The sequence below is a fragment of the Plectropomus leopardus genome, chromosome 19 (genome assembly GCF_008729295.1).
Source record: "Plectropomus leopardus isolate mb chromosome 19, YSFRI_Pleo_2.0, whole genome shotgun sequence".
In the NCBI taxonomy this organism is placed as follows: domain Eukaryota; kingdom Metazoa; phylum Chordata; class Actinopteri; order Perciformes; family Serranidae; genus Plectropomus; species Plectropomus leopardus.
The window spans coordinates 23,850,365-23,994,543 of NC_056481.1; the positions used below are offsets into that span (position 1 = coordinate 23,850,365).

Below are 144,179 nucleotides of genomic sequence, written 5' to 3' on the forward strand. Positions count from 1 at the left end.
GCTGTGCTGGAGGGGTTGGTGCCCTTCTTGGTCCCCGTAACAAACTCAATCTGTGAAAACATTTGCATGCTGATTTCTAACTGTTTTGAATTAAAAAACCACATCTTCTGCTGCTGCTGCTCACAGAAGAGAAGTGCCTTTCTTAAGGACACATCAACAGAAACTGTACTTCTGATCAAGGGGAAGAACAATACTCTTTCTGTGTCTCATTCTCACATCAAAATTTTACTCATCTTATCCGTAGCCTGCATACCACTGACATTTCCCAGCAGAGAACCACAAAGCGGCTCCTGCACGCCACATGTTCATTCAAGTCCACTTTGTAACCGAGGTGCAGCTGCTGGAGTGATGCTGCTGCTGATCATAGCAGCACAGCTCACCTCTGAATGATTATTCAGCATAATCCAGCCACAGCAAAAAATAGCTGGCAAAGAAAGACACACTCAGGTGTTTTTTTAAAGTGCACTGCGACTGAAGATGTGAAAAACAGTGAAGAACACGTATGGGCACGGCTCAGCTGTGAAAGCCTCACTGGGCTGGGCCCGAGCCGCAGTTACGAGAGCTGAACTTGGCAGCACTGATTTCTGCGTGTGTCTGATGAAGGACGTAAAGAAAGAAAGAAATTAAGTGCAGCTGGTGGAGACTTGCCCCTGACGCAGACAGAGCGGAGAACTGACAGCTGAAAAATCCTCTCTGTTTTGTTGTTAGTCTTACCTTGGTCCGCTCCTTTTTGGCTTTCTCCAGTTTGTCCATCTCCACTTTCTGGGCTTTGGCTGGAACGATAAAATGCAAGTTTTGAGTTTTTCAAACAAAAATGTAAAAATATGAAGATGTGCATTCCCTTACCTAGAGCTTCATAGTAAGAGTCCTCTGACCAGCCATGTGGATCAAACATATCTTTTGGGTAGTTAGTTCCCAGTTCATCTATACTGCAGAACTGAATGAGCTTCTCGTAAATGCTAGAAAGCAAAGAAAAAAAAAAAAAAAATAAGATGCTTTTCATAGGCAGAGAAAATGAATAATCTTATTAAGTGTATCTGGTATTGTGTAAATAGCCAACACATTCTCATCACAAATCGTCACATGTTGCTGCTTTGCAGTGGACTTCTGCGTCTACATATTATGTTTTAGTTATCCTTCTGCATCTGCTGTTGACATTACGGGATGATGTCAACAAACACACATGGTGGGATGAAGCGGCACGTGGTTATGTTTAGACAACACAAGCACATGCCAACAAAAGCCGCGAAGTCAAGAAACGCATATGCTGGCACGGATGGTTAGAATTAGGGGAAGATACAATAGCCCCTCTGAGCAATAGAGAGACTAATGCACGCTTTTATAACTAGCAGGCTGGACTACTGTAACGCTCTCCTTTCTTGTCTACCAAAGAGTACAATTAATCAGCTGCATCTAATTCAGAATTCTGCAGCACAAATTCTTACTGAGACCAGACGGAGAGCACACATTACGCCTGTTTTAAGAACTCTACACTGGATGCCTGTTTAGTTTTCACATTGAATTTTAAAATTCTGGTGTTAGTTTATAAGGAACTGCATGGCCTTGCACCAGACTACATCTCAGAGATGCTCTCAAGGCCTCTCAGATCCCCTGACTCCTCTTTTTAGCTGTTCAAAAAGTAGAACTACATTTGGTGATTCTGCTTTTTAGCCATTCTGCTCTGAAGCACTGGAAAAAAAATCTACTGGAGGATCTGAGAGGAGCTGCAAATATTGATACTTTTAAATTAAAAGCAGATCTTTTTAGTCTGGCTTTTATGTACCGTCTTACTATCACAATTTTATGGGTCATATTTATTCTGTTTATTAAGATCTTTTTTTAAGATCCATTTTTGCTTTTTCTCGTTTTTATTTCTTCAATCAAACTGTAGAGCACTTTGAACTGACTTTGACTTCTTTGAAAGGTGCTATATAAATAATTTTGATCGATTAAAGGAAGCATCACATTTAGACTGGAAGCAAATGCTGTACTCCCACATGAAAGTCCGGGGTTTGTTTGACCCATCTGCCACCCCATAGGCACTCTTGTACTATTTATACCATTAACAGCGGCAGTTCAACCTGATGCCGTTCTGTGGTGTATTGTGTGCACGCAACAGGGTTCTGTCCAGCAACGTTCTCAAGTGACCCCACCATCCGCGTATGAGGCTGACGCCATCCAGGGGCATAGCGTGCGGACATAAAAAGGTGGCTTTTGCAGTGGGGATTGTACACCAAAAGCATTGTCATATCAGCAATGTTTGATCACCTCAGAATGAGAACGGGCTGAAATCGCACCGTGTGTGTTGTGTACACGTGTGTGTTGTTTTCTTTAGTGGTGCTGCATACCTTGGGTTTCTAAATTCTTTCTTTTTCTGGATGTGGCTGTTTGTGTCAAAATCTCCGTGGAGCTTCCTCTCATACAGCTTGTGGATCTTGTCCTGTTACAAAACAAACAAATCAATGAAGGACGTGAGCAGAAGCCACCTCCTCTCTCAGTGTAACAAGATCTACACCTCTACTTCAACTCAGCTCACTTCAAACTCCTACATTTGGCAGAACACGCTGTCAATGTCATCAAATAAACAAAACCTATATATGACTGGCTCTGGCCTGAGCGAGGGTCAGTGTGAATGGGGCTATTGTATCGTACGTTTCTGATGCTTTTGGGAAATATTTGACAACCAGGTTCAACTGAGCCACAAGGAGCTGGCAGATGTAGCCAGGGCAGCCAAAATGATAAATGAGGACTGACATGGAACAATATGGAAGACGGGGACGCTGCAAAAAATGAGAAGCTATTACTCCTTTGTCCCTGTCTTCTGTAATAACCTAAAATGAGTGTTTTCTGATCTGACACCACTCTCAGCTGGATAAAATTTTGTAGGCCTGTCACGATAATTACTTTTGGTGGTATTATTGTCATTTTCAGACAGTTTTATTGCCACTAACAATAACAATAATATTATAGCAAAATAATGCAAGTACACCCTACAAAAAGCAACACTGAATGATCATGTATTTCTCAGGAATATTCAGACATTGGATTTAGAATATGGCAGAAAAAAATAATAGTCTTAAGTAAAATATAAACAAGTGTGTGTGTGTGTGTGTGTGTGTGTGCACGTGCGTCTGTGTGTGTGAGTGTGAGTGTGAGAGAGAGAGAGAGAGAGAGAGAGAGAGAGAGAGAGAGAGAGAGAGAGAGTGTGTGTGTGTGTGTGTGTGTGTGTGTGTGTGTGTGTATATGGAGGAGCCCTGCCTACACTGAAATGCTGACAGAAAGCATATGAGAAGCTCAGGCAGTGATAACAACAAAATGTGTCTCAGCGTAGCTTTTGTTTTCAGTTTGTTTGGCTCAGCCGTTATTAAAAAATAAAAAATGTAAAAAAAAGCTTAGACATCTTTTAGCAAAATCGTTGGTGACATTCCTATGTAATTATGCAAAACCAAAGTGTTTGTTCACGTCTAAATTAGGTTGCTAGCAGTCTTCTCCTGCATTGCATGCTTCTTATAATCAACTAATCTCTAAAACTACTATTGACTGTTATGTCATTTTCCACCTAAATAAGAGTGTATATGTGGGTTTTTTTAAATGCAGGAAAAAATATAAAAAAATAGCTGATAGTTTCCTTTCCCATTGACAGCGATGAGTATGTCTTTCTGTTGTTTTCCTGGTGTGTCACGTTCAATGCCACAAATGCTCAGGATTAGTTAACAGTAGAGAGCATCATGGAGGCCAATGAAAACAGTATGGTTACTTCTTTTTTATTTCTCTAACTAGATTCAACCGGAGGCAGAAACACCTCAAAGCACCAAGACGACAACACCGGGCAGAGCTACTGTAAGCCAGGAAGCCCGGAGGGCGGCCACAGAGCACCATCAGCTTCCCAGAGAGCCAAAACTATCAGTGAAGCACAGCTAGTATTAGTCTATCTAGTCTGTTTACCTTTCTGTTCTGTTTTAGGGACAGGTTAGTATCATTGCTGTTTGTTATTGTGTTTTTTTTTAATTAGGTACAAGTTTGTCAGATGGGTCTAAACACAGAGCAAGACAGAGAAGAAGACATGCACGCAGACAGACACTTAGTGTGTGTTTGGAAAAGAGCAGAAGAGCAAAACTGCTTTCTGACTGCATCTTGTTAAAAACATATTTTTTTTGTTCTTACAGAAAGAGAAAGGTACTACTGTAATTGCGTACCAGTGTCAAACTTGAGGTATCGGTCTAGATGTAAAGAGTGCCCAACCCATTATCAGTTGAATGTAAAGGGTGCTTTGTCGTTTTTTTGGCGAACAAATCTGAAGCTCACTGATGGCTTGAGCTCACGAATTCTGGCAGGCAGCGGGACGTTCATACCTCAAGGTCGGGTCACGATTGCAAAACACAAACTGTTCATTAAGTGGATATATTCCAGCAAATGGTGAAATGAACTGTCAGAAACACAGTCTAGGCATTCGTGTGGAGCTGTTCCTCTGTGACTTTAGGGCAGGGATATCCAGGCTGAGGTGGTGAAGGTGAATCATTAGCTGTTCATCTGATGGGTGGGGGAATGTCAGCCCAGCGGCGATATTTGCTGAGCTGTATGCTTACTAAGTCAGCTGTGTGTCCTGACGTGCCTCGGCTCCTCGCAGAACAAACCTTATTGCAGTTAGACCCACCAAACGCACAGCAGCAAGGCAGAGAGAGAGCAGTGCTGGTGATGCTAAATTGATAGAAGATGACACTGTGTGCTGGTTTAATTACAGGGGTGAGTCTTAGGATTTATGTAGCCACCAGATTTCTTTTCTAACCCTTGGGGGAACGAGGGAAACTTCTAAATTATTCACTTGGCGTGGAGAGCAGGTTATTTTGACTGCATCAACGCCAAGATGACTAGCTTATAGCCCCAAACACTCTGAATTTTGACTCTTGCATCTCAAACTCCTAACTCTAAACCTAGACCCAGACTGTGAGTCTGCTTAAGAAAAAAAACATCTTCCTTTAAGAGCCAGTGGCAACACTTTATCTTCAAATTTAATAACAGAAAGTTTCCACAATAACACATTAAAAAATCTAGACATGTTAAAACACACAACACATGGCCCCAGGACTATTTTCTCAAGCTCTAAAAAAAAAACCCACAACCCCAGTTATATCCACACACCCTCTCCTCTGGTCTGATTAGCAGACATAAATGTGGCCTTAGTGGTGATATAAAAGCTGCTTGCATGAGATGACAGCAGCAGTGTGTTTGAATAACCAGAAAAGAAAAGCTTTGCAGAGAAAGTTATGTGGTTTTATAACACCATATAACAGTGAAGGCGTATCTACCTGCAGTTGGCTCGAGCAGCGTCCAGGAGGCTCGGGGGGGATCCTGATCTCATCGGGGGACATGTTCCTCACCTTCTCTGAGAATAGAGCTGGCAAAAAGAGAGTATCATAAACATGAGTGCTTGTATGATTTCACATTAGTTGCTTTCCTTCTTTTACATGTTTTTACATGAATAAGGAAAACACTAAAACACATGCTTGGTCAGTATCATGGTATTTTATGGTATACCAGTGTATTTGAAAATCTCAAAGGTATGTTTTTTGACACTGTTATACATACAGGAGCTGCTCTTTACTGGTGGAATAGACAGCTGAGATGAAAGAGACTACAACAGCTAACGGCGGAGGGATAAGTTACAGGACTGTAAAAAGCCAGCATCTAGCAACAAGAGAATGTGGGGAACAATGGCATGCTTTTTTACATCTAAGTTGGTGAATGTAGGATTTATTTCGACCAAACCCCAGGTGGTAATTTTTAGAGCCATAGACTGTAAATAAAGATGGACAACACACACCCCATTCCCCCCCCTATGCTTAAGTGAAGCTAAAATATCCCAGATATGGCCGCTGCTATCAGTGGCTGGTGACGTCATTCAGAGCCGGAGTCTGTGCTAAAGCGATATCCGCGGTGAGGGAGTTCCCACCAAAACACCTGTCCAACCAACTGCAAGCAGCCCCATTGAATACAAGCATATGGAATTGCTGTCACAGCTATTAACACCACACTTATCATAAAAATGATCATTTGAACAAACATCAGGGTGTTGAGAACTACCTTCAGGGACAAAAACCATCTCTGGGAAAAATTATTTGGCCTGAACTTTAAGATTTTTGTTTGGCCTATGTCTCATTCACTAACATGGAGGGGTGGGCTTTATGATATATGATGCAGGCAGATACCAGGGGGTGATTGAGATTGAAAAGCTACACTTTGGGGGAGCTGTCATGTTGTCCATCTTTATATACAGTCAATGAAAAGAACAGTGGACTTAAAAAACTAGGTTACTGGCAAGTGTAACCAAGACAGTTTGGGTGAGTTTTGCTTTGTTTCTATCAAATTTAAATGAAGTGTTTTATGATGAGCTAACAAGGTAATTAAGTCTCATCAGTCTTCAGTGAACAAGAGAAAGTTGAATTAAAACTGTCGAATATCAAAAATGACTGCAGTAATATTACTTTCCAAACATTTTGTGGGTTTTTAATGTGTATTTATTAGTCTGAAAAAAGGACTCTATGTCAGGTGGGGGGAGGGGTGAAGCCTCACACTTACATCATCATATATTGTATACCCTGCTGAAATGTCAGGAAGATATGGAATATTATACACTGCCCTAGCATAATAAGAAACCATCGTTACGCAAACGCAGTGAGGGAAAAGCAAATCGAATTAGCAGATGACAAATGAGCAGGAAGGTGGGATATGAATATGCACTGGAGTTAGTCAGACAAAGGTTCACTGTGTGATACATTGCTGGTGAATTCCTAAGCATCTTGTTGTTCAGCGAAGTGTATGCCAGTGGGTTTTATAGGGCAATTTGGTATGAGGAGTGCACGTCCCAGGCAGGGAATGGCTGTTGTTGGGGCTTGTAAGGAGAAGGGCGGCTCCTCTCCCCTCCCTCCCTCCTTCCCTCCCTTTGGACCCATCCCTTGTTTTGCTCTCCCTGCTCGACTTGTCTCCCTCTGCTTTTTCTGACTGCAGGCCAGGCATTCTTCAGTGTCACTCTACATCCCTATCAGACAGATAGTCTTTACAGTCGTTCAGCGCCGTCAATCACACTCTGAAGAAGCGCTGCGACCTGTGAGCTGTGTGTACGCGTGTGTATGTGCACACGTGTAAATGCAAGAGCTCACTGCTGACATGCTACACAGATCGTTGATATGTAGAGACATGACGGGACATGAGAAGATCATTTTCTGAAGTGCTGTATTTTATCTTAGCCTTAGTGAAAACTTCACCAATTAAAATACAAGAGAAAAAATTCCACAGTAGCATACTTTTACATTATCATCTATCTGTGATGAGATGTGTCCGGGAGATTTTTGTGTTTTAAGTGTTTTGTTGAAATAAAGTATTTTTAAGGCAGATTCCAATACAGCGTTTTCCACAGAAGTAGAGTGTATGTGTGGCAGTAGCAGATGACAGAACTTTTGCTTTTCCCCCCCTTTCTTTTAAAAGTGCGTTTATGCCCATGTATCATTCTGCATCCCCTTCTCTAAGTTTTTTGCGGGTCTGTGAAGTTTCCATGACTTTTTTTTCCATAAGCAGCAGTTTGTGACTCCTGGGGTGGATAAATCATTTGTCCATCAAATCAGAACTGATCAAATCAGATCAATGTATGAGAGAGGGTGAGATAAGCTAATTCTTAAGTCAAAAGTCTGCAGAACAAAGAGTGCAAGGAGATGACAAATTAAAAGAGCCCCTGGCCCCTCCGGTTTAATTGTGGATCATTTATTCATTGAATCGGTTATTGCACTTAGTTGCATTTACCTTTTCATTGACACGCAAACTCTTTCACCTTCCCCAAGTGTAAAAAACGTCTGAAATATTGAAAGATTTTTTTTTTGCTAATTTTTGGTGTTTTACTTAGGTGTTTTTGAGCTCAGACCATGTGTCCATGACCTGCATTAATGGTTGACAGATTATTAGCCTGGCCAATTATTGGGGTCGATATTTGGCATTTTGCTGATTATCTGTGTCTGCGTTTTAGCTTAATGATTGCAGATAAAATAACTTAATTAAAAAGTCCAAAGAAAGTGTTCGCACGGGAGGAACTTTTACTTTGTAAAACCTCAGGGAGATGTTTTGATTTATTCATTTTTTTAATTTAAAGTGTAACTTGACTTTTGCTGTATATCGTGTGTAACATTTCAGTTTTGAGTAAACATTCTCTAAAGGTATTTAAACAAGGTTTTGGGTTGGAGTTTGTTATATTCCAAATTCTAAATGTTGATAGAAAGATTTTCATTTTTATTGTATATGCATGTCGGTTACAAATGTTGGTTATCTGTCTCAATAACTGCTACTAATCTGTAAAAACTGAAAAAACAATCACTGGTCGACCACTAAACTGAACTTTGTTCTTTTGTTGCAGTTGATTGACAGAAATGTATTTTTCATTCTGGTTCTTTTACTTGCTGAAACTATTGATGTTGTTGCCATTGTTTGGTCCAACACTTCTGTCCAAAAACAGGTTCAGTAGCTCTGCATGTCTGTCTGTGTGTATGTCTGTCTATGCTGGCTACAATATCTGTCTGTTGACATAAACACTGCAGGTCCACAGTGAAGCGATCCCTGCCTATGGGACTGAGCCAGAGCTGAACTTTGAAGTGTTTGTGTGCAGACGGGATGCCGTCTTACACTGACACACTCTTTCCAGCAGTCCTTCCCTTCAGTATCTTTGATGTTTTCCTCAGTCTGCTGCTCATGTAGGACCATAAATCCACATGTGGAGATAGTGACTTGCCACCCTGAGCTCCCTTTTGTCTGGAAAGTTCAGAGAAGCAGAACCCCACCCTGATCCTTCTGTTTTACCGCTGATATGGCTCTACCTCCCCCACCGAGGCAAACGACAGGCAGGGTGTTGCCTTAGACACACAAGTAACGCAAAGCATGCATGTGTGAAGGTTCACACACATTTTTTGACGGCAAAAAGCTGCCAAGTATACAGCTACATGAAGATATATAGTCTCATGCATGTAACTAGCCTGAATACCCCGTATTTTAAAACACAGAACATACTGTAGTCTCCAACGATAAAAAACTTGACAAGGCAAGTCTGGTGAGTCACAGGCATTAGGTGGTGGCTCGGTATTTCACTTAACTCTCTCAAAGACACACACATGCACACACACTGTCACAGACAATTACACAGCGTAGCTGCAACAGGGGTTTAGCATAGTGAAAGCCTGCTAATCTGCGCTAGACAACAGAAGATTTAGATGATAATTTTGTAGCCTTGTTGGACAAACTCTAATATAAACACCGCAGCCTCCTCAGAAGCAAAGGAATAAATCAAAACATGTGTAATAAATATCCCTGTTTATAATTCAGCTCATTATTAGAGGCATATTCTCAGTACTGTCAGGAAGGACACAGAGATATAAAGAGACAGAGAATAGATTATATTCCGCAACAAAATTGCCATCTGTCCTCCCGACAAAACAGACAGAGTCACAATCTGTGCCCTAAGGGTCTTTTTGGACGGACGGACAATGTCTGTCTCTTCAGTGAACAGACAAAGAACTGTCTTCAGCCTGCTGATGGGAGGCCTTTTGCCAGACCCACTGTGACATTTACTGACAAGACGAGTTTGAGGAGCCAAGCTCTGCTGCAGTAATGTCAAGTGTCCCGGCTGTGAGTCACGCCCGGCCACTACACTGCACTGATAGTGATGGTGGCTGTTTTGAAAACTAAAAATTGCTCTGGTGCATTTCTCTTTCCTATGAGTTTTCTTTTTATGGCTGCAGCAAACCAGAAGAGTGGAAGTGGTGATGATGGAGGGAGTTAATTTGTGGACAGAAGCCACTAAGTTCACTCAGCTACTGCTGTCTGTCCCAATGGAGCGTGTTGGAGGAGGTCCAGAGGGAGGTGCCTTACAAGCCCAATTCCAAAAACAAATTTTTCACTTATTTACTTAACTTTCATTCTCAAGAGAAACCTGTTTCAGACAACATACAATATAACAACAATTGGTTACAGACAGACAAACTTATTACTACAGTACTTAAAACATTTTCTTTAAATGTCAGGTAGAAGCAGATTAAAAATACTGAGATACAAAAATGCTTTTTCCAGTGCCCTTAAAATAAGTTTCTGATCCCCTAGTGGGATCAAGCTGGACAACTTCAGAAAATGTGTGGCGCTGTAGCGTGCTCCAGGTTGAATGAGCAGAGTAAGAAAATGCCTTTTTGTCGAGCTCTGTACGTACTGAGGGAACACTGAAGGTGATAAAGGCCTGGGAGTGTAGGCTATCACTGCACTGTTTGCTGGACATACAGGAGGATAAATATGTTGGCAGCAGTCCATGGATGGATTTGTAGATGAAGTTATAAAACAGAAGTCTAAATAAAACAAAATACAATGGTTTGCAAATCTTTTATAAATCAATTGAATATAGATAAACCTATATTCAATTGAACACAGTCCAAAGATAATATATTTAATTTGAAAACTTTAAAAGCACTCATTTTGAATTTGATGCCAAACAACATGTTACCAGTGCCAAAACAGTGCTTTTAAAACAGTACCGGTGCCTAAACGGTGCCTGATCTGCTAAAATAAAGCACAAAATGATGGTTAACAACATACAAGGTTTTTTATTTTGCAAAGGCAAATTTAAAATTGAAACTGAATATATTACCACGAAAGAAATGTCATCTGAATGGCAGCATATGTTGCTCCAAAACCTCATGGTGTCTTCACAGATGTGCAAGCTACCATGCAAGTCATTGCATTCTGTTTTTGTTTACATTTTACACAGGGTTTCACATTTTTTGCAATTTTGCAAAGTACTTAAGGGCACTTTTAGAATACAATAACAAGATGCAAGGCTGCTAAGAGAATTTCACATTAATTCAGTTTCAAAACTACCAAACTGAATAAATCGTCTCCTACTTAGACAATCCTTTCAAAATAAAATAATTTCTCTCTGAGGATCATTCAACAGTCACATTATTTTAATTATTATAATCAGTTCTACACCCTTATTGCAACACATTATTATATGTACAGTTTTCTGAGGATAGTTTGCAGTCAAATGATGGATGAGGGATTAAATAAATCCTGCATTGCATAATCTGTCATCATCAACAGCAGAGTGTGAAGCCAAACATTTATGGTGTTTATCAGACTGGTGTGTGAAAGGCCGCTCCCTGTATCACTCATATCCTGTTTGATCTGATGCTCATTTACACACCTGTGCAGGTCAGTTATTACTCACTAACCACTGCCAGCACCCTGGGTCATAACCCATCTGTCAGCCAGTGGACAAAGAGGCTTTTATACGTCACCTTGGGCTAGTTAGTGATTCATAGATTTACTGCACCAACACCCAAGTCTGACTCTAACACTGTATCCCTCTATAAATCTGTTTTATTATACATGCATATACATTCTACATAGTTCTTTTTGTCATCACCGACTTTAGGTTTAGTCATTTCTTAAAAAAGCTGGACACTTTAGTTTCCAGAACACTTTCCAAAAAAAAAAGAATAAACAGTGAATCTATTTGGGCCATTTTCAGTTTTCTAATAACATATAGAATGTGGAGCTGGGTCGATTTCTAGTTTTGCAAGTCTGGTCCAATGTAGAAGCTTAAACAGGATCAATTTTTTGCAAACTGGCATTTGTCATTATGACACATTCTGGGGCAAATTAAAAAATAGCCTCCATCAGCAACCTGTGCTGATGGCGTCACGGTGATCAATCCAACCTGTATTGTAATATTACATTTTTTTATAAATAGATTTACAAAGCCACTAGTGTCGGACAGGCCGGCTGAGCAATGGCAACAGAAAGTGGAGAGAGGGGCAAAGCTGCACACGTTTGTTTACTAGTCGCTAATTGCTAATTACTAATTGCTCTTTTCTAACCACATGGAGAGTTCTGTCCCTGTCTCTGTGTCCCTGCTTGCTTGTGTGTCTCTGGCTGTGTGTTTCTACAATTGTCTGTCTCTGTGTGTCCACTGTCTCTCTTTCTCTGTAAAGTCACAACTGACAAGCACTGTGGAAGCACTGGTTGCCTTTATCATGATCAGATCTTGTATATCAGATCTAATACATACTTCATAGCGTTCATAATAGAGTATTTAGTAGTTTTCCTGCCAGATTTGCTCACGGTTCGCAGAAGAAATAGACCAGACACTGAAAATATCTTCTGGATCGTAAGCCTGCTGCGGAGCTCAGGGCTGCAGCGTGTCAGGAGTCTGATTGCTCAACATGGGCCCCGAAAGCAAGCAGCCCTTCCACATCCAGTGTGACCCCGGCATTAGTCTCTTAAGAATAATAAAACTGCACCAATATGTCCATATTTTGGATTTCAAGACAACGAAAGAGGTGTCCTGACTGCTTGCAGGCAACAGCAGTGCTCTGATCAGAGCTGAACTCTTGTTAGATACCCTGTTTCTGTTTACAGGAATTAGAGGAATCATTTACAAGATGCCTCCTTATTTCACTGAAAAAAAAACATCATAGGTGGCAGCTTGCTTGGGAGCTGCAAGTTTAAGGTAAATGACCAGCTCTAATAAAACAGCATTTAAAAATGGTGGCTGCCATTAGTGCATTGGCTCATATGTCTGACCAATCACCATACACTTGTGTCATTCATAGTTTCTCTTGCGCCGGGAGAGTGGAGCTAAAAAAAAAAAGTCCCTCAAAATGGCGCTCTTAGAACTACTATCGTAAAAGAGGGATTCTGATTCTTAGACCTATGAAAAACCTCCCTAGTCAAAAAACGCCTATTTACTCAAAATAAACTACAGTGCTGATGTTCATTTCAATGAACGACCATGTCAGCCAGTGCAACAATGCTGCTCATTGATGTGTTTTTGGACAACAGTGGAGCTCTATGACACAGAGGATGATATCTATTAGACTTTGGATATACACACATACACAATACTTGTCTGTGGGATCAATTTGTTGTTGGTTTTGGGGTTTTTTTTTTAATGGGATATACTGACAACAAGCATTATCCTCAAGAGTTACACAGTATATGTGTGTGTCTGTACTCTGTATGTGTGTGTGTGCTCACCAACTAGCTCATTGGGGTCCTTCTTTTCCATTTCTGAGATCTGTAAAAAGAAGAGGGAAGGGGGGGGGAGAAGAGAGAAACAGAGAGATACAGATGATATTTAGGGCTCCTTTTGACAGGAAGAGGCATTCATCAACCCTTAGTGAAGGGAATCATTAACAGCACCGGTGGTAGATATTATTATTAAACCATGTTCCCAGCATGAATATAGTTCATTACAGGGGATTACAGGTGGCTTGGTGAGGTGAACTGAGAGTTATTGTGAAAGATGTGGAGCTGGAAACAAAAGCTCATTCCACTTGTACCTGAAACCTACAAATCACAGACGCTAATGCAACACTGCACAGAAAAGGAGCTGACAGGAGAATAGTTTCTCAGAAGTAACAGAAACCAGAGTAGTAAATCTGGGCAGTTTCCAGTGAATGCCCGAGCTCGGCAGGAGGAGGAGTCTTGTACAGCCTCTAAAATATGCTGCCTGTTGTGCCAGCTCTGTGGGCATAACACAGGTTCGGCACAAAGGAACAGTGCTGTTATTCACGGGCATCATGTCGTCACCTAGCAACTGCACTGAGACATCAAAGAATTGTCCCGAAGTTGGCCAAATCACGAGGAGGAGGAGGAGGAGGAGGAGGAGGAGGAGGAGGAGGAGGACAGAAATACATGGATGGACAGCAGAGTGCGTTGGCAGATATCCAACCCCCAAAAAAGTTAATAAATGGCACCTGCTATTTGAGACAGAGCCAATCAAATACTCTTGAGCTCACTGATCCACATCTGAAGCTTTTTTTCACATTTGGCCGCCATTCACAGGAAGGTCAGAGGTCACACTAGGCCTGACAACTGCAGCACTGGAGCTGTAAGTTTCGGTTTTTCTGAAAAAAGGAATTTAAAAGTAGTCGCCTAGTACAAATATAAGCCTTTGCAAAGCCCAGTCCATGTCAGGAATAACTGTTAAATGCATCACTGCAGATGTGAAAGAGGTACTCTGTTGATTTTCAACCACGTCTGTGTCACTGCAGTGCGGGAAGTGTGTGTTTGTGCTGCCCCTTGAAAGTCGGAGAGTCAAAATATCAGTCAGAGACTCTCAGTCGACTGAGACTGCTTCAAGGCGAACAGTCGTTTTTTTTTTTTCTGTGCAGTGTGCTTCTGGGGACATTTTGGTCCCCAAAAGACAAACACTTCACAAAGACCTGCTGGCCTGAGCCCTGAAATCACACCACTACCTGCAATCCAGCAGACAATCCTCCAAACATAAATGTTTAAACTGATTTAGAGCCAATTAAAATCTTGCTACACCACATAAATAATAAATGTGCAACAAAGCTCTTTCCTAAAGTATCCGAGCACAGCGACATTTCAGAGTATTAAATTGCCCTAAATAAGGGCCAAGTATTGTGTGGTGACCTTCTTATCTACAGCTAGCACAAACTGTATCAAAACACCAAGTGTAATTCACAGCCAAAAGATAAGATCCTGCCAGCTAATAAATCTGAACCAAAACACAAGGCCAAAAATGATCAGTGTGTTCTGATGCTACAGGCCGCGATACATATCCCAGGTGTCAGTCAACCTGCTGGCTTTGTAAAAACTAGTCAACGTAATAAGTAGATTTTTTTCCAAAGTAAAAAAAACATTGTCCTCGAATTCCCTGAAAATGTTTCTCTTCCATGGGAATGCTGCTCCACATGTTGGTTCATGTATTATTGGGAAATGACATCATGACGCATAATTACTGTTATCTCCACTTCTACTGTGGAATAAAGAAGCGGAACAATCAAAGTTAGATTGTAAAACAAAAGCCTCAGACAGAGCAGACATACTCTGTCTCGTATCGTTGCTGCTTGTTAGGCTTGTGACTCATTCTCACCTCACTGACCTGTACCAAACAGCACAGCAGGAAGCTGGCAAGCTGTCCAGCTCACAGGGTTTGCCCTCACACACACACACACACACACACACACACACACACACACACACACACACACACACACACACACACACACACACACACACACAGAGCAGGGTGGGGTTAGTGTGGTGTGCAGGTCCAAGCAGTGTGCTCTGAAAAACAACACTGTGGGTTGAGCTCTTTTACCTCAGAAGCAACTCTGATCATATTTTGAGCACACTGACCTCGTTTTACCTCCATCAAGTGCCTCATTTGAGGATTCACCTGACATTTTTAAACCCACAGCACCATCTAGTGAACATGCTCCTTCATAGCATGTTGATAACGGCTATAAATATCCCTGTACAACATCCGTTTGGGTTAGTCACAAAACAAATGAGATCCTTTTCCAAATCCAATCCATCCCACACCATGTGGGTGTTCAAATACCTCAACATCATCTGCGTCCCTCCCCTCGTCAGATTCGTCCATTTCCTATGAAAAACAAAAATGCAAAAGGTTAACACCGTCAGGATCAAAAGAGATTAGAGCAGGAGGGGGAACCAGCACCCAGCGAAGGACTGCAAAACTGATCAGATGTTTTTACACTTGTTGCAGTACTACAAAGACTTTGTGAAAGGAACATTTCAAACATTTTGTGAAACCTGTTCGACATTTTAATCCCCTGAAACCTGAGCAACTTGGCTTGAGTTCTTTCGAAAATATAGGAAGAGGGCAATGAGACACAAAAAAGGAATGACCAGAAAAATTAGCAAGAAGAAATTGGTAAACAGTACAAGAAAATAACCTGAAAATTTGTTTAAAATATTGAAAAAAAAACATGAAATGCGCTGGGGAAAACACCTTAAAATTATAAGAATTCTAAAAATAATTTTAAATTATCAATGATGGAAGTTATATAGTTTTCCCTAGCTGTTGGGAAGAAGTCAATGAGCAACGAAAGAAGACATGATCCAAAAATGTGCAAGAAATTTGTTAAAATAACAAAACGAATTACCTGAAAATAAGTAAATACTGCTTTTTTTAGAAAGAAACCACCAGGTCAAAGTGCCTAAAAAATTATAATATTTCTGTACCACAATTTTAAATATGTTATCATGATAATTCTAAACAGTTTTGCCTAGCTGTTAAAAAAAATGTTTGTTTTCTAAATTTATTAAATTCTTGATATTCATAGAACATTTCTTGACAAGGTGCTCCTCACTTTTTTACCATGTTTTTGAAAGAAATTGCACCAATTGGCTCAAGGTTCAAAGGTTAAAATACTTTCGAAAGGCATCTGAGAGCAGCCCAAAAAAGTGACGTTGCTCCAGGTTTTAAAGGATCAATTTGTGTTATATAAATGTTTTTTATATTCTGCTTAAGTTATTTATGTACATGATGGAGTGAAAATATTAGGACCACCTTACAATATAATGAATGTTTTATAAAAAATAAATAAATTTTTTAAAAAAAGTTCGGGGAAAAAAGACAAGCTAGGGAAAATATTTAAAATGATTATAATTTATTTAAAATTATGGTAGAGAAATATTATAATTTTTAAGCACTTTTTCCCAGTCATTTTCTTTTTTCAAATTCAATATATATATTTACTGATCTCCAGGTAATTTTCTAGTACTTTTAACTAATTTCTTGAAAATGTTTGGATCATGTCTTCTTCCGCTGCTCATTGCCTTTTCCCCATATTTTAAGAAGAATTGACAGCCATTTTGCTCAGGTCTCAAAGGGTTAAACAAATGGCACATGACGTACTGAAATAACCACTGGGTTGAAAAAAAGCTAAAACCAAAACTTGACAGTATTTACGGCAAGACTTTGCAGTGCTAGTACTAAAATAACAGGGTATGATGTCATGAGACATGTGGTGACAAGACCTCTGTCCCCCTTCAGCAGCGCACCCAACATGTACTGATGCTGTTTGATGAATACAAATTGCAAAAACAGAGATTTCACAGCTGCTGCCACAAAGAAAAGCTTTGATGCATTCCTGTCAGCCTCCTCCTTCAGATTTCACACAAGACTCGCATTAGATCCAATCATGAATATGTCAAAAGGCACTATATCTTCTAACAGCACACCTTGTGTTTAGTTTTTTCTGTCACTTAATAGCCAAATATCAGTGGAATCCAACTGAATGGTCAACAGATATTAAACCTAGAGGACGTCATGTTCCTCACAGTAAGAAGTTCACGTTTTGTAAAGTTTTTAGTTCAAATACTGACCGAGTTGCTTTCTCTGCTGTCTTCATCTCCAGACACCTTGTCATCACCTTCCTCAGTTCGGTTCAGGTCATCATCCCCATAGCTGTAGACCAGACCTCCATGCCCCCCTAGTGACAATTACAAGAGACAGAGAGGCACAGGGTCAACACATAGATAACTACGACAGGTAAACAGCATCTCAGGCAGCTGATACTGAAATAAGATGGAACTACGGTGGTGTAAAGAAGACGACAGAACACAGGAGATTTCTTCTGTACAGATCTTTAAAATATTATTATGATCATTTTAATTTCCCAATGTTTTCGAAAGAAACTGCACCAATTTGTATTACCAATTACTATTTTTGATGGTGATTTTAATTTAAAATTTCAAAAAATATTTAGTGATTGATTTTGCCTTATATATCTTATGTCTTTACTCCTTTATTGGAGATATGTATGGTTACTGTTTTTATGTATTATTGCTCTGTGAAGCACTTTGTATGAAATATGCTATACAAATAAAGCTGCCTTGCCACACGAACTGTATCAAGGCTAAAGGAAGACACAAACCCATTCTCTATTTTTTTTAAATTGCAATATTAATTTACTAGACACGGTGAAAATAACTCATGATTTCAAAATAATTCCAAAAAACATTACATTACAGTCTCTCTTGAGACCTTCGCGTTTCATAAATGCCAGGGAGCACCTACACCAAAACAAATCCATCAATAACCTGCTAAAAAACTTTATATGAACGAACTTTGTAGGTTCGTGTTTTCTTTATTCATATTGTTTACAAACACGTCTTGAATATTGGACGTTGTCCGTAAACTAGCCATGTTAGCTACGAGCTAACGTTAGCTACCACATGAACAGCCGGGGAGAGACTCGCACAGCAACACACAGCGTTTTTAGCCTCAATACAAGGACGGAAATATTAAATGTGATATCATCACCTGTCTCCTCTGGTTCGGGGTCAGAGTCGGGCTCTGAATCGTCTCCATAGTCTGCCAAAGAGGAAAGCAGGGCACTCTTTTTACCGCTCGCCATTGCTGCTCTGTACGTCGCATAAACGCCCGGTCGCACAGTAATAAACGTCGAGGAAGTTGTATTACGTCACACTAAGGTAGCACTGGGTAATGTTGTCCTTGTGTTCATTTGACTGAGATGAAAACCCCACTTACAGTCTGTGGCTTCACAACAAGGAGAGGTTTATTCTTTTAATATGACCATTATCAATAAATAAGAATAATTTTAAGTTTTACATTTCAATGCTGACATTATAGCTAGAGCCAAAACACTAAAATTATATAAGCAACTAAGTTCAATGCTTTGACAACCACTGGGAAGAATAAAAAGAGGAAGAAAATGCCATTTCAGAAGCCCAAGGGACTTTAATTTATTTATCAGAAGGTGTTTTTTTTATGTTTGTAGGCTATCATGACACTGCCTGTAACTACAAATAGTCTCCCTGAGTAATTGCAGGAAAATGTATGACCCTCCCTCCATTATAGGTAACTATATTTCGCATTTTATGGCTATAATAAATGGTGTGATTTCAGAGATTTTTTTAAAGAAAACATGCCTTTGATTTCTTGTGAGGACATGGATGAAATTGACCACCTTGGCAAGAATGTTCTCACAAATTGCAAGAAATAATATAAATGCAACAGGGGCATCAACTTTTTTTTTTTTTTTTGTCTTTTTTTAAAGAGGGGAAGGTTATTAGAAAATCATCCAAACAATTAGGAAAATATCCTGGACACTATATTCAAAATTATAGTGATTTTATAATGAAAAATTATGTTTAAGAAAACATATAACAAAATATGTGACATATAACAAAATATGTCAAATTATTTATTTATGTACTTTTTATGTCATTTTCTTGTTTTCGTTTTCTTTTTTTCCCTTTTTATATTTTCAGGAAATTTTCTTGTTACTTTTTTTTTTTTTTTTTTTTTTTTTTTTTTACATTTTTTTGGGCCATGTCTTGCTAGTGTACTTGAAAGAAATCAAACCAATTTGCCCATATTCCAGAGGGTTAATATTCTTCAGTAAAACCTGTACTAGTTTTACTATATCAACTCCTACCATTTGGGTGACAATGACACATTCTGCAGCCTGATAGCTATAGAGTTCAAGACAATAACTGACTGCAAAGCCAAGTTAATGAGAAATTAAATAAAATGATGGAATATTTCAACAATGATGTGGTCCCACTCTCTTTATGGTGTCGCCTAATACAAATACAGAAATTGAAAACAGCAAAGAAATATCCAACGTGACAAAAGTTGCAATATATAGCAGTGAAAAAAAAACCCAGTCCCATTGCCACTACATCTCCAAAATGACCCAAAGCTGGACATGCACATTTAGACATCTTCTCCATCACGTCAACATTCATTTCACAGTGTGCGCCATATCCCCTCACATGCGTCTAGATCACCCCATTCTTGGACTTCTTCTGCTTCTGGTTCCCCTCTCCTGGGCTGCAGCAGCATCCGTACAGCAGAGCGAATGTGACCAGAGACAGAGTTCCCAGCACAAACACTCCTATGACCACAACACCGCCAAGTGCCCACGGCTCCTGTTGCACCCGGTGCAGGAACCATTCCACCCAGTCCTGAGGTGACCCTGCGGCTTCCTGCTGCTCTGAAACACTGCAACGGGAGAGACCAGATAAAAGCTCAAATGGACAATCTGGACATTAAACATGATGAGATAATGCTGCTGGGTACCATTAGTTGCCAGTTTAAAAAAAAAAAAAGCTTTATAGAACCAGAGGAGCCACATTATCTGCTGATGATAAAACAATTATTTCAAAACATGTTTTTATCAGCACGCTCCACAGAAATCTGCTGATGTTAAAACACCATTGTCAAAAAACACATTCAGTTCACTCACCTCTCCACGGCCATGTCCCACTAAATGGTCCGCTCACGGCTCAGTGACTCCCAACAGTGCGTGAGTGTGCTGTGTGAGAACAGATGGTGTTGATCCACTCGCGCAGCCCTTGGAACTATTTGAACATAGCCAAAACATTACAGTTCACTTTTACAGGGGAGGCATTCTGTAAAAACTGTAATGGCGGATTCCAGGTGACACTTTCAGTTGGTCTGTGTGGGCTGGGCAAAGTAAAAGCAACTGTTCCTGGTTAATGTTTACTCATAATATTGACTGTCGCAGGCTCAGGAGAGACCTGATGATAAGCTATGCTTACGAAAGTGCAGTGTTTCACTGATGGGATTTACATCAGAGCCTTTTCTGATGCAAATGAGATGCAATACTTGTTGGAAGAAAGTTATGCAGTATTTAGATATGGAATCATGCTGTATTTGACAGATAGTTAACCCTTTGAAACTTGGAGCAACATCACTATTTTTGCTGCTTTCAGATGCCTTTCACAAGTATTTAACCTCGTGAGGGAAATATTTTTCAAAACTTGGGCGGAAAAGGCAATGAGCAACTTGGTATGAAATATTCCATATATTCCAAAAAAATAGCACAAACTACAAGAAAATTACCCAGAAATTTGTAAATGAAAAATAATAAATAATAATTATAAATAAAATAGAATAAAAATAAACAAGTTGAACAAGAATTGGAAAAGGAAATTACCTGAAAATTAAACAAATAAAACAAAACAAAAAATAAAAAAGAAAGTAAAAACAAATAAACCTTAAAAATTCTAATAATTCTGTATAATTTTCTAAATTGACAAAGTTTTTACTCATTTTGGGATAATTTCTTGTTTCATTGTAGATGCCTTTGATAAATATGTAACTCTGAACCCTGAGCAAATTAGTGCAATTTTTTTAAACACACAGGAAAAAGGCAGCTTGGTACAAAACATGCCACAAATTGGAAAAAAATTTGTACATTTAGAAGATTATTTTTAAAAAAGCAAGGGGAAAATGTCTAGGAAATAAAGCTGTGGAAAAACCGTATTCTAAATTGTCATAATTACATATTTATAATTATGTTACAGAATTATTATATTTTTACACAGCTTTTTTCGAGGCTTTTTAGCTTTGTTTATTTGTTTTTAATTTCTTTTTCATGTTTTTTATTTTAGTAATTTCTTTCTAATTTGGGGGTCATTTCTTTTTTCCTTGCTCACTGCCTTCTTCCCATGCTTTTGATGGAAATCAAGCCAATTTGTTCAGGTTCCAAAGGGTTAAATCTCTGTATTTTATTCTCCAAACAGAAACAAGTTGGTATTATGTTTCTTTTTATATATATTGAACAGTTTTTACAGTTCTATTACATCTACAAAATGCATCTTGGTAAAAAAAAACAACACACTATTACAAATAACAAGAATACATTTGTAACTGTTGCATGTCAAACAATAAACAGCTTGTTTTACCATTGGCACAATTTGTAAAAAAAGACTCTTCACTGGGCCAGCAGAGGGCACTCTGTCTTTTTACACCAGCAAGTATCCATACATACACATGCTTGAATGTCTGTAAATTTTAAATGTTGTTTTTCACATTCCTGATGAATATCAAGAGGATACCAAACCAGTTCATTTGTAATATCGAAGTCACTATGACATTCTAACACAAATCAGCTTTCTTACTGTATCTTTACATCCATCGCTCCACTCAAAGGGTTTTGTTGTTGTGAAAGGCTGCCACACAGTGTTTCATTGTCCTGGTCTGAAATGAGTCTTGGTGAGTCGTGCCACTCTGCTGATTTATATGGATTCCACTGGCATGGCTCTCTGGATTTGGATCCAGTCTTTTTTTTAATTTCCCATCCTTCTCTTGATGGTGATGGTTTCCTCCAAGAAATCAACAACTCTGAAAAGGAGCATTTCCCGTTTATTGTTCTGTGTGTGACTACATGAAGGATGGAAGAAAGGATGGAGGTTTATGTTATTTACTGGTGGAGTCTGTCCTTTGTCTCATGCTCAGACAGGCTGTACTCTGGTGGGCTGGTATTTCTGCTTTCCACAGCAGCAGCAGCAGCAGTGGACGCAGGACAGCACAATCAAGAAGAGAAACGTGGCTGAAGGGAGAGACAGGAGAGGCAGAATTGGGTTAGTACATGTTGGGTTAGGTTTTTTTTCAATCATATATAAAGACAGGGGTCTAGCTGCAGAGCTCCACGCTCAGGCCCACCTCCTCCGTCAGACTCTTTCTGGTCTGACGGAGGAGGTGACGCATAGGTTGCATGATATTGGATTTTTTTGCCTATATCCGAAATGCCAATATAGGTTTAAACTCATTTGGCCGATAACCAATGCAGATTTATCCACATTTTCCCCACCTAATTTTAGTGATTATCAAGTCTTTTCTGTAGTGAAATTAACATCACATTTTGCATACTCTTATTATGATGGCCCACCAGCAGATGGAGACATAACATATGATGCTTTTCAATGTGTGTAATATTCATTATGCAAAATGAGAAACACATTTTAACTTGGGGTTGATGTTTCATACATGTTCACGTTGTCAGTAAAAAAAATTAAAAAAAAAAAAAAATTTGTTATATTGGCTGAAATCAGCCTGTTTGCCGTTTCCGATATTTCATTTTAAAGCCAATATCCTCCGATACTGATATCATCATGCATCCCTGTTATGGATAACACCTGATTTTCCACCATGAATCGAGGCAATGGAGACAGGTCCCAGCACTGGAGATGCGCCCAAAAAAGATGAGCTGTGCAGTGAAGCCCTATTGTATTTAAAGCTACACTTAGCTATCCTCTTCTATGAGCCATGGGTCAACTGACTGTGTGTAATAAGAAAGGGGTCGCCCATCGTGACAAACCAACAGAAAATTATCAAATGACCCTGCAGCTTAGCAATGTAATATGTCTCAGCTTCTTTCATTAAAGATCATTTGTGTCATATACTGTCACAAACGGATTAAAACTCACCAACAAACAGGATGAGCACAGCAAAGGCTCCCTGCTCCAGAGAACTGGCTTGTGGGAGACCCTGCAGTTTGGTCCACACCTTTTGAAGAATATCCAGCACCTCCTCTCTCACATCCATGCTTGCCTCTCAGATGCAGGTCCCACACGGAGATATGAAAAAAATGCCTCAGGTTTTGCTTTCAGGAAGACAAGTGGGCCTTTATGGAGCCTGCAGAGCTACGAGAAGATACAGTGAATGAGTGTATGTCTCTCTGTCTGGTGAAAAGATGTTCTGAAGAAATGTAGAAATGAAGAAGTTATTTTCATTTTCAGCTCCACCCTTCACTCCTGCAATTTTATACGTTCACCCTGCAATTACCCCTCAAGCCGAGTAGGCATATATGCCTTTTATCCCTAAATACTCCATGTGCTCTCTGAGTACTCACTAATTATATATCAGCACCCCTAATTACCCTACTGATTAACCTTGTGTGTACGCGTAGGTGTGCATGGATACACCACGGGTCCACATTATGTGTGAGTCCCTGCTCCTGCTTAGTTAGTATCCACACACAGGAGGCCTTAAGTTTAATTATAAACAAGGCAGACTATTTCAGGCCTGGCATTTCGACTCTGAGGCCTGTCATCATCACTGGAGCAGCTGTGTGTGGGTGATATCCCACAGGCTGATACTTGGCCGGCTGCACACGAGATACAGACAAAAGGCTGTGAAATGGCAACAGAACAGGACATTGAAGACAGCTTGTCATCATGGATCAACTCTGAATGGATGTCTGTGGTGTAAGGGTACACTCCGGGACATTAAGTGTTTCATGTATTGGTTATGTTTTTAATATTTCTTTTCAATGTATTACTTCACAACTTCAAATAAAATGGAACAATTAGGCCATAACAATACAATGCACTCTACAATACACACTACATTATAATATACTGCCCTACAAAGGAAAGAGGCAGCAACTACAGATGCAATTAAGTTGCAAAAAGTGTTGCAGGCTGCATAACAATATATAATCCCCAATTTAATGCCTTTTTATGCTGATTATTTGACTTGAAAGAAACATTGTCACAGAACCCAAATTTTACCCCCCAAAATGCAAATAGGGGTCTCATGCTTTTCACTGATCTTTAATATCTACCAACAAAATATTCTTTGACCTTTTTGTTTAACTAGTTTGTTTGGGAATATAAGCTTTATCTCCATTATTTACATGCTATAGCTCATATGGGTTCAATGCATCTCTCTGCTGTATGCCCATCTCCTATTATATTATAATACATTCAAAATAATTCTGAAAAATTCAGCTCTTTAGTAGATTTAAACATGCCATTCAAAAGCAGCTTTGTAAGTTATGTGAACAGAATAAAGGGCTGACATGGCAGTTATGGCTACTATGCTAAACTAGCGGTTTGTTATTCCCCATCATGATTGGACTTATACTAGCTACTACCTCGTTTAATTCAGTTATGTTGAATAAAAAAAACTAAATTACCGAGATTTCGGGTCATTAAAATATGTAGTTTTTAGTTACAAACAACTAACAGTAGAGCTATCTCACCAGCTAACGTTAGCCAGCTTTGAATTAAAATAAAAAATATAGCCTCGTTAAAATTAGGTCTTACTCACCCAAAATACAGCAGGTGTAAAACCACTGGACACTTGTCAACCAAATGCCTTATGTGATTAAATTAGGAATATCAAATGTTCGTTTACTCAAATAACTAATTTTGATGACATTTTTTGTAAAATATGAGGAAAAATAACTAGCGGTAGTAGTTGTAACCTCAGAACTCCTAGCACTCGTGTTGCTAGGCAACGAATAAGGAGACGTTTCACAAGGCAAAGTAGAAGAAGAACTCGGTTGTTATTTTTACACGTTACAAGTTGCAGTACAGGTAGCATACTAAGGGACTTCGTCATTTGGGGGAGGTAGGGGAGGTTGTATTTTGTATTTATTTTAAATGCTCTCTGTCATGCACCCATTTTCCGCTGAAGTGCACAAACAGTTTGATTACAATGTGATTTGTAAGGAGGACTTGCACTTTGCTTAAGAAATCAACTGTTTGCTTGGGTGATAACTCTCTCCTGTGCTGTTTGCTTTTTGGCTGTTGCTGTAAATAAAATTTGGTTGTGTATGGCGCAGAGAGGTCATGCATTTTCCTGCTGGGGAGGCTCAAAGAAAAATATCTGTAGCTTAGAGAAGGGTCAAAATAAACAATAACAGAAACAAAATTTGTCACATCCCAACCACCCCCTCCTCTGACAAATAAAGTCCATAATACTAAAGGCTACTGTACTTTACTATGCTATATCATGCAATACTATACTATACTATACTGTGTCATACGGTACTAAGCGATTCAATGTTATGCTAGACTGTACTATGCTGTTATTTTGTACTATACAATGCCATACCATACTATACTATGCTATAAAAAAATATGCTATGTTGTACTATATTATACTATGCTATTTTATACGATATATACTATACTCTATTATTCTCCACAATATTATATATACTATACTATATTATACTATACTATACTATACTATTCTATGCACTATGCTATATACTGTACTATGGTATGCTAGATTGGACTATGCTATACTAAACCAAATAGGCCTAATAATTTCTGAATGTGCAGAAGAGTAACAGTAACAAATCAATAGATGCAGGTATATGACATAAGATACACATGCAGTAAATCCAAACAACCCATACAGAGCGGTAAATACACAAGTCCACAATGAATTATAATATAGTCTTGGTGTTCTCGATGTTATCATTTTTTTCAGGAAGTGACTGTGTGACATCAGATAGAAGACTGCTGCATGTACTGATTGTAGAGGAGTTTTTGAGTGTGTGCGGTTGGCATGCTGTCGCAATGTTTTGATTCAACAGCAGTCTGTAGCTGTTACAGGAAGAACCACATTGCCTAACATCACTAAGGCCTTATGCAAAAACACTGTGTCCATTTGATGTACTGTTTCGTTAAGCCCAAACACCTCCAAATAATTCCCCAAAAGTCCATTATTGTAACTATGTATAAATATGCAGTGTGCGTGCATTTGTTGATGGGTATATATATATAGTTGTTTGGTTTTCTTGAAGCCTCTCCAGCTGATTGTGAAAAAGTCTTGTCTGAAGAATGTGTGACCTCTGCTGCTGCCCCTCTCTGCTCATGTCTTTGTCCCTCCACTGCACTCCCACACACACCAAGTCTCATAATTAGCACAACACAGCCGGAGACCAAAACATGCTGCAGAAATCTCACTGTGATGAAGTAGAAGAAAGTAACTTATTTGTGCTGAATGTTGGATTTTAAGAAAGTGTGAATAAGTTGATGTCACTGACACAAGCCTCTCTAGATTTTTAAAGTTTTCAAAAAAGTCTTTATTGACAAGTGTGAAAAGTAAAAAAAAAAGGCTCTTACCTTTGCAGCGAATGTGTGTTTCACTTCAAAAGCGTCACTGTTTCCACTTGTTAACTCCTCTGTGCAAGGAGAACCAAACTCAGCTGTACATAAAACAGTACCCACGATGTTCCACAGACCTCTACTCCTTCTTAGTTTCACCCTCCCCCTCTTCTCACTCCTATCACTGTTTTTTCTGAAGTTTCTTTGCCTGCTGCTCTCAGGCTCCTCATCTAATTAGCCTGCTGCAGTTCAGACTGAGAGAGCAGCACTGAGTGTTTGGAGGTAATCTGACTCTTTGAGCAGATCAGCAGCCGTCCCTGCAACTGTTCCTCCTGCCGTGTGTTCACTTTCTCCCAACCCCTGTTCACAGGGAGTTTGTGTACCTCCTCCTCCTCTTTCACCCTCCCTCTCTCTCCTCCCAGCCTCTCCCCCTCCCCTCCAACCTCTTGGTTCACTGCTGCTTACGCTGTCTCCCACTCCCCCTCACCCTCTGTCCTGTCTGTACATCTGAGCACTCATTCACTGTTTTTTTCCTCCTCTCTCTCTCTTTCTCTGTTGCTAAAGACCAGCTGTGCCAGGGCCTCCTTTTTGTCTTCAGTCACCGTGGAGACAAGGCTCCTTCTAAAAGGAGTAGGGGGTAGTGTATTTGTGTGTGTGTGTGTGTGTGTGTGTGTGTCCATCTGGTGTCCAGCCAGCTGACTCCCATATTTCTCAAGAGCATGTACGTTTGCTCCTGATTCACTCTTGTTTCCTGCATGAGCACACTGGGGAAATTGTACAACAGACATTTCTAGTAATGGACTGATGAATTCATTGGAGGCTGATCCCCCCCCCCCCCCCCAGGTTCCTCCATCAGAGGTGGGGTCTCCTTTGCTGCGGAAAGGGTCCCACAAAGAATGAGAACAATGAGCCTGTTCCTTCTCTTTAGGTGTTGTTTGTTTTCTGAAAGAGTGGCCTGGCTGCTGTGGGCTTTGATTAAAGTCATTCGTGTGGGCGTCAACATGCATTAGAGGATATTTGGAATTTCCAGGCGAAGTCCATTCTTCCACAAATGGCCATTACTCATTTCACAAAATTTCTCGAAACAATATGCAGAGTTCCTGCTATGGAAGTGTGTTAAAGTTTGAGCTCTTGAAAGGTGATGTTAAGGGACAATTCACTCAAAAATAAGTTTAAAAATACATATTTTCCCTCTCATACTAGTGCTATTTATCAATCTAAATTCTTCACCTAGAATTCAAGAAAAGCAAGAGATGCCTTAATGTCCTAAAATCCGAGAAATTTCCTAAAATTCTCGAAATGTACTAAAATCCAAGAAATGTTCTGAATTCCTGTTAACGTCCTCAAGTGGTAGAAACATGCTAAAATCCTAAAAATGTCCTAAAGTCCCAGAAACCTCCTAAAGTCCTACAATTGTCCTAAAATCCTAGAAACATCATAAAATCCTAAAATGTCCCAAAACCCTAAAAACATCCTGAAATCCTAAAAATATACAAAAGTCCAAGAAACATCCAAAAATCCAAGAAATGTTCTAAAATCCTAAAAACATCCTAAAATCAGAGACAGGTTCTCAAATCCTGGTGCTTTGGCCTACACCAGTTACTGAAGGAAATATCTGCGGGTTTGTCACTACCAGCAGAAATGTCATAATTTATTCAGTTATTAAGTGTAGTTCATTACTTGATTTCGTTTTGGCTGATCGTTGGTGTGAATGTGGGCTCTTCACACTCATCACTCATTGACTCAGCGGCACATTCATCATTGTATGGATGGGAATGTTTTACAGCTTAAAATGTGTCCGGAACAAACATGTTTGACGTCTTTAAAAGAACAATAACTGTCCTTTGTGACGGAGACAGTTTTGAAGTATGAACTTCAACCATAAGTCTTGACTCATGAGCACATTCTCAGTGCAAATTCACATTTCAGCTCAAATCTAAATACAGTAGAATAACTGACTGATTGTGAGGACGTCATCCACACTGATGGACAGTAACTGTGGTTTATGAGTAAGTAGGAGCACAGTGGGCAACAATAGGCTGATTTGCATTGACCCCTGTGTGATGGCATGAGGGGAGGTCTTATGAATGGAGGCCAGTCCCCATTCAGCTCTTGTTTTTAGCCAGAGTCAGTGTGTAACATGATAGCACTTTAACCCTGTGTCCTCTGATACTGTCAGACACAGAGTGCACCCTGCACCCTTTAAAGCCTTATTTAGCCTTAGACATGCTACACAGATTTGGCCTTTATTTTAATCCCCAGTTACACAACTGTAAATAGACCTCCTTTTCTGGTTGATTAGGTTTTTATCTATCTATCTATCTATCTATCTATCTATCTATCTATCTATCTATCTATCTATCTATCTATCTATTGATTTATGATTTATTTATTTTTAATTCATTTATTTATTTGCAAAAAAACAGAGAAGAGCAGCAAATCTTCACCTCTGAGAGGCAGGAACTTGCAAACATATAGAATTGTTTTATTGGGTTTTTTTTTATTTGTACAAAATACCAAAACATTACATATCATTTTCACAGAAATAACAAAAATAGACAGAGAACTAAAAGGCAATATCTAATCACAGTAAAAAGAAAAATGGTGGTAGTGAAAACAACAACAATTTTATTAATACTATTATTATTTTTTGAATAATAAATACTACGATTAATTATTATTAATATTTGCAATATTATGAGAGGGGTGATGAAATATAATATAATAGGGGGTTTTGTTTTTGGGTTTTTTTCCCTCACTGTCTTATCTGTTCTCCTTGACTGGAATGAACCTGACTGCTGTTTTAAACATGTAGAAGGCTTCAAACTGTCAAATAGTGTGCGAAGGAGAAGTCTAACCTCTGTGTTAAGTTCTGACAATTGTGAGTGTGTCTGAGGGAGGGAGATTGAAGTCAGTGTTGCCTGTATGATATAATAATCCCATATAGTGGTTGAAAACAGACCATATTCTTGACACCACAGTCCTTTTACCTTTGTTTCACTGCAGCCATGTCATTACTTGCAAACACCTCATCCATAAACACACACAATCAGCCTGATGTTGCATGTAGGAAGTACATAACATAAGATGCATTGCTTTCATCAAACAAAACATTTGAATTGCCAAAGTGGACATTTTTCTTCTGCTTTCAACTCAGACAAAGCTGCTCTGAATTCTGAGCAGACGCCTGCTTTCAGTCAAATCTCTGTCTTCTTTAAACCCCGCTCTCACTTTTTTTCCAGTGTAGTGTAACCCTAGATAGGCAATGTAATCATGCATGTGTGTTTGTGTGTGTGCTAATTTAACTACATGATTCAGCTATACAAAATAAAGTACATATCATGTTGCATAGCCTACATGCACAATAATCACTGAAATAACTGAAATCAGGTCAGATCTGCCCCTGCTGCACCCTAAAAACGCCCCATTCCACTCATCACAACAACAGCTGGTATTGATAAGACAACTATTTCAGCAGAGCAGAGCATACAACAGACTCTTACGCTGCAAAAAGAGTAAAAACAGCTCCTCTGACTGGATCTCCACCCTGAGTCCTCGCTGCCATCTGCAGCTTTATCAGAGATATCTATATACAAATGGACACAGGGTGAGTAATATCAGTGGAATTCAAATAAATTAATATATTAAGGTTAAATGAATATTCGATGTGTACTTGCAGCACAGAATAATAAATCACACATATAGCCACAAAACATAACACACATTTTGCAGTTTCTTACCATAGCCTGTAGATTTGTTTCCATCTCATGCCTCTTTAATTAGATGCTGTAGATTTCATAACCCACCTCTTATAGAACTATAACACAGAAATGTCTTTCATTAGGTGAAATAAAGGAATTCTGTTTTTCCCCGGAGCAAACTGAGGGGATAAAGAACAAGGCAATAGTAATATGTTAATGTGTCATTTACATTCATTTTAATGACTTTCTGATGATCAGTTAAATATTCCCTGTTATGATAATTATGAACTAAATCATATTCAGCACTGATAGGATGCAGCTGTGAGGGGACAATGGGAACGCCATATGTAAAGTAAGTGATGCAGGGACACTTGCTTTGCTTGGGGGCCACTTTTGTAAAAATGAAATGAGGCCAGGGGCCAGTCATAACAGACCCATACATGTTTCTACAATTTTGGAATTTAAGACTTTATATTCTTATTTTTTATTTTTAGAAATTTAGGACATTTCTAGGATATTTGTACATTTCTAGTATATTGCATGAAATGCACAAAAGTTTGACTGTGTTCATTCAAACCTTATAACGTGCTGAGAGGGATCTCTGGTGTTATTGTTGCATGTCCAAGGCTCAATCATGCCCTCTAGTGGTGTGAATATTATACAACACTGCATTGAAGTGGTGCTGTCAGTGAAGAAACCATTGATTTAAATGACAGTAACTTCAGTCACACTAATTACAATATGCGGGTTAACATTAATTTTGTTAGATAAACCTGCACAAATGCAAACACCTTCACCTTCACACCTTTGCAGGCTTCCCTTATTCTGGGCTCCAAGGCAGACACATGAGCTAATGACTCGTTTTAGACAGCATGCTGTCATCATGGGATCAAGAAAGGTGTAGCAGGCCTGATGTTTAACACAACAGCATCTGCCTCTAGAGTGACATTTAACATGTGCTTTCTAAACAATGGCATTACAATCTTTTTTCTATGTTATATGGCAGCTGATTTCCAGTGATGTGTTCTTAATTACCACACTTATGAACACATGTTTTTAAGTTGATTACTCTTAAAGATTAAGTTGTTCCAACTAACTTTATTACATTATTTTAAAGGGGTTATAAATTGTTATGTACTTAATGGTGATGGTATATGGTGGTATTTATGAACACACATTTTTTTACACTGATTCCTCATAAAAAAAATAAGTTGTCCCAACTGTTTTGTTTGTTTGTTTGTTTGTTTTTATTCAGTATTTGAGAGGAATTTTAAAGTGTTAATGATACTGTTAATTTTCTTTTAAATAATGTGAAAAAATGAGTTGGAATAACTTAAAAAAACAACTTTAAAATGCATGTTCATAAGTAGGCCCATGGCAATTACATAACACTTAAAATCCCTTTTAAAAATGTGACGAAATGAGTTGGGACAACTTAAGCTTTATGAGTGATGGACTTAAAAATGTGTGTTTGTAAATATTGTAGTACTCATGTACTTATTACTCATTTAACTTAAGTTGCTCCAACTAATTTCTCCACATTATTGAAAGGAAATTTGAAAATGTTAATTACAAGTAGTTCACTGCTAGCTTTTATGAGATGTGCCTTTATAAATAAAAGGTGTCATGCCGTCTTTCTTTAGAAATCTAGAGGGCGCGCTTGACCCAAAATACATCGAAAGGAAACCAAACGGTGTATTTGCAGTTTCCGAGCAGCACGTGAAGGCATCGCGAGTGTTGCTGATAACAGGGAGAGAGGAAGTGCTGTTGTTGCAACATCGCTGCCACGTCTGAAGGCTCCTCTGCAGCAGCAGCAGCCGGGTTCAGGACCGGGATGGGCCGGTGCCGGGTGGTGGGGGGATGAGAGGGAGCGGTGGGAGTGACCGAAAAAACCCAGAGCACAGGAAGGGGAGAGGAAACACGTAGAGAGCCTGGCGGAGAGACGCCTGCCCGCAGCTGCAGCTCGAAGGAGCGAGCGCTGCCTTCTGGAGGAGCCGGAGCTCCATTGTTCCCAAAGAGCGGCTTGTTTCTGCGCTTTTCCCTGGCTCAGGAGGAGGAGGGAGCCCCCCATGCTAAGCTCAGGGACAATGGAGGAATTCGTGACCGAAGAGGAAGAGCCGTGGTACGACCAGCAGGACCTGGAGCAGGGTAAGACGAGGAGGCACCATCCTCCTCCTCCCAGCCCGCAGCATCCTCACTGTCAGCCGGTCAGCTGGCCTCCTCTAACAAAGACTCTCTGTCATGCAGACAGGCAGCACACATGTCTTTAGAAGTCCTTCCTTAATTTCAGTGCAATCAGATTAACATTGAACAGTTAGTAATGAGCAGACAGGGCTTCTTTGACAACAATACATTGACAGCATGCCAAGCAAGCAGGGCCTGTTACTGCTGGAAGCTGTCAGCATCAGACTGTGTTACAGACACACTGACAATACCAGGCTGCAACCAGGACTGCTGTTTATGGGAGATTTACCATTTTAAAATGAGTTACCAAAAAAAACCCTAAAACAAACATCAAGTAAGGTGTAAACATAGTGGTGCTTCTGTATCGGACGATTTTTATCTGTTTTGTATCATTATGCATCAAATATCACATAACAAAACAAACAACTTGAATGGGATTGACATTTTGCCCATTATTTTAATATGAAATGTAACAATTTCATAATACATAGCCTAATTATTTCAAAAGTCTCGAGCTCTGTGCACTTAGACACATGTATCCATAATTTCAAAGGTATTCACCAGGGGTGGGAGGAAAAAAATCAGTACAGCATAGTATTGCGATATTTTTGCGTTGCAATATCACATGTAAACAGATATGCCAAGCATAATTTTTTAAAATTCTATAAATAATTAATATTGAAAATACAAATACAACTTATGGAAAGCTACTAGAATAATAAATGAATAGCTTTTCTAGTTTACGAGATAGCCTACATTTTTTTTACAATAAAAAAAAGATTGAGGTTTGATAACAGACCAAAACTTTCGTCTAATGAGATAAAACAGAAATTGACAAAGTTTTCCTTCGAGGATATAATTTTCAGTGAAAGGGAAATAAATAACAATATCCTGAAAAAAGAGAATTGTTAACCAGCTTGAATAATGACTTCAGTTGGCAGTACATAAATTAATTAAGTTGTTTTAAATCAAGTTATCAAGTTTCATTATCACAGCTGCTTGGAAATAGTGTTAAGAAAACTTAATTCATTTATGTGTTACCAATTGAAGTAATTATTTTAAGTTGATTAACAATACTTATACTGATCAGATTGCTCTTTATTTTTTATGCTGTTTATTTGTAGCTTTAAGTTGATTGTTGATTCTCATTCCCAGGTCGTCAAATACTGATGCATTTGGTTGTTTGGTTGTTAAGAAATCAAAAAAATTGCATAATGTTGCTTTAAAAGAGACAGTACACTAGCTTGCCAACATGGCCAAAAGTATGACGTTAAATATTTAATATAAGTGTGTGGACCTTGAACTAACAACTAAGGAGAAATCTGGACCCTGTGGTTGGACCCGTTGGGAACCACTACCTTAATATATTTTATTGCAATACTCAGCGCATTGTAAAACATTTAAAATTGCAATAATATTGTATCATGACTTATGTATCTTGATAATACTGTATCATAGGGCCTCTGGTGATTACTGCCCCTGTAAAAATATGCGTAAAACTAGCAGTATGCAGGATTCACTATCATCAGATCCCAACTCATGAATTCTTAGTAAAGGAAAAATCTTGCAAAAACAAACCAGCAGCACGGCTCACTCTTGAGGCTCTTTCTAATTAACCTAATTCAGAGTCAGCTAGTTATCAGCCTCTATTTTTTCTTATTCAAGGTCACCTGCTCTGTACGGGAACAGCGTGAGTAAATCTATCATAGCTACATCTTTTACACACACTTAGTATCGCCCTGTGCACAAATGCACTTTTCAAAATCAAGCTGTAAAAAATATTATACATTAATATGATTTTCTGCTTCAGTCAACATCAGTCCTGATCATAAATGTCAAATATTCATTAATTTTCAGAATTTTAAATTTAAATGCCAGGTTTTTGTCATGATTCCACTGTGTTTTTAGATTTAAAAAAACCCCACAAAACTGAATATTTTCAACATACTACATGTATAGTAGATTTTTAAAAAAAAATATTACAGCCGGGGACATGTCAACTATTAGCAGAAAAATTGACAGTGCATCTAGTGGAAATTGTATATATTTTCTCCATATGCCAAATATGGTTAAAAAATGACATCATTAGGTGGAAAAAGTAAAAATGATAAATTCCAAGGCAAAACCCAGAATGACACCCAGAAATCATACAATGCATGTTTTCATACATTGATGGCTGTGGGATTAAAAACAGCCATTTGTATGGGTTTGTAATAGTGCATTTTTTGCACTCAACAGTATGAATTTAACAATTATGTTTTCAAAGCGTATTTTACACTCATTGTAGAAGCTGAGCAGGAAATTCCAAGACTGAACAAAAATACAGAAACTTGTCAAAATGTATTCCATATGCATGAACACAGCCAAAATTATCTAAAAATGTAAAACGCGTAAAATGTGCCAGACAGCCCCTTGAAATATATAAACATGTTGAAAGACATAAAGAAAGAACTAATAAGTATGGAAAAATCCTTTAAAATGTTTATAAATGTATTTCAGTATTGATAAAAGACGCATTTAATCATGTTTATGTTATGCCAGATGGACTTGGTTTCAGCCAATTTCCATATAGATGAGGACTGTTTTTTTATGTTCCACTTCGGGGAAACTAATAGCAGTCAGTCACATGCAGCCAAGTACATTTTATAAGAGGTCACACAGTTTATTTTTACTGCACACTGAGAATCTGCAAGGACATTAATCAGGCAATTTACCTCCAAATTTAACATGATATATTTTGAATTTGGGATTTCTCTCATTGCGAGTGCATTTTTAAGAGTCCTCGCTGTTCTCTGCACCACTTACTTCATTTTCTGTCTCTCTTCATCTCCGTCCACATGGCAGGTAATTATAATGGTAGAGATGAAATAGTGCTGATGCAGTGATTTTTACTTGGCTACACGCAGGCAAACACAACCTGCAATTATGATGTAAGAGATTTGATATATCCTGCACAAAAATGGTCACACATGGACCTGAAGATAAAAACACATCTTCACTAGTCTTCATTCAGAGAATACGGATTTAGAAAAGAGGACAAACCTTCCGAAAAGTCAAAATGGCTGGTGTAAAACTGGGCAGTGACTTCCTGTTTGTGTGTGTGTGTGTGTGTGTGTGTGTGTGTGTGTGTGTGTGTGTGTGTGTGTGTGTGTGTGTCTGTGTCTGATGGAGCACAGAGGATGTCAGAGCTCTCAGAGCAGCTCTGTGCTTCAAAGTGCTGACTGCCTGAGCTCATGTTTTGTTGTGCGACATTTCGGGATGCCACGAGTCCTTCAGAGAGAGACGCCACTGTCATGGTGTTACAGTACAGCAGTTGTTGTTGAGCACGAATCACTGGCAGGCTCATCAGTCTGACCTAAGTGCTGCGGGAGAAAAAGGCTCTTGTATGAGGTTTATAGACGGGAAACATGGAGGAAAAGAGGATTAACACTTTACTCAGAATGATGTGGAGCTGTCATAATTAATAGATGAGCAAACAAATAATCTGCAACTATGTTGCACCAGCAAAAATAGTGACACTGTGCCAATTTTATTTTATTTTTTTGTTTTGGTTCTGGTGCATATGTATGGGCCACACACTGAACCACAACAGTTGAACCATTTTGGCTTCATTCGCCACTGAGCAACTCTCAGGTAGAGTGGGCGATATGGCTTTAAAATAATAGAATTATATTTTTAGGCTATTTTGTAGCAATAAACATTTAAGTAACTAGTGCTTTAAAATGAAGTTACATAAACTTCTGTTACAATAAAGTTTTATAAAATACTGTTATAATGTTAAATAGCGTAAAGTATAAATTTAGATAAAGTACTGTTAAAGTTAAATAAAATATTGTTATAATTGAATATGTCAAAGTGGAATCCATTGTGCTTTTATTTTGACTTGGCTGATCTTGGGCTGGAAGTTTTAATGTATTTGCTGTGGATTTGGAGCTTGCAGTTAACAGTCGGCTGTTGTTATCAAAAAGTTAAAACTGTAACCGTGATATCAGGATCAATCCATTGTGAGCTGGAAACAAACTATCAGTGCTGCAGGTCTTATATTGATAGTTTTTGCAAATCATAGGAGTGCTCCATGGTTGCAAAATGTAACTAAATAGTTACACTCTGGAGCTCTGCAAAAGCCCTGATTTTTGTTTGCATGTCTGTTAGAGGCAGAGAGCCACAGAATAGAGGGAAAAATGAAACATTGTTGTCAGTGCCCCACATTCAGTATTGCTTTCCAGCTCCTCCATGTTTGTTTGTTTTGGTGAGGTGCATTGTGTAGGCGGCCCCTCAGAAACACGAACGGATGGAAAGTGTTATCAGATGACATAAAAGAAATAAACAATATGACATAATATGAAATGGTAGATGTTTTACTGTCATCAGACGATATTTCGTTATATCGCCCATCCCTGCCAGGGTTCAATGCTGTATCCAGATCCCTTAGTACAGTCATGGCATAACGTCATTCTCTGCTGATGCCATTACTCTGCTATGTCTTTACATTGCAAATAATTGCTTACTTCTATATTAATGCTCTGAATGTCCTATGTAGAACCTTTAATTATTAAGAGCCATAAGTTTAGGTCCCAAAATGTATAAATCTTCCTATAAGTCATATGAAAATGAAGCTCTTTATTTTGGTGGAAATATAACAGATGTCAAACTTGGAATAGGGAGTCTCCCTGTGGAATGTGAGAGAGGCAATGAAGTAGTTACAGCTCACATTTCAACTCTTAAAGCAGAAAAACAGAAGGGATGCAGACATGTAATTTGGATGCATCTTTGTTTGGCCTATTGTGCGCTAGCCAGAGACTCCACTGGCCAAAGTCCAAGATGAAAATACGTGGCTCTACCAGCAGAGACTGGATGCTTGTTTAGGTGATTTACATCTGATGAGAGGCTTCCTCAGCTGTTTAAATGCTCTTGTTAGAGCTTAATAAGTGTTTATGCCACCCAAAGACACAGTATTAGAGAGCAAAGGTCCCAGCGTGGACCATAAAAATGTTGCTGAATTCTGCTGCTTTGGCATATCGTGCATTAGTGCAGTTTATAGGCAGAAAAGCAGTCCGCCCTAGCACTAAATAATTCATTTCTGGCCACTGGATGTTGCTTTTCTGTTAAGAAGTCGAGTCCGCAACACAGGACAAGAGGAAGAGGAGTTTTACAGTCCACATTCCAATAAATCTCATGGGAGATATACACCTACAAAAACAACCGTGCCTGTAGACGAGATCACCAGTATGTTATGGAAAATGTCTACCATTCATATATCCTTAAGTTTTTTGTAGTTAGTGTTTACTGTTTGAAAAGTGCAACACACTTCCAACTGCTTGCAACTGGTTTACTGAAGCATGCAGGAAATGTATCAGTCATACATGATATGATTATGCTGGAGTTCCGGCTCTAGTGGTTTCATCCTGTTAGGGTCAGGCCTCAGGTCTGTGTGGAGCAAACAGACCGTTATCTGTGGCGAGTATTGACTTGCTAAGTTGTTTGTGAGTCCTGTGAGTTGTATCGATTGGCTCTCTTCTCCTCTCCTAGTTCCACTTTGTTTTCCTTCTCTGGTTATTCTCTTGTCACTGAACTCCCTCGCCCACTCTGGCAGCTTAATGTGCACACTAACAGTGTTTGGGCTGTCTAGTTGGAATTTGGTTTTAGGTTTGTCGGTTTGGCCCAAGGCTGGAAGAGCTCGTCAGTGGTCTTCAGCTGTGGCCACTTCAGCTTTTCTAACACTTTTTAAGTTATTATGAGCCGAATGCTGGCTGGAATGCTGACATTACACTGACCATGACTGCCGCATGATCTGCTGGGTTATTTACAGTTTATGGCCATGTAGTTTTCAACATATAAGGAATTTGCCGGGATATTATGCTGCAAAATAAGAAAAAAAAAGTCCAGCAAGACAAAAAATACCCCAACAAAAACATGCAAGTACTGTTGAAGAAAGGATTTTGTCATCTGTGCTCTTTTTAAATAAGACATTGTTGCTAGCACAGCTAATGCTAACTAAATGGTACTTTATTAATCAAACAATCACATGCTCTGTTTTAGAGGATTTTTCACTTTTTGATTAAAAACAAACTTTAAACTTGCATTAATTCACTTTTGGCCACTAGGGGGCAGTGCAACAAACTGTAAACACAACACCGATATATCATCACCTTGTAAAGTTGCCATGGAAAGCATTTTTGGCAAAGAGTTAACTATTTACACAACCATTTGATGAAATGCCTCATCCTGCTGTCATACAGTGAATAGAAAGGGTCCCATTTAAGAGTTTTTGGGGCAGCATTAGAGAACTGTTACATGTCTTTATGAGAGATTAAAGGGGGCTTATAATTGTCATTGCAAAATAAGAGGCCACTGGGGGCCCCTTTTTACAAAATTTTTATTTTGGGGTGGGAGGGGCAAAGTTTGCCTGGTTTACCTCTCCCAACAGTAAGCCCCTGATACCTTCTCATGTTTATCATGAAGGATTTCAATTCCAAGCTTTAACATGTAGAGTAGTCCAACAGAGCCTTTGTAGTTTATTTGTCCCAGCAGAAAGAGGGCTGGACGGGCTCCTCATTCTCTCAGGCATCCAGGACGAATCCATTCTATGGTACCAGAGCTGCTGACACCAGGGCCTCACAGGAATTCATTAAGCTATCAGCACAGAGGGAAGTGTGTGAATGAGTCCATATGGAGCAGTTGGCAGCTGCATGCTTAGCTTGCTGCTCATTAGGCTAATTGAGGGAGTTGAAGACAAGACTGCCAGGTAGAAAAAGAGCAAAACATGCAGTGACTGAAAAACAGAATCCAACTTATCATGGATTTTTGAGTCTAAAACGCATATTGAAAGAACTCATGAACCCATAATCCAATATTTCAGTCAGTACTAAATATTTCTGTACTGCAGCTTCTTTCTTCTTATCAGTGGAGATATGCAGATAACCATACCATCACCACATCTGTGATAAGCTGAAATCTATTTGAAGTTGTATTGGTTAGGATCCACTGAAAAAAACTAATAGTGTAAGCTGCGGTCTTGTCAAACTGGTTTCTCTGTTAGATTTAGCATTGATGCTGTCCACGCAGGTTGCTGATGTATGCTACATTTTAATGAGTTCCCCACAATGTTCATCAGCGTGACGTTAACTGTGTCTTTCTGCTGTACAATGGTGAGCAGGTAGTGAAGAGTGGCTTTATCAGAGCTTTTTCACCAGAAACAGCTGCCTGCTGCTACTGCAAAAAAACAAACACACCCAGGGTCCCTACAGTCATGGAAAATCTGGAAAAGTCATGAAATTACTAAAAAATATTGAAAATTCTGAAAAAGTCATGGAATTTTGTTGTGCATTGAAATTGTTACAGTATTTTTGCATGATTAGCCTTCCAAGTTTTGTAACATAGTGGGAAGTGTTTTTTAATGTAGCCGTCGACGTATCTTAAAATATGTCATTGTGTGATGTTTTGTTTACCATGTTTCTTCATTTTCTTCCCACAATTGGTCTTTCCCTTCATGTGTATGCCAGCTAGATGAAATTAAGAAAAATGGGCCAACATTGTTTTTATTGTTTTTACTGAGTCCTTGAAAAGTCATGAAAATAATATGAAATCTTGTCCACGAAATTGTGTGGGAACCTTGAAACCCACACAATGAGTTAAAAGGTGCTAAAACTCTCCATAGGACTGAAAGAAGCAGTAGAGGTGGGTGTTAATTCTGCGTGAATTTTTGACGTTAAGTGATCCCAGTGTGATCCCACACTGGTTGAGTACACGCTTTGTCTGTCTACTCCATTTGATGCCAATGTTGCAGTGATATACAGAAGATCAGGAGCTGCTTTGAGTCGCCTGTGACTTGGCATCCATCCTAGTGATCACTATTCAATATTGCGAACATACCCAGCACTGAATGAGAGATGACTTCATTGGCTGTTCAGTTTAGGCCACTGCTGTCTGCCGGAGAGGTCGCAAAATACATCTTGCTGACTCAGACCTAATAATGTAGGCCATCTGTACCGCTGAGTCAGAGCACAGCTAGAATAAAGAATGATGACAGTGACTCATCATAAAGTGGAGCTGCTGTAACAGCCTGGAAGCAAAAAATCAAGAACAGTGGAGTGTGGGGAAATAAGATAAAGCAATGGTCTGTAGAGCCGGATTTTTAGGCCAAGATCAGTCAAAGTCTCCTGCATCATTTCAGCCTACTTCTGTCCTAATCTCAGTGGAAAGGCGCCTCTTCAAATTATCTTGGCACCAATCTCTGACCTTCAAATTCAGTCAGTGGAGAGAAGAAGACCTGCAGGGAGACATTCTGCAGGGAAAGATTGTCTGTCTTGTCTCCCTGCTGTCCTCTCTGTATAATTGAACTGGTCCAGTGCAGACTGAGAATACGTGATGGACCGCTTGATCATTCTGTTCCAGACCCTGTTATAACCTCGCCTAAAATAGAATAATGCGCTGCATTAATCGTGGCAGCGGCTAATCTATATTGTACGGCTGCAGTCTGTCTTCAGTGAGATTTAATTCCCCCTTCTTGTCCTCATAATCCCTCCTCTCCTATCTTCCCTCCACCACCATTTTCCAAATCACATTTTTTAATAATATTCCTTTTGTCTTCACCCACCTCTTCTTGGCTTTCTTTTTTTACAGAGCTTAACTTTCGCACTTTGCTTCCTTACTGTTCAATATACAGCTCTCTGTTTGCACTCGTGACTTATTTGTTCATCTGTTTCTAAATTTCACTCTGATTTCTAGACCTCCACTTGGCAGCAGAGCTGGGAAAGACTCTGCTGGAGAGGAACAAAGAGCTGGAGGATTCCCTGCAGCAGATGTACATCACTAATGAAGAGCAAGTGCAAGAGATCGAGGTATAAGTGATGGAGTGGTGGCAAAGCTGCCAAGAGTTTGTCCTGATTCAGGCACGATGGGAAGCACAAAGAAAGGCTTTTTTTATTTAGAATGATTTGTATATATATATATATATATAACACCCTTCATGTATACACTTTATCTAATCTATCTTGTGGTGCATTTTGACATATTTTTAGAATTTTATGTGGAGGAAAAGGACAACAATGCAAACTTTTTTTAACTAAATGATAGATTTACTAATTTGTATTTGACTTGATAATAACAAGAAAAGGTACATTTTGGAAATGTTGAAATTTATAGTTCCTTTTACCTTAGAAATAGCAAAAAGACAACAAAAGATTTAAAATTGTCAGAAAAAAATAAAAGTTAGAGATGATGAAAAACAATGTGATCTCAACTGCACGCTTATAAAGTTTCGTGAGCCAGGCACTTAAAGCGTGGGGCCAACGGCCCCTGCCATTCATCCTACACCCCTACTTCCAACTTTCTTGCTTAGACCAGACACATCTTCGAACTCTGCCCTCCTTTTGATCTCAACTACAAACCTGTAAAGTTTCATGACTGCGTCTTGCATGGCTGCAACTCTAAACACATGATAAAATCTGTCCACAGAAAGACATATAACACTGAAAAACAGCCTCTGTGGTAGTACCGGCTACAATAGCTGTCACCAGGACCACTTTTTTTTTCTTATGATAGCGCACACACACACGCACACACACACAGACTAACAGAGTGAAAACAATACCAGTCATCATGATGTTGTCACAGCTGGTAGTCAGTTCATAGAATTAATTGTAAAGCAGTACAATACCAGGATACATTGCTTAATACAAATAATTAATTTTGCAATAAACCCTAATGAATATTTGAAAAATCATTCACATCAATTACATATAAAGAGGAATGTACCAAATTCTTGTAAGCCAGTGACAGCTCTTGCTGCTTTCATGCTGGTGACAGAGATTTGAACTTTTAATGTTGTTGATCCTGTGCGTTGATACTTTCACTGAGTAAAGGTGTTTGTACAAACAATATGTGTTTGACCCACAGTACCTGTCGAAGCAGCTGGAGGTTCTCCGGGACATGAACGAGCAGCATGCCAAAGTGTACGAGCAGCTGGATGGGACTGCCAGAGAGCTGGAACGCACCAACCACACGCTGGTGATGGACAGCAAGAGCTCACAACAGAAGATAGAGGGGTAAGTGGGACTCAAAGTTTTCTTTTCTTAATTCTATCATCCTCCTTTAATTCCTAAACATTGTCTCTTCCTCGTGGACCAGGTTAACAGCAACCATTGAGACTTTGCAGAACCAGGTGGAGTCTCTCTCAGGGCAGGTGGACCAGCTTCGCTCCATGGAGCAGCTCAGAGTCAGGAGAGAGAAGAGGGAACGACGCAAGACCATCCACTCCTTCCCTTGCCTGAGGGAGCTTTGCACAGCACCCAGGTACTTATTTTTCCTACAGTCTGTATACAAGGAGCGCAGGTGTCAAGTTATGTTTACAAAAATTAAAAACCTTGCCTGTAAGGAACTCTATATTTGTCATTTTGTCAGGTATGAGGATGAGTTTGTCGTGGGCAGGGCTGAGAGCTTTACTGTGGATGCAAAGCGTCCACCGTTTGAAGAGGAGAACCAGCATCTGAGGGAGGCGGTGTCTGCGCTACGAGCGGCCGCCCGGACTGAGAGAGGTCGAAGGGAAGGGGTGGAGAGAGAGTGCAACCTCCTTCTTGCAGAGTTCTCCCGCCTGCAGACACGGGTGCAGGTAGGTGGATTTGTTTTTCGATACCTTCTGTCCCTCATCTAAATGGATTTTTTGAATTGGTTTTTGGGGAGGAGCATTACATTAGGTCTGTGGTCAATCTTAAGAGACTTTCATGTTTTGTTCTACAACATAAAATATGTCAGTAAAGCGTTGTTGCTAACAAGTGAGATTACAAACCTTCATCAGAATGTGCAGAAATATGCAAGTAGCTGCTAGATTTGCTTCACTTCCCAGCCAAAAAAACAATGATAATCTGTTGAGTGGCTGGTAAATTTGGGAATTGGCCAGTCACAGTGGGGGGTGGCCAAAAATGTAATTTCTAATCCCGCTTACATCTCTAGTATGTACAAACTAAATTAATATCGATAATATTTTTGTTATCATATTTAGCTACAGTGTTGATTGTCTTTGCTTTTAGGATGCTGAGAGCTGCCAGGCGAGGGTACGGGAGTTGGAAGTGGAACTACAGGAGCTGCAGCAGTTACGTCGTGCTCGGACTTTCCTGCTGAGCAGCGAGGACGACGGCGTGACTCTTACCCAGACTGTCCTCAATAGCACCCCAGAGACTGACACCTTCCTGGAAGTTGAAGTCGGGGAGACAGGAGGAGGAGTGAGGGAGGAGAATGAAGGCGGAGGAGGTGTGGGAGGGGAAGCCCTTCCCGAGTCCAGCCCTGTGAGGAAAAGCTGCAGCGACACTGCGCTCAACGCCATCGTCGCCCGTGATGCATCCGGCCGCAGGAGAGGCAGCTATGCGCTTCACGCAAACAGTGTGAGGAAGAGAGGGATGTCCATCCTGAGGGAGGTGGACGAGCAGTACCACGCCTTACTGGAGAAATATGAGGAGTTGTTAGGGAAGTGTAGGCGTCACGAGGAGAGCCTGTGTCACGCCGGTGTCCAGACTTCCAGACCCGTCTCCCGAGACCCGTCCATGAAAGACTGTGCCATGGGTCCCACCCCAGCGCCTCCCCCTACCCCCACCCAGTCACCCTCCACCCCTGAGGCTATTGAGAGCATCAGCAAGCAGGTGGAGGCGGTGGATAAGAGGCTGGGACAGAACACTCCAGAGTACAAAGCCCTTTTCAAAGAAATCTTCTCTCGTATCCAGAAGACCAAGATGGACATCAAAGCTACCAAAGCGGCTAAAGCCAGCAAATCTGGCAAATCTGGCAAATCTGGCAAGTCTAGTAAACACTAATGGTACATTAATTTGCTTTAGATCAGTGGTTCCCAACAGGTTCAGTCACGGGGTCCAAATTTCTCCTTAGTCAAGGTCTATGCATAAATGAGCACCTGTTCAGTTTTATTTTACATAATGTAACATCATGTTGGTTTAGAACACAGAGAAATAAAACATATTGCAATAATTAACAGAAATGGCACTTCAAAATAAAAGCTCAGTGCCAGAAATTCACTTTACTTCAAAATAAAGTGTTTTTTTTTTTATATACAACCTTGACATGTTCACCAGTTACTTGTGGACCTTTCAGAATGAATCTGTGACCCACTTTTGCACCACGACCCACCAGTTGGAAACCACTGCTCTCGAGAAGATGATAATGTGCGATTTCAGTGCTTGTGTTTGTGAACAGGGGCTTGGATATAACATTCTTATAAAGGGTGCTAGTTCAAAACACGTACAGTTCAGTTCAGTTGAGGTCAAATTCGGTTTCATTCAGAACTACACAAGAATCTGGTATGCATGTTATCAATTTTAAAACTTTGCAAAATTCAGACATATATATATGTATAAGAAACATGAATGAATTTGTTAAGATTGAGCCGCCCTTAATTTTCTTTTTTTCTGTGTTCCGACTAAATACTTACTGGCTTCACTGCCTGACTACATTGGGCACGATAACACAATAACTGCAGTATGCCTCTCATGAGCCTCACAAGTGCACTACATGTTGAAGCTTCACAAAATAACACTAGAATATTGCATCTCTTATGAAAACATGGGCAGAAATCTAATATTAACATGAGCTGTACCTGTTACTATAATGAACCCTACTAACATTTTTAGGCTATAAGCTAATTACAGCACGAAAGACAGATTGCTCCTCTCACAGTGCTGTCAGTCTCAGATGGACTTGAGGTGCTAATAATTCTCTCATCTCATATATCTCCATAAAATGAACACTGTTCAAAGTTTAAATAAGCCTTTAGTGTGGACAACTTTGCCACTCTCTTGCACCGTTCTCTGTGTGGGACTTTACAATAGCTTTTTTAAAGTCTGTGGTGCCTCGGAGCTTTTATATAGAGATTATGAGGACTGATTTTCTTCCCGACAGTTCGACAAAAAAAATTAAGCCCACTTTCATGTTTGCGCTCTACATATGAAGCTACAGCCAGGAAACAGTTAGCCTATAGCTTAGCATAAAGACTAGAAATAGCTAGCCTGGCTTTGTTGACAATTTTTTCAAGGGTATGCCCCACATGATTTCTTTGCCAAGAGCAAAAACCACAAGCTGTTTTTACATTGTTTTTTTTTTAATGGATTAATAATAAAATGTGTTAATTAGCAAGCATTACATTAGATTTAGATGAAGTCAGACCTAGCTGTTTATCCATGTTTTCAGCAATTAGCTAAGTAAGCTAAGTGACTGCTGGCTGTAGCCATTTGAGGAAAGCAAATAAGTGTACTTCCCAAAATGTTTAACTATTTTGATCTAGTGTTGATTATGTTAACACTTGTGCTTACCTTAAAAGTGTTCTGATGCCACTGAAGTTTAAGTGAAGAAGATATGCTTACTATAGGAAAGAAATCCAGACTCAAGACTTAATTTAAATTGATAAAATTATTAACTTCTCCCTTCACTGTGTTAAAGTCACTTCAACTCTGTTATGACTTATGAAGTACATCTTCACCTGGACTACATCAGCCCACTGGGGTAACAATAAAGTAGCTCTCACAGAGAGGAAGTTATTTTTATTTATAGTAGTGAGTGATATATACAGTATAGGGCTATAGTTTGGATAGTTAAACCTGTTGTGTTTTGAATGTGTAGAAGTGATGATCCCACTAAATGCTAAAAAAGCTGCTGTCTTGCAAAAGACAATCCCTGCAGATTGTTATTTTCACTATTTCCTGGGCATTATGGACACTCATCATACAGAATATAAAAACAATGAGTTTTGCACCATATACAGTATAACCATTATTTGGTTTTGGGGGAAACTGTTTTTGTTTCGACATGTAACAGAGCAGGCAATGAAAATTGCAAAATGACAGGAATGATATCTCTTGATTGCCGTTGGGATTGTAAATAAGAGGCCATTGACTGAGGACAGCGTGGGGATGTAGATCCTTTGTAAAGAAAATGGTCTAGTGGTGAAAACTTATACGAGAATTCTTAGGAGCTTTTTTTATACAAGTGTTGAGACTATTTTCCTTTAATTATAGCTGACACACTCTATAGTCGAACTGTAACCAGTATAAGGCTTCAAACCAGGGCTTTGTCTAATACCTAGCAGTCTTACCAAACTATAAAACTAACCTGCAAACATATTGCACCTTTTTCACTATATACAATACATATGCCTTTTTCTGGGTAACCTCCTATGTATCAACCTTTGTTATAATGAATGTTATTACAGCTAAATTTATATTGGATTCTTCAGCAAAGTTGAAGACATAGCAAAGCTTGAAACCTTTCACATGTGGCACAGCTGACACCTGAGGGACCCTGCACTCATGCTTGTGGCTAATTTGTGTGTATAAAAAGAGCAAAGGATGGATGTTAGCCTGCATACTGGTACTGAAATCAGAAAGGGATCTTGTTATTCCTTGTTATGATGAAATAAAGGTTAAGTGATTGTTGCTGCAGTTACGTCGATGGTGAATGAGGTGGTGTTTAGGTCAATGCTCATGTCTTTTTGAATAATGCGAGCATAACGGAGGGAGGAGAATATGTGTTAGCGTAGACAAAACAATGCCAAACCAGAGCCTGTTATCATTTTTTAAAGGCTCATGAGGTTTCTGTACTGTAATGTCTTACCTATTGCACTTGAAAATGTTTGACGCCTCATCTTTTGCATATTTAGGATAGCTAATATGAAATTGTACCCGACTGTGTATTTATTTGTGTGTGAATGTTTTTTTGTTTTTTTACTTTTTCAGTGCCTATATGTGAATGTCACTAACAAATTGTCAGAATAAACCTATTTAATTTACTATTATTATTCAGTTTAAATGTGTGTATTATTGGTTAAGATATTGGCATTAATGTCTGCTCTTAGTTCATATCATAAATGAACTAAGACCTACTTTACCCTGTTAATAAAGCATCAAATGTATCCTGTTTTCTTGTATTTACTTTATATAAAATGGAGATGAGTTAGCATTATTCAACTTCTGGTTCCCTCTTCTAAAAGTCTATTTTTTGGGTAGATGACTAAATTAGGTCTCTGGTCAACACAAGCTTTAGAAACCTACATGTTTTGTTCTACAACATAAAATGTATCATACCCAACTTATGAATTTTGATGTGTCTTAAAACATGGAAATTTCAATCATGTGGCTAAATAAGACTTTAGAATGTCATCAGGGCCAGACCTGCTGCTCGTGTGAGAAGGTTAAACTGCTGAACCAAACACAGAGAAATGGTAACTTCAGCCGGAGAGACAGTTACTAAGTCACGTGAGTACCAATTACTTATTATCACATATCTCATACTTAAAACAGTTTTTCAACCAACGGAGACTCTAATAACTCCTTTTAAATTGACAAAAATTCATGGTACAATTCAAACAAGATAAAAAAAAAAAAAAAATTGCCATTCTGTCTATTTTTTTTTTCCAAAATAAAGTCTCATGGCAATCCACTGCATTTGACAGAACCGGGCTCTCTATTTATATGTAAATGAATAATAAATATGAGAAAATACTAAAACTGAATGAGTCATTTCTGTGTCCCTGTTACAAGTTGTACAAACGTAACATATATGTGGTTTACAGACATGTACAATGCAAACATTTACTTTCTGCTGATTTGGTTATCTTACTGCTAGGATCTTGTATTTACAGAAAAATTGGACTTCGGAGCAATTGCCATTTGCTTAGGGATAACAAGCTGTTGGATAAATGGGCTTTTGGTTCAGTGGGACATTATTCGCACTAACTGGGCTTGGAATATTGGGCTGTCAGAGCAATGGGAAGACTTGGCCTATTGTCCCAGTTATGACTTAAAACTGCAGACGCTGAGGTGGACCAGATAATACTGGGTGCTCTATTCATCCGTGAAATGGTTCAGCACTACTAAGTTAAAATGTCAAGTAGTCATTAGACTAAGCAGTGCTAACAGAATGTAAACAAACTAGAAGTCCACCATTGTTATTATCATGGTTCGGGCTTACACCCATTACATAAAGCAACTATGGGTTTGCACAACATGAGGAGATTGTCATTGTTTATTTTAAACATCCATACAGATACAAAGTAACCAGAGTTTTAAAAAATCTGCACATTAGAATCTCAGTTTTAGTGACTTAAAACTGTGTGGACGAGAGGCCAAAACATCCAGGAATTTACTGTTTGTCAGGGTGCTTGTTTGGGCCTACAGAGTGCATGCGCGTGCACAAGGCTGCTGACTGCCTTATGTGTCACTAATCGCAAACATTTTGTGAAAGTTAACCCTCTGGTATCACAAATTTTTTTCTACCACATAAGGCCATTAAAAGATTTGACCCCAAGAATGGGGAAAATATATTTATATATAATATTTTCATGAAGGTTGTTGAAAGTGGACATTTTTGTCCTTAATGGCCTTTATGTAGTAGTAAATTTGCATGCAGTGTATTACAGATCCATTAGAAAAATTGAAATTGGAACTCCAAAATTTATCAAGAAAACATCCTTCTTATAAAACGTCATGCCATATTCAGCAACACAGCCAAAAAGAAAGTGAAAAATGACCCATTTGGACAAAAATGTCCATAATGATACCAGAGGATTAAATACCGAACCCCTTGTTAAGGTCAGATATATCGTTGTACTTTAGTATTATTTCCCTCTTTTTTGTGTCACTTATTTTGATAGATATTTTTCCGTTCCATATACACAAAAAAAATTTACACCACATTTTATACTTAAGGAATTCACAGCCAAAATGCAAGTTAGAAACAAAAGGAAAGGTATAAATATGAGTAAACGATTAAAAACGTAATACATAGATTTCTACACAATGATTATAGAAGGTAGAGGCTAAAAGTTAGATTTATTAGTCATTTTTTAAACAAAGTTTTTTTTAAAACAAAGTTTAAAAAACGAAATTGTATTTGTCGTCGATCCTGCTCCATCTTTGGATTAGTTGATTACATAAATATAGTATAATTAAATATCCCTTCCGAGAATCGCCACCTTTGCATGGTGGAGGGCTTTGCATGTCCCTGTGATCCTGGGAACGATGTTGTTGTAATTTCATTTTATAAACTTTGTTTAGAAACTTAACTTTAAGTTTAATATATGGACAAGGTTATTATCCCAAACCCTCTAAATATTATCCTCTATCAAAGAGTATGTGCCATGTTGGCGCAATTGCATGCAATATAATGTTTAATTTAAAAGCATGGTCGTATATGGACATCATTACTTTTTCTACGATGTACAAGCAATGATTTGCCAATTCGACCGCGTGGCCTAATGGATAAGGCGTCTGACTTCGGATCAGAAGATTGAGGGTTCGAGTCCCTTCGTGGTCGTCTTTTTCTTGGTTGGGTCCACAACTTTTGATTCTGTCCACTCAACTGAAGTTGAGTTGACCGGTTAATGGAGGCGGAATATGACGACTTGAAGATTCTGTCCTTTATCAGGTAAGTATTTCGCTGCTTGAAGCAGCAGTTTTTGTTTTAAAATCGAGATGTATGACATAAGTTGTATCCGAGAGCAGCTGAACAACGTTTTGAGGGTAGTTCATACCAGTATTAGCTAGCTTGTCAGCTGGTTTGTTAAATTACCTACGCCAAGGATGCCAGCTACCGTAAATACTCTAAAGAGCAGAAAGAAAGCGAAAAGAAGAATTAGCTAATTAGCTAAACATTAGCATTAGGTGACAAGGCACATAGCCAGGCTTCCTTACATAACATGTAGCGCGAAGTCACAGTAATAGTAATAGTCATTAACAGTTACAGAAACAGTAAACGTAAGTAACATCGACATTCGGTAGAAAACAGGTAAAAAGCAAATCAATGATGAAAGAATGTATGAAGCAGAGTGGCGCAGCGGAAGCGTGCTGGGCCCATAACCCAGAGGTCGATGGATCGAAACCATCCTCTGCTAACTGTTTTCCACCTCGCACTGTCCAAGTGATGTCAGCGGTCTCTCATAAAAATAACACTCGCAATTGTGCTGCAGTTGTGCGGCGTTTGATTGGTTCCTTACTCTGAATTCAGTCTAGTGATACAGAGAGTGTTCTGTGATCTGAATAACAATGACGATTATTATTACTTACGATACTTATGTCATGTGTCAGCCTTCAAGAATGATACAAGTATACATATATTTTGAAATAAGCACAGGGATCGATTAAAAAAACAAAACAGGAATAAAACACCAATTAAATATGAATAAATGTAGAAGTAGAGAAATATATAAGTTGGCAATTAACCAAAACAAATAAATACATGTCTTAAATCATTGAGGTTTTCTAAAATGTAGAAATAAATCAAGATGTGTTTATTTTTGTTGTCAACTTTTATTTTTTTCTTGTATTTACAAAGAAATCAATAACACTGTACATGTAAATTATATGTAATTCTTGACAGTCATTGGCGGTAGAAGCGTGAACAGTCAGTAAATCAGTCAAAATCCACTTGTCTGCTCCTCTTAGTAGCTGAATGGATCTTCTTCTGTCTGAGTCGCTCCTTGTTCCCCTTCTCTAACCTGCACAATGTATTTCACAGACAAACACATAAGACACATTCATAATCATGCTGGAATTAATAACAATGTGTTTTCAGATTGGGTATTGTTGTACCTGGCTTCCCTGAGAGCTATGTCCTCTGCTGTTGGTTCATATGGCTTCTCGCTGGCCTGTGCTATGATGTCAGAAATCTTCTGTATACAGTCAGAGAGGTTTCTGTGCTGGCTCCTGCTCAGCTCTGAGGTCACCAGCAGCTCCCCGGCCTTATTGATGCGGTTTTTGTTCTGTGCCACAAAGTAGAAAATGTATCTCTATATTTACATATTCAGAAGTCATTCAAATACCAATTGTACTGCTTTTCTGTTGACAAAATTATGATCTGTTGGAAGAAAATAAGATAAACCTCAATGCAAACCAAACATGGCTTACATACTTTTATTTGAACACTACAATATCACAAGGGCGTACAAAAGTGATAAACAAAAATTGTATCCAGATTCTGCAGCATTTGAAAACAAACCTTTTCAAAGATTTTCTGTCGAATATCTGCAGGGATCCATTCTGCTGTTAGCACGTGGAATCGGACCTCTGCTTTAGTGCTGACTGCGGATTGAGAAGATGTTACAAAAAGGAGTATGCAGGGCAGATAGAACAGATTCAAGAGTCAAAGCCTTGTACAAGCAGTCAGGAATCACTGATGTTGACATTAATATTTTCCAATAAGGAGAATCTGTGGTCCAGTGTGTAGGGTTTGGGGAAATATATTGACAGAAAAGGAATATAATATAAAAAGTATGTTTTAATTAGTGTATAAGTGCCTGGAAATAAGATTTGTTGAATGTTTGTTGCCTTAGAATGAGTTGTTTATCAACACAGGGAGCTGGCCCTCATTCCCATTTTTCACATTGATCACCATAGTTGGCAAACCCTTTTCAACAAGAGCATCATAAAATGTAGATTTTTTAATGTTAAACAGTTTTATTCTGTGTTTTTCACCGGTTTAAATCACCACGTCCTGTTTGTTTTGGAGAGGAAGCCACCTCTATAGATAATTCGTCTCCCGGTTAAAACCTCCTGCACAATGAACACTGAAGGAATTCTAAGTGGGAGCTTGTTGCAATCAGCAATCCTCACCACAACATGCCACTAAATCCAACTAATCTTACACACTTTGCCTCTAAAATAATTCAGTTCAAATGTGAATACCTTTATTGACATGCTGACCACCAGGACCACTGCTTCTGCTGTAAGATACTCTCAGGCGTTCTAAGAGCCAGAAGGAGAAGGAACGTATTGTTAAAAAATACAAAAGGAGAATGGAAAAACTTTATTATTCTGCTTTAGTGAATATATATTTGCATATTTACCCACTGGAATGTGCACTTGGGTGTCCTGAAGAAGTAAAACAAAGAGTATTGATTTACTGTACACTGAAAACATAAGTCAATTGTAGTGTTTAAGTCATCATTACATTATGATACAGTACATTTACACTGTTTTATGGATCTGCATTTATTGATTTGTTCTCATCACAGTTATCATTTGTCTTTCATTGGGGTAATGTCACAGCAAACTCCAGCCACAAGTCTGATCACATCATGGATGTATTATTCACTACAACATTGACCTCTAGTGGTGTAAAAAGGGAACAGCTTCTCTAAATACAGCACATCCTTGAGTAACATGCTACCGTTTTCCTCCTCGCATTAGCTGTTCCTCCTGTGCATTTCTGTACTGAGCCTCAACATTTTGAGCCTTGAATTTGTGGCGTTGCTGGAATATAAAATGTGTCACTGACTATAGATTACGTGTTTATTTAGAAGGCATAATAGTGTAATACCTGAGTGAGGTTAAATGTATGTAAATACTCCATATCTACATCAGCCCAACGCATCAGAACGATCCACAAAGTCTAGTCTGTTCAAACCAGGAACAGCCAGGGTTGTGTTTACACTGTAACACATTTAATCCGGTTTTAAAGGAGTTTGACGTGACATTCTTACAAAGAAACAATTTCTGCATTTATCAGTGTTATTACTAACCTGTGTGGGGTCTGTCCCTCTGGTCCCGTAACCAATACTCTGCTGCACAGTGTTGTTGATGTCTCTCATGAAAACACTCTTTAGTTTCACATGCTGCGGAGTCACCTTTACTCCTACAAATCCACAAATTAAATAAGAACGTTGAGCAATGTGCGCCGCCATGTTGTGCTGACGTCACTGTAATGTTTGCTGCTGCAGCAGCGGGGAGGAAGAAGACGAAAAAGTCAGGTTCCACCGAGATTTGAACTCGGATCGCTGGATTCAGAGTCCAGAGTGCTAACCATTACACCATGGAACCGATATATATCGTTGAAAAAGTTATGAATATGAAGATACATATTAAATGGATTACTTAAAATAACAAAGATACAGCCTGTTGTCTTTGGTTCGAAACGAAGACGCTCCTGCTTCTGGTAATAGCACCTAATACCAGCACAATAATGCCTATAATAGCTTATAAGCAAGTGCCCAAGACTGTAACCTGTACAAGAATTAACGTCATCACGAATATTGCAATATTTCCAGTTTTCAATTAGTTTGACTTGGAAAAGTATTTTTACAACACTTAACTTAATTCATATATGCATTGCAATGACCTTAGGGACTGTTCATTATTTATGAGAGAATAGGGTGGTGCAAAAAGGGGGAGGCATGTCAAATATTTTTTTAAGCACTGGGGAGGACCTTTTGTTTGCTTTTTTTGGCTTAGGGGATGGGCATACAGCTATAAACGTCTGTATTCTGTATGTATTTTACTGTCGATTATTAAAGAAAGCATGTTTCTGTAAAAATTGCCGAAATTATTCCATTTATCATAGCCAGAAATAGTAAAAGACAGAAATTAGTGCAGTATTTCCACATTTTCTCATACACATTATGTGGGACAACTGCTTCTGTTAGAAAAAAAAAAAAAACCCTAACCAAATCTGAGCATAAAAAAGTGATTTCATCAAAAGCATTTAATTCTACATGTCTCATTTAAAATTTAAAATTTGAAAAAAGTAAGGAGCATGTATGACAACAGTTAAAAAAAACATGATTTTTGTCAAGGCTAGGATGTCATCTCCAACTTCTAACTTTCAAATATCAAAGGGTTAGTTTTTAAAATCTAACAACTAATCTATGGTGAAAAAAAAAATCACACTCCAGCCAAACCTCTCTTCTGGTACATACAGAACAGTCCATTACTCAGCTGACATTACTACAATATTTTTGAGTATTTGTACTTTGAACTCTTGATTTATAGGCTACCAGACACAGAAAACAGGATATTTTGTTCCATTTCAGCTAATGTGCAATGTATTTAACGTTAATAAACAATCAAAAAAAATGAAAAGTAAAAAAAGAGAGCATGTGGAAGCACTCCACTGAAATAGGTGAAATAATCTAGCGAAATTTAGTTCAAAGTAGCATTTTGTGCAAAGTTCACAAAAGTCGTGTATATAACTCATTAACATTTGCCAAGAGGGGCTTTGTGTCCTTAAATATGAAACGGAAGAAAACCCAGACCGGAACTACTGTCCGGTAGTCTCTGTTGCAACATCGTACCACAAGGGAGCGGACAGTGCTTGTTGACGTTTTCAAAACAAACCAGCTTTTCACATTTAGCTATCTTGTATGTGACCTGAACTTCTGACATGAACTGGTAACGTAAAACAGCACGCAGATATATTAAATAGTTAAACAATGGTAGTGTTTGCCCTGTGGGATTAGCTTTCACTCTCCAGGAATAGCTTCATAGTATTTTTAGCTAACGTTACATGGCTAATATTAGAAGCTAGTCACGCAAGCTGTTGTTTGCCGCAGTAGAACCATTATTTAAGCTATGTGTTTATAGGTCGTAAAACTGCATATGACATCGGAATTAAAGGTATATAAAAGCCTTTAACTAACATAAAATTGCTTAACGTTAGTTGACACTCGTATCTTTACGCTAGCTAGCTTACATCATTACGTATAACTCATTTTGGATATTGAGCAACAAAGGAAAGTTACATTAGCATGTCATAATAGTGGGCACAGCTCGTTGTCAGCCAGTGTGGCTTCAAGTCATGTATGACTTGAGGTGTGCTTTGTTAAAGAGAATCCTGTCCTATAGTGGTGATAAGGTTGGTCACCATCAGTGAGATTTTGGGGCTTGTTTACCTTCAAAATGCCTGGGATCGTGGTGTTTGGACGGCGGTGGGGGATCGCCAGTGACGACCTTGTCTTCCCTGGCATCTTTGAACTGTTCCTCCGGATACTTTGGTATGTACTTTACCTTTATGTGTCTTTGATCCAGTAAATACTTTTGCCACCTGACGTTTAACTACTCAGGCATTATGACAACATTCTCCTCTGCTGTTATCTCATCCTTTAGGTGGATTGGCACCTTGATCTTGTTCACTTCTCACAAGGGTCATTTCGATTGTAACGGGACAGGAGTTCTTCACAGCTATCTGGTTGGACTTTTGGTCGTGTTGGCGCTCATCATCCTGTCACTATGTGCTATCATCTACGTCAGTGCTCAAGGTAAAGATGGGGTGTATCATTCATCCTGCCTTAAAGTCAAGTGAGCATGCAAGACATGAATAGACACGAAGAATCTTTGTAAGGTTGAAATCACAGGATTGCGTCATTTTGCCCTGCAGAAATAGTGTCAAAACACAGGTTATTCTGCAATATGTAATGTAAGGAGATTGCAAGACAAGAGCTGTGTTGCACAATACAATATATAAGAAACTAGTGGGAAACCATGTTAATCAAAGTTTAAAATGTATCTTTTTTATGTGCATACACAAAAGCATGTACACAAGTGCCAATTTTGATCGTGAAAACAGCTATATCTTGCAAAAACCATTAAAAGGTAATTTCAGCATTTTCCAACTTGGACCCTTTTCTTCCATATTTTAGTGACTAAGTAACTAATGTGAACAACTGCTTTGTTTGACTAGAAACAGCCTTGAAATCCCCATCACCAGACTCAATTAAAAATAAAACCTAATTTAAGTATGCATAGAGCCAAGACATTTTCACATCACATGGGGTGAATTACGGGTTTATTCTAACCAAATCAGAGTTAGTGATTGTTGGAATGTTGGAAAGACGAATTAAGATGGATTTTATGAGTTTCACGTTTCTGTTGATTTTGAATGATGATTGAATTAATTTTTTTTAAATGAGGTCTTGTGGGTTTGATATTAACGATTTTGGGGCTGTTTCAGGTTAATCAAAAATCATCTAACTTTTCAACAAAATGGTCTATGTCTGCATGGATCCTTTCCATAATGTTGTCAGGCACTCAGAAGGATAGTATGAGTCGGTCAGTGTCAACTTTGAATGAATAGTGTTTTACGATGATAAAATAACTGTTGTAAATTGAGGGATGTGGGTTTAATAATATTGATTCTGGGGCTGTTTCGATTAAATGGATCAATCTCTAACAACAAGGTCTGTCTCTGTAGGGATTCTTTCCATAGTTTTTTCAGACACAAACAATAACAATCTGAGCCTGTCAGTGGCAAAAACAAGCACTTTTAGTGGACGTACATTGACAGCGCTCAATTTCACCAAGGACTACATTGCAGCCTGTCCCCCCTTTGCAGTCTTGCTCAGTACTGCAACAATTAAAAAAGTTATTCTGATTAGTCACGTAGATGCAAAAACATGGGAAAACGGTCAAGGTAAAAAAAAAATAAGTAGATTTAAAAAAAAAATGATGATGATTATGATGATGATGATGATGATAATGATAATAATAATAATAATACATTTTATTTACCTTTTCAAGGTACTCAAAGACACTTAAAAAAAATACCAGTTACCCTTTAACTGTCATAAAGCACAACTGTTCAAAAGGGAGGAGACACCTTTGCTTTAGCTTAAGGCGCTCTGATGAAATTTTGATTGGACAAATTCTCACCATTAGTTTCCTCTGTCTCCATTTGCAATATCACAACACAACAGTCTTCCTCTGTATTGCATTTTATTGCACATCCACTTTTTTTAGTCAATTACAAAGAAAATTCTGATTGTTTCTCAGGTACAATCACAAACTCCGGCCCGCGGCGCTCCATCCCCGCGCTGGTGTACCTGCGAGCTCTCCTCTACATCCCTGAGCTGGTGTGGGCCTGTCTCGGAGCTGTCTGGGTGTCTGGTGACAGCAAAGGCTGCGATCCTGCCACAGTGGGTGTTGTCATCGCAGCAGTGATTGCCAGGTAGGTTCGGGTTATGAGCTCATAATATCATCATTTCATGATTCGGCAAAGAGGTGTTCTGATTTAGCATCTATGTTTTTGTTTTCTAACAGCTGGATCATCCTGCTGTTCACTGCGCTGGGCGTTGTGTTTGTGTTTGACCCGCTGGGTAACCCGCGTCCTCCGCCTGCCGTCATGGAGCCACTGGGAGTCAGAGACATGCAGAGCAACGAGGGCACCCAGTTCTTCTCCACAGCTCGCTCCCTGGCTGTCAAGGTTTGGGAGAACAGGCTGCGGCTCCTCTGCTGTTGTCTGCCGCAGGACGAGAGCCACCGAGCGGCGTTCTCCAGCATCGCACAGCTCTTCAGCGGATTCTTCTCTGTAAGACACATTTTCTCTCTCCCTCTCTCTGTCTGTCACCTGCGCTGACCTTTACATCTGACAGTTAGTGTACAAGCTGCATCTTCCCTTTGAAACATGGAAAAATTGGCTCGACTTCTTTCACAAATATTGGAAGAGGACAATGAGCTTCTTAGTAAGAGATGACCCAAAAATTAACATTAATTGGTAAAAAAAATAAAAAAAAGTAGAAGAAAATTAACTTAAAATTAGCAATTAAATTTAACCCCCCCCCCCCAACAAAAAAACAAAACAAAACAGGAAAGTGAAAAAAACCTAACAAAAACAACAGAAGAGGAAATGACCTAAGAAAAAAATGCTGAAAAAAATATAATATTTCTGTGAAAGATCGTTTAAATATATAATTATGATCACTAGAAATATATTTTTTTGGACATTTTTCCCGAGCTTTTAAAAAAGCTTCTTGCAATTCACATGACATTTCTTGCCAAGTTGTTTTTTAAATGCCTGTGAAAGGCATCTGAACGCAGCACATGACTGTGACGTGATGTCGATCCAAGTCAGATATATAACTTTTACAGATTTATATAACTTAAAAAAACAAAAATAAGAAAGATTGAAGCAAATTGTGTAGTGTGAAATGTACAAAATCTTTGTGTGTGTGTGTGTGTGTGTGTGTGTGTGTGTGTGTGTGTGTGTTACAGGACACAGATCTGGTTCCCAGTGACATAGCAGCTGGTTTGGCTCTGCTGCACCAGGAGCAGGATAAGATGGAGCTCAGCAGAAACCCAGACGTCATAGTGGATCACAGCCCCTCCTCTCCCATCGTAAGTACTGGTCTGTCATTCTCGTGAGTACATTATCACCTCAGAGCTGGCAGGGATATTAATACAGCAGTCTATGACATGAAAGTCTGTAAAATACAATGCTGACTTTTAAAAGACGTTGTTTTTTAATGTCTTTTATTGTTTGAAGGGAGAAGATTTGGAGACAGAGCTGGAGAAAGCAGTTCACTGTATGCAGTTTGCTGCAGCAGCTTACGGCTGGCCATTGTACGTTTACTCCAACCTCTTAACCGCACCCTGCAAACTCACTGGAGACTGGTAAGATGCACTTTTTTGTACATATCTGAGTCTATAAGACCTGCTAGATAAGCCACCAGACCAGCGAGGTTAGCTTAAGACATGCAGACTAAAGGTAGAAATATGCTGCCCCAAAAAGTAGGGATGTACAGATTTTTTTGGCCACACATCGTTATCAGCCGATACTTGCCTTGTGAACTGCAATGTGTATGGATGTGTGTAAGTGTATCGACAAACGGGATGACATTCACAAATGGGGGGATGTTTTTCTGTTGTGTCACATCAGTTTTGTGCAGGCTGAAAAGCAGAGCTCGAGAATAACAGTCTCCCCAGAGGGCCGTAGAAAAAGTGTTTGTCATGGACAGATGTATCTTCTGCGGGAAGTCCTCTGGATGAAAGGATGTAGTAAACATAATATTGACATGTCATTGGATGCACCCTGTTAATCCCACGATAATGCTACATTGTTGTTGTTTTTTGTCATTTTCTTTTTTACTGCTTTCCAACAAATGCTATCATAAGCAGAAACTATAACAGCACCACAAAAGAAGCAACAGAAAAACACCCCCAATTAAAAAAAACCCACACAGGTTAAGCAACATTTTCACCAAACATTACTCGTCACCTGTCCCCCCCGCCCATTTATTCACTGTAATATTCATGTAGGGCTCCCACGTCTTCCAAAACAATGCTACATTGTAAACACCACATTTCTGTGGACGCTGGCAGGAGGAGAGCTAGTTGACGTTAGCTGTTAGCAGCCATTTTTCGGAACCAACAGCTAACGGAGGTTGCATTGAGTTACATGATAGTGTGTGCAAACTGTAAATATATATATAATTTTAGACAGCAGCTGGCTTTTTATTGAAGAACCTAATCCAGCTTGCCCCGGCAATTTGTCTGAATCTGAGATTTTAGGAAGGTGCACAGATACCACCCCCTTCAACCCTCTATTGTGACAAACTTTGCACAAATACTAGTCAGACATTTTAGGAGACATAAACATCAGAAAGACATACTTTTGCATTGTGTTGTTAGGGAAAAAGTTTTTTGTTTCTGCTTATAGACTAAAGTGTTTCATGCTTCCAAAGCCAAATATTCTCATGACAGCAGATTATCTGACCTACAGGTTAATTTTAGAGTCAGATAAAAAAAAAAGATCACAGTTGATTCAAATGAAAGTGTGTATTTGTGTGTATCAGCTGCAGAAGTCGCACAGCAGATTATGACATCGTTGGAGGAGACCACCTCGGCTGTCATTTCGCGTCCATCCTGCAGAGCACCGGGCTGCAGTACAGAGACTTCATCCACGTCAGCTTCCACAACCAGGTAGGAGTTTCATCAGATGCTCTGTCTTCAGAGTTTCCCACAAATTTGGTTTTCTCATGAGGTCAGCACCTGTCTAACTGCCTCAATAATTCAAAGTGCTCATCCATATTCTCTGTACTGCAGATCTATGAGATCCCCTTCTACGTGGCTCTGGATCATAAGAGAGAGGCTATTCTGGTGGCCGTCAGAGGAACTCTGTCACTGAAGGTGAGTCTGGACTTCAACTAATCACTTTTTTGTGAATAGTAGATAATAGAAAAAACATATTCCCTTAAAAAAAACAGTTTGTTCCATGGTTGTGTTCTCATTTGCTGATTTTAATGTGCTCATAGAAACACTTACTGGGTGACCATTGAGGTCTGAAATCTACTTCATACATCTACCCTTCTGAATGTGAAATTTGACACTCAGAACTAGGACTGTGGGAGATATGCAAAAAATCAAATATCACAAATACCTTGATAATGATACTGTGACAATACTGAAGGGTTGGCTATTGGTGCTTACACAAATTATGTACACAGTGAGATTTCTGATAAATAATCATCAGTAATGTGAAAATAATGACTAAGCTGGTGAAGGCAAAAAGTAGAACAGCTAGAACAATCTGGTACGCTCAGAAAATGACATCGCTTTGCTGTAATGCAGCTGTTAAAACCAGGAAAAAACAACACTCACGGTATTAAGTTATACAAAATCTAAGACAATATCAAGTTTCATATCATGATACTGATATATTTAAATCAAACAAATAAAAAGACGTCACAAAAGCCCTCTTCATAGACTTGCTTTTGTGTTTTCATTATTTTTATATTTATTCCGTATTTTTATCTTTTTTTTCATTTAGTCCTCCGAAAAATCTGCATGTAGCCTACAGCTTTTGCCTTTGACGTGTGGTCTGATATAAGACCAGTCAGTTTCCCAGTTAATTTGACTGGTTGTCTGTCCTGCAGGACGTCCTGACAGACCTGTCTGCTGAATGTGAGAACCTGCCTATAGAGGGAGTAACTGGAGCCTGCTACGCTCACAAGGTGAATTCACATTTAAACACAGCTCCCTGTTTGAATCAGACGTCTTTAATGCGTGACATGTGTTTGAGTAGAGATTAACGCTGCTTCTGACTCCTGCAGGGAATATGCCAGGCAGCAAATTACATCTACAAGAAGCTGGTCAATGACGGCATCCTCAACCAGGCCTTCTCCATCGCACCGGTAAGAAGTGGAACTGTTAAAAACTGCATTTCAGCCACAGAGGGCTTCATTATATTTCATTTTAATTATATTTCTGCTGGCAAATGTATGACGGCATATTAGGGCTACTTTTATATTTCTATGCTGTGCTTACTGCATGTACTTATCAGATAAAAAGATAGTACAAGTACAATAAAGAACAAATTATTCAAAAACAAGGGAGAAAAACAAATTAAATATTTTAATAACTAAATAAATAAATCACATACACAGCAGGTTTCTAGCAGCAACTCTCTATGAAGCCGCTCCCGCATTAGCTCACACACACAGTGATATTCTCTGCTATTAAATTTGTAAATTTATGAGAAAATACATAGTGATTTTCTGAGATTATCACAAATTCACGTGACAAAACTCACAAACTGATAGAAAACTTGAATATTCTCTAAGAATGCAGTCATATATTTGTGAGAAAAATGACGAAATTCCCTGAAATTGTCACAAATTTCTGAGAAGAAAAAATTGTATATTTATGATAGAAAAGTTTAATATTCTCTGAGAATGCAGTCATAAATATATGAGAAAAAATGAGTTTTTTTAGGTTTTCATAAATTTATAAGACAAAACTCACAAACTTTTATATTAACTTATATATTCTCTGAGAATACAGTCACAAATTTGTCAGAAAAAACATAGAAATTGCCTGAAATGAGTTGCAAATTTATTAGAAAAAAACTGAGATGTTCCCTGAGATTAATGAAACTCACAAATTTACATTAGAAAACTTGTATATTCTCTGATAGAGTTTTTTCTTGTAGGTTTGTGACTTTCAATCTTTTTTTCCTGCAAATTCATGACTTCTTAAACTCCGAGAATAGTCTTTATCTCCGAATTACCAATTTTTCTCGTATTATTACACCCCTCCCCTGGTTCTTTTCTGGGGGTTTTTAACCTACAATTAATTGATCAGTTTATTTGTCACATGAAATCATAAAATATGACCCGTTCAGTATAAAACAATAAATAATAGCCCTGTTATAACTTCTGTCAAATCCTGTGTGGAGGAAATGAGATGAGGTTACAGTAATGATAGAGTTGAAAAACATGACGCATGTTTGCGGTGCTCCTCTGATCAAAACAACACGCTTTCTATACAGCACTCCTCCATTAGGAATATCTATTCTCTGTTTTGTATTTTTTACTGTTAAAAAAAAAACGTAGCAGAAGTAATAGCTCATGAATATGGGTGTGTTTCTGTGTTTGTAGGAGTATAAACTGGTGATCACTGGTCACAGTCTGGGCGCTGGCACAGCATCAGTGCTCGCTATCCTCTTGCGCAATTCCTTCCCCACCCTGCAGTGCTACTCATTCTCTCCACCAGGGGGACTCCTGAGGTAAGGAAGATGATACAGGGACTCTGCTGAGTACAAACAGCTGACAGTGGGTTGACTCTGGGCTGCTCCCCTGGTGTCATTTCAAATGTAAAATTCTACAAAGTCACAATGCATAGTTAAGAAATACATATTTGCTGGAAAGGACTACAGTGACTTCAAGATTTCCTCTGTTCCTAGAAATGTGTTATCAAGATGTATAATAATAATAATAAAAAAAAGTGTGCTTTATGATGTTACAGTTCTGATTTATAGTGATAGTTTGCATTTGTTGAAGTGGGCTGTATGGAGTTTATCCATTGTCAGTTTGTTGCATATAGTAGACGTTAGTCGGCACGCCACCAGTTTGGAGAAGCAGACTGGACTCCGAAACAAAAGCTAAGAAATGAATTGCTTTTGATGGGACCAGAATTTTTTTTAACCACCTAAAAACAGGTTGCACCTAAAAAAAAATCAATATGAATTTAAGTGTATGCTATACTGAGAGTATTTTGGTTTCAACAGGAAAACCATTAACAGCTTCAGGTTACCATCCGTGTTCTTGCCTGAGGCACCAGACTCCATTGAGGAAAACAGTAATTTTATCTCACTGAACACAGAGAGCTGCTGGTCTACTGTTACTTCAATCAGTTAGTTTGTTTGTGTCATTGTGTGATTTTTGTGAATCTGAGCTGACTCTATTTACGCCAAAGTCACACAATAGCACAAACAAACTAACTGATCGAGCAGCGCTGGACCACCTGCGTCTGTGTTGAGCGATATTAAATCACTGTTTTCATCAGTGGAGTCTGGCTTGAAAGAGAGCAATTTAACGGCCTCATTTTCCTTTTGGAAATCACTGTCTGACATTAAGGTAAAGCAGTGAAATACTCTCAGCGTAGCACATAATTAAATTTCTGTTGTTTTTTTTAGGTGGCTAAAATCTGTTTCGTTGCTGACCCATCACAACAGCAGATTTCTTAGCTTCCATGTCGGACTTCAGTCTTCTCCAAACTTAAGCATGCCAATTGATATCTGCTGTATGTAATACATGGACTATGGATAAGTAATCTATACAACTCAACTTAAAAAAAAAACTAAACTAACCCTTTAAAATATGTAGTGTTCACAAAATGCATGCCGAGTATTCTTACAATGTTATTTTTCTGTATTTTCTCAATATGCAGTAAAGCCTTAGCTGATTACTCCAAGGACTTTGTGATCTCAGTTGTGCTGGGAAAGGATCTGGTTCCCAGGTAAGATTGATGGCTTTTTTTACATGATAGACTTCATAGCCTTTAGAATATATTGTTTAGTCAAAGTCATAATTCATAAATTATAAATAATGTAAACTGAAATTGGGGAGATCCGTTTAACAGTTTGGTTTTATTGTGACATATTTCCTGTGAATCACCAAAGGTAAATCCATGTTTGTGTGATAGCAGCGCTGCAGACTCTGGTCTTTGAAAGCCCAGTATGAATGTGCTGTGGTGCACAGGCTATTATAGGCTACTGCGTGATGATGGAGACTCTATATTTGGCCCTGCCCTGTTATTACAGGCACTGAGAGGCAGAAAATGAGAGCAACTCACGCGCTCCTTTTTCCTCTGTTTTCTTTTTAAGTTGTGCTTTTCCTTTGCAGTATTGCCTATTTCTTTTCATAAATGTTCCTTTTTTCCCCAGATTGAGCATTCCCAATATGGAGGATCTGAAGAGAAGGATTCTTAAAATAGTCTCAAACTGCAATAAGCCCAAGGTAGGAGCCATTTAAAGCACTGACACTGGCGCCAGGCGTCAGCCACCTAATGTCACTGTCCGTGTGTTCAAATATGTTCTGTCTGTGTTTTTTAGTACCGCATCCTGCTGCAGGGGCTTTGGTACGAGCTGTTCGGGGGAGACCCGGACGACTTCCCGACTGAGATGGACAACAGGAGGGAGGAGGAGCTTAGCCAGCCGCTGTTGGGGGAGGAGTCACTGATCATTCGCCACTCATCATCCTATCAGAGCCTGGCGTCAGATGATTCACCTGCTCACACTGCTACCCACTTACCCCTGTTTCTACCCGGGCGCATTCTGCATATCACAGAAGACGGGCCCACACGGAGGTTTGTGCACACATATGTTTAATCTCTGAAGTCCCTTCATAACTACGGAAGCCCATAGGCAATATACTAAGAAACTTTTTCAAAATAAGTTGGTGTCTCAAAATAAGGAATTATATCTCAAACTAACTCAGTATCTCAAAATAATAATCGACTTTCTCAAAACAATGAGAAAGCCTTTTAAAATAAAGACTAAGTATCTCAAAATAATGACAAATGTTATGAAAATAATAAATAAGTTTAAAAAAAAAAAAAAACGCTTAAAATAATAACTTATTATCTCAATGAGAAACTTTTTTTTAAAAAACTGGTATCTCAAAGTATTGAAATCATATCTCAAAATAATGAGAAACTTAAACTTAAACTAAGAAACATTCTCAAAATGAAGAGTTGGTATCTAAATTAATGATTACCTTTCTCAAAATAATAAAAAATACTTTACAAAATAGCAAGCTAGTGTCTTAAAATAGTATCTCAAAATAATGAAAGCTTTTTTCAATGAGTTAATATCTCAAAATAATGAGTTGGTGTCTTTAAATAACAATAAATGTTTCAAAATAGGCATCTCAAAACAATGAGAAACTTTTTAAAAATAATGAGCTGGTATCTCAAAATAAGTTAGTATTTCAAAATAAGAAACATTTCCAAAACAATGAGTTAGTATTGTGACATGATGATTCAGTATCTTAAAATAATGAGAAACTTTAGAAATAATAAATTAGTGTCTCAAAATAACAAGAAACGTTTCAAAATAATGAGTTTTACGTGGGAACAAAAGTTTTCTAATTGATATCTCAAAAATAATGAGTCTGTATCTCAAACTAATGAGCTGGTATTTCAAAGTAATGCGTTAATGTTGGATGCTGGCAGTCACATGGCTGGAAGCCAGATATGTGTCAGTGTTGGTTTTAACAAGACATCAAACTCTTTGAAATTAGAATTGTGCGTTGGTTTAGCCATCTAATTTCTTTTTCTCTCTCTTTTTTCCCCCTTAGATCCTGTTTTTCCCAGGTGCGGTACCGCGCAGACTGGTCCAATGAAATGGCCTTCAGGAGTATTCTGATCAGTCCCAGGATGCTCACAGATCACATGCCCGACATTTTGCTCAGAGCGCTCAACAGCCTGACTCGCGACAAGCCCTACTCCCTCTGCCCGTCGTCTTTAAACACCAGCCAGCACGACACGATCTGAAACGTGTCATAAAGAGACTCCTTGTGTCTGTGCTCCCGGACTCTGCAGTATTTTAAGCCCACTTCTGAATGTTTATTTTTCTCCCCACCTGATCCAAGATCAAATACTCCACGCTCTTTATTTGCATCGTATTTGCAGGGCCTTATCCTAAAGCCCTTTTCGTGTGAGGACACTTCGCTGGATTGTAATAGGGATGGAATACATGAAACTATAACCAGTTGTGATCTCTATTGAATGATCATGTTGGGACACTTATTTTTTTTTAAATGCACCTTTAATTATTTAATTCAAGTCATGATTTTATTTCGACTCTCTTGAGTTACTCCATGAGCAATTTAAATGCTATGATCTTTGAATGTGCGTTGTGTACAATATTCAACAGTGCTGCAGTTTTACTGTGTTCTACATTTAATGTTTGTGTGAGTGCTGTGTGCCTGGTTAGAGCCACCCCCCCCCCCCCCCCCCCGCCTCGGTCACTGAAAGTGGCAGATGCTGTCTTCCTTATCTGTGGGGTCGACTTAGGAGCAGTCTGATCCAGGATGTGAGGATATAGGAGTACCTTTTACCTCCAGATGTGCGCTGAAGCATTTTGTCTCTATTGTGTAGTAACTGTAATTAGTCTGTCTTGTGTTTAAATGTCTTGAAACATCAGGGTGATCAGTGCCTATGCATTACGGCAAAAATAAGTCGACTGAATTGCTTTACGGAATAAGAGTGATAAGTGCAGTGTGTTTACACTAAGTTCTGCATTTTCTACAGTGCAGTTTGAATAGTGCACGGTGTTCTGCAAAAGAAGAGCTGAAAAGATTGTACTTGTACATTGCGTGGGAATGTGTTTACTTGCCATTGATATTACATCTTTTTTTTCAGGTAATATATATGATGTTAAAGTTTGAAATGACTGATGCCTGCATAACTGTCTGTTTCACATTCCCAAAAGACTGCATTGGACTCCTTGATGCAAATAAAAGCTTGTGAAGCACACTCTCAGAGTTATGTTTTCGGGTTGTCTGTCTGTACATCCATACATCTTTCTGTATGTACATTCCATTCTTGTGAGCGCAATATCCCAACAACACATTGAGAGGATCATTTTCAAATTTGGCGCAAACATACGCTTTGTGATAGCCTCTGCACCAGGGATAGCTGTCGGCTAAGGTGTTATTCTTTCGGGTCGTCTGTATGTTTTTACATCTATTTGTACGTACATTCCATTCTTGTGAACTGAATATCTCAAGAATGCATTGAGGGATTTTTTTTCCAAATTTGTCACAAATATCCACTTGGATTTAATGATACAGTGATTCAATTTTGGTGATCATGACTTTGTTTCATTCTTGTGAATGTGATATCTGAAGAACACCCCGAGGTTGTTTTTTTTTTTTTTTTCAAATTTGGCACCAATGTCCACTTGGACTCATCTCGGTGGTCAATGGTGAAGGTTACTGTGACCTTGCATCTGTCTCATTCTTGTGAACACAATATCTCAAGAAAGCCTTGAGGAAATTTCTACAAATTAGGCACAAACATCCACTTTAACTCAGTGATGAACTGCTTAGATTTTGGTAGGCAAAGTTCAAGGTCACTGTTACTTCATCTGTCTCATTCTTGTAAACTTGATATCTCAAGAACAGCTTGAGGTTCTTTTTTTTCTAATTTGGCACCAACGTCCACTCAAACTCAACCATGAGGTGAGGTCACTGTGACTTTGTCTTTATCATTCTTGTGAATGCATTATGGGTCAAGAACACCGAGAGGTGCATTTCTTTCAAATTTGGCACAAACATCCACTTGGACTAAAGAATGAAATGATTAGATTTTGGTGGTCCAAGGTCACTGTGAGATAGTATACATCTCATTTACATGAACGCAATATCTCAAGAAGACCTTGATGCAATTTCTTAAAATTTAGGGGGGGATATATATGCTAAGCATCCAAGCATCCACAGACCTGGATGTAAACTACTGTTGCTGTAAATGTAGCTTCTAATAGGAGGAATACCAGCAGTTCCAAAACTCAGCAACCTGTTGAGCTGAATGCAAGTTAACAACATTTAGAGGAAACATTTTTTAAGGCTAAAAAATGGGATTCATCTTTTGCCTAAAGCCACATGAGTCAATGGGAGGGGGTGTAAATAATTATGAAATGACTCCAATGAATAGATCACTAAGGATTAGCTACAGTTTTTACTCCCTATCCTTCATCAGCCCTGTTTAGCATGTGACGTCAGTGCGACGTCCCGTCACAACACATGATATCTTCAGGTGCTCCTCGGAAACCCCTGCTCCTAAAAGCTCGGACATAGTGAATCCCAGCGCGCATATTGTGTGCAACATCAAAGTTTGCTCAGCAACATTTTTCGTCTTTTAGCTTTGAATCTTATGTAAGAGATCAAACGGCGGGTCTACATGACTATTTTGTCTGTCATTTTAGGTGCATTTATGTAATTTTCTTAACTCTTTGAAACCTTGATCAACATTAGTTTTTTTTTGTGCAGTCTTTTTATGCCTTTCACGAGCATTTTAACATTTGAAACGTGAGCAAATTTGTTTGATTTCTCTCAGAGACATTGCAAACAAAGTAGTCAGTAACTTGAATAAAAATGTGAAAGATGACAAGGAAATTTGCTTTTACAAAAGGCAATCGGTAGAAACATATCAAATAACTAGGGAAAACTATCAACACATTTATAATTGTTCTAATTATGTATTCAAAATTAGGTTACAGACAAGAATATCATTATTTATATTTTTTAATTTATTTTATTGCTCTTTTCAGGTAATTTCCAGTATATGTTCTTTCGCACTTGTTTTCCCTTTTTGTGCTAATTTCAGGTGATTTCTTGTTGCTTTTCTTTTTTTTTTTTTAAGTCTGCTAAGTTTTGTGTCAAGGTCTCCTTGTTTGTCATTAAAGGTACATTTAATTACTTTGCGTGGTGACTGAATGTGACAAAAAGGAATAAAAAAATATTAGTTCAATTAACATCACTCTCAGCAAAGTAAACTATGTCAATAAATAAACTGGATTACTTGTACTCAGTTGTTGGGTTTGTTCTCCGCCCCTTAAACGTCACATAAAAGCAACTATATCTGAGCAACAGTACATGTATAATTATTCTTCGCTGTTCATTTTTGGTGTTTATTGACACTCATTCGCTTTATTTTAGCATTTTGATATTTTTAAAACATTGTAGTACACTCGCTATTTTTGTGTGCACAGAATTACATATATTCTGTTAACTTTTTAGACACTTAAAACTACAACCCGAAGTCTTTTTTCACTTGTTTACCACTTTGCTTTGACGCTTAACTGCGTTCAAATCCATATTTCCGACAGCCCCTGAAGGCAGCAGCAGGAGCTCATCTGTTGGACAGGGAAACTAATCAGGAGCCAAGTAAAGACTTTTCAGCACTGCTAGCTTCAGTGCTAGCAAGATTTTAAAGTCAGCCGTCCAGACGACTAACGAGTACAGACGTTGTTTATGAAGTGCAGTGTCTCTTGTGTACTGTACACAACACTCGAGCTATGTTTTAGAAACGCGGTTTTGTTGCGCTAAAAGTAGCAAGGCGGACAGCCTCTGGCCAGCTGGAGCTTGCGGCTAGCTCTTAAACGTTAGCTGGGAAAGAAGTGCAAGCGGAGGCAAGAAAATGGAGCTGGACGACGTAGTCCTGTATCAGGACGACTCCGGCAACTCTGCCATGATGTCCGAGCGGGTCTCAGGTCTGGCTAGCTCGATATACCGCGAGTTTGAACGGCTAATCGAAAGATACGACGAGGACGTAGTGAAGGAGCTGATGCCGCTGGTCGTCGCCGTGCTGGAGAACTTGGACTCGGTGTTCGCTGTCAACCAGGAGCACGAAGTGGAGCTGGAGCTGCTGAAGGAGGACAACGAGCAACTGGTCACCCAGTATGAACGAGAGAAAGCTCTGAGGAAACACACAGAGGAGGTGGGTTTCATCACATAACTGCCAAACTAATTTATAACCCGGATTATAGATTACAGCCTCGTATTATATACTTTCGGTATGAAAAGATTAAACGCCGATCCCAATACGGAAATCTGGCAATTCACTGTTGCGGGGTTTATCAGTTACATATTATATCTCATTAATCCCAAGTAAGTACTTTTGTATGAAATATATAACCCATTCTTTGATTCGGCATATTCAAAAAACCCCAAAAGTCCATATTTTGAAGGATAATTACTTTATAACATGGTTGTTGATACGCGCACCGCCCATTATCGGGCATTTCGGCGGAGAAAAAAATGAAGGAAAAGCAACTTAAATCTTGTTTAGAACAAACAATCACAGCACGATGCGTTTCATTTGAATGATGACTTTCTTGGGTTTCAGGTAGAGGTTAGAAAGACCGCCCTTTACCGGAGCCAGGTCTGACAGTTTGCCTGAGCGCCAAATATCACATCTGAAGCACATACTGTACTCTGGCTGCAAGTTTATGCCTCTAGGGAAACAAGCCACATTTTGTGGGACCCATTGTTGCAGTCAGTGCACACCACTAGTTTAGCTTGTAAATATTCATCTTCAGTCCAATCGGTGATTTGTTTTTCAGGTTGTTGCTTTTGGCCACCTCTCCATACAAAGTTGACCCTCGGTGATCATTTTTAGCTTCATGACTAATGGGAGCCTCACTTCCCTCTTATGTGATTCAACCCAAATGACACACCTATCACCATACTCTTCATTACTTGACTACTACAGTGCAGTCTGTGTTTGCACGGTGACACATTTACAGTTGTGATGCTGCTTCACTTGCACACTGGTTCACTATTGATAGCTGATTGTGGGTTTACTTTGTTATTAGGTCAGTCCCAGTTTAGCTCTGCTGCACTGTATAGAAATGTGTTAACGGGAATGGTTACTATTCTACAGGAGCTATTCAGTATTATATCTAAAATGCATATAGACTAACTCTGTGTTAAACCCATGGTTGCAACAGGTGCACTGATGATATGAAATGTGCAGTTTAAGTTAGGGGTCGACAGATTACCGGCCTAGCCAATTATCTGCCAGTTATCTGTATTGGCGTTTAATTTATTGATCGCTGATTAAAAAAAATAAGTAATTAAAAAGTGCAAAGAAAGTGTCAGCATGGGAGGAAATCTTACTTTGTAAAACTTAAGGGAGTTATTTTTTAAAATTCATTTTTATTTAAACTATCACTTTATAAAAATAGAAGTTGCTGGGAACTTGCTGTATATGATGTTGAAAGTTTCAATTTCAACATTTGCTAAAGGCATTTAAACTAATTTTTGTGTTGGAGTTTGTTATATTCCAAATATTGACAGAGAGATTTTTATTTTTATTGTAAATGCAAAACGTTTTCAAATATGGGTTTTTGGTCTCAGTAACTACCAGTAATCAGTACCTGAATCGGCCCTGAAAAACAACATCAGTCGACCCCTAGTGTTGATATTAATATTAATAATATTAATAATTTATATAATAAAAAATTGATACCTGGCCTCCCTACAACGATACAATATTGCCACAAAAAAAAGTCGCAATTTTATGTTGCATCAATTTTCCCTCCTATTGAAGTCAAGAAATCTATAGCTTTAAGTAACAAAAAAAGCAACACAAATGAAAAAATTTAAAAAGCTGGCAATAACAGTTTAAACCTAAAAGAGAGTGTGAACTGTAATACTGTCTGAAAAAGCTGAAACAGGTCATAAAGTTGCTGCTGATGTTGCACGTGTTATGTCTTATGTCATGCAGCAGGACCATGACTGCATTGTTTGTTCTTGAAAGCTTGTGATCAGTAAGACTTTATGAGACCAACACCCAACGTAAAATCTAAACTAATTGTTTCCAGGGAATAAAAACCTAAACTGCACCCTAAAAACTAAACTGAGGTTAAGATCCAAGATTTCAAAATAAATCTGCATAAAAATCTATAATCAATTTTTGCCCTGTTATCCTTTTAATCAAAACAGTTTGTGCAGTAATATGTGGTAACAGATATATTACTGCAAAGCTTTTGGTATCAGTATTCTCCCCCTTAAAGGGATGCTTTGGATCTTTTGAAATGGGCCCATATGAGATACTTTTCAGCTGTTTATACACAGAGATCGCTCAATAGGGCCGCAACCAAGTCCCTCCTTTATACCGCCCCTGCATTTTTACACAGAACCAAACGGCGGCGTCATCCCGCTCCAGCGTGCAGTTATACACTGCATCAAAGCATCCCACAGTCAAAAGAGGCATGACGGATGTGACAGAAGATTTGCGCAAAACTTTGTCGATATTTTCGAAATGTTGCTAAAAGATTGCGAGATGACTGTGTGACTGTGTCATGCGAGTGTAAAAACTTTTTTTTTTGCGATAAATGGGAGTGTTTTAGAAACTGGCGTATTTTATATTTTAATTTCAGTTTGAGGTTTCATAGAAACCTGCCTAGTGTTGACCTCTAGTGTGACATATAAGCAAGTGTTTTCTAAACCATAACAAAGGCATTGAAATTATGAATAAATGGAGTCTGAATATGTTTGAACAACGCTGGGCAAATGAGGAAAGATTTTTTTTATTTTTATAATGGTTTATGAAAAGTTATGGAAAAGTTTTAAAAATTTAGTCCATGAAAATGTTTGGAAATTAGTGGATGCCAACATGGTTTGGCGTGGAAAAAGATCAATATATCATAGGCCAAACCTAATTGCAACATCAACAGTAAATAAACAATTTCTTATGTTGCTGTGAGTCAGGGTGATGAAATCACAGTTTGTTTGCACATGTGCGGTTTTTGCCACTCCTCAGTATTTTTCTCGGCTGTTGACATTTGACTTTACGGTTAAATGTTGAATGACAAGTGCAACAGGTCACAAAGCAGAGTGTTAATAATTTATGTCATGTCGTAACACGTCGCTAAAGCTTTCAGAAAGACCGGTGCACATGGGATTTTCCATCAGTATGTTGTGGGCTTTTACATTTGTCTTGTCCCTCTCGCTACTGAGTGTTAAATACCTCATCCACTGCAGAAGTAGCTCATCACTCAGTCTGGCAACCAGTCAGCTTTCATGTTGATGTGATGGGTCATATTCTCATGCTGCGATGATGTCACAGGTCTCGTCCTTTGGCTCTACATCCTCTCTATAGGAGGGGTCAGCCTCTGTTTATGTCAGTGTGGGAAGTTGAATGAACAATCACAATTCAGGACAAGGTATTTATGGCGATAAGAAGTCACAGTTTTCCACAGTCAGGTTAATGAGCAGAGCTGTTTACTATGCAAGCCATTATATCTGATTTTTTAAAGGGATAGTTCAGTTTTTAATGAAAATGGGGTTGTTTTTTAATGTACATGTCAGTTGGCATGCCCCCACTTTGGAGAAGCAGACTGGGGATGGAAGCTAAGCAATGTACTGCAACAAAACATATTTTAGCCAAAAACTGTCCCAACAAAAAAAAAACCAAAACTGTCCCACCTAGGGCTGGGCAATATGGATAAAAAATAATATTACAATATTATTAGGCTAGATTGTGATGCAGGGTATACAAGGCACAATGTAGATTTATTTGTCATTTTTTAAAAAAAGTTAAATATATATAATGTACTAATAAATAATAATTAAATAGAATAACATGAAAATAAATTTTAAAAAATGTAATATATATAAATATATATCTCTGTATTTTGAAATCTCCTCTTACCTAATGTAGACCACGAAATACTAAACACTTAAATTAACTACAGTTAGAATAATGAATTAAATCAAGTAATGTCACAATACAGTTCAGTTAATTATTAAATAAATCAAAGCAGAATCAATTATGCTTTTCTGTTGGAGGACCCGGCTCGTCTCTGGCAGAAAGGGTCAGTGTTTTTGCTGTGAGCTTGAAGCTTCCAGTAAACAGTTGTCATAAGCAGTTATCGTAAAGTTAAACTAATGCTGCAGCCCCTTTAAACGTGACGATTGATTCACTGTGAGCTGGAAACGTATATTCATTTTATTTGCAAGTCAAAGTGGTGCTCCTTGGTTGCAAAATACGACTGAATCTTTGCGGCCGGGAGCCCTACAGATACAGAAACACACTACTCGCCTGCTCACGCCAACCTCCCTGGAACAGCGCCGTGCTCTGAAGCAAATTTTACACAATGACTTAAAGCAAAATGACACTTTTCAGTACATCTGTGGCTCGGAGGAGTGTGTGTGCGACACAACAGTTTAATCAACAGTTTTGTATCCTGGCAGAATCAAAACAAAATTCACCACCTTTTCTCTGAGCTCTCCACAAAATCTTCATTTTAATGTGCGTCTTAAGTTCTGTAAACATTGATTGTTAAACACTCAAATTTTAAACATCTTTGGTGCATTTTACTCCTTGCTGTGTGTTTTTGCACTTAAATTCTTGAGAGGTCATGATCATTGATCGACCAGTTCAGCTGTATGTACAGCAGTATCTTTTTCTATGCTTTTTTTTTTGTTTGGAAGAAATATCTCAGGCTCCTGCCAGAAACTTAAAAAAAATCAATTTGTCAGGGAAGAACTGATATAAGGGAAGAAGGCAGATGTTGGTCAATTATTACTGTAGACGTAAAGCTGTACAGCTGGCATTACAGTTTTATGGCGATGTATAGATGCAGAAATCATGACCTCTGTGCACAATTAAACACAGAAATGAGGGAGCTGCACAGCCGGCGTCTCCCTCATTTCATTAACCCTCGCTCACTCAGACAGCTGTACCAAGTTCATACCAGTAACATTTCAAATGCTTTAACTGTCACACAATGAAAATTCAGAACTAGCTCCGAGTGTTTAACCCTTTGAAACCTGAGCCAATATGGCTTGATTTCAAAAACATGGGAAGAAGGCAATGAGCAAAAAATAAGAAATGACTCAAAAATGTGGAGGTCGACAGATTATCGGAGATGATGTTTGGCATTTTGCGGTTTTTCTGTATTGGCGCTTTGTTTAAATGATCACTGATAAAATTAATCAATAAAAAGTGCATATTACATTCAGCCAACACCAGGGAAGGCAGTCTGCAATACATGCAAAGAAGTGTCGGCATGGAGGAACTTTAACTTTGTAAAACCTCAAGGAGCTATTTTTATTTGTTCATTTTTCAATTTTAATGCTCACTGAACTAAAGGCGTTCTGTGTTGGAGTTTGTTATATTCCAAATTCTAAATTGCAACAGAAAACTTTTCATTGTTAATGTAAATGCATATTGGTTCCAAATATCAGTTATCAGTCTCATTGCCTACTAATAAGCAGTATCAGCGCTAAATAAACAATATTGGTCGCCCCCTACCAAAATTGAGCAAGAAATGAGTAAAAAGAACAAAAAATTACCTTAAAATATTTTTATTTATTGAAAAGAAAGAAAGTTAAAATCGTGGTTAAAAAAGTGGTTACAATTGTATAACATAAACATAATTTTTAAATATGTAGCTCATTTCTTTTTTTTTTTGCCCTAGCTTATTAAAAAACAATTGTCTGTAGCACTAATTTCTCGCAATTAGCGGAGCATTTCTTACCAAGTTGCTCATTGCCTTTTTCCCCCATGTTTTATAAAGAAAGGCATTTGAAAGCAGCACAAGAAAGGCGTCAATCCAGGTTTCAAACTGTCCCTCCAACAAAGCACCTACCTACTGAATGGAGGCAATGAGTTGGCACAGACTCAGTCACTAAGCTGCTCATTTGGGCAACAAGTCACTCCAGTAGCAAAGAAGCGGATTAATCTTACCAAACAAACACAATGTGCGAGCCAAGTCGTGCTTGTCGCTGCTCAGAGCCCAGAGGAATACCTTACTCTTAGTAGTTTGCCTCACCAGAGGGGAGGAAAAGGCAAGGCAGGAAATTCTTGGGGAAAAACAGCACTTCCCGCAGTTCTTTGGTCCACTCAGGGTCGTCTGCTGACCTGCGAGAGACCACAGCCCGCTCACATATAATGCCAGCTGACTGATCGTTATGGATCATTAACATGAACTCTATTAAGAGCACGAGTATCGGTAAAATAATGTAGTACACCTTTAATATGACATGAGAAAAACAGTGAGGATGAGAGAGACAAAAACATGAGTGCAGTTTGCTGTATTTTTATCATTTCTGTCTATGTTGTTTGTAAAATGTGTGAAAATACTGCAGTATACTGCAGGCAAATCTGGTTACAGGTACAAATAAAGTAACCTGACCTGACCTGTTTTCAGCTGTGCTCACAGCGTCGCTCTCGAGACGGCAAAGTCGGTCAAGCCGGTCACTCTATGACTTCGTTCCAGAATGAAATATCTTTATAATTATTGGATGGATTGCTAGGGAATTTGGTACAGACATTCATGCTCCCCAGAGGATGAATCCCTCAGATTTTGGTGATTCCCCTGACTTGCCCCTTTGTCAGGTGAAGTGCTGCAACAAAACTTCAATTTCTCACTTCGATACAATACCTTGAAAAACAATGACATTTGATAGTTTTTTTGCTCCATTAGGTAAAAATGAACATTTAGGGCATAGGATTAATTTCTTTTTTTATTTAAAGATGCCTTTCACAAGCATTTAAACATTTTAAAAGGTGTGCAGTTTGGTTGGTTTTCTGTCAACAACATGGTAAAAGATAAAAGGCAATCAGCAACTTACCACTCGGTGTGCTGCAAATTGCAAGAAATTAGTAAAACTTAAAAAATATATATATATATACATATATAGTTAAAATTATGTTGCAGAAAAAAGAAAGCACTGTCTTCATGATTTTTTAATTTTTTTATTCATTTACTTTTTTTCTCATTTTCAGGTAATTTTTGGGCTAATTTTCGGGCCATTTCCTATTAAGTTGCTTGTTGCTAATTATCTTTTTCTTTTTTTTTGTTATTGACTTTTTCTTATTATTTTCTTATTATTTTTATGTTCTTGTAACTTTTTTTTTTAAACTAATTTCTGACTCATTTTCGAGCCATTTCTTATTAATTTTCTCACTGTCTTCTTACCACGTCTTTTAAAGAATCAACCCAGTTTGCTCATATTTGAAAGACTTAATAACCATGTCATTATAATGGAGCTGTCCCACTAAATACCCTGCAGTAGTTCTCCGATCTTACGCACCCCTGTTTTCTCAAAAGTCCCAGTAGCAACCGCAGCCAAAAACACTAAAAGGAGTTGATTTCACTCTCTGTCAATTGAGTGCCAATACAGTGGAGCCCTGTCTGTGCGGCTGTGCACGCACTTGTGCTGGAGCCACATGTGTTTTGTGTGTGTGTGTGTGTTAGTGTGTCGACACGCGGGGACAAAGGGAGCATTATACATGCAGCGTAGGGGGAAGAGTGCACGTTAAAACGCTGGGACGCTCATTCTCTGGAGCGTTGTCATATGCACAAGCCTCCTTCTCGGGTCATATGATGAACAGGAGTGTGAGAGAGGAGGATGCTGGGAGGAAAGACGAAGCGTGTTGTGATACAATTGTCGGCACGTGTCCTCCAGACAGTGCGCTACGTTCTTACGGTGTTAATTGGTGGGAATCTAAGTAGAGCTCTGAATTTTCTCCAAATCTTTTTCCTGTCAGCAGCGTAACCCTTTGAAACCTGAAGCAACATCAGTTTTCTTGCTCTACATTCAGACACCTTTCACAAGCTATTTGAAACCAAAGCAAATTGGTTTGATTTATTTGGGGAAAAAACATTAGAAAAAAGGCAATGATGAGCTTGACTTGAAGTCTCTGACAAATTGCAGGAAATTAGTGAAAGGTGACAAGAAAATGTCCTGAGAATTAGTTTAAGAAATAGGGAGGTTATAAGAAAATTATTTTTAAAAAAGTAGAGAAAAATTTGCAGAAAACTATATCATTACTACACACACACACACACACACGCACACGTATAAGTATTAAAACAGTAATAGTGCATTGCATAAATTAAATCAAGGATGAGGAAAAAGAAGTGGATTTAAAGAAAGTCTATAAATGAGAAAGAGAATACAAAAATAAAAAAATAACAAAGTAAAAAAAAAACATTTTGAATGTTATGTAATGTCTCAATTTTCTAAGAAAATTGAATTTTGCATTTTATTACATTATTCATTAAATTAAAATTTTCCAATGGAGTAGGATTAGCCTGTGTGCTAGAAGGCTTCTAGAATCGCCATCAGAGGATATAGCTCAGTACGTCTTAAGTTACTAAAATTAAAATTATGTTTGCAGAATGAAATTATTGACATTTTTAAGCTCTTTTTAGGGTTTATTTTTTGTCCTGACTTTGGGGTAATTTTTTGTGACATTTTCACTTATTTGTTGTTGCAGTGTTTTTTAAGGAAATCAAACCAACTTGCTCAGGTTTTGAAGGGTTAGCATGTAGAAGTTAAGGCCTGTAACTGCTCAGCTCAGTAACTGCTTGAAGTTATGTGCAGTTGCAGATTAGGGGGCACCCCCCGCTACGAACCCTCCCGTCTGTAGTCTGCCCAGTGCTGTGTTAATGCTCTAAGTAGATTTAGATGGGAAATGCTTGCTTACTACCAAAAGCTCAGGTCTTAAGATGCTCCCTGGGCTTTCCAGACCCCACTGGGCCCTCTGTAAGCCTCTCACCCTCAAGCCCCAAATAACCGCCTCACCCCCTTGAAGCTGAGAGAAGTGCGCATTCATGCGAACAAATCAAATTTCACAATTTTTTTTAATACATTGAGGGGAGAAATGCTATGTGCATACATGTATTGATATATCTGTTTGTGCCTTAAATAAGTATGCGTAGGGATGTATATACATGTATACAAAAGGTACATTTGTCAGTGACACTTCTATTACTATGATGTTCTCAGAAAGAAGATTTCTGTGTGTGTGGTTTTTTTTTAAATGTATTTATTTATTATTTTATTTTAAATGCTAGTTTTTTGTCATCATGCCACTGTGTTTACTATTTATATATATATATATATATATATATATATATATATATATATATATATATATATATATATATATATATATATATATATATATATATATGTATATGTATATATATATCTCACATGCAGAGGTAAGAAATGACAAGTCAAGAGTTCTGTGCTAAAATAGCTCTGAGAGCCTCAAAAGGCAGAGAAAAACCAGCCCACCAGTGACTGAATTATGTCTTTTGAAAAGAATAAAAACAGTCTTTAGTGAGAGTTCACAAAAGCATCTTAAAAAGAAGCACCTTTGTTAGACGCCTCCAGTCTCAATGTGATATGCACATGAAGAGGCTGTTTGTAACAAGGAGCTCAGGTGATCCTTATCTCTGTGCATATGACATCCACTCCCTGCCCAGGGCCCAGTAGTCGGGCCCCGGGCACCCACATCACAAGACTGCGTGTTTACAGGCATGGCAGAGTCTTCGCCTGTCATCAGACACCTGACTCAGTAATCAGCTGAGGTATCAATAGATGGGCTCTCAATAACAAAACAAAACCAACCAACCAACCAACCAACCAAGAAAGCAAGAAAATCATGTATCATTTCTCTTTTTAGGATTCTAGATTATAGCCATTCACAATAAGGCCGCAACTGCTGATTACGTTTGTTACAAATTAATGTGGATGATTTTCTCGATTAATCTTTAGGTCTACAGAGCATGAGAAAACATTGAGAAAAGCCTGTTACAATATCTCAGAGCAGGGGTCTTTAATGTTTTTAAGACCAAGGACCCCTTAGCTGAAAGAGAGATGGAGCAGGGACCCCTAACTACATCAATTGTATAAAATAAAGATGCATATTAAAGTGAGCCTTCATTAATGTGTGGGGGGGCCTAAAGTGCCTTGATTATACACATGCATAATCATGGCACTTTAGGCTGTGTTTGGTGCATACAATACTAAGCCATTAAAATAATAGCAACTGGCTGATTCATATATTGGGGGTGGGGGGGGGGTATTTTTGCTTTAAAAAGATATTTTAAAAATTGGTTGATTATCAAAATAGTGTTAGATTAATTTTGAATTTAATAACTGATTGACTTCCACCGTTTAAGTCCATAGTAATAAAATTTTTTTGTCTCTGCAGGTTTTGGCTGCAAGTGCAAATTTACACACTTATTTCTACTTTTTTTATGTGTGTACTTCGCCAGCATTTCGGGCTTTTGTTAATATCCACATTTACTTTGTTCTAGTTTTTCTTCATTTGATCTCGATATTTATCCCTCCAGTGACCCACTTTCTGTTAGAGCTCATTAAAGTTTCATTTAATCTCTTCATAAAGTGTAAATTGCCATCAGGGAGCAGTGGTTGCCCCACTGTTAAATGGATTAGATTTGGGCTGAATGGTAGATTTGTGGCTGGAGACAGTCCCGGAAGCCACCATTGATATCCATTTGTCTGTGCGGAATTGGTAAAGTAACAGATTCTGAATATTATTCTTATCATCGGAGTGACTTATTGTGCATGTTGGTGTTTAGAGTGCACTCAGTGTGCTGTGTGCGGGCTTATTCAGTCTCCTGATATGAAAACAGCCCGAGTCAAAGATCCCCTGTGAGAGGACTGAGGTTAATAACAACTGCTGCTGTGAATATCAAAAAGCAAACTTGACACTGATATCAAGTGTTACTAACTTATCCAGGAAACTGTGTGTCTGACACACACACACACCCTAACACAAAAGCTGTGGCCATGTTTTTTTTGAGGAAGCTGGCGCTGTGCACCTGTTGTGCAGAGAGGTTAGACGACGCTCACAATGGCCAGCCAGAAGACAGACACCGTACGCTTCATTTTCCACTGGTATCAACACTGTTAGCACAGGCAGCTCTTTATCGCATGATTTAGTTCATAACATTTCTATTTGCCCCGACTCAATTTCACGCACATTCAAAGGTTTTGATGTCATAGATGGGGATGATCGTGAGGTGTCGCAGATCGCAGATGTCAGACTGGCAGAGAGGAACCGACTGCCACATGCACCTGTGACATTGCTGTCTCCCATTGCTGCCATGAACCAATCATCTCATCGCTCTCTCACTGGGAGTTCACAAGTTTACAGTGCTCATGTTAAAGAGGGATTTTACCTCACATAAAACTAGGCTGCCTGTGCTGTAGAAATACGCTTTTGACCAGAGAAAAAAGAAAAAAAGGACTGTGGTATTTACTTTTGCTCAAGCGATAGAAAACTACAACTACCAGAATGCACTGCGCCATACCAGACCAATAAGCCCTCCTGCTTGTGGGTAATGTAATGCGACCCCGTCCGTTTTACACAACGGCGTTCAGCTGGAAACAAACAATGTTTATGAATTTACAAAAACTTTGTTGTCCACAAACGTTGAAAGTTGCCTTCGGTTTCACCATAGAATACATAAAAGACACAAAATATGTAAAAGATATACTCTAAGAACATAAAAACATAAAATTTAAAAGTGACAGCAGTGCATTTCATGTAAAAAGTATAAAACAGGTGTTAGTGATACACATTCGAGCAAAGATAATTTACAAGAAATAAATATTCATGTAGAATTCTCATGTCATGCCATCTGGTATTTTGCGCATTTTAGGGATGCGCAAAATATCAGTCTTTGTTATCAGCCAGTATCGACTTTATAATGAACTTTCAGAATCTACCAACATGCTTTTTCTTATTTTGCACAATGAATTACTGTATTTGTTGAAAAGCATTGTATTTTATGTCTTTATCAGCTGGTGGGCCATCACATCACAATGTATGCAAAATATGATGTTAATTCCACTACAGAAGAGGTTTAATGATCTAAAATTAGGTGGGAAAAAAGGATAAATGGATAAGTGGATAAATGGATACTGATATCAGAATTAGTTATCGTCAAAATGAGCTGTTATATATCAACATATCAGATATAAGCAAAAAATCCAATATCGTGCTTCCCTAAAGTTTACCACAGTTCATCTACACTATACAAAGTACTTTTTTTTAAATTCAGTGCTTTGACAATCAAAGCTGTGTTCTTTCTGTGTTTTTTTTCTGCAGAGGTACATCGCCCTAGAAGACTCCCAGGAGGGCGAGAAGAAGGACCTCCAGTGTCGACTGGTGATGCTGGAGTCGCACACGCGTCAGCTAGAGCTTAAAACGAAAAACTGTGCAGATCACAGTAAGTCCACAGACACACTGCACTGTCTCAATAACACACACACACATCACACAGGCCAGTTCCCCTGTGAGCAGCATCGACAGCTTGCAGGTCTTGTGACTGTTTGTTAGCTCTGATGAGCCAGAGGGCAAATTGACTCCCATGTCCGCACAATAACGGCCATTAGTAACATACAATGAGTGTTTGCCTGCCACGTTTGCTAAATGAGCTGTAACGGAAGTGGTCGCACATATTCCAAGCCCTGAAAGGTTCACGGTGGACCTAAAGACCTACCTTCTAAGTTAGGCTTTTAATTGGACTTTGTTTATTTTTTAATATTTATTTATATATTGTAGTCTGTTTTACAGTTTCATTGTTTTCCCTATCATTTTGTTATTTTTAACATATTTATTCATTATTTTACTCTGTGCTTTTATCCTTTAATTTACCTATTATTTACAGTTTGCATATTTACTTATTTACTCATCGGTTTATTTTTTTTTTGTTACTGCTCTTATCATGTTATTTATTAATCCATTTATTTATTTACTTATTTATTTACTACTGTTTCCTCAGTTCCTGGTTTTGATGAGTCCATTTTTTTGTATTTGTTACTCACATGCTTTTGTGGGAGTGTTTTGGGAGGTGGATTTTAGCGAGTTTAGGCTCTGACCTGCTTGTAAATGTCAGTCGATTTATTTAGATTTTTTAGTAGCATTTGTGTTTCTAGATAAAAACAGTCGCTAAATACCTCGAAAATCAGAAAGAAAACTCCAAGGCACTCTTTTTTTTAAAAATGTTAAAATGCTTTTTTTTCTACGGCATGGTCATGATGGACCTTAAAAACACACTCTTACACATTCGGCATACAAGCCTTCGTCAGGGAGTCAAACAAACCAAAAAAACAATATTTCAAATCATAGCATATCCCCCCAAAGAGCACCTCGAACAGACTGACTTTTGAGTCCAGGAAGCGCTCCTTTTCTTGCATTTTTGATTACCTCCAGTATTTCTGTAAAAAGTAATGCTATATTTTTTTCTGAGGGAGGAGAGACCTTTAAATGTAAGGTACAGTGTGATTATCCTCAGAGTGGTAGTGTTTTAAGGTCATCCAAAGAAAGACCTCATGATGTGTGCATGACTGTACTGTTGTCAGAGAGTATGACAACTCCACCACCGATCGTTCCACCGCAGGGCCGTGACATACGCCTCATTCATGCTAAGGGAAAATTTGTGAGTTCTCAGCAAATGTCTTTTGTTTCTGTCAGTGTGACACTTCCCTTTTTCTGTTGGCCAGTTTCACTTGTCTGTAATTATGTTTTTAGACCAAACAGGCAGCAGGGTAAGTTAGATCACTATTCTAGGTTTTGTCCTGTCAGTGGGACACACACACACACACACACACACACACACACACACACACACACACACACACACACACACACACACACACAATCTACCTCTATAAACCCAAGGACCCTTTGATGAATGCAAACACACTGTCAGCTTCATCTCCTGTTTATTAATGTTCATATTTCATTATTGTTTTTGAATACAGTGGAAACAGTTTATATGGATCATAGATCTTTGGACAGAATCATTCCTATGCAAATGCTGTTTAAATAATGTACTATAGTAGTATCAAGTAGTCCGCTTACAGTTTTTATTTGGGGTCTTTTCATACCTCACAACATATGGAAAATACACTGTAAAACTATGGTAATTCTGTTTTTATTTCATTATAATTTCTGGTTGTCCACCCCATTCTTGTGAATGCAATATCTCAAAAACGCCTTGAGGGAATTTTCTTTTTACGTCCACTTTGACTCAAGAGCGGACTGATTAGAATTTGGTGGTCGAAGGTCAAATTTCAAGGCAACTGTGACCTCACAAAACAGGTACAAAATAAAGCTAATTGAAATCATATGTGGAAAAAGCAAGTTTTTAGTCAATGAATAAAATGTCCTCCTTGAAGCTTATAGCTACTAGTCATGGCTGTTATTGACAGAGACAGAAAATGAATGCGCACAAGAAAAGCACCTGTGTTTAAAGCTGTGCTCATCATGGGGATTGTCATCGCCTGCTCATGTAATGCCCCGGTAATTAAACAGCTTCACTGTATTTTGAAATTAAATTCAGTAAATAGTGAAGCTGTCTGTTACATCACTTTATATTAATGTAATAAATATACAAGTGTTAATTAAATGGTAATCTGCATGAGAAATAAAGAAAAAGAAAAAAAAAAGAAAATAGTTATCTGCTAACAGTGATCAATTTGACCCAAACAGATGCAATCACTTTAACAGGTTTTCACTGTAATTTATTTTTTTATGCCATTTTTGCTTTTACTGGATTTTACAAATGGATATATAATTACACAACTAAGGGTGAGGGATAGTGGTGAAAAGCAACTTAAATTTTAGACTAGAGCTGAAACTATAAGTTAATTGAATAATTATTTAGACAATTAACAAAAGAAATAAAGAAACAAAACTAAATAAATAAAAATTTTGATAATGAAATTATTATTTCAGTCATTCAAAAAGTGAAAATCGTGAAAAAATGCAACAATTTCTCAGGTTTCAGCTTTTTATATAAGAAAATTGGAGCATTTGCTGCATGTCATATATTATACTTCAGGGTTCCTGCGGACACTTAAAAAGTCTTAAAAGGCATTGCATTTATTGATCTAAAAATTAGGCCTTGATTGACATTAAAATATCTTAAATATCTTCAATAAATCTTTTATAAGTTTTAAAAGTATTTGGGACACTGGGAGGAGGATTTTATGGCAATGTTTTTTCTGACGTTGCATTGTAAAATCCTAAATTAAATGGTAACATCTATTTTTTAAAAATAATTTATAAAATGCCTAAGAGTAAAAAAAACACAAAATTGCCACGAAAACTTGCCAAAAAATGGTAATTTCCAGTTTAGTTCTCCCCTCGTCTTTTCGATGCAGAGAGGATGATGCTTTTTAAAATTTTTATGATGTTTTTTAATATTTAAGGTAGAGCATCTAACTTTTTAATTTACATTATACAATGAAGGCAAAACTGTCCCTATTCCTAAGTCATTGATGTCGGTTTTTTTTTTTTTTTTGTCTTTTACTGTACCCTAATAATTCCCTGTTTACCTTAAACAGACTATATTTAAGTATATATTTTTTTGCATTTATGAAAAGATCAGTTCTTTCTGGAGGACATATTTACTCTTTTTATGTGGGGCTTTTCTTTAGGATCACTTCCACTTACTCTGCACACCTCTGTGTCTGACCTGTGTTATTTCTGCTCCACTCTTTAACCACTAGTTCCTCTATCAGCCCTCTCATAACCACACTATCACTCTTTCCATCATTCTGCACAGCTGCTGCCTCAGCTGCTGCTCTTCACTGATCACGTAGGTGCTTTTTTGTTTCTAAATTCTGTTCTGGAGTTTTGTTTAACACCTGAGAAAAAGGTCCTGCGAATTAGCTGTATCAACTCTCAGCAGGTGCTTAGTGCATGGCACACTTTAACGGATTTACACAGGAAGTTTTAATGCTACTCCACCTTTTGCTTGGCTTTCTGAAAACACACAGAGGCTGTCGTACTGTTTTGACCACAGAGAGATGTCACCCTAGAGCCACAAACAGTGGATTACGACTGAAGCTGACGGTTGCTCTCTAGATAGGTGTGTTGTTTGTTTATAACCATTTTTTTCCTATTTGGTTAGATGGTAAACATGAAATGTGTAATTTTCTTTTACTTGTAACTTTTTCATTTCCACTTTTGAGGTAGCACACGATAAAATGAAACTTTTTAGACTGACATAATTAGAGACCAAACAAGCTGCTATTATTTTTTTTTTTTTTTTTTTTTTTTATTTCAATACAATGTATAAAAATCAGTGTTGCTCCTAACTGTTAATATATCCCAGGCTGTGATAATAAAAAAGGTCTACTTAGCATGTAGAATATTATTAATTATTTTTTGTTTTTATCTAAAAACATCGTGGCTTCCTGACAAAAAATCTGGCATTTAAAGGGTTAAGATTCTGAAAACTGATGAATATTTGATATTTATGATTAGGACTGATGTTGGTTTAAAAAAATCAATGAAACTCAATGAAAACAGAAAATGATGTGAATGAATAATATTTTTTATAGCCAGATTTTTAAAAAAGTATTTTGTGTGCAGAGCGGTATGCATATTTGACACCGCACAAAAAATAAAAATGTATAAAAATCAATGTGGCTTTGTATATCCCAGGTTGTTATAATAAAAAAAAACAAAATCTAGTAAGGATGTATTATATTGACTTTTTTTTTGTGTGTTTTTTTCCCCCCATCTAAAAACTAAAAACTAAAAACGCATCATGATAAAGACCTGGCATATGAAGGTTTAAAATTCTGAAATGAATGTATACCACATCATGAAGTCACAGAAAAAGCAGATACATGGGATTTATATCTTGTTATTTAAAGGGACAGATGAGCAGGTAGAGTATGACAGCAGTGATCACCGTGTACATGACTGTAGCTGTTACTCAAGCGTTACCATAGCAATGAGTGGAGCAGACTTGAAGCCTGTCTATCAGCGTGCTCTCTCTGGCCTCGCAGACTTTTCGTGATGACAGAACATGTCACAGAACGCATGAGTGAAGTCTGCAAGTCCGGAGGATGGACTGTTGGATTCAGCCATAGATTTAGATGCTTATAATAATTTGTTGTCAAAGCCATGTTGTCTATTGATTAATTAGTGTTTTAATGGCATATTGATTTGGGTTGAAACATGGGTGATGACTGAGTTTGATATCATAAAACGGTATCAGTGCTGCCTGCTTGGTGTTGTAGCTCAGGATGGGTTTTATTGATGCACGGTGGCCCTCTCTGGCTGTGACATGTTATTGCAACAACTACTCTAACACCACACTCAGTACCACAGAATTTAATGATGCAAAATGTGAGGCAAAAATTCTGTATTTCCCACAGGACAAGTTATTTGTTAGTGGAACAGTTTGATTGATGTTTTGTCAAAGAATTTAGGAATTTACGAATTTACATTAATTGATTCATTTAGAAAATAGCCTTTTTGAAACAAAATTGTTATGAGTAAATTCTGTTTTATCATATGTACTTTGAGTAATTGTCTCTTTTTTTTCATCCAGTTAGCAGACTGGAGGAGAGAGAAGCGGAGCTCAAGAAGGAGTATAATACCCTTCATCAGAGACACACAGAGGTAAGCCAGTCTGAGATAAAGATAGTAAAGGGTATCCTGAACGCTATTTGCCCTCGATAATATGTCTAAGTCAGAGCAACAAAGTTGAATACAGGTTTTGAAATTGATCCAGTATTGAGCGTGAGGGCTGCAGCTGGCAACTGTGAAACAGGCTGCAGTGTAACCACTCGGGACAGAAAGAAGAAGAAGACGTACTTAATTAATCCTTGAGGGTGAAATTAAATTTTCTCAGTCCGTTGTCATATAAACACAGGCCTGAGATCCAAACACAGGACCTATACACAAGCATACAAAGACATCATCAGGCATGGTATTCTTACTGTTGTTGATCTGCAAGCAGGATGAGGTCATTCATTTAAAAGTGACATATCTCTCTCTCTCTCTCTCTATATATATATATATATATATATATATATTTTTATTTATGAATAAATATTTCTAAAATGTTTTGTGTTTTAAAAAAATTAAAAAGTGAAAAAATTTAAAATATTCTTAATTCTTATCTTATTTTTTACTTCGGATTTTCCTTTAGCAGCGGCTTAAATCTCTCTGGAGGGCGCCAAATATTCTTCCATGGGGGGTGGGGATACAGAACCAAGCTAAAAGCATGGAAGTAATTACAGATGATCCTGACTCTAATTGAACAATCAGGCAAAGTCATTGGCAAAGAAAAGCCCCAAGAATCACTCTCAAAAAATCTGTGGCTACATAGGGAGATGTCGATCAGAATTTCACAAATCTGCACTACCATGCCGTTCAGCGGCCAGAGGGAAGTTGGTCCTGGAGGAACTTAACCGGGCAAAGTTTATCACGTTAACTGTAGCCGCGTAATGCCAATAAGCTTTTCAAAAGCATGTAAAGAAAGAACAATGAATGTGTGAATGACTTAATAATGATGATTATTAACAGAAAAATGAGAGCGAGGTTGAGACTCTTGTTTTGAATCCATGATAAAATGCAGTAAAGGTTGAACAACATACAATGACAGTTCAAGTGAAGTGATAGAAACCAAAATATACTACAAAGCGGAATGGAGTGGGTGAGATGAAGATGATTAAAGCATCCAAGCATGAAATATGTTTGTGCTGAGCCATTGGTCCGCCTTGGTCTGTTATAGATTATGCATCACTAGCAGATGCTCCAAAACCTCTCAGGCTTCAGCAGCCAACTGCTGATCTGAATAATGTTGAATAGAGACGATGAAAGTCTAATAAAAGCTGTCACCTACACACTGCTGCCTCATTTGCATCATTTATTGTGAGTCTGACTGCCACAGCTGTGTCTCCGCTTCATATGTGAGGGACCATAGAAATGACTGTGAAAGATTGTAGGGGTTCTTGTGACCTTTTATAATAAATTATGCTATTGTTTTGTAGCAACAAAGTCATAATCTTTTCTGAACTACTCAGTTCAAGAGTCCAGCATATAAAAGGTGTGAACACCCACAAAAAACTGTACCATCCAGATTGCAAAATGACTGTAAGTCAAGAATGTTTTTTTTAACTAATTCCATGACTCTCTGTGTTCATATTTCTTGCAGATGATCCACAGCTACATGGAGCACCTGGAGCGAACTAAACACCAGCACGCTGTCATGGCAGCAGAGCCCTCAGATGCAGGCACATCCACCAGAACACGGTAAGTATTTTTCCTTCTCCTCACTTTATACTGTGTTTTTCCCATTCTAAACTTAGTTGCTACCCCTTTGACACCCTGGGAATTTCAAGCTGTTATGCTGCCTCGCTGTTTTAGTGTAAAAGGTACAATCGTGAAAAATGGGCCAGCATCAGAGGTATAACAGCACTGAAACTGTGTTGTGTAAAAGCTATACACAGCAGGATGCGATCATGGGTAGCACAGGTGTGATGCTTTGACAATGTCTTATGTGTACGACTCACTAACTTGAAGAAGAAGAAGGAGAACAGCGGCCGAGGTCTGGAAGAACCCTAACCCTCTAAGTAGAGGGTGAGATATACCTATCCCTATGTAATATGTCACATTAGAGGCTGAAACAGTTGTGTTAAATATCACGCCCGTCACGCATCTTTTGCTTTCACGATGCCACATGCTATCTAAAATCTCACTCTGGAGTGGCACAATGCCACCATTGTTTTGTTCTTTGTAAACATGTAAAGGCGGCATGGAGAAGGCTCTATAGCGTGATCTCTGTGAAAAATGTCAGTCACCAGCCCCTTTTACACGGCCTCTTATAGGCAGAAATTTCATGCTGATACGTTGCCTCACCATTCTGTATTAAAGGTACAATCAAAAAATTGGAGAACAACTTTGTCTCACCTTTAAGCTTGCATACGAGGTAGTAACCGCACTGAAATGATGTCTGTGTAGAAGGCGACACAAAGCATCATGGGTGGCACGGGTCTGAAGTTGTAAGGACATGTTATGTGTACAATCTATTGCAGGAGATTTAAAAAGAAGCTGATAGCAGATAGCAATTAACTCAAGAAGAACAACGTCCGAAAATGTCCGCAAACTGGGAAAATAATGTGTTCCAGGATCTCCTTACCCTCCAAACAGAGTATGAGATCAGCTGCTATATAACAGTAACGCTAAATGATGTGATGTGAAATGATGTTATTGACATGTTAGGCCATTGTTATTATTTAAAAAGTGCTGCTGACATATGTAAAACTAGAAGCAGATGCTGTTGTGTTAAATGTCATGCCTGACACACCCCTTTTGATTCTGGGATGCCGGCATGCTGTCTATAATCAAATATGGTTTAGGAATTTTCTTGATTTTAAGTTAGCATTATATTGTGCTATCAGATGTTGACACTAACCGCAGGTAAACTTCATGTAAAAATGCAACACTGATTTCACATGCAAATTTCTGTCCATTGTTACACTCGCCCTGGTATTAGTAGATTTATAGCTCAGTAGAAGTTGGATTTCAGGACTTGACAACGTGTGTTATTATGGATTTGTCTGCTGTATGTGAGTGATTCTCCAAGTCCTCAAACCTGTATCGGAGCAGAGTGAACCACTCGACTCCCACACACACACGTATATCTTCCCTGCAGGCAAGAGGCAGAAGTGGGTCAGGGAACGTGTCTCAGCAGAGAGGCAAAGCCTGAATGCAGTGAATGAAGCCACTGTGAAACGGAGGTAGACGTTGGGTGTTTGTAGGTAAAGATTAGTGTTATGAGATGGATTTGGACATGAAATGCAAAGACAAAGTATGGAAAGGAAAACGTTATTATAAACTGCATGAAGGAATTCAGCTAAAATTCAGGGCAGAGAGAGGAAATTGTGGATGTGTAAATCAGAGCTGTAGGTTGGATGTTGTCAGATTAATCGCCTTCGATGGGATGATGAGCTTCGTGGTTGATTGCGTTTTTGCAGAGCAGATTAGGCCTACCGCACAAGGTCAGCAGACCTCCACAGTTTATATAAACATTTCAGATGTCAGTGCATTCAAATTATTTGTTAAGTTCAGCCCTGTCGGTCAGCAAGTACCAGTATTTACTCCTTTGTATTGATTTTCCCCTCTAATTTTTTTTCATTATTTTGGTGAATCAATGTAACTGTCTACCTTCACAAGCCTTCCAGTGCTGCAGTGAGCCAGTCAATCACATGATCAGACCCTCACTATGCTTCCTTGTTAGCAAAGTTTTGTTCTGCTAAGATGCAGTGTTTGGTTTTAAAATGAAGCATTCAGTGGCCTCACCAGACCATAATACATTCTTTTCTTGGTCTCAAGTACAGCTGGGAATCAGTACTTGATACCTTTAAGGTTTTGAATGTATAACTCAGTTCCAAGTAGTACTATAACTTCTCCAGTCAAATGATATTGTATTACATATAGTTTGCGGACTTGTTTGTATATATTTATTGTAATATGTAATATATAATATAATATATAATATTTATATATATAATATTTTAAGAAGAGCTATTTGTGTAAAGCCAATGGTGGTGTGTGGATATTGGTTAAATATTGGTTGGTAGAAAAAAAGGTATTGAAGTGCTGTACTGGTATGAATATCACTTCAAGGGTACTAGTATTGTCTTTTTTTTAAATGATGCTCAGCCCTAGTTTCAAGTCTTTCATTTAACTTTTGGTAATCATTAGTCCCGATGTTGTATGTTTTTATTTATCTGTGGTTTTTCTTTGCCACTCTAAACACACTGGGCCAACAGTTATTACATGCACAGGGTGAGAAAGGCGAGCACTCGGCAGATTTACTGCTATGTCATATTTTTTGTGAGGAGTTTTCATTATTGTGGTTATTTTATTGTTTCCTCCTCTGATTTCTGCTTTTCAGCAGTATATATTTTTTAAAAAATATTTGTCCACCTTTCATTACTACTTCATTACTTATATTCAGGTAATTTTCTCGTTAATTTTTACTAATTTCTAGCTCATTTTTAGGCAATGTTTTATTGAGTTCCACATTGCCTTCTACCCAGAAATCAATTTGCTCAGGTTTCAAAGTGTTAACGTGTAAAAACTTGGTCACTGCGCTATTTGTGTCTGTAAATAATAACTGCATTCATTGTGATTTACTTTTGTAAAACAGTAAACCATGAAACAGTCAGATGTGCAAACAGAAGTAAAGAGAATGGCACCTGATTGTGTGTTTTATTGTACCATGGACTGTATCTGTGCATTCAGGCAGCCCCCGGTATTTCCTAGCCCTTTTCTATCCCTCCAGTTAATGCAGACACACTGCCAACCTCCCTCGCACACGCATGCACACACACACACACACACACACACACACACACACACACACACACACACACACACACACACACACACACACACTTTTTGATCAGTCTCCCTGTTGTGCCGGTAAGCTGCAGCCTGAGAAGAGGCATATGAAACGAGCTGCCTCAACCCCAAAAGGGGGGAGGGGGGGGGGGGGGGGGGGGTTGCCATCAGAGTGAGAGAGAGAGCGTCAGAGTGTTCTAGACTGCACAGCGGCAGCCGCGTCGCATCTCAGCAGAGGATAGGAGGAGCAAAGGAGGGAGGAAAACTGAATCACCTGCTGGAGGAAGACGCCTGAGGAGCTGCTGCCGCCAGCCTCCGCCTGCTCTCCGTGGATCATCTGCCGCTCTCCTCTGCTGCTCGGCTTGAATCCGTCACCGCTGCTGAAGCCACCAGGATTACAGTTGTTGTGACTGCTTGCCGGCAGATTGTTCTGCCTCTGAGCTGCAGTGTAAACAGCCCTGTTGCTCAATCCCAGCTCTAAGGATACAGCATCTTTGACCTCAGCTGTAGATAAACTTACAGCGGCGGATGTCCAATCAGAGGTCTGCTGAGGTGAATTCGGTGATTCAGTGACCTCCCACCTCATCTGCCGTCATCGTCTGAGCCCTCCAACCCTCCTTGTCCCCTGTCGAGGCACTGGGCCATGATCTGGGGGGGCCATGAGCCCCGGGTGTATGCTGCTGTTTGTTTTTGGCTTTGTCGGGGGAGCGGTGGTCATCAACTCTGCTGTACTGGTCTCTCTATCAGTGCTGCTGCTGGTTCATTATTCTGTCTCTACCGGCGGCTTACCTGCCCTACCTTCCTTACCCTCCTTACCCAGAGTCAGCAGGTATATACATATATATATAAATATATGTGTGTGTGTGTGTATGTTATCTTGCTGTTATCTGTGTGTCTGTTGCCAGCTTGCAGCCATGCCGTCACAGTGTTGCTGCCATGTGGGTGTGTTACAGTTAGACAGTGTGAGACTCTAAAAGTAGGTCAAGAGAGAAATGGCAGCATCATATCAGGACGACTACACCTCAGATATTTACATTTCAGCATATCTGTTTAGCATTATTCAGTTACAATCTTTTCCGAGCAGCACTAGAGGACTAATGGGCGTGATTTGTCCTCACCCATCGGCTCAAATAACAAAAGGCAGCACTGGTCACCATCAGTGGCCCGCATGTGACCTCCTCCTCTCAATATGGTGGTGTGTCCATTGTTTTTGGGGCTGCTGCTGCTTTTCATCGCTGCATGCCGGCTGCTTTTTTCAGTGGCAGCCATTGTTCTGCTTGACTGTACAATTTTTTTATTTTTTATACCCAGCCACTGAAGTGAGAAAAGCTGCTGGTGTGTACCTGCGCTGATGAAATGGAGGGTGGAGTGTACTTATTTCCGAGGGTTGTTGTGAAATGTGAGTTTGAATATGCATGCAAGAGTGAGCTGGTCAGCGAGATTTTATTATGAGAGCTGGAGAACACATTTGTTCACGCTGATGTGTGTGTCTCAGCAGACCTTCATGGCTGGATGTGTCTCCAGTCATAGTGACAGATACAAATGGATCTGTGTTATTGCCTGAGCTAAGAGGTGGGAGGTGATGGAGTTTATGAGGCAACCAACTTTATTTCTCTTCCCACCACTCCAGTGCCAAATTGTCTCAAGGGAGTCTTTGTGACAATACCTCACAACAGACTAGGGGTGGCTCGATATTGTTTTTTGTAGGGCCGATATTTATTATTAGTAATTAATAAGACCGATAACCGATATTTAGAACCAATATGCATTTACAATAAAAATGAAAATCTTAAAAATCTTAAAGTTTCCAGCAACTTTTTTTTAATAAAGTCAAGTGAAAACTTAAATAAAAAAATGAATAAATAAAAATAGCTCCCTGAGATTTTACAAAGAAAGTCTCGCCCATGCTGACATTTTCTTTGTACTTTTTTTTAAGCAAGTATTTTTATTCGATTTTTTTGTACTGCACATATTCCTGCAGATACAAAAACAGAAAACAAGTAAGGTACAATACAGAACATTCATAGCAAGGTATCATCATAATAAAACTACTAAGACTTGTTTAAAATAATCAGGGAATTCTTTGTACTTTTAAATTAATTCATTTTATCAGTGGTCATTAAATGAAAAACACAGATACAGATAATCGCAAAATGCCAAATATGATAATCCGATCTCATCTGATAATCATCCTGGCGGAAAATCTGTTGACCCTACAACAGACTTTGTTTTAGTTTATCTAACTGATAACATTATGTCTATCAGCTTCAACTGAAAAAAAATTACAAATTAAAATGCAAAATGGAAAAAAATAAATACTTGTCATTTAATTTAGCAAAGGCAAATTAGATGTATAATAAGTCACGTAAGTGACTTCGGGCTTAGTGAAGAAAAGAAGCTGTTCCACCAAACTTTATTCATTACGTCTCACTAAAGCCTTTTCTACCACATTTCTCTGTAGCAACCTCATCACAACGTAGAGAGAGGCTCAAAACAGTCAAACTAATTATACATGTCTGTCCGCGTTTATATAACGTAAGACATAACCCATACCGTGCACTTATTGCAAAGTATAAATCACATGTTCTTGCACCATGCTGTTTTCAGGACTGCTTTCTTACGGTCTCCTTTGCCACCAAAAGAATTCTTTATGTTTTCAAACAAACGTAATAGTGCAGCTGTAGCGATGGCAGTGTTGGTCTGTTGGCCGGCTGGACAGTCCAACACTTCGATCTAAACAGAAATATCTAAAAAAAATATTGGATGGATTGCCACAGAATTCATTACAAATATCATGGTGAATCCTAATGTCTTTGTTAACCCTTTGAAACCTGAGCAAATTGGTTTGACTTCTTTCACAAACATGGAAAGAAGATAATGTGCAACTCAAGAAGAATTGACCCCAAAAGTGGCAAGAAATAAGTAAAAAGTACAAGAAAATTACCTTAAAATTAGCAACAATAAAGAGAAAAAGAAGTTAAAAAACAAACAAACAAGGAAATTGCCCAGGAGGTGCTTCTGTATGTGTAATTATAATTATTAGAAATTCTATAGATTAATTCTACGCTCCTGTTTTTTGAAGGTGTGTATGAGCCTCCACATTCAAGTTTTAAACCTAATTTCAGGAAAACTGTAATAGAATAAAGAACATCATCATCAGCAGATACTTTTTAAAAAGTTGACTTTCACTACTTAACTTTCTGCTAACTAATACAAAGTTGTAAACAATTAAAAAATCATACAGTCTTTGAGATTCGATACAGTATCATAGAACATAATAAGCAAAAACTCAAGTGTAGCTTTTTTTCTTGCACCCCTAGTTAGCATTGTGAGCATGTTAGCTGCTGACATCATGTCTGAGTACTCATCGAGCCGCTAGAATAGCTGTAGTCTAATTACGTCAGGATGACCTGACCAACAGGCCAGTCTCTCAGACACTTGTGTATTCCTTTCATTATGAACCGCTCTTTTTTCCTTTTGAGTCATCCTTCCTTCCTCTTGCCTCTGTATCCAGAAAGGAGCGTCCCATCTCCATGGGAATATTCCAGCTTCCTGGGAGTGATGGTATGACCCCTGAACTCCAGAGGGAACCTGTGGACACCCCTTCTGAGCCATGGAGATTCAACAACCTTAGCCATCCACGATCCAACACCAGCCTCAAGGTACGACACACAGTTACACACACTCAGAAATCAATCCCGCTTCGAGGTTTTGATGAATACAAAGGAAAGACGTCTTTAGTTATAAAGTGGAAAGTTACTGTCTAAAGTTGGCCTGCAGAGCTTCCCACGATTCGGAGTAGTGACATCATCCCCTGCTCACTAAAAAGCAGTTGTGGAAACAAAATGCAAACACTCAATGCCAGCAAACACCAAAGAAAGAGTACATTTCTATTCAGAGAGAGAGGATTGTGCAGTGTGTCCAGAATTTTTAGTAGCAGCTTGTGTGTGTGTGTGTGTGTGTGTGTGTGTGTGTGTGTGTGTGTGTGTGTGTGTGTGTGTGTGTAACGGGGTGGCTTGGAGCCCAGCAAGCAGAGGAAGTGGTACCATTCGGGGGCCTGCCTTTAACCTCAAGGGAGGGTGGAAAGGACAGAGTGTCTTCACATTGTTGCTGTTGGAGACCATGCTGCAAGCAAGGCCTCATCATGAATATTAATGAGCACCAAATAAGCATTCATTTGCCGTTATTACACTAGTAAAGGGTCAGATGGGAATTGTAAGACGGAGTGGAAGTGGTTTCGGTTTTGGCAACTTTTATTTTGACCCACGTGATTGGGTTGGGTTGTTTCATAACTGACAGCCAAGGTGGTTGATTATTCTTTTCAGTACATCAATCCTAGTCCTGGTGCCGTGTTCACAAAGCTTACTAGAACAAAGAGTTGCTCCTAGTGACAAAATTCTAAGAAAATTCTCAGAATGATGATGTTTTCTAAGAACTTTCCCTCAAATAAGACCATGTCCTGGTAAGGATAAAAAGTTTTCACAAAGCATCTTAGAACATAAGAGAGCTCCTAAGGTGAGAAACTGTAGGAGAAATAGTCTCCAGACACCAGGTGACAGTGAGTTAATGACATGCTACAGATTAGATACATAAATTGTATATAAAGATGACAATGGACAATCTGTCCCCACTTACCCCCACTATGCTTAAGTAAGGTGAAAACATTGTGGTTAAGGCTGTTGCAATCTTACACTTAATACACTCTGCCCAACTGCGAGCAGCCCCATTGGACTCAAGCGCATGGATTGGCTGACATAGCTAGTCAATCAAAGAAAATCAAGAATCAAGAAAATCACCTTTTTGTAGAATCAAATAACTCATTAAAACTGTACTTGTTATAAAAAACATTATTTGAACAAATATCAGGGTAATTAGAACTACCGTCTGTGACAGAAATCAGATTTATTTAGCGTTCATTCGAGTTTTTGGTCGGCCTATGTCCCATTCACTAACATGGAGGGGAAGGCTTTATGACCTATACTGCAGTCAAACATTAGGGGGCGATTGAGATTAAAAAGCTTCACTTTTGGGGAACAGTCATGTTGTTCTTCTGTATATACAGTCCATGATTAGATGGTGCAAGAAAAATGTCTGTGGTCAATCTCATTAGGAATACACGCTCACTTTTCCCACCCAACGCAATAATGATATAACGCCAGAAATAAAGTGATGATAACACTCAGATATTTGCAACTAGAAAAATCCAACAGTGCAGCAGTGTTATCACACAAAAAGCACATTCACAGCCTCATATTGTGACGTAGTTTAATTAATTTCCACTGGGTGTTCACCCCTTGCGGGCTCACAAAAAGGCGCGTCTGTGACAACCAATCACATCTGTTAAAAGAATGCATTACACCTAGCAACGGAGTCAACTACACCTCCTCACTAATGTCAAAGTTTCTGTCCCATCCTTGCTCAGAGTTGCTCTGAGAATTTTCCTAAATCACTCCTAAGCTGGGACTCCATGCTAGAGGCTTTTAGGTGAAGTTAGGAGCTCTCTGAGAGTGTCCTCAGAATGCTTGTGAATATGGCCCCTGGAGTACAATATAGGTGTCGCAGCACATCTCTCTTACTCAACTTTTTTACTCACAGTCTTACCGGGCACCAACACTGCAGATACACAGCAGTGCCTTTGTGTTTTGTCCGCTGACTTGACATTTTCCAAGGATTTACACTAATGATCCCTTCCATTCTCACTGTGTGTGTGTGTGTGTGTGTGTGTGTGTGTGTGTGTGTGTGTGTGTGTGTGCGCGTGCGTGCGTGCGTGCGTGCGTGCGTGCGCGCGCGCGTGTGAATTTTTTGAGGGTTAGGGAAGAGCCATTATCAGCAGAATAGCAGTGGAGGGAAACTTTAACCGTATTGGCTGCTCAGTGCTACTGTAGCAACAACAGTGACAGCAGCATGCAGACAAGAGATGTGAAAGGAAAAACTCCCAACAGTGTTCAGAGAGATGAAGATAAGGGAATACACATACATATAAGAAAATAAAAGAATTAATCTATAGCAGGGATACTCAACTTGTTTTGTTTGGGGCCCACTCTTGCAAAATGACAGGAGGCCAGGGGCTAGTCGCAGCAGCCCCATACAGGTTTCCAGGATTTAAGGATGTTCCTAAGATTTTTGGAAATTTCTTGGATTTTTTGACATTTCTTGGATTATGAAATTAGGGCGTTTCTAGGATTTTAGAACTTTTCCTATATTTCAGGATGTTTCTAGAGTTTTAGGATGATTTAAGGATTTTAGCAGATTTCTATGATTTTAGAACATTTCTAAAATGTCAGGACATTTCTAGCATTTTATCCGGTTAGGATTTCAGGACGTTCTTCAGATTTTAGGGCATTTCTAGTTTTTTTTTGACATTTCTCAATTTTATGATATTCTTGGATTATAGGGCATTTCTAGGATTTTAGGACATTAGGGGCTTAAGTAGGACCTCTTCGGGGGGTGCGGGGATCCTACACTGGTATTTGTTTGACAAACAAGCTCTATTTTGATTCTAGTTTATGCACTCTGGCACTTTATGTATAGTAATACTACAAGAACAATTCCCAGTGTAAATCACTTTATTTTTATCTAGAATTAGAAAATTGTTGGGGGACCATCAAGCTCTCCATGGGATGCCAGATTTGGCCTGCAGGCTGTAAGTTGAGTATCACTGCTCTGAGGTATCATTCAATGTCTGTGAAAGCTTTGAATACTCTTTATTATTGCAGAGTCTGTTTTCAAGGTGACCCCTGTAGGGATGCTTTGTTGTTGCCCTGATTGATTGGTTTCCATCAGGCACTGTGCTATTTATAGAACTGAAGCTGCTGGCATTAACAGATCAAAACAACAGCGGGGGAGAAATTCTGCATGCCGCAAAGAGCTGCTGAGAGCTGATGAGACCTTAGAGAGATGAATTGGTACTGTAAATCCAGTTCATTTTCACTCATTTATGCAGAAAGCTTTTTGACAAACAGGTCACCTTTTGTAACAGAGGGAGTCATAAATACTGCAAACTCACTACATGGTTCATTCACGGAGGTCAGGATTTCCCCACAGCTTTGTTGTACTTTCTTGGACACATACATTCTTGCAGCACCCTTATATATCTGTATATTACATATGGCTTTGGTTTTCAGGGCTGGACAATTAATCAAATTTTTTTTCAATAAGGACTTTGGGTTCTAAGGACTATAAAAACAAGATAATCGAGACAAAACGATTTTTGTGTTGAATTCAGTTTTACAATGATGTTCTCACTGTCTTGGGTTAAAAATCCACCCATTTCCTTTATAGTGGGGCGCTATTCAGAACTGCTGAGAGACTTCATTTTTAAAAAGTGACAAGCAAAAAACTAAATATATTAAGATGTTTTTGACTGTGATTTATTGATTAATTTATTTACATGCTTAATCGTCGTCCACAGCTCTTTTGCCAACAGCACAGGGCTCCTTTCTCTCTTCTTGGGCCACATTCATATTTATAGACAATATCATTTATTCAACTCTTTTTTTAAACTTGTTTTCAGTTGATATAGAAAGTTAAAAAAAAAACCCACTGCTTTAAAGAAGTTCAATAAATACACAATGTTTTTAAAAAGTCGGTGAGTAATTTTGTTAAATAGTCGTGATCTAAATATTGACCAAAATAATGGTGATTATGATTTTTGCCATAATTGAGCAGCCTTTCTTGGTTTGATGTATGTTTTGTTTAAAATGGTTTTAAGGAATGAATGCTGGGAAATATTAATCAAAAAGGTCTTTTAATATTCCTCAGTCTGAGGAACACTTTCCCCCAGTCAGAGCGGAGGGTGAAAGTTCGCAGGAGAACTTGCCCAATCAGGAGGCTGATCAGGACCAGGTAGACCTGTCTGCTGCCCTAACCACGGCATCTAGCCAATTTTAATTTAAAAGCTGACTGTGTTGCAGACTTGACTGCAGTTTGGTTAAATACAATGATGCTAACATAGTAGTAATAACACATAACTGCATGGTGCTGACCTGTTTCCTTTTTGGCTGGATCACAGCATGCGAGGCCGGCCGATAAACACTGTAGTGAGTCTGTGAGTGACTGCAAGCTAGGGAGCCAAGTCTTTGACTCAGTAGTGCTGCCACTTCCTGTTTTAAATTAAAAGCCCTCTAGTGTTTGATATACATTCCTCGTAACCTAGTCTTGTTATATGTCCGCTTGGCCTCAAAATGTGTGTTTTTAAGGCAACAGAACACATTTTTTACAGTAGACTTTTCACAGCACATTGTGGCACGTCAGTGTCCTGGTTGGTTTTTGTTTGTGTTGATTTGAGTTGCATGGCAGTGCTCACACTGACACATTTGGTGTTAACATCTCTCAATTCTGAATGGATGTAGATTTATGTACTAATGTATATTTCTGGAAAATTCTGTAAAGTTAAAAAAAAAAGAAGATAACTAGGGATGCACAGTAATATTAGCATGTCATCAGCATCGGTTGATATTGGCATTAAGACAAAATGTTGGAATCGACCAACATGTTGATTTCTGCTGATATAACTAAAAAAATACATAAATAAATAAAAAATAATAAAAGTAACTTATAATAACTTAATTAACTTTGTATTATTTTTGAAATTATTTTGGTTTTTTTTTCATTTAGTTTTTTTTTTTTTTTCAACTTGTACTTTTTTTTTTGCTCATGTACAGGTAATTTTCTTGAAACTTTTTAGGGTGCTAATTCTTGCTAATTTTCAGGCCATTTCTGGTTAAGTTGCTTGTCGCTCTCTCCCCTTATTTTTGAAAGAAATCGAGCAAATTTGTTCAGGTTCAAAGACAGGATTTTCACAATTTTAAACAAATAAATTTAGTGTTGACTTCATGAAGACCTTTGTTTTATCTTGTGTTCTCGTTATCCCCCGGCTCTCTCTCCGCCTCCTCCTCCTCCTCTATTTTAAGGATGAATTGGCAGGTTCAAACCGCGGAGGCTCAAAGTCCACGACTCCAACCACCCAGGGAAGCGTCTCCAAAAGTGGAACTCCTGTGTCTTTACAAGGTGGAGGTTCCAAATCCAACACTTCTACGTCCTCTCAGGGTGGCACCTCTAAATCAAACACCCCCACATCTACATGCAGCGCTAACTCTCAGTCCACCACACCACTGTCTCCTCATGACGGAGCGTCCACTGGATTGAGTCCTGTGTCCAGTCTGGGTGGAGCGTCTGCGTCGGCCACCCCCCTGTCTACTGCTGCTTCTGACGTTGCCATGGAGTCTGTGGACACGCCCCTGCAGGAAGTCTCAGACGGGCTCAATAAGAACCTGGACTGGAACAGCGGGAAACCAGACAGCAATAAGAACATTGCAGCAGTGCAGGGAGGACAGCAGGGAGGACAGCAGGGTCAGCTGGGACATGAGGGTCAGGTCTCTGCTCTCCTCACAGGTGATGGTTCAGCAGCACAGTTAAAACATGTTAACACAGGAGGACTAGAGGCTCTTTAACATCAACTATCAGCTGTTTGAGAGCACTGGCTCACTCACTCTATTGTTGTATCTTTGCTGGTTTTATTAGATGGAGCAGAGAACCTGGAGAAGTCTGAGGTTCAGGCCATCATAGAGTCCACTCCTGAGCTGGACATGGACCTGGACGGCTGCAGAGGAACCAGGTACAGGACTGATGTAAAGATGTTTTATCCTCATGACCCTAAACTTAAAAAAACGTTAAAGGGTAAGACTGACAAAGTTCAATTTGTTTCCTTCTTTCAACAAATATCATGAAAAGACCAAAACCATAAATGCCTTACAACATCAGTATTATGAAAACATGTCAGATGATCAGAACTGTCCGAGACATCTTCCTCATAGCCCCATAATTAACCCTTTAGAACCTGGATTGACATGGTTTTGTTGTGCTGCGTTTAGACACTTGGTTTGTTGTCTTTTGAAAGCAAGGGGGAAAAAAGTGAGCACCTTGGCAAGAAATGTCCCGTAAAACAAACAAAAAAAAAATTGTGACAGACGACAAGAAAATGACTAAATGACTTGAAAATTAGCTGTGGCGAGATTTTTAAGAAGTGAAAAGGAAAATATAAATATAATAAAGAAAACAAGCCGATATCCTCACCCCCAAATCTAAAACACACATTTTTCTCTCTTACCTGTAGTGCCATTTATCAGTCTAGAATGTTTTTGTGCGAGTTACAGAGTGTTGGAGATATTGGCTGTGTATGAGATATCTGCCTTCTCTACAAAATAATGGAACATTTGTTGTTCAGAGAGCCAAAACATACATTTGAAAAAGTCAACAGCAATGATTCTTTCCAGAAAGTCATGACCTGGTTACTGAAGATAATCCATAGACCTTATTGTGAGCATTTTGTAGGAACTGTTTTCTCTCTACTGAACTACACCTGCCAACTCATCGCCACTCAGAGGTACGGTGATGGGGCATGGGGCGACCTCTAGCTCACCCGCCTTTGCAGCGGCCTGGGTTCGGTTCCAGCGTGTGATCCTTTGCTGCATGTCATTCCTCATCTCTCTCCCATATTTCCTGTCATTCTACAGCTGTCCTATCAATAAAGGGAAAAAATTCCAAAAAAAGGACGCCATTTATGTTTACATCTAGCACTGTCACAAACACAAGCCTTTAGTTTATTTGTGGTATTGGGCTGAACTGTCCCTTTAGTCTCTTTTGTTTTGTTTTTTTTTTTTTTTGTTTTTGTTTTTTCATGGGATTTGTGGCAGTAAGAAAAATTATCGATTGCGTAACTAATGCATCCCATTATAATCTCAGTTGGTATCCATTTGGACCAAAGTCTTAAAGAAATACTGTCACATGTATTATAATGCCGAATAATCATATTACAGTAACATGCCTCCCTCATCATGCTAATTATCATTTTCTCTCTTTCTTGTTTTCTTTTCCCGACCTCATCTGTCCATCCAGCACACCAACTAAAGGCGGCATCGAGAACCTGGCGTTTGACCGCAACACCGACTCTCTGTTTGAGGAGCTGTCGTCTGCAGGAAACGACCTGATAGGAGACATGGACGAAGGAGCCGACCTGCTGGGTGAGAAGCCCTCTGACTCCATGTTTTCATTTCATCATTGTGTCTGCTGTTACAAAACTGTTTTCTTCCACTGTCGTGCTCTTTGAATTGTCTTTTCTTTGGCTTTCGGGCTTTCTTGCAGATGAGTTTTCTGGTGTGTATCAGTAACTTCCCTGCAGATGTCTTTACTCCTTACTCTCATCATTTGTGTGTGATTCTGTGTTCACTTCCCCCTGTGATTGTCTTATGGGTGTGCAGAATAGTAAATAGTGCTGCTGCGTCGTGAAGGGCGTTAAAATTATAGACTAGAGATGTTCACATAAGAACTTACAGTCTCATGAACTTCTTCTGTATGTGCATCATCTTTTGCATGACTCTCAGACTACAGCTTTCTAGGTAAGACTGAGAGAACAATGTTTTAGTGTGTCGGATAGATACTTCTTTACTGATGTGGATTTTCAATAATATGTATTTTTTTCTCTGTCATGATGGAGCACACGATAAGATGAAACATTCTCTATTCACATTATTGCTGATTATTTTCAGGCATGGGTCGGGAAGTCGAACATCTTATCCATGAGAATGCCCAGCTGCTGGAGACCAAGTTAGTACCATCACTGTTACTAGTAGTACTATTATACACATATATCATAGTACTATTTAATGGCATTCAGCCTCATTTGAGCGACCTCTGTAGCCGTGTTTGTAACTGTGATATTTCAGTCTACACTTCTTGTAGCTTTTAATTCTAAAGATTAATATTTATAATGAGTTGAAATTAGCTAATTCATGAAAGCAGTGATAACCTTGCTGTTGTATTTTTAGAAACAGGACAATGCTGCCACCTTGTGTTTAATGTAGATATCACATAAGCCTGTTCACCCTTAGAAACCTGAGCAAACAGACTGACTTTTCAAAAACATGGGAAGAAGGCAAAGTAAAAAAAAAACATAAAAGAACAAAAACAAAACAAGGAAATAACCTGGAAGAGGTGCTAAAAAATTATAGTAATTTTGTAACAATTTTGAATTAATTATAATAAAGTTTTTTCCCTAAGACATTTTTCCATAGCTTTTTAAAAATCATTTTCTACATCTATGAATTAGTTGGACAAGTCTTATCAAGTTGCTCCTTGCCTTTTCCCATGTTTTTGAAAGAAACTGCACCACTTTGTTCAGGGTTCAGATGTTTTAATACTTGGAAAAGGCATCTGAAAGCAGCACAAGAGTAACGTTGTTCCAGGTTCCAAAGGGTTAATATGTGTATTTGTATTCAGAAATGCTCTGAATGTGGTGAAAAACGACCTGATAGCGCAGATGGACGAGCTGTCGTGTGAGAGGGAGGCTCTGCGAGGGGAGCTGGATGCCGTCACTCAGGCCAAGACCAAACTGGAGGACAAGAACAAAGAATTAGAGGAAGAAATTAAGAAGTGAGTTGTTTTGGACTTTGGCTTCAAAACAAAATATGCAACGCTCAGCAGTCAACATATTGCATTTAAGGATGTACTGTGTAAACATGGCTGCTGAAGACTTAATGTACTCACTTGCAGGCTTCGAGCAGAGATTGAAGACACCAAACAGAAGGTCAAGAATGACAATGAGGACGATGTGAGTTCTTGATATTTGTTGTGATCTGAGTGTGTATTAGAGCTGAAGATGTTCTGGAGGAATTGGAGTTAAAAAGTTTTCCATTTCCACTTAAGCCCTGTGAAACCTGAACATATTGGCTTGGTTAATTTCCAAAAACCTGAGAAGAAGGCAATCAGCAACAAAAGGAGAAATAACCCAAAAATTTGCAAGAAATTAGTAAAAACGTAAAGGAAAATCACCTGAATATTAGTTTAAAAGAAAGAGAGAAAAAAAGGAGAAAAAAAAACTTTAAAAAAAATTATATCAGGAAAGGACATGGAAAAAGGTGCCTAAAATGATCGTAATTTTGTAACAATTTAATTTAATTAACAATTTAATTTAATTGTAATGTGGTTAGTAGAGTTTTGGTAAAACATACAAGAAAATTACATGAAAATTAGTTTTAAAAAAAGAAAGAAATAAAAAGAAAGAAGAGGTGTAATTAAAAATGTAATTATAATAATTATGTAGTGTTTTAAATCTACTAATTCATTGCAATATGTGTAACATTCCTTACCAAGCTGCTCGTTGCCTTTTTTTCCATGTTTTTGAAAGAAATCACAATAACTTATTTAGGATTCAAAGGTTTAAATACTTCTGACAGGCGTCTGAGAGTTGCGCAAGAAACATGTTGTGGCTCCATGTTTCAAAGGGTTAAATAAAGGCTAATGTGAGCATGTGTCATATATAATCTGCATATACATTGATAAGTGATTGGATGGTCTCATGCTGGTGTCGTGCCCTCAGAGCGACGTGCCCACAGCACAGAGGAAGCGCTTCACCAGAGTGGAGATGGCCAGAGTCCTGATGGAGAGGAACCAGTATAAAGAGAGGCTGATGGAGCTGCAGGAGGCTGTCAGATGGACGGAGATGATCAGGTGAGAAAGGAACAACAAGAGCAACTCGTGGACAATATGACGTAGACAGGGTTCCCGCAGATCCTTAAAAAGTCTTAAAAGGAAGTAAATTCATAAATCTAGAAAAGAAGCCTTAATTTGCGGAAAAAGTGTCTTTAATTAATCTTTCAAAACTCTTGAAAATGCAAAGACATTGGAAGAAGGATATTAGTTTTTTTTTCTTTGTTGCGTTGAAAAATTTCAAAATAAATGGTTATATCTATTTTATTTTATTTTTAAAAATACATGAACTTTAATACCTCACAAATCAGGATAGAGAAACCCACAACACTTGCATATATTTACAACATCCAGTCAAATGAAAAATGAAGATAGAAGGCAGAAGAAAGTAGAAATTAGAAGGTAGATTTATTAGTCATTCAAAAAATGTTCACAAAATGAAATTACAATTTGTCCTCGATCCTGCTACAGTTGAAGGATGAGCTGATTGAAAATCAAAACTCTTATAAAACTTAGATGATAACATTTTTTCACTGTTTCATGCTGAAAAGTTTTTACAAAAAACAAAGTCAGCATTTTACATCTGTCTTGTCCATTGTTTTTTTTTTCAACTTGACCCAAAAAGTATTGTTTTATGTTGAACTAAACATTTGTGAAATATTGTCCCTAACCCAAAATTATTGATGTCAGTGATGTTTTTTTCTCTTCGGTGTAGGTTATTGTAAAAACTTAAATTCCATTCTGAGAGGTGTTAAAAAAAAGTCTTAAAAAGTCTTAAATCTAACCTTAAGCTGTAGGAACCCCTGAGTAGAGGAATGCTGAACACACACACACACACACACACACACACACACACACACACACACACACACACACACACACAGAGGAAATAAAAGCTAAAGACAAAACAGGCAGAGTTTGGTTTGTAGTTTCATGTGTAAATAGAGAAACTGATTGTAAAACTCCATGTGACACACTCAGTTTGATTCAAAGTGAACTGTCTCTCTCAGGGCATCAAAGGAGAACCCGGCTCTACCAGAGAAGAAGAAATCCAGCCTCTGGCAGTTGTAAGCTCCTCTTTTCTTTTCACCTCAGCTCTCACATACCAACCAGAGCGTGACTACTGTGTTCTCTCTGTGTTTGATTTTGCGTTTTCTTCTGTATTCCATGTTGTGTGCTTGTTTTCTCCAGGATGTAGGTAAATTTTTGACGTGTTAAACGGGGTCTGTCTTGACTTGCTTCTGATGTTTTCTTCTTGATAACAAACTCTTAACAGAGGAGAGCCGGCCAGGGAAACATTGGCTCTGACGTCAGATCTGAGCTGCTTTATTGTAATATTTGTCTTTAATTCTTTAACTAAAGTTAAAAAGAAGTTTCAAACATCAAGCATGATGGATGCTTTTAAGAGGTTTGGAGGATAAGCTCTTTTTCTCACAGAGTAACTAAATGTGAAAGACTGGATTTCTTTCATCTGACTTCGGCTCTCCTTGTATTGAGTTTCATAAGGAATGAGTTTGGTTTGGTGTGAACGAGGATATTATTTCGGGCAGGTGTTTTGGCAGCGGGATTGGGACAGTTGTGTGTGTGATAGAAACAAAATCTGATAAATCTACCATCTCTCCTGCCCTGTTTCTGTGTGTCCCTCTATATTTTGCCTGTTGTGACGTCTGTGTGCAGGAGGTGTGTTGAGAGGGTTGCTATGGAGATGGAAGGGAGTGCAGGGATATGGGTGGAGTGTGTCAGTCAAAACAAAACAAAAACGCTCAGAAACATAGACTTACATGAGGCTGTTTCTTATCCTGTGTGACCATTGGGAGCAACATTTTTTAATAATTGGCTCAATATTGAGTGAGAGCGCTGCAGTTGGCAGCTGCGAAACAGGCTGCAATGTAACCACACGGGACAACTGTGCATTTTCAATGTTCATCCACCAAATGTGTTGATTTTTGCCACTGACAGGCTCGGATTATTATTTTTTTTATTATAAGTGTCTGACAACATTATGGAAAGGATCCCAACAGAGATAGATCTTTTTGTTAAGGAGTAGGATCCTTTTTTGTTTAACCCTTTGAAACCTTGATCAACATCACTTTGCTTGTGCTGCGTTCAGTTGCCTTTTACAAGTATTTAATATATTTAAACCTTTAAACCTCTAGCAAAAATAGAAAAAAAGGCAATGAACAAAAAAAGCAAAAAATTAAAATTAGTAGATTTAGAAATGTATTTTAAAAAAGGCAGGGAAAATGTCCAGAAAATAAATTTATAATTATCATACTTACATATTTAAAATTGAGTTACATAATTATTAGCACTTTTTTAACGTATTTTTTTACAGGTCATTTGCTTGTTTTTTTTCCCTTTTCTTTCTGTCTTTTTTGTTGCTAATTTTCAGGTAATTTTCTTGTAGTTTTTACTAATTTCTTACAATTCTTCTTCCCATGTTGTTAAAAAAAATCAAGTACATTTTCTCAGGTAATTTTATGTTATTTTTATTAATTAGAAACAGCCCTAAAGCTGCTATTGACAAACCAACCTGACTCCAAAGAAATAACTAGTAATTTTATCACCAGATCTGGTTTGGCTCAAAAAATAAATAAATAAAAATCAATCACTCAGGTGGATGTGAAAATATGTTGGCTCTATACACCCTAAAATTACAGTTTTTTTTAAGTGGAGGTCGATGAGTTTGGTGATGATGATTTTAGGGCTGTTCCGGGTTTAACAATCTTATTCTGTCTCAAAAAGGTCTATATCTGTAGGGATCCTTTTTAATGTTGTCAGACAATTTAAAAAATAATCAGCCTCAAAAAACTAGCACTGGCCATAAATTGAGAGTGCATGCCCTGAGTGGTTCCATTGCAGCCTGTTTCCCTGCTGTCGGCTGCAGCCCTCATGCTCAATTCTGAACCAGTTTTAACAATTCTTGTTCCCATTAGTCACTTAGAAATGTGAAAAATGTGGAAAAAAGAGAGTCCAAGTTGAAAATGACCAAAGTTACAGGCCTTTTGTTTCTGCTTGAAAATATTTCATTTGAAACAGATGTAATGTGACAGGTTCTGTTTGCTCTCAGGTTAGAGTTAGGGTGAAACTGAAGTGTTTTTGTCCAGTGTTGCTCTGTGTTGTTGACTAACGTCCCAGTTGGTGCACATTAACCCTGCACTCCAGCATTTCGAGAGGACATCTGCTCTGGTGCTTTGCCCTTTAGGACATACGCAGAATAATGGGTACACGCATATCACTGTTTGACTGCTGCCTGTATGAAAGCTGGCATGGTGTGTTAGCATGCGGGGAAATGAACCTTTTTACCCTTAAATGTTGAACCTTACCTCTGCTGCTGGAGCTACTGCTTGTGTCCACCCCTCTATACGTTTGTCCGTGTGCTTTTTTTTCTTCTCGTCCCCTCCCACTTCCCCGCCCTTACACCTCCAGTTTCAGCCGTCTGTTCAGCTCGTCGGGCGGGGCGGCCAAGAAGCCGGCGGTGGAGGCTCCGGTGAACGTCAAGTACAATGCACCCACCTCTCAGATTCAGCCGTCCGTGAAGAAGAGGAGCAGCACCCTGCAGCAGCTGCCCAGTGACAAGAGCAAGGCCTTTGATTTCCTCAATGAGGAGTAAGTCAGTCGAGGAAATTCAGTGAAAACATGTGATACTATTATCTGTGTATGCTGAGGCAGTATCGATCCCTTGAAAAACTGCGTCTCAGTCTGCTTCCAAGAGGATTTTGTGTGGTGTGACAGCAGACTTGCCAACCACGGGATGTTTTAAAATGAGATTTATTCAATTCAAAAGCATAAAAGTGAATCCATCTGCTGATCATAAGCTTTTAAGAAAGTCATCTTCCAATCTGTAGGATTTAAGCGATGTATAGTTCAGTCCATACATATGCTTCAGCAAATAAGCGCAGGGATTTTCCTTGATAATGTCAGAAAACAGAGTAAATGTGGGGAGATGTGTTGAATATAAGGAACACTCAGTGTATTTTAGCAGTTTTTCAATTTAAAAGAAAACTAGTGAAATATAGTGACTACCAAACAGTAACATTACCATAATATTGTCTCTAATTTCTACCTGTAATAAATATGAGATATCATTTATGAGGTCTAGTTCCAGTCCTGAGTATTAATGTTCATAATCAGTTATTTCCTCATGCTTTTATTTGACACTGGACAACATAAATATACACATCAGAAGCATTAACCAAAATTTCATTTCCACATGTGGGCCCAGTGTAGTGCAGATGATAACATAGGATGATATCATCAGAACTACACAACAAGTAGTTTGTAATAAGTCGGTGTAAAACACAAACCGGGCAAAAGTGAATTTATTTTTCTGGACCAAATGTTGCAAACTGCAGGCGTAAAGGAACCCTTGGACACTGACTCCCATCAGTGAGACAAAGTGTTAATTAACATAACAAGGTTCAATGTGTGTTGTAGGCTTGTTTCAGTTAAGTTATCATCAGTGCTCTGAATATGTCTGGTATTGAAAAAAAGCCATCAAACTCTTAAATTGGGCATAATAATGATAACTAATAGCAAAGTGAACTCAATAGAGTGCAGATCTCCACAAGGCAGCGGTATAAAATAATGGTATAAAACAGTCAATAAAAGGGGTTTTTCAGCAATTTTGAATCAACGTAACCATGAGAGGCCCTTGAGCATACAATCATAAATGTGCACACAGAATATTCGGCTGATAGGTTCAGTAGTGGTGCATGATAATCATTTTTAACAACAGATTTCATCAAACTGATCACAGTAATGATGTAAGTTTTAAATATTGTTTTAGAAAGCCTAACCATTCAAGTATAGACATGTTTGTCAGTGAGCTGCTGTTGTGTCCCGCAGAGTGGCAGCTGATAACGTGGTGTCCAGGCGGGAGCAGAAGAGGGCTCAGTACCAGCAGGTCAAAGCTCACGTCCAGAAGGAGGACGGCAGAGTGCAGGCTTACGGATGGAGTCTGCCCAAGAAATACAAAGTACGGAGATGTGGAGCACTTCTTATCTTCTGTTGTCATTATTACAGATTGTCTGTTTTTTTCAGATGATGGTTAAGTTGTTGAACTGTAAGCTCCAACAGAGCTGTAGCTGTAATTCAGTGGTGCTGTTTGTAATTTTTCAGGCCAATGGTGGTCAGGCCGAGAGTAAGATGAAGAATCTGCCTGTTCCTGTCTTCCTCAGACCACTGGATGAGAAAGATGCTTCCATGAAGGTACCTTTCCCCAGCTTGTTACTGTATAATAATGTGATTACATATAAAATATCTTGTTAGATTTCATCTGCAGTATTAAATATGCATATTTCAAGCTATGTGCCTACCTATGTGCAATTTCTTGGATTTTAGGATATTTCTAGGATTTGAGTGTATTTCTAGGGTTTTAGGATGTGTCTGGGATTTTAGGACATTTCTAGGGTTTTATAATGTTTCTTGGATTTTAGGATGTTTCTAGGATTTAAGGATGTTTCCAGGATTTTAGGGCATTTCTTTGATTTTAGGATGTTTCTAGGATTTTAGGACATTTCTCGGATGTTAGGATGTTTGTCTCATTGTTTTTCACTGCTGTAACTGTGTGTCTGTGCTCCAGCTGTGGTGTGCTGCTGGTGTGAACCTCTCTGGAGGTAAAACCAGAGACGGAGGTTCTATCGTAGGAGCCAGTGTGTTTTACAGCGATGTGCCTGGACCAGAGAGCCCGAAAAGGAAAATAGGATCTCAGAGCAGCCTGGATAAACTGGATCAGGAACTCAAGGTACACACACACACACACACACACACACACACACACACACACACACAGACAGATGCTGCTTGTTATAACTTGTATCATACCGTCACATGAGGACATATGGTGATAGAGACGATCACATCAATAATTACTTCATATTTCAAAACAAACTTCTTGTATTTGTTGTTGCAGGATCAGCAGAAGGAGTTGCGTCAGCACGATGAGTTGTCGTCGCTGGTTTGGATCTGCACCAGCACCCAGTCCACCACTAAAGCTGTCGTCATTGACGCCAACCAGCCTGGACACATCCTGGAGAGCTTCTTTGTCTGTAACTCCCACGTCCTCTGCATCGCCACTGTTCCAGGTCAGCCGCTGAAAACATGCATCTGACTGTCGCTGCAAATCTATATAGAAGAGGAGAATCTGTGTGCAGGGATGTCCTGTGCTCCTGTTATAGCACACACATGCATATATAAATATGTATGTCTATATTTAGGTGCAAGAGAGACAGACTACCCAGCTGGTGAGGAAGTAGCTCCAAATTCTGAGACAGGACCAGCAGGGGATGGTGGCTCACAGTCGACCAATAGCAGCTCGGCAGGCGGCGACGGCGTGCTCGGAGGCATCACCGTTGTTGGCTGTGAAGCTGAGGGAGCAGCTGCTATTCCTCAGACTGCTGTCAGTTCAGGAGAAGGCGGAGAAAGTGGTGAGAGATGTTTACTGTCTGGTCCTTTTTCCACCTGATATTAGCACATATTCTCTGTGATCAGCACCGGTATTTATTTATCAGAATGCAAGTGAACCTTAGACGAAAAACACTCAATCTGAAATGATTTTTATACATGTATTCAACAATACATGTATATAATTTAAAACCGATTAATTGATTCAGCTGCGTGGCAAATCCTCAGCCCTGTCCAATTTAGCTTTTACTGACTTTAGTACCATCTCATCTTGGATGTATTGCTTACACGCAGTAATGATAACTATTAAAACAAAATTAGTTGCCATTTAACTACACCTCCTGTTAGCATAGGTGTCCTAAGAGGTGGGGAAAAATTATTAAATTTGATATAAAAATTCTTTTTGTAATGTCACCCAGAGTTGGGAAATATTTGAACATGAACAAAACTCTTAAAGACAGCATTTATAATTTTAAACAAATTAATAAATTATTAAGTAATAAACCCACAATTAGCATGAATGTAGCTTGTTTTTCCACAATAGTTTGCTCATTGGTGGGAAATAAATTGGTTTATTATCTGAAAAGCTGTATAAGTGACAAGTTTAGAACTGCAGAAACTTTTTTTTGTTGATTCAGATGCAAGTCATCACTGTCTCATAGCTGCATTTTAACTGTTGCTGCAAGATTGAGAGAATCTTGTGTTTTGGGGATCAAGCATGCAGTCTTTTGCCTTATAAACAATATCTAAAAACTGTAAAGAAATTAGTTCTAAGTTAATTAAGTTGCCAAAATGCTTTTACTTTTAGGTCTAAAAGCAGGGCCAGAAATGTGTCAATCTGCAGAGTTTTAGCCAGTTATAATCTCCTGCTCTGAGATGCTTGATACAGTTTCTGTGTGTTCTAATACCTGTACTACCAAACTATATATAGTATGGCAAAAAAAGATTTAGTATGTCCTAATACATACTATGTCAAATGCAGTATGTCAGTGTGGATTTTCTACTACACCTGGTAGTATTTTGTAGTATGCAAGCCAGCATGGATTTTTGGCTGTTCTGACCCACAATCCTCTGCACAGCGGAAGACGTATGTCACATTGACTAAGCCACCAACAGATGACAGCTTGTTGTTAGCTGATTGATAGCTGATTGACAGCTGTCAGAAGCCGCAGTGATGGATAACAGCACATTCAAGTGACTAATGGCTGGTCAAATAGTTATAATAGGTATACAAGTTTTAAATGAACAACAACAAAAAAAACAACAAAAAAAAGGTAAGAAAAACAAAACAGTGACAGAGAAATGCTTATTTAGGCTAGTTTCACTATCATGAATATGTTTGCAATTAAGAGTGAAAAGTTAAAATAAAATTGTAAAGTAACAACAGCAGCGCTCTATAGTTGGACCTCTGTCTCTGAATAGCTCGGTGAATGGCTTTTTGTTTTATCTCCATCGTAACTGATATATGAGCAGGAAATTCAAAGTACAGGGGGCAGTGTTATGAAGAAACAGTATGTTCCCAATGTGTGCATACTGCATGCAATAGTGCGTACTTTGTAAGGGTAGCTGCAGTACCTACTAATAGTAAATAGTAAAAGTATGGGATACAGAACGCACCCATTGTTTTGGTAAAGAGAGAATGCATTCAGCCACATCTTATGTGATCAAATGGATGAGTAAAAGTATGATGGTGTGATTACTGTCAGTCCTGAAAAACATTAAAAAAAGACATGCACAACAATATGCTGTTATGTGAGGAAAGGAATATATTTTATATTCCATCTATCCGGCGCTAAAATGACACCATAAATATTATCTACACTCACGAGTTGGCCCAGTTTGCTCACAGATGATCCTCTCGACAGAGTCCAGAGCAGCAGAGGAAGCCACCGAGGCCACAGAGGCCAGCGCGGGGCCTGCTGACCAAAGAGAAAGCCTGAGGGGAGTCTACACCGAGCACGTCTTCACGGACCCACTGGGAGCTCAGCAGACAGCGGAGGCTCCAGCCAACTACTCTCAGAGGTGACACCAGCAGGCCCATTACACAGCGCAGTGTTGTTCCAATTCAGTCTGCCCAATAAAACTGTCCGTTTTATCAGTGCAACCATAAATAAACCCACTAAGCAACATCACATCAGCGTAAAACTAAGTTAATTAAAACTGCGCACTTGCTTGTGTGATGGTAAATTGTTATTGCATTAACGTTTCAAGAGAAACTCCCAACTACATCGCTGTTTAGCTGTGTGTGTTTTGCCTTTGGCCACCACTTTTCCTCTACAGTATTGTGTCCGGCTAAAAACACACAAAAACTAAAAACAAATGTTTATCAGGGGCTGACACTGTGAAACCAGGGCTGAACCAGGGCTGTATGCAGGGTTTCAGAAATACAGTGGGCCAAAAACTGAGTTTGCTTACTTGCTTTTATTTTTAATTTTATTTTCAATTACAGTGTTATTTTATGTACCAATACACCAAAGAAAATTCCTTGTGTTTGAAAATCTGCTCTGCAATAAATCTGATTCTAATTCTGATTTGGCATATATAGTTTGGTATTAAATATTATTATACAAACACATGCTCTCTATTTCCACTTCCTCTCTGATGAGCAGGGAGAGTGATCTGCTGAAAGACGGTGTCAGCACAAACCCCAGCGCAGAGGAGCAGGACCTGATGAGAGAAGAGGCTCAGAAAATGAGCAGCGTTCAGCCCACCATGTGGCTGGGAGCACAGAACGGATGGTGAGTTTTAACACGTTTATTCCGCACACTTATGTTGATGACCAGAATTTAGTTTGTTTGTTGACTGCGAGAACGTCTGTGATTGCAGTGTGTACGTCCACTCCTCTGTGGCTCAGTGGAAGAAGTGCCTCCATTCTATAAAGCTGAAGGACTCTGTGCTCGGCATTGTGTGAGTACATGAAAATAAATGATGGATAAATGGTTTACACATGTGGGCCGTTGTGTTATTGTGAACTTTTTCACTGTTAGGCTGCTGTTTTTTTTAAATATTTAACAGCTGGTTTTGTTTCTCTCCCACAGCCATGTGAAAGGACGTGTCCTTGTGGGTCTGTCTGATGGCACATTAGCCATTTTCCACAGAGGAGTAGGTGAGAGAACACAAGATTTGGAGCAAGTAATATCTAATATATCCAAAATAATAAGTAATGTTTACAGGGTTCCTGTGAATCCTTAAAAGGAAGTTGAATTCCTCCATCTAAAAATAATTATGTGGACTTAAATTAGTTTTTTCAAATGTCTTAAAAATGCTCAGACATGGGAAGTAGGATTTTATGAACTATTTTTTTCTGAATGCTGGGAATCCAAACAGTGGAATCTCAAACACAGACATCTCCAAGAAAAACATTCAGTAATGTCAGATATTTCCCCACTTCTGTTACAACCAAATATAAACTTTCATGATAATATAACTTAATGATTGACTTCCATGTGTTCCACTTTAGAAAGGGTTGTTTTGCAACATTTGAAACTAGAAAAAGGGAGAGATGACTGGTTTCTCTGTAGACTATAATCAAATGTAGATTAAAAAAATTGAATTGGTTGCTCCTGGAAAACAGGAACCAACAAGCTAAACAGAAAGGAAATACAGCCACACTGGAAGTGTGAAAAATGTGAAAAAACAAGGAGGAATTACTTCAAAAATCCTTTAATTTAGTAGCTAAATCATTAAGAAAAAACACATACTTCAACCACTTTAAAAAACAAAAAATCCCTGACGAAGACTGGCAGTGGCCAAAACAAGATGGCTGAGTTGTGGGATTAATCTGTGAAAATAACCATGTGTGTTGACTTCCTGTGTTGTGGCAGATGGACAGTGGGATCTGACCAACTACCATCTGTTAGATTTGGGGAGACCACACCACTCCATCCGCTGCATGACTGTGGTACATGACAAGGTGTGGTGTGGCTACAGGAATAAGATCTATGTGGTGCAGCCTAAAGCCATGAAGATCGAGGTAAACAAAGATTGTCATTTATTTTTATACGGTTTAATTCAGAGTTCTGCTCACACTTTGCAGTTAACTACTAGTGTGTAACACTTAACTTGCAAACTTGTCTGGTTCCTACGCTACGCTTACCCCCGCACATCAGAAGTTTGACTAAGACTCATTTTTGGCTCAAGGTTAGATATAAAGCCTGCACAGACATCGATTGAGCCTTCTGTCCATACTCTGCATTCTCTGCGTCCTTATTTGTGCACTTTTTGTGAAAGTTTACTGATGTAGACAAGTGGTACCACTGGCAATGGTGGCAGTGTTGCCAGCTTGTTCAAGCAAAAAAAAAAACGACCTAAGGACATGATGAAGGCATTTTAAAAAATGGTGGAACTTTTTGACGGGAGGTTACCTGAAATCAAAGGTGGCAGGAGCGTAACTGGTGTCCCTCAAACCAGCTGTGCTCATGTAATGCTTCACATGAAGGGAGGAAAACTTATTGCCAAAAAATGCATAAATGATCTGGGTCCAGGCAAAATACATATAGCCAGTATTTAAATGGGCTAAAAGCAATAAAAATACACCAGTGTAGTTGTGTGAGGTGGTCAGAATTTTTTTTTGTCTGGGCACAAACTCTTTCTTCAGAACAGCTGGGGACAGATTGGACAGGAATAACATGCAAGTTAGACAGTAGCAATGGTCCATGCAGAGGGAGCATAACTGAGCCTTACACTCGCTAATATCTTCATGTTCTTTTGTCCTCCGCAGAAGTCATTTGACGCTCACCCTCGTAAGGACAGCCAGGTGCGTCAGCTGGCCTGGGACGGTGATGGTATCTGGGTGTCCATCAGACTGGACTCCACTCTTAGGCTGTTCCACGCTCACACCTTCCAACACCTGCAGGACGTGGACATCGAGCCCTACGTCAGCAAGATGCTGGGTCAGTTCGCTCGTTCTTCAAACACTGTTTCCTCGAATAAAACACACACTCGTCAGGGGCTGAGCAACTTTAGCTCATCAGATCTGGTATTGTTTTGTTTTTTTTTCAGGTACGGGGAAACTGGGCTTCTCATTTGTGAGGATCACAGCTCTCATGGTGTCGTGTAATCGTCTGTGGATCGGCACAGGAAACGGAGTCATCATCTCCATCCCTCTGACAGAGAGTGAGTTCAGGAGCCAGACTGTTATCCTTTCAATGTATTTCTTTTTACTTCTGGTGGACACACACATTCACACTGCACACTTCTCCTGATGCTGCCTGTACATATGCAGTCATTAGATGTAGGCACTCCACAATTTGTCGTACACTAAATATCTGAAAACACTTATTTGCATAAATGGTATAAGATTTTCACACTACGATAACCCTCTCAGAACAGATGGTGATATGGTACCACGGTTTTAGTTATTTTTGGTTGAACAAACATCTTATTGCTAAAATTGAAACTTGAAACCATTTTTTAAATTTAAGCCTTTGTAAAAAAAAAAAAAAAAGTCTCCCTTTTTTACTTTTCATTAAGATTGATATTTTTATTTTATTTATTTATTACGTGTGTCCTTTTTCCTGCAAAATTCTTTATTTTCCAGTAGATTGTTGTTTGTTCTCCATGCTAAAAAAAAAGGTGACAACAAAAAAAGAAAAATATTGTAGATAAGCAGATGTTCACGGTATGATAACCGTCAACTTGTCAAGTTGTGACTGAAGGTTGATATATTCAGGACCACTCTAATACTAACACAGTACATGCAGTAAGAATATAATAATTTAATATAAACTCCACATAAAGTGCATTTTAAACTTAAAGGTGGATGACACTGACTGAGCATTTTCATTTCTCTCTCACACCTCCATAATACCTTTAGCAGCCAACAAGGTAACCAAGGCAACAAGTAGCCATCCAGGAAGCGTGGTCCGTGTCTATGGTGACGACAGCAGTGACAAGGTGACAGCTGGGACATTTGTTCCATACTGCTCCATGGCTCACGCCCAGCTGTGTTTCCATGGACACAGAGACGCCGTCAAGTTCTTCACCTCTGTCCCAGGTACGCAGACAGACAGACAGCCTCTTTGACTTTTCAGTGTTATTTCTTAAAAGGCAGCTTTTTTTCTTTTGCCTGGACCCTTTTTTCCCATGTTTTTGTGTATAAGTGACCAATGGCAACTGAATTTTTGAAACTGGTAATGGACTGAGCAAGACCACTGTAGTGTGCAGTTCTGAAACAGGCTGCAATAAAACTTGGCATGTTCACATAGTCAACATATGTCAACTAAAACGACTTTGTTTTGACCAATAACAGGCTCAGATTGTTATTCTTAGTGTCTGTCATTATTATGGAAACAATCCCTACAGCGATGGACCTTTCTGTTTGACCAGAAAAAGCCCTGACATGGCCAACGCCATACTCATTAATAGTCATTTTAGCATGTTTGAGCCACTTTTGCAAAATGCCAGAAGTCCAGGGGCCCCTTACATATTTCTGGGACATTTCTTGGATTTCAGTACGCTTCTAGGATTTTAGCATGTTTGTAGGATTTAAGGACAGGTTTTTTTTTATTTGTTGGGGGGGGTTCTAGGATTTTAAAATCTTTTTTGGATTTATGGACATTTATAGGACTGCTGATGGATGTGAGATTCTTTTTTTGAAGATTCTTTGATGACAAAGCTCTAGTTTGATGCTGTTTCATGCACTTTGGCGCCTTATGTATACTAAAAGTACAGAAACAATTCCAAGTGTGACTCACCTTATTTTTTATTGTGAATTAAAAAATGGTTAAAAAGAGTGGCCACACGGCACCTTATCAGGTCCAGATTTGGCCCTGCTTTAGACTTTGAATGAAGTGTGTTTTTACAACTAAAACATTTCTGTTTTTATAAATGGAGTCTGGTGAATTTGGCAGTTTAGCAATTTCAGTGCTGTCTCTGGTTAAAGATAAAGGATCTTATTCTGTAACAAAAAGATCTATCTCTGTAGGGATCCCTTACATAATGCTGCCAGACACTTACAGTAACAATCTGAGCCTGTCCATGGCAAAAACAAGCACTTTTAGTGGACTTAAAGCGACAGTGCACAATTTGCCCCAAGTGGTTACACCGAAGCCCGTTTCTCTGCAGCCATCTGAAAGTCTTTGGGTTTTATCCATCATTTTGGAACCTTGTACTGAATATTATTTCTCCAAAAAAAGGAAATGTTATCAAAAGTTGTCCTTTTAGTTGCTGCTGCCATACACATAATATGTGATGTGATATGCATGAGATTATCAGCAGGCCCTCTACATGTACATAAAATATTACACACTGCTCGCCCTGCTTGGCTTCTCGTATAATTGTGAGTCAGAAAGTTGAGATACAGTATACACATAAGAAAGTGTGTACCAGAAAAACACACTCTGGACTTGTTTGGTGTTATTTACAGTTTGTGGCTCTTCACTTTCAGGTCACGCAGTTCCATCTGCATCCAGCGGAGTCGAGGCAGCAGGTGACAAGACGACAGATGCCACAACTCAGGAAGGAACCAAGTCCATGTTGGTGATGAGCGGAGGAGAGGGCTACATCGACTTTAGGATGGGTGAGTTTGCTACCGTAATGACTCAAACCACCATCGTCATCACTGCAGGAGACGTAGAGAGAAGTGTGATGTTGCTCTGTGTGTGTTTAGGTGATGAGGACGGCGATGCGGAGGAGGGCGAGGAGCCCACCATGAAATTGCAGCCCTCCCTGGCGAAAGCCGAGCGCAGCCACCTCATCGTCTGGCAGGTCCTCGCCAGCGAGGACTAAACTGTGACCTCACGTGAGGCCCGAATTGCCTTTTCTGTCAATCTCGCTGCCAGGGAGGAGGAGCTCAGGTGGTCGACTCCCCTCCGAAGGCGCGAGCTCAATCAGCACTTTTTTCTTCCTCAGATCTGAACAAATACGAGTGAAACAAGCGAAAACTGCTCCGAGAGCGTCCTCAGTGTTGATCTGAATACTGAGCAATTCAAACAGATTTACACAAACTGCATGTTTTATTATTTTCTCTTATTTGTTTCCTTTTTTAAAATGTTATTTTATGAATTTCAGTCTGTTATAATGCCTCTTTCTCTTCTAATATCATATGAGGTAAAGCTGTTATTGGATACAGAACTTTTTGTTATATTTGCTCAGCAAATACAATGAATTTTTCCTCCAGACATTTCCAAGTTCCCTTCACTCAGTTTTCGCATGCTCATGCTGGACTTGACTAGATGTTAAATCAGTCGGTCTAAAAAAAAAAAAAAAAAACACTTGTGAGCTCCCCTGATGCCCTTTAACCCTTTGAAACCTGGAGCGACATCACTTTTCTTATGCTGCTTTCAGACGCCTTTTACAAGTATTTAAACCTTTGAACCCAGAGCAAACTGGTGTGATTTCTTTAAACACATGGGGAAAAAGGCAATGAGCAACTTTATAAGAAATGTTTCACAACTTCCAGGAGAGTAGTAGATCTAAAAATTATTTTGAAAAAGCCAAGGAAAAAAAAGAAAAAGCTTAGGAAAAAATCAATATTTATAGCAAATCATCATAATTTTGTATTTAAAGTTAAAAAGATTGCTTTCCAGGTAATTCCCCCTTTTTTGAATTTTATTTTACTTTTTACTAATTTTCAGGTAATTTTCATGTACTTTTTACCCATTTCTTGCTAATTTTCAGGTAATTTCTTCTTTTGTTGCTCATTGCATTCTTCCCATGTTTTTTAAATCATGCCAAAATTTGCTCAGGTTTCAAAGGGTTAACAATGTAGTACTGGGGCAATCATCTGGGATTTGCGATTAATCCCAAATCCTGTTTCATGTAGTTGTTCATTCTTTGAGAACTCGGCTTTTGATTGTATGCAAGACAAATTGAATTGATTGCCAGTTGTCTCGAGGTCAGGATTTCTTTAAGTCAAATGCAAAGACATCAGCTTCATCTGGTTAGTATCTGAGCAGAAAATGGACCTGTATTTATCTTAACATTCAATATATAATAGTGGTAGCTTCAGTTTATGCCTCTCAGGTGATCATTATCATTACATTCCAGTCACAGAGCATAAAATCCAATATTGTGCAAAATAAATCCAACCAGCAATGTTTAGTTAAAACCTAGAGAGAGTTGTCAAATAACAACTCTGTTGTGAAGATACTCCCAGAATCCTCAAATCCTCGTCTAACCACTTAAATGAAAATATAAAAAATATGATTAAAAAGATTTTTATTCACATCTGATCCTGGGAATACCTTCAGAACAGCGGGGGAGTGCTGTTACGCCTGTAGATGGGAATGTGTGTTGGTTACTCCACCACTTCAATACAGACTGAAATATCTCAACAACTATTGGACGGATTGCTATGAAATTTGGCGCAGACATTTATGTCCCTATCAGGATGAGTTTGCTTAATTTTGGTGGTCATGTGACTTTATCTAGCACCATCATCAGGTCAAACTTTAGTGCAATTTATTAAATTTTAACATGCTAAAATATTAAACAAGGATGGTAAACATTGTCAGTGTGAGCATGTTAGCATGCTGACATTAGCATTTTAGCTCAAAACACTGATGGGCCTAAGGACAGCCTTATGGAGCGAGGGCCCTATTTAAGAGATTTACTGCCCATGGAGGCATGTCTATCTCCACTTTTGCTCATTTAGCGGCTCATAATCTGGGCACAAAGTAAAACTCAAGAGACAAAGGGGTTGTATTTGGACTCTTAATTAATCAAAGGTGTGTTTGGACCATAACCTAGCCTAGCCACAGGAGCCTGCACATGGCACACTGGCACTAACATGCCATTTTGGCAAACTGCAGAAGTAGAGAGTGAATGCAGTAATGTCACTATAGCAAATATCATGGGACATTTCAGCAGCAAAACAAGAAACTGTAATTATAAACTTGACAGAGGAAACAGATCTAAACTTTTAGCTTTCGAAATAATCAACAAAGTTACATCGCTATTTGTTCATAAATGTGCGCAACGTCTCTCTTGATGGGGTTTTCAAAGAGCAGCTCAGCTCTAATCTCTGCTACGTTTAGATTTGACAGAATGTCATTTAAATTCTCATTAATGATGAAATATTTCATATTTCATGCACCCGCAAACCATCTGCGTGTTCCTGTGTGTGTAACAAGCAGAGTGTACGAGTGTTGTGAACCCATCTATTTAGGCTCATCTCACCATCTGAATAACAACAACAATTTCGTTAAATACATGAAAATACTGTGCTATTCTGACTTTAAGACCAAATTTTTGTTGGTCAATGGTGCAATCACTTTTTTCTTCCTTAAATAAGCAATATGCCAACAATGAGCCTGACTACACCTTATTTTGGCTGCACAGATTTGTGAAAATACTATGTTCCAACACAACATGGGCGATGGCCATAAAAGTGGCAGCTGTGTCAGTCTAAAACTGGCAAAGACAGTCATGCTGCGCTTTTTGCTGGATGCAAGATATAGCCCTTAGTTTTGCTCAAAGATTGAAATTTTTTATTTTTTTTTTAGAAAATCAGATGTCAATCTCTGTGACTTGAATGTAATGACGATACATTTGAGGCACAAACTGGAGCTTAAGTAACCCACTTACTAATAAGAATCCATTCACAAAACCCTAAATGAAATGAGAAGAAGAAGTAGCAGCTGCTGTTACATCTATCATCACATACTGTAAATCCGCCCTTTAAGTTGGTTTTGGTTGCGATGCTGAAAGATTTGTAGACTTCCAATATAACCCGAGGACGCTGTCAGTCCTCTGCTCTCAGTCTAGCCACCAGCTCCAGCGCGTAGACACTTTAAAAAAACATGCCTTAGGTATCGAGGGTTGAAAGTTACTAAGTTGCTTTTCAAGTGTGACAAAGTATTTATTTTTCTCTTGAAAGAATGTTGCGCTTGCTACCAAAGGATAAAGAATCACAGACAGATAGTTAGCCTTGCGCTGAAACAATAACGTCTAACCGTGAGCAGCATGTTTGAGTCTGCCTCTATGTAGATAACATGGGAGTGTTTGTAACAGAAATCCTGGTGTATAGATAAGATATATTTTTAGACTTTCGTATTTGGAAATTGACATATTTTCTGAGAATGTGCCGGAGCTGTCACTTTGAGAGGATAAAACAAGCAGCCACACTGAGGATTACATAACCCCCCTCCTTTTGTTTTTATCCTTATCTCAGCATTTAGAGGTCAGAATTCTAACACTGACTTTTTTTGCGGCACTGCTCTGCCCCGTTTGTGCAAGACCAAGTTGTTTTATGTTAAGTTCTCTGATTTCCCCTCCTGATTGCAAACTTTTACGTCTATTTTTGAACTTTTTTTTAATTTTATTATTTTTTTTTTATGTTTGTCTTTTAGACTGTCCTCTGTCTGAGCACAGTGCACAAGATGTTCATTTTGGGTGTAATATGAGACTATTTCTGGCCTCTGTGTACCAGTAACATCACACTGGTATGTTCTTTGTTTTGTCCTCATTGTATCGAACAGTATCAGTGTGTGTGTGTGTGTGTCTCGGTGTGAGTGTGTGTGTGTGTGTCTCCTCTCCAGGAGAGGAGTGAAATATTATTGCAGTTTAGCCATTTCAGTATTTATTTACAGTGATTGAGCCTTTGCAATTCAGAATGTATCTTTGTACATTGAATATGAATATATATATGATTATATATGTATGAAACATGAAAAAAAAAAATGGCTTGGGTTTATTGTTTTGACAGCAGTTGAAATGATGTGAGTTTGTGTTTTTTGGGGGGTAACTTTACTCAGCTATGCACTATGTCTGTGACGGGAGAGTAGTGAAGTGGTTTGCTTCAGGCCTGTTTTTAAATTTTTTAAAGTAGAAACCCTGCAGCCTGTCCACAGACTCAATCAGTTCTCAACCGATGCGGGAAAACAAAAGTCAAACTAAAGTCAATGAAAGAGCAGCTTCATCCCATCGCAGCATGATGGAGCGTCTCGCCCTCCTCCACAGGTCTGTCAGCCCCACTCATCTGCATACGTGTGTCATTAACTTGGCAGGGACTTTTTTCTCTCTCCTGAGTTTGTGGGACACGCACCATCTGTACTTCTACAGCATCTCTAGCCTTACTTATTTTTAACAGTCAATTAAAGAAATTTTTGTGGGCAAGTTTTGTCTGCTTGTTTGTCTTCATCAGAAATTTTTCACAACTAGTCAAGGATTTAGAGCTAAAGTTGTTGGTTTTTTTGCTGTCTTTGAATTCGACATTGCAAACTCTCCAGTAAACAATAATCTGACCAACGAAAGACCAAAAAAAACCAGTTAAACCAGGCTCATTGTGTGTTTATATAAGGTTGAAATATATTTTTCTTAAGCATCAAAGTGACTTAAAACTTTAACCCATGGTTGAGCTTTACAGTTAACAGTATATTTACACATTTTTTTTATCTCCTTAAATGTCTGTTAAATAATACTTTTAAGGTACAAACACCCGGGAATGTGTCTATTTGGACTAATGTGTGTATTACTTGGATAGACATCAGGGGGTTTTGTGTGTTATGTTGGATGCCTTTCACAAGCATTTAAACCTTGAGCTACTTGGTTTGCTTTATTTTGAAAAAAATAAGAAAAAAGGGAAATTAGTAAAAGGTGACATGGAAAAATTACCCAAAAAGGAAAGAGAGGGAGAAAAATCATAAGAAAATCAACAAAAAACTAGGAATTTCCAGAAAACAGCATTTACAATTATTATGAATATCTTTGAAAATTAGAAGTTTGTGCTTGTAAACATCAATCGTGTCCGCCTCTGGTCTGTTATGTTAACTAGCTCAGTGATGCTAAGTGAGTAAGCAGTATGTGCATGCTTCCCTCTGAGTGATAATACGGTTTGGCCGGTGTATTTCTGTTGGACAAAAGAAATAGCTCCTACATACATCTTGCTTGCAATGAAGTCTGTGGATTATCTTGAGTAACCAGGTCATGTTTTCTGTAAAGAGATATTGCTGTTGAATTTTTCAAAAATATGTTTTTGGTGTTTTGAGCACCACAAGCCAAGTGCCATTTAGTTCCATTACATTGGAGAGATGGCAGACATCTCTACAGCAGATAACTCTAACATTTGGCAACTCACACCAAAACAATCCAGATTAATAAATAGCCCTACAGGTAAGAGAAAAAATATGTTCTTTTGATTTTGGGGTGAACTGTCCCTTTAATGCTATGTTCCATACACATCTTTTAAATAAGTCTTTAACAAATACCATACAAGAAAATTGCATACAGGTATAATCAGCACATCGTTTACTCCCTCATTCCTGGTCACATCACCTTAGAGAACCTGTACACTTTTCCAACACAAGGTGGCGTGCTTGAACTACACTGTAATACTGTTGTTCCAGTGTCTTTATTAGAAGGACAGGAGCGCCCCTCCCCTGCCTGTGATTGGTCCTCCACAGTTCTGTTGGAGGCCTTGGTTTCAGCCCTGAGAATGAGGCTGAACTGGTGCTTAGCAGGCTGAGAGACAGATAGAGAGGCCTTAATCTCCTCCCAAGCTCTGAGGAGAACACCTGGCTGTCATGGATCACAGTCATGATAGTGGAGTAGCAGGTTAAGTAAGAGATATACAGACCAGTACAGTGTGTCTGTGGTGTAGTAATGAGAGCATGACATGAGTTTGTTTACTTTTTATTTTGCCGTCTTGATAATATTAAAGGATATATGGGACATTCAGGGCATATAGTTCAGAGTTTGTGGCTGGACATTGTGCACACGGTTCTCAACATGGAGGTGACTGAGGATTGTTGGTAATGCTAGATTTGCGAAACTTTGGCGAGCCCCTTGCTGCTTTATGGTGTGAGTATGCTGTGGTGATGATCTGTTTGATTCAGGCACTAAAAGCACTTTGTTAGGTGCGGCGAATGATAACAGTTTGAGTTCAAATGATCACTTCACTGTGGGACATGAATGCAGCAGGTTTATTAATGAATCCAGGGTTAGGGACTATACTTTATTTATCACAGTAGGGGGACTGGCTGGCACTTGGACTTCATTTTTTTAATATATTTTGTTATTTTTTTAATATCATGACCTTCTGCAGAGCTACAGTTTTCCTTGATCCTCCCAAGTGTCTCGGACACTCCCTTTATCATAGATCAAGGTTGTGCTTTTCGAGATTTTTAAAGAAAACACGCCTTTCAAACCCAATTGTGGGTTTCGGGTTCTGACACTATTTAAAATAAATACAAAATACAACCATTAACATTAAATTTCCCTCCTGTAAGTCAAAATAAAACACACAATTCCCTGTTAACGTCTGCTAACATAAGCCACCGTAAACTGGTAGTATTTCTTAGTAAATCCACACCAAGAAAGACTGTAGCTACAAAAGAAAAAAGTTTTATCTCTAAAATTACATAGTCACACATAAAGTTTATTTTGTAAAAAAAACAAAAACAAAAACAAAACTGTAAAGGTTCAGGTTCATAATCGTGCCATATTCAAACTTTCCAGAATAAAAGCATCCTTCTGGGACTTAGCTGCCCACGTTGTAAAATTCAGGGCTGTAACTACCGCTGAGAAGGCCATGCTTGCTTGAGTTTTCAAACTAATAACTTGCATTCCTTTGACATTTCATACCAATGCGTGCGCTAAAGGTCTGGAACATTTATATCAGCCTTGCTAACATGAGAAAAATCCACTCTGCCAGTTTGCATAACCAAACAGCACCATTTAACAGTCTGCTCTGCAGTTATGTAAGCAAGCCAGATGGTGGCTCCAGGGTTGTACGAGGGGGGTTATCCAGGGCCCACCACAGCCATAACCTCTCGTTCCTGTTGTGGAAACTGTTGTCCGGGATGCTTAGGGTTAACTGACCTACTAATACCACTGCAAGTGTCTGTTTACAGTAACACCGAGCAGCTCTGAGGTAAAAACGAACATGCTGCAAAATAAGGCTTAATGTGAGTGTGTGGTCTTGCGTATTTCACAGAAGGTCACACGGGTGTAATGAGGTGGATGCTGACTTTGCCACATTTTCACTGTGTAGTAAAAATCGCTGTTCATAGAAATTCACCCAAGACAGATTTGCTGTGGTGCATCTATTCAGCATGAATCATGGGTAACTTAATGCAGACACACTCCACAAGAGAAACAGCACACACCTTTTGACTGTGTATGTGTGTGTTTAGGCAGCCCGTCGTCTGTACCGTGTGTCACAGCCCTCGTCTGCTTTGTCATCTCAGCTGGCTCGACACAGTCTTCCCTGGTGCAGGATAAACACACAGCTGGAGTCCCCACCGATACACACACGCCATCTATTTCGGTCCTCTCATCATTTCTCATCACTCTTTTCACACTCGGCTCTAACCCTCTTTGTCAGCCCTTGTTTTTTTCTTCCGCAGATGATGTGAGGACTCCCTTCCTTTGACAATCATCTGTGTCACCAAAGGCTTTTTCTGTCTCTCTTTGTGTGTCTGTGTGTGTGTGTGACACTCTTAGATCTCGTAGAAATGAGCTGACAGTGTGTGTGAAGTTTTCAAGAATTGCAAAACTCAAGCTTCAGCACACATCTTTGTTTGTTTTTTTTTACTTCATTAACCTCCAATATTAAACAAATACATTTTCTAAACATATATTTATTGGTTTTTGAAAGCATACAAACTGCCACAAAGCATAGCAGAAAGACAATTGTAGAATAAAATAAACATATACCCATATGCATACATGAACACATTAAACCCTCACCTACATACAAAAAAAATGTTGCACAGTTGCACAGAATAAAGGCCCATTGTGGTTGGCTACAAAAAGATGAAAGAAAATAGATAAATATGACTTAGTTCATTTGGAGTTATATTCATAGATTTTTAAACCCTCTATTCACCATTTAGTGCACATATATAACTAAAAACAAAGTCAACAAAGCAATGGAGGTGCATTGGATATATTTGATAAAAGTAAGAAAGCATCAACAATAATGAACATAAAGATACTTTAAAAATAAATAATAAAAAAGAAAAAAAACAAGAAAAAACAAACAAAAGACTATGAAAACAAACAAATACATTCTTTAAAAAGTTAAAATATTATGATTAGCTAGTTTTTATATTTTGACCCTAATGTTAGCTAGTTTTTATATTTTGACCCTAATGTTAGCTAGTTTTTATATTTTGAACCTTAATGTTAGCTACTTTTTGTGTTTTGAACCCAATGATCAGCTAGTTTTTGTATTTTGAATCTTTTAGTTAGCTAGTTTTCGTATTTTGAACCTTAATGTTATCTAGTCTTTATATTGCGAACATTACAGTTAACTAGGTTTTGTATTGTGAATGTTATACTTTGCTTGCTATTATATTTTGCCCCTTTTTGTTATCCAGTTTTACAATTAGTTTATATTGATTGTATATTGAATTTCATATTTTTGATACATTTGCTTTCTCTTATGTTATGTTATGTTATGTTATGTTATGTTATGTTATGTTATGTTATGTTATGTTATGTTGTGTTATGTTATGTTATGTTATTTTGTCTTGTCTTGTCTTGTCTTGTCTTGTCTTGTCAGGCTAATTGTTTCCCCAATTCCAGTCTTTGTGTGAAACGAGCCACATACTGTACATTATTCATATTTATCAGCCAAATATGAGAGTGGAATAAATTGTCTCATCCTCTGAAAGAAGCCAAATAAGTATGGCTCCCAGAATGTTGAACTATTGCTTTAAAAGCACGAAATGTAATCTGCAGTGGTGTTAAACAGTAAAACAAGGAATGAGCAAAACATTCTGGAATTATCCTTTAATTTACAGAAATGAATGAATAACCTGTATTGGCAATTTTTTTTATTGTATTTTATCTCCCCAGATCCTTCCAGCTGCTGAGCATGTAAGTCTAGGGCTGTAAATGTTAATAAGTTGTCAATAAATGGATTTTGGTGGGGATGGCCTGCAGCTCTTTTCCACAAGGTAAGTACTGCAACTGTCCAGTGGGGAAGTCCTGATGAATTAAAGAGCTAGATTAAAAAAAAAAAAAAAAAAAAAAAAAAAAAAAAAAAAAGGGGGGGAATGCTGGAAGACACAGAGTAGAAAAAAAGTTTTTTTGCACAACCTGGCAAACTAGAAATTGCTCCTCTATGTGTAATATAACTGATCTACAAAGTATTAAAATGTTTTATTAATCAGTAAGCCATTATCTGGCACACAAGTTGAAGTATTTTACGTAGGTCATATTCTAGACAGATAGATAGATAGAAACTTTATTAATCTTAAAGGGAAATTCAGGTTTCCAGCAGCTTATTGTCTTGTTGTACAGACATAAAAACAACAGAGAAAAAACACAACAAAGGATAAAAGAGGTATAAAAAAAATATTCTAGCACATTACCATAACAATTCACTTTTATATTGCATATCCATAGATATCCACATACCATATTGCCACACAGCCACATAAGAGGCTAATTAGCTAACTGCAAAGGAAACAGTCAGCTTAGCATATCAAAAAAATGGAACGCATGTTTAAAAATGATTTTAGATTTTGTTTTATGTACATATTAAACCAGAAAGCAAGCATATGTTACTGTGAGAGCTTTTGAGTTGCTGCTTGGTACATCTTGTAACTTTTGGAAAGAGGCAGGCTAGCTGTTTCCCTGTTTCCAGTCTTTATGTGATGCTAAGCTGTTTTGAGAATTGCTTCTGTTTGAGCTGAATTGTTTTCTGTCCCATGTTTTTGAATTGAAATGTTGTATAATAACTGAAATTTATGCTTGAACACTGAACTGTAGCCATACAATAAACATCCTTTAATGATGGACAGTGAGGTAGGCTAACATATTAGCGCCATAGGTCTTCAATGTAAAATATTTTGTGAAAGTATAAGAAATTACAAGGTTTTTCTTTAAATTAAAGATAATGACAAAGTAGACCTACTCTGTTTTGTGAAAAGTCTGACAATTGCAAGACTTATCTTATATTTTATGGTGGAAGTAACGAATTACATTTACTCTCCTTACTCACAACTTTGTTTTTTGTTTGCTTGTACTTTTTAACTATTTTTTAAAAATCCGTAATTTTACTTTTTGGATATTTTTCTAATCGACTATGGTTAGTATTATTTTACTTTGGCATAGTATTAAAAAAAGGCTGAATTCACTTAATGCAGCACCTGGCCAGCACAGTAAGCTATATATAATATAATAACTTTACCTGTGAGGTGTGTGAGGACTTTTGCTGTTTGTAACAATAATCCCTGATGTAACTGCAGGGCTTCATTCAAGTCAAAACTTTTCAATTTGAGGAGAGCGGTGTGACGGAGAGGCCAAGTGGACTGATTATAGTGGAACAGGTAGGCTGAGTGGACTGGTTACACTGGGACAGAGAGGCTGAGGGGAATGGTTAAATTTTGCTTGGAGGGTGAACGGGGGGAAAAGTTGAACTTGAAGTGAGTACAAACTGGTTGTGGTGCAGAAATGGAAATGATTGTTGATTTAGAGGTAAGGGAACCTGTTGCTAATGTTTACTGTTATTTGATGCAATTTATTTTGTATCCTTGAGATGTTCTTAAATTTACAGCAACCCCCTTTGAATTATCTAAAATATCTAATGTAGCCCAGAGCAACTGAAATACTCAAAATGAATAAACGCTTTATCATAATATGCAGCATTTCATACAGTTGCACCTGAAATTAATACACTTTTGATTAAAATACACTTTAAATAAATATAATGATCTTTAGAATGATAGATTCATGTTTCAAACAGTTAAAAAGATAAGAAATGAAGTTCCTGTTGACAAACATGATAAAAAGCCAATAAAATCGAGTTTACGTTCATTGTAGCCAATCAAACGCTTCAGCCCGCCCCCCTGCTGTCCACTGATTGGTCTCGTTAGTAAAGGTGAAAGGGCATTGTAGTCTGAGCTAATCGCTTGATAAGGACAGAAACTTGACATTGAAGTGATAAAAAACTAAAGAAAAACACTGGAAAAACTCACTTGAAGTTTATGTTATGACTTCCTGTGTTATTTCATGTTTCATGTTGACAGTTGACAATGAAAAATGACAGTGTGGATAAGAAAGGAGAGAACGTCGTCCCTTTCGGTGAGTGGTCTGCGGCCTGAGGCTCTCCCTGCTAACCTGCTATTCATCGCCCTGGTGAGTCAGCATATTGTAGCTAATTAGGAGATGGATCGGTTAGCCGCGATGCTAATTTTCGCTATGTTAAACTCCGTCGACTTGTGCTAAAACTGATAGCGGCCCAAAATGCTGCTAGCTGCAGTGGTAACTGCTCCTGTGTAAAATGTCAGTGGTTATGCTAACAGTGTTAGCGACTTGAAAACTGAAACTGAAAGGGGTTTAAGAGATCCTAGTGACAAGCAGACATGTTTTGTCATCATGGTGTGTTGAGGAAACTGTTGTGTATTGTGTTTTGATGTATTTATTGCACCATTTGAGTTAAATGCTACAGCTGGCTATATGAAAGTTACTAGTAGATTTCTACTGTTAGTGCTATTTCCACAGTTCATAAGGGGTTTAACAGTATTTGAAATGTGCATAGTATTTCTACACTTCACGAGTTTAAAAATATAGTAAAGGTGAATTAGTGACTAAAAGTTATGTTTATTTATTTGTGTTTTTATTTTGTTTCTGAACTGCAATTGAGTTTTTACTGAAAGAATAAGCTCTCTAAACTGCTTATTTTCACTGATTGTGGATGAAATTTAAATTTCAAAATAGAAGTGAACTACCTATGTTGTACTATAGAAGTTTGTGAGTAATAATGGAGCACTGAATTTATTTCATGAGCTTTATCCTATGATCAGCAATGCTCATAAAATTACTATAAAGGTAATTTTATTTTAACTTTATTTATAGGTCAAGGTTTTTTTGGTGAGTTGGAGACCTCTTAAGCTGAGCCAAGACGTTGGAGGGAGATCTTGGAGCCCACATTGGGAGATTCAGAGACTTGAGAGGATTTCAGAGATTACAGAGAGAGATGTTTCCAGTACTGGATGGTGAGCCTAGCCCAAAGAGATATCGAACCACCTGCCTGCTGTAAGAGGGCTGCAAACTAATTAACACTCACACACTCCGTCCCTTCTTCAAGTGTGGTAGGACTGAACTGTACACACACATACTTTTCCCGCGACAGCATACCCACCTGGCTTCATCCTGGTTCCAGGGCATTCAGAACAACAATAAAATACCCGCTTCTTCTGAATCTGGTCCAAAACCCTTATAGTTAACTTTTATTGTTTATTTTCTAATATTTTCCTTCATAGCAGCAAACACTGGTAAAGTAATAGAACTTTTACTTATGCTTCCCACCTCTGGTTACATTGCAAATTGAAATGGCGATTTCAATTTGCTGAAAGTGTACAAATCAGATAATATGCTAGAAAAGGTACATTTAAGTATTGCGAGAAAAGAATTAAGATATTAGATATCATTAATTCCATTAGAAGTGATTCAAGAGACAATTAAATCAGAGTTAATGGCACTTGGTAATTTTTTAATTTAACAAATGAGGCATTTATCCCACAAAGCCCAGTAATTACAGGCTTGGTTCTGTCTGACTGCTCAAGTTGAACGCTGTGCTGACATTTTAAAATGATGTCATCAAAGTTAAGGAGATGCCAATCAAGCACGGGCATACACACCGACACAATTCTAATAAGAGTACCAATCAGTATACATTTAAGCACAGTGTGTATGCTGTCAACCTGCAATAGAAAACAAAGTGCGTTATAAAATGCATAAGGTCTTCACATTCTGAATGTCAGTCACCCTGCTATCCACTAGCCCTTGACTTATCTCAATCTTATGAATACACCACTTCAGGTGGGTCAAAAATGACCCACCTCAACTAAACCCCTAAAATAAAGCAGCTTGATTGAATTTTAAACCCCAAATCTATTTTGCATTAAGAAACAACCTGCCATTCATCACAAACTTTGTGAATATCTAGGTTTTCCCTCATCACAGAGCAGAAAGACTGCATTCAGTCAGTGGAATCCACTCATTTTTATTACAACACACCTGTCATAATTGTTTTCTTTACTACAGAATAGATTTATGATTATTACTATTATTGTTATAATTGTTATTGTTGCTAAGGGTATTGCATAGGTGTAAACATAATGTTTTAGTAAGATATATAATTTGTGTAGCCCAAGAAAGAAAGAAATGTGTAAGAAATGTGTAAAAAGTAGTTTTGAATGCATTTTATTATAGGGAAACAATAGCAATCTTTAGAAACATAGTGTATTATACTGTACAATGTGGACAGTATGCAAGTTTGTGTGCATGGACTTTGCAGATGTATTTGTGTGTGTGTGTGTGTGTGCATATGTGTATGAACAAAGGCAGTGTTTCATGTTTCTAATGTTGGCATCATTCTAGAAGGCAAAAGGTAGCTTTATTTATTATTTTTTCTTAAAAATCCTGATGCTGGCTCTCCTCCCTCTCTTCGTCCAGCACTTTCAGTTTCGTTTCTCCCCTCTGGTCTGACTGGCAGCTCGGTGTATGCCAATGTTGAAAATCCTCTCGCAGTCTGCTGCATTCAGTTCCAGACCTACACAACTTTTTTCAGTGTGGATAAGCGTTTCTCTATTGTAGGAAAGTTGTGTTTCAGCAGAAGGGGTCATGAAGTTGAAAAAAAAAAAAGGAAAATATAGCAAAAAATAGCATAAATTTGAGGAGCTACTGGCTGCTGCATCTGCATGCGCTGCCGAAAAAGGAAAAGTCATCAAATTTGAAATTGAAAACGGATAATTTGGGGAGTTTTATATGCTGTTAAACATAGTGGTGGGTCATTTTTGATCCCTAAGACGACGTAAGGGCTAAAGACAAAGCATTTCAGTCTCATCCTCACTTCAGATAAGAAGTGTAAGATGACCAGCAGGCACAAGTGCCCTGCTGCCTGCACAGAGGAGGTGATGCCGGTCAGCAAGTGCACACTGTCTGTGTGTCAGTGTTGGAATCTGTCCTCCTTCTGTCTTCTGATCCCCTGACTGGTGCCATGAACACTGTCAGGATGAATGAGCCTTAGCATTTGCTCAATTCTCTGCCCTCGCTGCTGCTTGTCTGTCAGCCCGTCTGCCCGTCTCTCTTACTCTCCATCATCCTCAGCCCTCGCCCCCGTCTTCTTCCTTCCTTCAAAAAGAAAAAAGATGCATACTTAACATTTCGAGGTGGAAAGATGATTTCAGTCTCTGTGTTAATGTCATGTGAAGCTGATGAGATGAACAGACAGGGAAAAAAAGGTGAGAAAGGCAAAGAGAAGTATTTTGAGAAGCAGAGCCCGAGGGTGAGATGAGTCACCCCGCCCTCCCAAATGCGCTGGACTCAATGGGGTCTCACACAGCCCGCGGACACACACACACACATCCGTTCCGCCTCTCCCACACACCGTCCTTGTGCTCTCGCTCTGCTCCACACTCAAACTTTCATCCACGCACGGGTGCGCACACTTGAACGCACAAGGGCTGCACTCAACCTGTCAACGCCACAAAGTGCTATTGTGGCGCTCCCCCTGAGTCATCATCCGCAGTGTGACCAAATGTAATCTAATGATGCACCACATGACCATGAAGCACAAAATATTACATCTGCCCAAGTCCCTTTGATTAGCAAAAATGAGCCTCTCCCGCTCTTGTAGCTTTCATTTTCAGCCACATTAAACCGTGAATATCATTCTATTGAGTCTAATCCTCAGGGAGAATTTTTTTGCTCTGAGTTATGTAACACACACACACACAGAGGGCAAGCACAATCATGCCTCTATTTTTCTCTATAAACCTATCACAGACAGTAGCATCACATCACATGCAGCTTCCTCACGAGGAAGCCGTCGAAGTACGGCGATAGATGTACTGAACACTGCCGGTCCTCAGGCTGCACTAGAGTTCAGCACAGTCACTCATGTATCCACTGTATGAACCCTGGATGCAGTCATCGCATTGAGCTCTTCTCTGACCCATCCTACGGCGCCGTGCGCTGTCACAGATATGCACAGCTGACTGGTCGGAGGCAGCGCAGCGACCCGCAACGGATGCCCTTCATTACGCCTGCCTTTGGAGAAGTTGTGGTTCAGGGTGAAAAAGTCAAATCCACAGTCTTCTTCCTTCTTTGTTTGGTATTTGGTGCCTTAAAGCCTGTCTAAGGATGATGTGGGATTGCTTTTGCTCTGAGGTGTGGCGTCGGCCTGCAGGGAGAACTACTGTGTTGGAAGTTGGGAAGAAAACAAGCTGTCTTCTTACCTCAGTCCTGCAGAGCCTGGAGACACACTCCTCCAAGCCAAACACTGTACAAATACTGTGTGTGTGTGTGTGTGTGTGTGTATGTTCCTGGCCTTCCTGTCCGGCCGTTTTCCCTCCATCCTCCTACCAACTGCTTCAACTTCCTGTGCCCTTGTTGAATCTTATTAAGTGGGTCAGAGTATATTGTGGTAGATATTTGATCAGTCGTTGAGTGGATCTATAGATTTCAGTAACACTTAAGCACTTGACAAACTGCTGGACCCCTCCCCTGACCAGCAATTGTCCAATCATTGGATACGTTTACATGCACAGTTGATGCACAGTCGAGCCATAGTTATCGCTCAATAAGGCTGTTTAATTGGACTTACTGACACTATCCTTGTCCCAGTATTCAAGCACCGGGGGAATACTGAATTATTGACAGAAGTATGTCCGACACCGCCGCGTTGGTGGCGATATGCCCCCTTTCAGCTAGTTGCTATTGAACCTCTCCCAGTTGACCTATCATGTCACCTAGCAAAGAAGTTAGCAGAAGCAAACGGGTTGCATGTCTTACGGTGAAAACATAGATCATTTTTTGGAGCTGTGCATTCCTCAAGTACTGTACTACTTTTTTGTGGATACCTTCATCTTATTTTGTTTTCTGTCCTTCTTCTTTTGATTTTTTTTTTTTTTCAGCTTTCTTCTTGGAATTTATGCTGTGTGATGTTCGTGTCAAAGCCTGGCGTGGGGACTGTGGAGCATGCTCAGAATGCCGAGGCCAGTTCTGGTCCAGTTGAGGCGTATGCAAGAGAGGGTAAGTCAACCGCCAAGCGCATTATCGAAGTGTTAAGTTCGACTTTGAGAAATTCAACTTAACAAACTAACAGTTTTAGTCACAAAATAATAATTCGACTTTTTGGACTCATCAACTCCTCCTTCAACTCCACAATATGTATCAGAAGTAACCCTTTAAAAATGTGGGCAAATTAATTTCATTTCTTTTAAAAACATGGAAGGCAGTGAGCAACTTAACAACAACGTTGCCAAAAAACAACAAGAAGCTATTAAAAATTTGCGAGAAAATTACCGTAATTAAGCAAAAAAAGAAAAATAAAAAACAAGAAAATAACCTTAATAAAGTTAAGAAAAAAAAAAAGTTAAAAAAAAAAAAAAAAATTTCTGTAACATAATTTTACACATATAAATATTAAAAACCCATTTGCTGGACATTTTTCCATAGTCATTTGGTATGTTTTAATAATTGACACCCCCTTTTTAAAACGAATTTTCAGGTCATTTTCTTCATCAGCTTTGATGAATTTCTTACATTCCTGGCCAAGTTGGTCATTACATTTTTCTCTGTGTTTTTAAAGAAACTAAACCAATTTACTTAAATTTAAAAGCATTAAATAGCTTGTGAAAGGCATCTGAAGGCATGGCGAGAAAACTGGTGTCCAGCCAGGTTTTAAAGGGTTTAAGGAGAAATTTTTAATTCACTTTTTAAACAGTTTTTAAAAAAATGACTAATAAATCCACCTTGTACTGTATTCTAACATCGGGTAAATATACTGGTTGCTAAGCTATTATGGGTACAGCAGGGCAGTCAAGTTTGATTTTCTTTACATCCAAGTGTTGAGTATCGGGCAAGCAGCAACCTCTGGAGCTGAAAGATGGAAAAGTGCCAGAACCTGCAGTTCCTCAATGGCCACTTGAGGCTGGCCCCAAAAGTGAGTCAATGGTCCCCATAGACACGTGTTGACATGACCAACTTTACAGCAGAAAATAAACATGTTTACAGCCTGGTACAAAAAACGGTTTTGGTCTCTGTTTATAATAACGATACAGGGCTGAAATTTTATATAACTCACCTGTTTAAACGTTATTAAGGCTTTTAGTTCTGCATAATTAAGAGCGTGGGAGCTTTGAGTGACAGGTGGGTGCCATCCGTTGACAAGTCACTAACACGGCAACAATGTTGATTATGTAACTTAACCATGGCATAACCCAGATTCACAGACTGGAGGCATTGCTGTTGCTACATTGTGTTTTCAGTTCATTGTATCAGTTAAGTGTATCGTTGGTTTTCTTGAAATCTATTGATCAGTTTTTGGCTCTTCTAAAAGACCCCTGTGAAGAGTTGGATGTTCAGTTTTTGTGGTATGGGCCTAAATTTAGTTTTAAGGGTTTTAAGCCTGTTTTGGGGGTTTTAACTGCTGGAGAAGTTTGCCTTGAGAGCTTTGTGCCAAAAAAGGACGTCTTGGTTAAGGTTAGGAAAAAAAAAAACAAACGTGGTTTGTGTAGAAATGAATAGAGTTCTGCCAAAAAAGCCCTCTAGGCAAACTTCTCACATTTGTTTTTGCCAGTAAAAATAAGCATAGCATTAGCATTACCAGTGCTAATCATAGCTGTAAATACAGCATTCATACAAAAACATTACCTGAAAATCCATTAAGAAAAATTAAGTTATAAAACAAGGCCAACAAGACTTTATATATTTAATTATGATAACTATGAATAGTTTTTCCCTCGCTTTCTTCTTTTTTCCCTTAACATTTTCCCTACCTCTTTTAAGAAATAATTTTCTAAATCTGCTAATTTTTTGCAATTTATGGAACATTTCTTACTTATTTGCGTAATGCCATTTCCCATTATTTTAAAGAAATCTAACCAATGTGTTCAGGGTTCAAATACTTGTGAAAGGTGTATGAAAGCAGTACTAGGAAAGTGCTCCAGGTTTCAAAGGAGTTAAAAAATGACTACGAACAATCGATTGTTCAATCTGACACTGTAATCATATGTAAACTGTATTATGGGTAATGTGAGAACTCAAAACTTGACAAGTGTAACAACAGTAGCAAAAAGGGGGTGGGGTCAGTTGTCAGCTGAGATGAGAACAATAGCCATGTAGAGCGTGTTGCATTTTCCCCTGTACCTTTTTTAAATCACACCCGTCTGCATACATGTGACAAAGGCTTGGTTGCTTTGTTTTGATACCTCCATGACATGACATGAACCGTGTAGGTACTTTGTAAGCTCTGTGAGATCAGAATAATTGTAACAGGAACAGATTCTCCTGCACTCAACGTGCAAACTAAATCTTCTGCGTATGTTGATGTGTAAAGATATCTAAATGGTTGTATGAATGTTTGCTGTAACACAAAGAAAATGGTATTATATTTAGTAGATACTCCAATGCACAACTGTGTTTATTAGTTGGCTGAAGGAAGCTGAGAATGAGCACAGATCTAATTCTTTAAAATAAATAAGCTGAAGATAGGATGCTACATTATTCATATGAAGTTCAGACAATTCATTTGGATTGTTCAGTTGTATGTTTGCCTGCTGAGTCACACTGATGCCTTACTTAACTGATCGGCAATTACTGGGCCAATCACCTTATATTAAGCATTACTGAGGCTCCACTTTGCAGAGAGCTCCTGACTGTAAGCCTCTTATGAATGTGTGCTGCGTCCCATGTGCACTATACTGCTGAGCATGTTAGGGGAGTGATTTCAAGTTTTCCCTCACCGTTGCATGATGTATTACTTTCAGCTTCAGGCTAAGCTGTTTAGTAATTTATGTTCCTGAATCATGAAATGATAAAAAAGAGTTCCCATTCCTTTTTATACAATCCTTTTTTTTTTTTTTTTTTTACCACATTCACACACATTAGTCAGCTCCATACTTAATGAGAATTAGAAAATTAGCTGCCTCTGATTATATCAAATGCCTCCGTCAATTCAAGCCGCTACAATCTATATTTTTTATATTAGTAATACATCAAATGACTTAGTCATGTAGAGTTGATACTCAACTTACAGCCCGCGGGCCCTAACTGATTTACAATAAAAATAAAGTCATTCACACAGGGAGTTGTTTTTGTGTGTTTTATTATACATAAGGTATCAGAGTGCATAAGGAAGCATCAAAAAAGAGTTTGTTAATCAAAAAAAGTGATGGTAGAGGATCCCTCTGCATGCCGCGACAGAGGTCCTAACTAAGCCCCTAATGCCCCAAAAATCCAGATAACGTTCTGAACGTTCCTAAAATCCTAGAAATGTCCTTAAATCCTAAAAAAAGTCTGAAAATCCTAGCATTGCCTAAAATCCAAGAAATGTCCTAAAATTCTTAGGTTTTTCAGTTCTAGAAACATGTATGGGGCTGCTGCGACAGGCCCCTGGCCTTCTATCATTTTGCAAAAGTGGCCCCCAAGCAAAACATGTTGAGTATCCCCAAATAGCACCACTCAAAGTGAACAACCACGACTAAATTATAATCTGATTCTGCCATTCCCTCTCAATTTTTAGCCTAACTTAGCCTCTTTTTTTTCTTTCCAGCATAAAAATTCTACCCTTAACAAACACTCTTAACAGCTTTTTCAGCAGCAGGCAGCTTTATTTAAAGAGAAAGTTCTGATATGCCCACTGTATCCTACCTGTCCAGCACCACACAATGCCTTACAGGTAATATTAGCAATTAGCTAGTGAAGAAATTTAAACGTCAAGCAGCTGACGAGCCGTCTGTTTTTTTCATAGGAGCTGGTGGAGACCAAAACAGAGCTAAAAAGAGAATAAATGTGGACTTATGTTCGTAAGGTAGCTAGAAACATGACTGCTACTCAGTGTTCTGTGTCTGCTACTTTTGCCATAATAATAATAATAATAATAATAATAATAATAATAATAATAATAATAATAAATAAATAAATAAAAAGATAAATAATGATAATAGTAATGTGTTGTTCAGCTGGTTGCGGAGTTCTTCTGCCCCCCAAGAGGCCAGGAAATCTATTCATGCAGCTTTAACTATTTTCTATTTATGCATTATAGCCAATTCTGGTATTTCCATAGTGACAGGCACCCAGGAATTCCTGTGAAGGAAATCACACAAATTAAAAAGTTAATGAAGCTGTAAAAATGTAAATGCTATTATAATCTACTGCATTTGTTGGATCAGTAACTGTGATGTGATTAGTGCAAATGAAACAGCTATGCTTGACTCTGCTAAGAGGAGAAAGTAGATATAGTAGCTGTGTACTACTTTTCATAAATAACCTCTAACACTGGCTTTGAGGCAGTAAAGTGTTTTAAATTGTGGATGTTTAAATCCATCACTAATAGAGTGTCTACAGCTCAGAGCAAATGCTTTCCACAACTATGACCCACATAAACAAACCCAACTCAAATCAGCATTTTGAGCCACTATTGCCATCACTTGCCCAGAGTTGGAAAAGTGTGTTATTGACCCATGAGTGGCTCCAAAACTCATCATTTAATGTGAACTGCTGTGAGGAAGGGTTGGTTAGGAGAAGCTCTGCTGATGCTGATAGTTAGTGCCTCAGCCAAAGTTTGATGTTTGAATCTCATTCAAGGCCTTGAGGTCTTGACTCTGGAGCTAAAGTAATGGGAGCCGCTGGCCTCAGGTTCACCATGACCCAGATCTGTCTGTATGTTGCCTGGACAGTGTTGGAGGATTGGAGGAGGACTCAAGAGAAGACGGACGGGTGACGTGAAACACTGGCTGAGGAGTAAAAAAGGTCATGCGGACTATTGAGTTAAACTGAATAAAAAATTCACGCCAACTTTTGATTCTCAGATCCCATCCTGTTTGGAATCAAGAAACGTGTGAGCAAAGAGTTTTACCCAATACCAACATAAAAAGTAATATAGTATAAATACTCCTTTCACAAGAAATGAATCCAGTCAGTGTTTGTGCAGCAGTTACTGTATAACTTACCTCAGCCTCGCTCAGAATCTGCTCTTGATTTCAAGGAAGACAATGATCAGTGAGACTGTGTCCAACGCTCTGGTGGCCAATAAACAGAGGGGACATTTTTCACCTGGAGATTCTCAAGTATTTAATTGTTGTTTTTTTTTTTTATTTATCATTTTGATAATGTACTATACTATGACTTAAAGAAAAAATGTTTTAGTTACATACTAAATGACTTTTTTATGCTATTGTGGACGGTGTACTATAGTATTGCTTTTTTTGTTATTTTGGACAACATACTAAGACTTTTTTATGCTATTTAGGACAACATACCATGGTATGCCTTTTTATCCTATTTTTCGACAGCATACTATAGTAGGACTTTTCAATACTATTTTGGATGACATACTCAAATAATGCTTTTTGATACCATTTTGAGCGTAAAGTTTTATTCTGGTATTTTTGAGGACATACTATACTTTAAATCATTTACGCTACTTTAATATACATAATATATTATGATTTTTTTCATACTATTTTGGATGACATACTGTACATTGACTTTTTTATGCTATTTTGGTTGACATACTATTTTATGACTTTTTTAATGCCATGAAGACATGCTAAACTAGGACTTTTGAATGCTAATTTGGACTACATTTTGTAATGTTAATTTTTTATGTTTTTTTTTTAAATGAAAAACTACATGACCTTTTTTTTTTTTGCTATTTTTAGGACGATATACTCGGATTTCTTAATGATATTTTGGACAACCCACTATACTATGACTTAGATGCCATGTTTGACAACAAACAAAAGTTAGACTTCATTCATTCATTTATTGTCCGTAACCGCTTGTCCCCGTAGGGGTCGCGGGGGGACTTGGAGCCTATCCCAGCTTGCATTGGGTGAGAGGTGGGGTACACGCCTGGACAGGTCACCAGATGGCAGGGCTGCCACATATAGACAGACAACGATTCACGCTAACATTCACACCTACAATTTGCCTGCAATTTAGAGTATTTAAGTAACCTAACCTGCATGTCTTTGGCAGGTAGCCGGAGAACCTGGAGAGAACCCACGCTGACATGGGAGAACATGCAAACTCAAGGTCCGAACCTCGCCCCAACCTGGATTCAGATCGCGGACCCTTTTGCTATGAAGCATCAGTGCTAACCACCACACCACCTCGGCGCCCAAAAAAGGTAGGCTTGTTCATCTCATATTGAACCACATACTAAACTGTAACCTTTTTTGTTTTGTTTTTTGCTAATTTGGACCAAATAGTATAGCATGAGTTTTTATGCAGTTGTGAACGAAATAGTGCAGTATGACTTTTTTTGTGTGTTTTTTTGCAGGACAAACTTAAGTACGACTTTTTCATACTAATTTAAACAAAATGATATGCTATGATTTTTTCATGATGTTTAGAACGACAGTCTGCTATGACAATTTTTTAGTTTTTTTGGATTACATACTATACTATGATGTTTTTGATCAATTTTTGACGACATACCATACTATGATCAGGGTTTTCCCCAGTGCACTGTAGGCCCTGCAGGCTGACACGCCTGACCTGACCCCCTGCAGGGACAAGCATTGTTTCTTTTTCTTGTTTTAAAGAGCTTTATAGACTCCAGTCACAGTGGGGCAGTTGGGTAGAGGGAATGTAAATATTTTGAAAGCTCAACGGCGATATCGCCTGGTCAATGTGAATACAGCTGACAGGGTTCGCATTACACAGTGGCTTTCGGGGGAGCCCCATTTTTCGGTGCGCACCACTACTGAAACATCACATGTACATGCATACAGTGTGCGGCAGCATGTGGTCAATAACAGGGTACAGTGAAAAAGACTCTACTAATACCACTGAACGCAGTTCATACCGCCAGTAACATTTCATAGACACAATAACAACAACTGATGAATCATGCAAGAGCTTTTAATAACCTAATCGGAGAAAAACAAGGTAAGGCACAGGTAAAATCTCTCTGCTTCTGATACACAACACTTCAAGAACAACACATCACTGGAACAAAAAAGCTGAGCATTATTTAGCAAACTTGTTGATAACCAAAACAAAATAAAACAGCTGGTTTTATGAGTTTTTTAATAACAAAATGTACTATGTCATTTTTATCAATTTGTGGACAACATACCATACTATTATCATCTACATACTGAAATATGACGTTTTGATCAACTTTTGGACAACAAACTGTACTTTAAGGTTTTTATTATTTTGTGAACGACATAACATACTATGTTTTAATCATTTTTTTGACAACATACTAAATTACTTTTTTCTCAATTTTTGAACATGCTAAATTTCGTTTTTCTCAATTTTGAACGACATACTATACTATGTTGTTTTTAATAATATTGGGACAACATACTGTAGTATGACGTATTATGATTTCCTGAACGACATATTGTACTATCACGTTTGCATCACTTTTTGGACAACATACTACACTATGACATTTTTTGGATTTTTGGACATACTGTGATATGTGATGTGTGATATACTGTGATGCCCCTTGGACACTAACCAGTTTCTTTTTCACTTGCGTGTGCTCCATCTTTCAGGATCTCATATCGGATTGGCTGCACCCACATCGTATGGGATTCACCTCACCTGCCACCAAGTCTCTGTAAGCCTGCCAGTTCCAAGATGGCTCTCTCTCTCTCTCTCTTGTGGAAGGCTCGTGCCTCTCAGGCACCCAACATGATTTTATTTGATTTGTTTGTTCAGCCCTTTGTTACATTATGATTTAAGTTGGTATCACACACTTCATGCATTCAACACACACACCTCACCACTGACTACTGACCTTTGGTTAGTAGTCTTAGTTTGTTTTTATTGTGTTACCTTTAATTAAAAATAGTTTCAATTTAAATGCTTACTGTCTGGTTCTCCCTCTTTGGTATGCTCTTCAATGAGCTGGACATAACATAACATTTTTTATGATTTTTAGACAACATGTGATGTGATGATTGAATGATTTTATTTCAATGATAGACTGTAGGATGACGTTTTTATAAATTTTTGGACAACATACTATACTGTGAGATTTTCTGTGATTGTTTTACCATGGTATATTACGGTATTTTGTCATTTTTGACATTTTTGCCATACTATAGCCTTGCTTTGTCGGTCATTTTTTCAACATGCGTTATTTTGGTGTTATTGTTGGTTTTTTTTTTAACATTCTATGCTATGACGTGTCTTGGCACACTATTTTATGCTGTGTTGAGGTGTTTTCAGCTGTTTTTGGGACATGCCATTTTTGACTTTTTTTGCCATACTATAGCCTTGCTTTTCGGTCATTTTTTCAACATGCGTTATTATGTGTTTTTTGACTTTTTTTGCAACATTCTATGCTATGGTGTGTCTTGGCACACTATTTTATGCTGTTTTGAGGTTTTTCAGCTGTTTTTGGGACATGTCATTTTTGACATTTTTTGCCATACTATAGCCTTGCTTTTCGGTCATTTTTTCAACATGCATCATTTTGGTGTTTTTGGCCGTTTTTTTTTCAACAATCTATGCTATGGCGTGTCTTCGCATGCTATTTTATGCTGGTTTGATGTTTCATCAGCTGTTTTTGGGAAATGTCATTTTTGACATTTTTTGCCATACTATTTTTGCTTTTTTGGTCATTTTTTCAACATAAATCATTATGGTCTTTTTGGCTGTTTTTGCAACAATCCATGCTATGGCGTGTCTTGGCACACTATTTTATGCTGTTTTGAAGTGTTATCAGCTGTTTTTGGGACATGTCATTTTTGACATTTTTTTTACCATACTATAGCCTTGCTTTTCG

General features: G+C 38.6%; 5 protein-coding genes, 1 long non-coding RNA gene and 3 other non-coding genes across 13 annotated transcripts in view; 6 read left to right on the plus strand and 3 right to left on the minus strand.

The window, feature by feature from the left end:
• The window catches only part of LOC121958363 (SAP30-binding protein-like), a 19,615-nt gene extending 1,371 nt beyond the window's left edge, over window positions 1–18,244 (minus strand). For both annotated transcript variants that reach the window (XM_042507251.1, XM_042507250.1), the window contains exons 1-9: window positions 18,128–18,244; window positions 17,188–17,294; window positions 15,395–15,439; window positions 13,057–13,096; window positions 5,307–5,395; window positions 2,349–2,440; window positions 847–959; window positions 715–773; window positions 1–50 (exon numbers count right to left, since the gene is read on the minus strand). The exon at window positions 1–50 is cut by the window's left edge and continues 41 nt beyond it. In XM_042507251.1, coding sequence (XP_042363185.1) covers window positions 1–50; window positions 715–773; window positions 847–959; window positions 2,349–2,440; window positions 5,307–5,395; window positions 13,057–13,096; window positions 15,395–15,439; window positions 17,188–17,294; window positions 18,128–18,221 — 689 coding nt within the window. In that variant the 5' untranslated portion in view covers window positions 18,222–18,244. The remainder of the gene's footprint in view (window positions 51–714; window positions 774–846; window positions 960–2,348; window positions 2,441–5,306; window positions 5,396–13,056; window positions 13,097–15,394; window positions 15,440–17,187; window positions 17,295–18,127) is intronic.
• A 13,827-nt stretch (window positions 18,245–32,071) lies between these two features.
• Window positions 32,072–47,277, plus strand: LOC121958969 (cerebellar degeneration-related protein 2-like). Its single transcript, XM_042508155.1, has 6 exons — window positions 32,072–32,336; window positions 41,100–41,212; window positions 42,270–42,418; window positions 42,501–42,665; window positions 42,774–42,981; window positions 43,400–47,277. Exons 1-6 carry the CDS (start codon window positions 32,258–32,260, stop codon window positions 44,174–44,176), a joined length of 1,491 nt encoding a protein of 496 aa, XP_042364089.1. The 5' UTR covers window positions 32,072–32,257; the 3' UTR covers window positions 44,177–47,277.
• A 2,329-nt stretch (window positions 47,278–49,606) lies between these two features.
• Window positions 49,607–49,679, plus strand: trnar-ucg. Its single transcript has one exon. It is a non-coding gene; the product is annotated as a tRNA-Arg (tRNA).
• A 505-nt stretch (window positions 49,680–50,184) lies between these two features.
• Window positions 50,185–50,256, plus strand: trnam-cau. The gene has a single exon. It is a non-coding gene; the product is annotated as a tRNA-Met (tRNA).
• Window positions 50,257–50,669: 413 nt separating this feature from the next.
• Window positions 50,670–53,049, minus strand: mrpl58 (mitochondrial ribosomal protein L58). Of its 2 annotated transcripts, XM_042508330.1 has the most exons (7): window positions 52,882–52,972; window positions 52,680–52,792; window positions 52,207–52,231; window positions 52,046–52,105; window positions 51,360–51,442; window positions 50,954–51,123; window positions 50,670–50,859 (listed from the first exon to the last, which is right to left on the minus strand). In XM_042508330.1, the coding sequence occupies exons 2-7, from the start codon at window positions 52,731–52,733 to the stop codon at window positions 50,775–50,777; spliced, it is 477 nt and encodes a 158-aa protein (XP_042364264.1). In that variant the 5' UTR covers window positions 52,734–52,792; window positions 52,882–52,972; the 3' UTR covers window positions 50,670–50,774. The 2 variants fall into 2 exon arrangements, with proteins under 2 accessions (XP_042364264.1, XP_042364262.1); XM_042508328.1 differs by lacking the exon at window positions 52,680–52,792 and having other exon boundaries at window positions 52,882–53,049.
• A 58-nt stretch (window positions 53,050–53,107) lies between these two features.
• Window positions 53,108–53,179, minus strand: trnaq-cug. The gene has a single exon. It is a non-coding gene; the product is annotated as a tRNA-Gln (tRNA).
• A 1,247-nt stretch (window positions 53,180–54,426) lies between these two features.
• Window positions 54,427–66,670, plus strand: daglb (diacylglycerol lipase, beta). Its single transcript, XM_042508385.1, has 15 exons — window positions 54,427–55,128; window positions 55,241–55,392; window positions 56,903–57,077; window positions 57,170–57,437; window positions 58,121–58,243; window positions 58,392–58,519; window positions 59,701–59,827; window positions 59,951–60,034; window positions 60,781–60,858; window positions 60,958–61,038; window positions 62,284–62,411; window positions 63,575–63,643; window positions 64,071–64,143; window positions 64,239–64,492; window positions 65,485–66,670. Exons 1-15 carry the CDS (start codon window positions 55,034–55,036, stop codon window positions 65,678–65,680), a joined length of 2,031 nt encoding a protein of 676 aa, XP_042364319.1. The 5' UTR covers window positions 54,427–55,033; the 3' UTR covers window positions 65,681–66,670.
• A 2,343-nt stretch (window positions 66,671–69,013) lies between these two features.
• On the plus strand, window positions 69,014–119,786 carry spag9b (sperm associated antigen 9b). 2 transcript variants are annotated; one of them, XM_042507569.1, is made up of 30 exons: window positions 69,014–69,628; window positions 81,581–81,701; window positions 86,829–86,899; window positions 88,440–88,537; window positions 95,148–95,295; window positions 100,546–101,026; window positions 101,156–101,249; window positions 102,530–102,654; window positions 103,180–103,237; window positions 103,910–104,062; window positions 104,183–104,240; window positions 105,009–105,139; window positions 106,129–106,185; window positions 106,310–106,312; window positions 108,548–108,727; window positions 109,967–110,096; window positions 110,240–110,329; window positions 110,703–110,864; window positions 111,033–111,204; window positions 111,337–111,546; window positions 113,389–113,545; window positions 114,133–114,261; window positions 114,350–114,430; window positions 114,562–114,629; window positions 115,348–115,496; window positions 116,244–116,415; window positions 116,525–116,638; window positions 117,339–117,518; window positions 118,911–119,042; window positions 119,133–119,786. In XM_042507569.1, exons 1-30 carry the CDS (start codon window positions 69,329–69,331, stop codon window positions 119,249–119,251), a joined length of 4,143 nt encoding a protein of 1,380 aa, XP_042363503.1. In that variant the 5' UTR covers window positions 69,014–69,328; the 3' UTR covers window positions 119,252–119,786. The 2 variants fall into 2 exon arrangements, with proteins under 2 accessions (XP_042363503.1, XP_042363504.1); XM_042507570.1 differs by lacking the exon at window positions 106,310–106,312.
• Window positions 119,787–130,333: 10,547 nt separating this feature from the next.
• LOC121958417 lies at window positions 130,334–143,167 on the plus strand. Of its 2 annotated transcripts, none has more exons than XR_006106847.1 (5): window positions 130,334–130,552; window positions 131,273–131,412; window positions 135,337–135,454; window positions 141,407–141,557; window positions 142,942–143,167. It is a non-coding gene; the product is annotated as an uncharacterized LOC121958417 (long non-coding RNA). The 2 variants fall into 2 exon arrangements; XR_006106848.1 differs by having other exon boundaries at window positions 130,334–130,498.
• The last annotated feature ends 1,012 nt before the right edge of the window (window positions 143,168–144,179 follow it).

What these genes read in the sequence shown, in the direction of transcription:
- LOC121958969 (XM_042508155.1), top strand. Translation starts at nt 32,258, where the DNA reads ATGCTAAGCTCAGGGACAATGGAGGAATTCGTGACCGAAGAGGAAGAG. An exon ending in AGCAAGTGCAAGAGATCGAG is followed by an intron (nt 41,213 to 42,269) that starts GTATAAGTGATG and finishes TTTGACCCACAG; the next exon opens with TACCTGTCGAAGCAGCTGGA. An exon ending in GCCTGCAGACACGGGTGCAG is followed by an intron (nt 42,982 to 43,399) that starts GTAGGTGGATTT and finishes CTTTGCTTTTAG; the next exon opens with GATGCTGAGAGCTGCCAGGC.
- daglb (XM_042508385.1), top strand. Translation starts at nt 55,034, where the DNA reads ATGCCTGGGATCGTGGTGTTTGGACGGCGGTGGGGGATCGCCAGTGAC. An exon ending in ACGTCAGCTTCCACAACCAG is followed by an intron (nt 59,828 to 59,950) that starts GTAGGAGTTTCA and finishes TCTGTACTGCAG; the next exon opens with ATCTATGAGATCCCCTTCTA. An exon ending in CCACCAGGGGGACTCCTGAG is followed by an intron (nt 62,412 to 63,574) that starts GTAAGGAAGATG and finishes CTCAATATGCAG; the next exon opens with TAAAGCCTTAGCTGATTACT.
- spag9b (XM_042507569.1), top strand. Translation starts at nt 69,329, where the DNA reads ATGGAGCTGGACGACGTAGTCCTGTATCAGGACGACTCCGGCAACTCT. An exon ending in TTAGAGGAAGAAATTAAGAA is followed by an intron (nt 104,063 to 104,182) that starts GTGAGTTGTTTT and finishes ACTCACTTGCAG; the next exon opens with GCTTCGAGCAGAGATTGAAG. An exon ending in AGGAGAAGGCGGAGAAAGTG is followed by an intron (nt 111,547 to 113,388) that starts GTGAGAGATGTT and finishes TCCTCTCGACAG; the next exon opens with AGTCCAGAGCAGCAGAGGAA.
- mrpl58 (XM_042508328.1), bottom strand. Translation starts at nt 53,043, where the DNA reads ATGGCGGCGCACATTGCTCAACGTTCTTATTTAATTTGTGGATTTGTA. An exon ending in GAGGGACAGACCCCACACAG is followed by an intron (nt 52,232 to 52,881) that starts GTTAGTAATAAC and finishes TTACTTCTTCAG; the next exon opens with GACACCCAAGTGCACATTCC. An exon ending in GACAGAAAATCTTTGAAAAG is followed by an intron (nt 51,124 to 51,359) that starts GTTTGTTTTCAA and finishes TTTGTGGCACAG; the next exon opens with AACAAAAACCGCATCAATAA.